The 141,564-nt window shown below is 45.7% G+C and overlaps 5 protein-coding genes across 10 annotated transcripts; 2 read left to right on the top strand and 3 right to left on the bottom strand.

The window, feature by feature from the left end:
* Window positions 1-7,201: 7,201 nt before the first annotated feature.
* Window positions 7,202-34,121, bottom strand: VANGL2 (VANGL planar cell polarity protein 2). 2 transcript variants are annotated; one of them, XM_036835967.1, is made up of 8 exons: window positions 33,831-34,121; window positions 18,802-19,062; window positions 18,542-18,662; window positions 15,996-16,603; window positions 15,091-15,227; window positions 14,442-14,577; window positions 11,581-11,812; window positions 7,202-10,763 (listed from the first exon to the last, which is right to left on the bottom strand). In XM_036835967.1, the coding sequence occupies exons 2-8, from the start codon at window positions 18,870-18,872 to the stop codon at window positions 10,503-10,505; spliced, it is 1,566 nt and encodes a 521-aa protein (XP_036691862.1). In that variant the 5' UTR covers window positions 18,873-19,062; window positions 33,831-34,121; the 3' UTR covers window positions 7,202-10,502. The 2 variants fall into 2 exon arrangements, with proteins under 2 accessions (XP_036691862.1, XP_036691868.1); XM_036835973.1 differs by lacking the exon at window positions 33,831-34,121 and adding an exon at window positions 33,446-33,521.
* Window positions 34,122-54,829: 20,708 nt separating this feature from the next.
* Window positions 54,830-55,231, bottom strand: NHLH1 (nescient helix-loop-helix 1). Its single transcript, XM_036835692.1, has one exon. It carries the CDS (start codon window positions 55,229-55,231, stop codon window positions 54,830-54,832), a length of 402 nt encoding a protein of 133 aa, XP_036691587.1.
* An 11,127-nt stretch (window positions 55,232-66,358) lies between these two features.
* Window positions 66,359-81,399, bottom strand: NCSTN (nicastrin). Of its 4 annotated transcripts, XM_036830279.1 has the most exons (18): window positions 81,228-81,335; window positions 80,728-80,755; window positions 79,895-79,999; window positions 75,694-75,817; window positions 75,143-75,331; window positions 74,568-74,713; window positions 73,649-73,799; window positions 73,245-73,354; window positions 72,833-72,985; window positions 72,056-72,160; window positions 71,795-71,872; window positions 70,756-70,928; window positions 69,198-69,300; window positions 68,988-69,083; window positions 68,592-68,679; window positions 68,167-68,321; window positions 67,716-67,928; window positions 66,359-67,071 (listed from the first exon to the last, which is right to left on the bottom strand). In XM_036830279.1, exons 4-18 carry the CDS (start codon window positions 75,743-75,745, stop codon window positions 66,949-66,951), a joined length of 1,935 nt encoding a protein of 644 aa, XP_036686174.1. In that variant the 5' UTR covers window positions 75,746-75,817; window positions 79,895-79,999; window positions 80,728-80,755; window positions 81,228-81,335; the 3' UTR covers window positions 66,359-66,948. The 4 variants fall into 4 exon arrangements, with proteins under 4 accessions (XP_036686174.1, XP_036686150.1, XP_036686164.1 ...); XM_036830255.1 differs by lacking the exon at window positions 80,728-80,755 and having other exon boundaries at window positions 75,143-75,264; window positions 81,228-81,398; XM_036830269.1 differs by lacking the exon at window positions 80,728-80,755 and having other exon boundaries at window positions 81,228-81,322.
* Window positions 81,400-81,428: 29 nt separating this feature from the next.
* COPA (COPI coat complex subunit alpha) lies at window positions 81,429-132,586 on the top strand. Of its 2 annotated transcripts, none has more exons than XM_036830241.1 (33): window positions 81,429-81,578; window positions 84,638-84,751; window positions 84,940-85,013; window positions 88,563-88,643; window positions 90,689-90,765; window positions 91,498-91,607; window positions 96,822-96,931; window positions 98,319-98,418; window positions 99,363-99,498; window positions 100,164-100,246; window positions 112,498-112,648; window positions 113,578-113,644; window positions 114,591-114,666; window positions 116,566-116,648; window positions 117,473-117,612; window positions 118,177-118,262; window positions 118,378-118,516; window positions 123,490-123,652; window positions 123,755-123,901; window positions 124,663-124,852; window positions 124,975-125,070; window positions 126,229-126,317; window positions 126,511-126,634; window positions 127,865-127,954; window positions 128,135-128,244; window positions 128,650-128,727; window positions 128,891-128,959; window positions 129,521-129,657; window positions 129,923-130,109; window positions 130,208-130,318; window positions 130,637-130,798; window positions 131,460-131,654; window positions 131,918-132,586. In XM_036830241.1, exons 1-33 carry the CDS (start codon window positions 81,539-81,541, stop codon window positions 131,975-131,977), a joined length of 3,675 nt encoding a protein of 1,224 aa, XP_036686136.1. In that variant the 5' UTR covers window positions 81,429-81,538; the 3' UTR covers window positions 131,978-132,586. The 2 variants fall into 2 exon arrangements, with proteins under 2 accessions (XP_036686136.1, XP_036686126.1); XM_036830231.1 differs by having other exon boundaries at window positions 118,351-118,516.
* Window positions 132,587-135,747: 3,161 nt separating this feature from the next.
* Window positions 135,748-141,311, top strand: PEX19 (peroxisomal biogenesis factor 19). The gene is made up of 8 exons (XM_036871247.1): window positions 135,748-135,840; window positions 137,256-137,365; window positions 137,798-137,963; window positions 138,401-138,486; window positions 138,703-138,864; window positions 139,595-139,771; window positions 139,938-139,982; window positions 140,151-141,311. Exons 1-8 carry the CDS (start codon window positions 135,771-135,773, stop codon window positions 140,232-140,234), a joined length of 900 nt encoding a protein of 299 aa, XP_036727142.1. The 5' UTR covers window positions 135,748-135,770; the 3' UTR covers window positions 140,235-141,311.
* The last annotated feature ends 253 nt before the right edge of the window (window positions 141,312-141,564 follow it).

Raw genomic sequence — 141,564 nt, 5'->3', positions numbered from 1 at the left:
ATCAAAAAGCATACTGTCTATGTTCTCTTCTAGGAGTTTTATGGTTTCTGGTCTTATATTTAGGTCTTTAACCCTTTTTGAGTTTATTTTTGTACATGGTGTAAGTGTTCTAATTACATTCTTTTACATGTAGCTGTTCAGTATTACTAACACCACATATTGCAGAGATTGTCTTTTCCCCATTGTATATTCTTGCTTCCTTATTGTAGATTAATTGCCCATAAATGCATGGGTCTATCTCTGGGCTCTCTATTCTGTTTCCTTGATCTATGCATCTGTTTTTATTACCATACCAGTACCATACTTTTTTGATCACTGTAGCTTTGTAGGCATAGTCTGAAGTCAGGGAGTGTTACCTCCAGCTTTGTTCTTTTTTCTTGGGAATGCTTTGACTATTCAGGGTATTTTGTAGTTCCATATAAATTTTAGGATTATTTTTTCTAGTTCTGTGAAAAATGTCTTGGGTATTTTGATAGAGATTGCATTAAATCTGTAGATTACTTTGGGTTGTATGGACATTTTAACAGTATTAATTCTTTCATTCTATGAACATGGGATAACTTTCCATTTATTTGTACTATCTTCAGTTTCCTTCATCAGTGTTTTATGATTCTCAGAGTATATGCTTTTTACCTCCTTGGTTAAGTTTATTCTTAGGTATTTTATTCTTTCCCTATCTCTTTTTATTTTATTCTTAAAACAAAAGATTTGTTTGTTTGAAAAATATTTTTTATAACTTTTATTTCAGTTACCATCACTGACCTTAATAAAGTAACTCCCTCATTTCTCCAGGAAACCTATTGACAACTTCCTAAAGTCCCATGATTTTGACACTCACTTTTTAGCAATTACTTGGACACAGTTTCCTCACTGAAGAGAAAGAGAGGCTCTTCCTGGTCAAAAAGTTCTTGCGCCCCACGTTTTCAAGCAGAAGTTTTTCCATGGAGATGAAATGACATTTTTTCAAGGAAACCTTCCCAGTTGGCCCCTCTTGGTTAGGTTCCTATTATAAGGTCCCATTATTCCTTCATTACATTCATCACATTTGATATTATGTGATCAGTATCTGTGAACAAAGACCACATCTATATTATTCATTGCCATATCACCAATACCTAGCATAGTTCCTGGCACATAGAAGATGCTCAACAAATATTTGTTGAATGACTAAAATGAATGGAAAACACTGGACACAGATAAGGCAGCTTCCAGTAACATAATGAACATGATCATTATGATCTCAAAGACTGCATAGTAATCTCAATGACTTTCACAAAGAAACTTGAGAAGGCATGTGTAAATTATTGGTATATTGTTACAGTTTATTTTCATTCTATGCCCATAGCAATTAATATAAGTATTGAAATACATTAAAGAAGCTTATCTGAAACTCTCTAAACTTGGTAAAATTCTTGAATTTCCTCTGTTTTATTGATCATGTTGGCAAGAAATTTATGGTCAGATAATTTTTATTGTAAGCTGTTCCTTTAATTTCTGTGGCCTCTAGTGATAAAGTCTCACTAGCTTGGATCTTTTCTATGTCATTATGAATGTCTCTCTGGGTCAGTTAAGAGGTCCAATGAATTGCTTTGCATAAACTCTACACATAAGGCCATATCACAACATATCATTTAAGAGTCTCATAAATGACAATTTGATGTAGATGGTGCAATTCTATAATATAAGGAACAATGAGTTTACCAAACTATTTATTATACTCATGAAATTTAGATCTCAACATATCTCCTGGATCCAGCATCTCAGTGTTAAGTAAGGGATGTTTGGGCCCCTCAAGCTGTCATAGGAACACAAAGCTTCTTTTAGGGTCTTACTACTTAAAGTAAGTTCTGCAGAACAACAGCAGCAGCACCTGGCACTATGGACTGAATTGTGTTCTCCCCAAAATTGATATGTTGAAGTCCTGACTCCCAATGTGATGGTTTTGGAGTTGGGGCCTTCGGGAGGTAATTAGTTTCAAATGAGGTCTTATGGGTAGAGCCCCCATGATGAGATTATTGTCTGTATAGGAAGAGGAAGAGGCCAGAACTCACTCGCCCTCCACCAAGCCAGGAAGAGAGCTCTCACCAGAACCTAACCACACGAGCACTCTGCTCACAGACGTTCAGCCTTAAGAACTGTGAGAAAATAAATTTCTGTTGTTTAAGCCACCCAGTCTACGGTAATTTTTATGGCAACCTGAGCTAAGACACCTGGGAGCTTGTCAGAACTGCTGAATTTCAGACCCTATCTCAGACCTGTTGAATCAGAATTTGCGTTTTTATTAAAACTTCAAGTGATTTTCATGCTTGCTACATGGCACGATTAAAGTTTGAGAAGCTCTATTTTAGGGACCTCCTTCAAGATAGAATAAAAACCACCTGAACATTTCAATTCCAGGTAGCAGATTCCCTGGTATCAAATTCTTCGATATGCTGCCAACCAGAAGCACCAAACTGCTGACGGGTCCTGGAAAATGAAATTTTCAGAGTCAGCTTTCCCTGCTTCCTTTTTAACTGGATTTCACTTTTGAGAACAGAAATAAAGTGTTGGGATGTAGGTAAACAGGCAGAAGACAAGTAGTTCTTCAACAACTGTTTTTCAGCTTTATTAAAGTATAATTGACAAATAAAATGTTATATATTTAAAGTGGACAATGTGGTGATTTGATATATGTCTACTTTGTGAAATGATTACCATAAGCAGGTGACCACATCCACCACCTCACATAGTTACCACTTTTTTATGTGTGTAGTGAGAATGCTTAAGATCTTCTCTCTTTACAAGTTTCAAGTTCACAGCACAGTATTTTTAACTATAGTTACCATGCTGTACATTAGACCCCCAGAGCTTATTTGTCTCATAAGGGAAGGGGCATACCCTTCAACAACAGTTATTTACTGCAGTAAAAACTATCCCAGTCAACTCTCCCTAAAGTCATACATTCATATACAAAAAAGAACAAACATTAACAGGAACTTGAAAGAACCCAAAACTGGAACTAAGTTAAACGGCTGTGGACGCATGCAAATTTTCAGCTGTCACTATGTTGATGGGTTCCCAGACGCTCCTCTTCCGTTGGCTTTATCAGATTTTCAAACTTCATGGTGACACACTTTGAGGAATCCAGGGGAAATTGCATACGTTTTCACTTTTTTTTTTCCTGAATCACAAGTGCCTATATTATTTCTTTTATTAATAGGCCTGTGTCTAGAACTAAGGTTATGCTTGGTTTTATTTTGTTTTTAATAGGCTTTATTTTTCCTACCAGTTTTATTGAGATATAATTGACATACAGCCCTGTATAACTTTAAGGTGTACAGCATGATGAATTGAATTACACGTATTGCGAAATGATTACCACAATAAGTTTAGTTAACATTTTTCCTCTCATGTAGATGCAAGAAAAAAAAGAGAAAAACCATTTTTTTCCTTGTGATGAGAACTTTTAGGATCTACTCTCTTGGTAACCTTCAAGTATACCACACAGCAGTGTTAACTATTGTCATCATGTTGTATATTACATTCCCAGTACTTATTTATCTTTTAACGGAAGTTCGTACCTTTTGACCAGACTTTATTTTTCAGAGCAGCTTTAAGTTCATGGCAAGATTGAGCAGAAGGTACAGAAGGTTCCCATATGGACCCTGCTCCCACACATGCATAGCCTCCCCCACTATCAACATCCCCCACCAGAGTGGTCCATTTGTTACAATCGATGAGCCTACATTGACCATCCAAAGTCAGTAAGTTACATTAGGTTTTACTCTTGGTGTTGTACATTCGATGGGTTTGGACAAATTTATAATGACACGTATCCACCATCATAGTGTCACACAGAGTATTTTCACTACCCCAAAAATCCACTTTCACTTTTAACCACATATTTGCCCCTGGTGAAGCAGCTGCACTGGTGAACTGTGCCCAAAAGCAAGCAGAAGGGACAGGACACAAATGAAGATCTCATACTCCTAACTTTATTCCACCAAAGTGGTCCCCCTTACAGGATATCAATCGTCCTGATGTCTCTTTTTTGAGTGGTGACGTCAAATAGTTTACCTATCAAGCTCAATGCACTCACCAAGTATTGACTTCAATCTGTCTCTTGCTAATGGTACTGACCACCTCTTGGGTGCCTACAATAGGCGACAAAATAATAAAATTTCCCATGAATCACCATGAACTCCTAGAGGATGGGGACAATGTTTTATCTTTTTATCTGCCTGTCTGCACAGCACACAGTTAAGTATCCTCCTAAAACATGCTGGGATGAAATGAGAGGTCAATGCCTTGTCCAGCTTTCCCAAATCTAAATCAGTACCTTCTCCCAATTTTCCATACATACTTCAGTTTGGCATTTGTTATTATGAGCTCCTAGGATGACACGTCTACCCTGTCCTTTGTAACAAGGGAAATGGACACCATTCTCAGCCTACAGAGAAACTGGAGAGCTGGACGGGGATGACTGTTTCCCAACATCTTTCCACTGTGTGGGTGGTCCTGAACTATCTCTCTAGCATCTTCCATGACCGTTTGTCCGCTGATACTGTAATGGTTTTCCAAAGGCTGACTTCCTCCCATCGCAGCCAGCCTTCCCAGCACCTGGAAGAGTATTTCCATTACTGGCTTAAACTAACAAATAAAAAGCCAGGGGCTATTTTAAGCAGCCGGTTTTCTGTTTTGTAGAAGCCATTCAACTGACCCAAACAAAAAAACTTAATATGGAATCACTAAGAACTGGGTCTAAAGATTCTTACGTCTTCTCATCCAGAGCCCTAACCCCTGGTTCCCCCTTGGCTTCATTTCAAAGGCAAAGGCTGGAAATTCACATCTGGGCAGCTATGGGAAGAAGTCCCAGGCAAGATCCTGACTATCCACCAAGTTGAGTCTCTGTCTTCAGTGATAGGCACAGTACTTCCATGAAAAAATATGTCTTTTCGGCTAAGTTACAAATACCCTTTGTTACATGACAAATGGGTGGGATCATCACCTTTACTTTCAGCAAACCCTGAGAGAAAATATGATCCCATGGGATCTGGCCTTAAATCTGTTAACTCCTGGGCCTGGCATTAGAGGAGGAGATTCATGAGGTTAAATACAGACTCCTCCAGGGTCCACAAGGGTGGACTCAGAGAAGCCAGGAACATATCCACTACCTTTACCAACCAAAGCACTTTAGTCCCAGACTGGGAACGTCATAGGCACTGAATAGAGATTTACTAAAAGGTATTTAAGAACAAGAATAGGGCTTCCCTGGTAGCGCAGTGGTTGAGAATCTGCCTGCCGATGCAGGGGACACGGGTTCGAGCCCTGGTCTGCGAAGATCCCACGTGCCGCCGAGCAACTAGGCCCGTGAGCCACAGCTACTGAGCCTGCGCGTCTGGAGCCTGTGTTCCACAAAAAGAGTGGCCGCGATAGTGAGAGGCCCACACGCCGCGATGAAGAGTGGCCCCCGCTTGCCGCAACTGGAGAAACCCCTCGCACAGAAACGAAGACCCAACACAGCCAAAAATAATTAATTAATTAATTAATTAATTAATTTTTTAAAAAAAGAACAAGAATAATTTCAGAGGCATGGTAGGGTAGAAATTTGGTCACAGTAAGTCAAAAGCTGGCTTTGAGGTGAAATGAAAACAGCAAGTGAAATTAAAAGCCTAGTTACAGAAAGGACAGAGCTATGAGAATGGGGATGCAGTTCCAAGGGAAGGTTTTTTTAATTCATTTTCACATGAGAAAGACCTGAATGCAAATTTAAAGGGAGAAGTAAGTATATGATCTCTTTTATATGCCCCTATTGTATCATTCATTTTTTATAATTCACTATTCATTCAATAAATTTTTTAACTGAACACCGACTGTATGTGAGGAACTGGTATAGATGCTAGGAATACTTAGGTGAACAGAATAGATAAACCTCCCCTCAAGAAAGTAGCGTTACCCAGTCCTGATTCTTAAACAAACTGCTTAAATTTCTTGAAGGGAGGCTGTCTGAGCTCCTCGGAATCCAGTCAGGACTAATCTGTGCTCTGCCTGTGAACAGGCCACACAGTCTTGTGTTAGGTTATCTGGTCTGTCACCTCCCTGTGGCCTGGATCTTCCTCCAGGACAAGGATACAACTCTGGTCTTTGCATCCTCAGAGTATGGCAAAGTATGAAGCAGGGTAGAGGAGGACCAAATCTAGTAAATGGGTTAACTTCACACAGGAAAGTTTACATTTGCTGGTTCATTTGTTTTTAACCTTAGAAAGAGGTTTATATGCTAAGAATTTTGCCCAAAGTCACAGAGAAGCTTGGGTCTGGGTAGAGCTGAGAGAAGGGCCCTGATCTCTCAATGATAATTCCAAGGCTTGATGACAAGCACAGTGCCAACAGAATATTTCCATTTTAAATAAATGACTACTGCCAGAAAATTCTTTTGTGCAGTATCTGAAAGATTAGAGAGATAATGGTAGAAACAAGACGATACTTAGTAACACGAGATACACTTCAGGAATGTTTCTTTTTTTTTAGAACCACCATTATTATTTTAAATTTTTATTTATTTATTTTATTTATTTTTGGCTGTGTTGGGTCTTCGTTTCTGTGCGAAGGCTTTCTCTAGTTGCGGCAAGTGGGGGGGGGGGTCACTCTTCATCGCGGTGCGCGGGCCTCTCCCTGTCGCGGCCTCTCTTGTTGCGGAGCACAGGCTCCAGACGCGCAGGCTCAGTAGTTGTGGCTCACGGGCCCAGTTGCTCCGCAGCATGTGGGATCTTCCCGGACCAGGGCTCGAACCCGTGTCCCCTGCATTGGCAGGCAGATTCTCAACCACTGCGCCACCAGGGAAGCCCAGGAATGTTTCTTAATAAAATGTGATGAGCCATCACTATTGAATGAAATCATCAACTGTTCTCTGAAACTCCTATGAATCCACCCAGACAGGAATCTTTCCTTCCTCCTTAACCACCCCAGAGAACAGCTGAGTCCTCACGTTCCCAAGTGTCTCTCTTCTCAGAATCAGTGTTCAGAATAAGCAACTTCCTTTTTCAATCATCCTGAAAAGAGTGGAGCAATGATGAGCTCACGCTGCCCCCTCCTGGCCCACCCACTCCCTAACAAGGAGCATACATTCACTCTTTCCTGACCCTCTTTGGCTCTTTTTACTCCTGTGAAAAAAAAAGAAAAAAACAACAGAATGCCCCCACAAAAGTCAAATGTCTTTATTTTATATAAAAAAATTTGTACAGTTTTAGTTCCTATGTTTAAGAAAAAAAAATCCCTAAAATTGTCATAATGTTTAGATCCACTGCAAACTGTAAAAACAAGCTTTTTATATATTAAAAAAAAGAATTTACATTTTACAATTTTCTACATGCATGCACAAGGTCTCAGCTCTGTAACCCAAAAAAAGGAAAAAAAAATCTAGATCCAACAGTGGAAAATTCTACATTTACAATCTCACTTGGAAGGAACTCAAAAATTCCTCTTCCTTTCACACACAGAAGAACAAATCACAACAATCACACACCAGGACCATCAGCAGAATGCTGCCCCATGGGGAGGGCAGAGGAAAAAGAAGACAGACTGACAGACACCACAGAGGGGCAAGGGAGCTCATCCGGGCCCAACAGAGAAGAAGAGAAGCACAAACTCTGGGAAACAAACGTTTCAGATGAGAAAGGATCCCAATGTCTCATGACAGGTATTGTGTCAGGGTTTGCAACAGGACTGAGGTGGGGATGGGAGAGTGAAAAGGTAAGGGCTGAAATGGAGGGGGTTGGGAAGAAAAAAGGAGAAGCTAAAGGGAAATAAACAAGAATAGAAACAGAGAGCATGAAGAGTAGTTTAAGAGAAAGGGACGAATGGGGACGGCGGCAGAGTGGCGAGGTAGGTGAAGGACTGAGGCACAGCTTCCTGGTGTGGAGGGAAGGAGGACCAGCCTTCCAAGGTGGTGAAAAGGAAGGCCTGGGAGGTGTGGTGGGGATGTGCTAGGATGCCATGTAGTCATAGAAAAGAGTCCTGGAGAGACCCAGCCACAGCTCCCTGATGGTGGCATATGGGGCGCTGGTGGTAATGGGTGGGCAACACCCCTATGGGGGAAGAACGAGCAAATCCAGCATGTGATGGGACAGGCAAAGTGGGGGACACTGCTCAGAGGGACTGAGTCAGCTGCACACCCCACAGCAGTTCACAGCATGAAGACAACTTCCCATATAGGAGAAGCAAAAGACAAACACAGCCATACACTTGACAATTCATCCTGACATTTCAAAAAATAATAATAACAATAATCAAAGAAGACAAAGATACCACAGTTCTGATGCAAAGGACCAAAACACTACCATTCTCAGTCACAGCCCTTAGTGCTTAGAGAGAGAGTCGGGGGGGGGGGGTAAAATGTCTTTTTGTTTTAGGAAAAGGGAATGAAAAAAATCACAGTGATTAAAAACATGGCAGGTTCTTAAAATAAACATTCCCCCGCCCCTAACCTAGGGCAGCGACTCTGATCCCAAAGACTTTCCCTCTCCTCACCCCAACTCCTCCTCAAACCACACCACATCCCACTCCTGCCCACAAAGGCAGTGACCCCAATCACCATCCAGGCCCCGTTTTCCAGGATAGTGAGGTATTTAGAAATGTGACCCAGAAGGGACTCCTCTGAAACCAGGTCTTTGAAGAGAAGGAAAAAATACCTTCCCAGGACCCCCAGGACAGAATGTATCTCACTCAGGCTTCTCCCCAAACCCACAGCCCCGGCCCAAGGCTGACCTCCAGGCCCTGCCTAGGTCAGCCCCATAACCCACCCAAGTGCAGACAAGGTAAGCACTGGCCGAAGAACCCTTCTCTAGTAAGTGGTGTGTGGAAAGATGTGCTTTTACAGAAAGGACAGCAGGAGAAAAAATCCCCAGGCTCCATCATGCCCAGGGCTGCCACTACACAGAGAAGACTCCCTGGTAAGAGATCAACTGTGATCTTATCCCAGGGTGCACTCTGCAAGGCAAGAACAATGAGTTTTCCAGGGGAAAGACGGGCTTATAAAGGGGCATTTGAGGACTGGCCCAGGGGACTGCTCCAGCCCAGCCACCAGAATGCTCCCCAACATGGGTGCTGGCTGGAGGTATGTGAGTACTTCTTAGTTCTATTCCCCTTGGCTAAAACTACATAATTTAAGGGTGTCTGATTTAAAGGCTCAGATTTACAGTGAAAGTAAGTATTAGAAGGCCAGCAAATTTTGCTCAAGAATTCAGATTGGGTGCAAAGACTAAGGAAGCTAAATGGGGTGAGGGGCTAAGTACCCATCAAAGGCAGCAATCTTGGTCCCTCACCCCAATACAGAGGGAGACCAGAGCCCAGAAAACCAGGCAGTGAGGGAACAGGGTGGGACCCTGGCCAGCCAAGGAAAAGAGACCCCTGAGGCAAAGAAGTGGACTTAAGGCAGGGGATGAGGAGGAGCTGCTGGCTCCCCCCCAAAAAGAGATGAGGCAACAGGTCTCTGGAGCTGAGAGAAGAGACAGCAAGACTGGGGGTGGCTGGTGAAGGAAAGAAAAACATTTGGCTGAGACCACCAGGGTGGATCAGGGTCTGCAAGCCACTAATTCTGTATAGGAGTCTACGTGGCATCCTTCACTGGGAAGGGGGAGACCCGTCCCACCATGGTGGGAACAGAGGTGAAGGAAGTTCAGAGGGCAGGGGTCAGCGATGTTCACGGGGCTCTCTCCCAACCTTCCCCCAGGGAAAGACCCCTTGGAAGAAAGGTACTGTCCCCCAGGGCCCAGGAAAAGTGGTCACAGAGGTTTTCCATCTCAGTTTGCCTGTGGTCACACGTGACCACACAAATCAGAAATGGAAGGTAGAGATTTCAGGGTAAAGGATGGGATCTTCCCTTGCTCTGAATATGTGTGGATGGGGGAGAGAGGCTCAAACAGCTGGAAGCAAATAACCCTGGCAGGGAGGCCCCGCACGCTGGGGCTGTGTGGGAGGATGCAGGAGGATCCTTGCCCAAGAACTCCGGCTTGGGGTGAGCGGGCAGGGGGAGCAGATCCACCTGCCGCCAGGAGGCAGCAGGTAGCGCTGCCCAGGAGTTTGGCACCGTGGCTCTCTGGAGTCAGATCTGCGCCCCCCAGAGAAACCCTTTTGGGGGCCGCTGGATAGAACTGCTTATAGGAACCTGGGTTCGAGAGTGGGGCTCAGGTGGGCCCTGTGCCCTTTCAGAAGAGACTGTCACCCGGGGAAAGGAGAGGGAGAGAGGCACTGATTCCTGCAGGGCCTGGAGTGATACAAAAGTGAGGAGGGTGGGAGAAGGAGAGGGAATTTCCCAGGTACTGTTGACAGCAGGATGGTCTCTCCAGGTTCACATGGGGTAAATAAGGAAGAGGGGAGGAGACAGGTGGGGGGGTGGTTAATTCAAGTAAAAAAAAAAACTAGAGCAAGAGGAAGAAGGTGGCAGGAATGTGGCAGGGCCTGAGGGCCACGCCCCCACCACCCTCAGGAGCCCCCCCGCGTCTCCCACTCCCCCTGCTGTTGCACAGTCACACCGAGGTCTCAGACTGCAGCCTCATGACAAACTTGTGAGACTTGGGGTCCACAAATTCCTCGGAGAGTTTGAAGAATGGGACCTTCTTGGTGCTGACCACCAGGCTGAAGTCCTGGCGTTTCAAGAGGAAAACGATGCCATCCTTGAGCCCGTTGGTCACCGGCTCCTCGCTCACCAGTGTCCACTGTTTGGCCAGCCAGCGTTCCTTGTGGTACTGGATGGTGGGTCCAGCCGCCAGGTACCGCTCCAGGAAGGCCTGAGGAAGGGAGAAGGGACTTCACAGGAAGTTCTCCCTCCCACCCACCCAACCTCCTTTACCCCTCGGGGGGTACAGCTTCCAAAGACCACCAAGATGTGCCCAAGCTCACTCTCTGCAAACGATCTCAGAATGTTAGAGCAGGAAAGGGCCTGAGATCATCTGCCTCAGACCCTAGTTTATCAATGAGGGATCGGGAGCCCACGGAGGTGACACGGCTCAGTAGGGTCGGGCCTGGGACTCAGCTCTCCTGACCCCTCATCCCCGGCACCTGCTATGACCCGGGCAAGCCCTCCCTCGTCCTTCCTTCTTCTCCCTTCTGCTCGTACGGGTAGCGTCCAGCAGGGCTGCACCAGCAGAAAGCTAGAGGTGTCACAGTTAAAGTGCAACATCTTTAGTCACCTGTTCCCCAAAGATGGCTCAGGGGATGCAATTCTAGGAAGCTGGCCGTAGAGCTGAAGGGTGGGAATGGCTCAAAAAGAGCACAGTGCAAAGAACCTCTTCTGGAGGTGAGGGGGGTAAAGGTGGGAGTTTGGATCTGAAAATTCCGGAACCCCTACAGAGATGAGAAATAGGTCTCAACCATTCCCAAAACGGTCCTGAAACTCCGTCTTCTCCTCACCACCTAAGAACTTCACCCCATGCAGAGATGGAGTGGATGGAGTACGGATGAGAGAAGAGACTATACAGAGGTAGAGATGAGAGAGAGAGGGATGGAGGGTACGGAAGGAGGTGAGAAAATAAGGGAGAAGGAAGTGGAAAGGAAGGGGCCAGAACTGGGGAAAGAGGAAGGATGCCGGGGGCAGAGTGGGCCTACCTTGGGTGTCATGTCGTGAGTGATGCAGAACTCAAGGTGCTGCAGGATGCTCTCCATGGTGTGGTAAGGCTGCTGCTTGGTGGTGCGAAGGTACTTCTGCATGGCACGGGCCATGGATGCGAAGATGGCCTGGGCTGCCTCCCGTGGGTCCATCACCTCCCTGGGGTTCTTCTGTTCCTCTTCCTGCAGCCGCTTAATGTGAGTGAAGGCCTCCTCCACGGCCACCACAAGCCTGGGGGACATGAGGAGTATGGACCAGACGCCAACCTCTCATCTTCCCCCCAGCTTCAGCCCTCCAGCAGCCTGAGCGAGGTCAGGCCTTTGTGCTCTCCCTGAAGCAATACGCACCCAACTGGAGTCAAGAACCAGGCTTTGGGGGCTGTGTGTGTGCATGTGAACATGCATGTGTGCAGCTGGGTAGAGGGGGAGGGTCTTTCCCCCTCTAGGGATAGGAAACAGTTGTAGAGCTCAGTGAGCTCAGCCCAGGGACCCAAGGAGGACAATCTAGTGTCAAACCCAGAGAGACAACTATGGATCAAACCCTAGAAAAAGCCTTCTTAAGACCCCCCAAATCACACTTCAGTGGGTGAAAAATTAATAGCTGTAACTACATCAAAATGACAGATGCCTATTCAACCATGACAGCATGGGCAACATTAACTAACACCTGGGGTGGGCAGAGGTAATGCAAAAAATATGCTGCAAATCAAGAAGGAAAAGGTAAGAACAGCATTGAAAATGGGCAAAGGAGTGAACAAATAATTCGTAAGAGACCTGAAAGGCAGAAAAATAGATGAAGTCGTCACTGGATAGTAATCAGAGATTTAAAATGTTAATAAGATACTACTTATTCATCAAAATGGAAAAAATTAGGAAGATGACCATCATCCAAATATTGGTCAGGATGGTGGAAGATTTCTCTGAGTACTATGCAGCGATGAGATGCAACAAACCAGATATACAGACAAGGGTGAATCTCAAAAATATACTGTTAAGGGGGAAGCAGGGAAAAGAAGCCAATTTACATTAAAAGCATAGAGACATACAAAACAATACCAGTATCCAGAAACCCAGGAACCTGGGGACTTCAAGCAGCTTAGGATGGGATTCTGGGCTAAGTAAACGTGTGGATCTGTGTAAGTCTACCATGTCTCTGTTTATTCTTTTGCTTCCCCCAAGTGTCTCAGTAAAGTTTCTTTTGAAAAGATCCTTTTGACTCAGGATCTGAACCAAGGGAAATAGTTTTCTCCTCGTTACAACCAAGGTAATGGGGAAGGAAAGGGTCCCCTATGGTGGTGGCAGCACAGGAGATCCAAAGACCCTAGTCAGGGCAAAGGTAGAGGAGGAAGGGAACATCTCCGGTTTCCTTCCCATGAGGGCCTTTTCTGAGACAACTGGAGACTTGCTGCAATGTCACAGAAATGGAGCTGCTGACCTTCAGTCTACTGCAGCCTCGTGTAAGAACAGGGTCAGGGCTACCTTTCTCCCTGGAAGCCTGGAGATCATGTGGGAGGAAGGGCAGAGTTCCATGACCCTCTGCTCCTCCTCCGTGGAAATCCCAACAGACCAAGGTGGGCCCTGGCAAACAGTAAGCACCAAGAAAGAATCTTCAGGCATGACTAGCATTCACATAACAATGTGAACAGGAAAAAAGGAGAAGTGAGGACAGCGTTTAAGAATTTACCAAGATATGGGCACTAGAACCTCATTTTCTTTTTTCCCGGGAAATAATGGGATATTATTATTTTTTTTTTTTAACATCTTTATTGGAGTATAATTGTTTTACAAGGGTGTGGTAGTTTCTGCTTTATAACAAAGTGAATCAGCTATACATATACATATATCCCCATATCCCCTCCTTCTTGCCTCTCCCTCCCTCCCACCCTCCCTATCCCACCCCTCTATGTGATCACAAAGCACCAAGCTGATCTCCCTGTGCTATGCGGCTGCTTCCCACTAGCTATCGGTTTTACATTTGGTAGTGTATATATGTCCATGCCACTCTCTCACTTTGTCCCAGCTTACCCTTCCCCCTCCCCGTGTCCTCAAGTCCATTCCCTAGTAGGTCTGCGTCTTTATTCCCATCCTGCCCCTAGGTTCTTCATAACCATTTTTTTTTTTTTTTTTTGATTCCATATATATGTGTTAGCATATGGTATTTTTTTGCAGGTAAAAATGTACCATCTGCTGAGCAAGCCTACAAGATCTACTGGAAGGAGGGCTAGTCTAGCCTCAGTCCCTGCCATTGCCAGGGAGGCTCACATCCTTTAATAGTCCCTGCTCCACTGTGTAGACAGAATTCAAATGCCCCATCCACTTCCATCAGATGCCCATCCCCTGGTTATCCAATAATCTCGGTACGTTTTGCAGATGCAATGAAAGTGCTGAGTCAGTTGACTTTAAAATAAGGAGATTATCCTGACAGGTCTGGTCTCATCACATGAGCCCTTTAAGAGCAGAGTTTTCTCTGGCTGGTGGCAGAAGTCAGAGACAGACCTGGTCTTGCTGGCCTGGAGGAAAAGGCGAACTACCTATGGGTCCAGGTGACAAGGAACTGATTCTGCCAACAGCCAGTGAGCTTGGAAGGGGACTCGGGCTCAAACGAGAGTCATCTTGATTTCAGCCCGTGAGCCCTGAGTGGAGGGTCCAGCTCACCTGCGCCTGACCCATGGGACTGTGAGACAATCAATGTGGGGTGTTTTGCAGCACCGGGTTCACGGTGATCTATTAAGGCAGCAACAGAGAGCGAATGCACACACCCCACCCATACCATCAGCAGTTACAGAAGCCGATGGTCTTCCTCTCCCCAGCCTATCCACACCCCACAGCCCCCAGCACCCCCTCCTCCCCCAGGGACCCACCTGGCCCTCCTCTTGCGCACCCTCCGCTCATGCTCGGCCTCCTCGTAGTAGTACTCGTTGTGGCTGTTGTCCCGCCTCCGGGCCGCTGCTGCAATCACAGCCCGGGACTGGCCCGTGGAGTTGTTGGTGCTGTTTTCTGCACAGGAGCAGGAGAGAGAGGAGATGGTCACTTCAGAGCGTGGCCTCCTTTCTCACTCCAGGAAGTCTGGAGCCAGCAACCCGACGCATCCAGAGGAAGCTGCGTCCACCCCCCAGCAACACCTCCCGTTCCCAACCCTCCTGGCCGCGTCTGGGAGAGGCCCACAGGAAAGCAACAAGGAAGGCACCGGAGGGCAGGAGTCCCGCACACGTTCCTCCCCAGTGCAGGAGGTTCTGGAGCTCAGAGAGCGAGGGCTTAGGACCAGGGCTGATGAGCAGACGCAGACGAGCCAGATTAGGGGGACGCACCATAGCATAAAGGGACAGCAAGTAGAGTCAGCAGCTAAGACCAGCCACCTGGCGTTAAGGGAAATGACAGAACAGAAGGGGCTGGGACACGGGCTGGGGAAAGGAGAAAGCAAGGCAAGAAGGGGGAAAGAGAAACAGGAGGCAGGAACTTGGGAATCCTGCTTGGGAAGAGACCAGGAGGCCGAGGAGCAGGGCCGCTCACCCTCTCCGAGGGAATACACCTTGAAGCCAGACACTTTCTTGGCCAGGACGGACTTGGGCAGGTTGAGGAGGGCAGGGTTGTAGACAGGGAAGTCATGGTAATACTTCTCCAGGATCCACACTGCCACGCGCTGGATGCTGTGGGGGACACGGCAGGAGGGGGAGGGAGAACGGACAGACAAGGGGCGCAGGGGGAGGGACACATCAGGGCAGGTTGGCAGGGCAGGAGAGGACAGAGGGGAGGGACAAGCTGCTTCCAAGGAGCCTGGCTCAGGGCCTGAGGTCTACTTACCAGGCTCCCAAGCCTTCCCCAGGGAGAGAAAGCCCAGGGGAGAAAGGGCATCGGGCCAGGGTCCCCAGCCAAGGGTCACCTCCTCCCCTCCATCATTCCCCCCCCAAGATTCCCTGCAGGACCAGGAGGTGCTATTGATACTCTGGATGGCCAGGGCGGCCATCCTGCCCACAAGTTTAGTGGGGGCTGAAGAACTTTCCTCATTATCTTCTCCTCTGTAGCGGGGAGTCCCTCCTCTGTCCAGCTCATCTCAGTGACCACTGACTAAGTGTCCTCAAGAGGCTGTGCCTCCAAGAAAGAGCTAGGAACGTGATTCCAAAAAGCCCCTGTTCATGCCCCAAACCTTCTTCCTCTTTGGTCCATCCCTCTCTGAGATCCCCGATCTCTAATTGTCTGTTCATCTATTCACTCCCAACTCCTAACTCCCGCCTTACCTGCTCCAGGACCCTTAGCCTGACAAACGCTGTTGAAAACCTAGGATGTGCAGAGTACGCAGCTCCGTCCCACACAGCCCTCCTAACCTATCCCTTCCAGCCCCACCATCACACCCTCCTACCCTACGGTCCCCTCAGCCTCCTCCCCAGGCCCGTCTGCCTGCCCCGACGCGCCCATACCTGAGATGGCCCACGTTGTAGAAGCGGCTGGCCCCGTCAGTGGAGCGCACGACCTTGAGCGTGAACTGAGGCTGGAGCTGGCGCAGCTCCAGCAGGACCACAGCCAGGTAGTGCACGAAGAGCAGGGCATCTACCAGCGACACGGCAAACTGCACCACGCCCTGGTAGCTGCGCTCGCGGGCGTCCAGGATGCGCACGCCGTAGAAGAGCCAGTAGGAGACGACGAGCAGGAAGACGAGCACCATGAGCAGGGCACGCAGCACGAAGACACGGGGCAGAGAGGCCTTGGGCCGGCGGAAGAACAGGGCCCAGCTGCCCAGCAGCAGGATGAGCAGCTTGAAGGCCACGGAGATGAAGAGGCCCTCGCAGGCTGTCCCGCACGGCTCCAGCTCCTCCCGCCACAGCAGTGGGGGCAGCAGCAGGAAAGCCAGCGGCGTGAGGAAAGAGAGCAGGGCCAGCGTGGCCCCCGCCGCCACGCCCAGGTGCCGGGAGCAGTCCAGCGGGACGCTGTCCTCCATGTCCTTGGCGATGCGCGTGAGGTCATCGTGGGAGATGCTGTGCTCCGAGGTGCCCGTTACTACTGTGGTCGTCTCCCCCCAGTTGTCGTCCTGCATCAGGAGGGGCCGCAGCAATGTGGGGAGAGGAGGAGGAGGCAGGGACACAGGAGAAAAGGTGAGCGGAGAGAAGACAGAGAGCAAAGCAGGGAGAGGAGAAAAGAGGGCAATCAACAAACATGCAGCCATCAAAGTATTTACTGAGCTCCACTGCATGCCCAAGCCTGGCCTCTGCAGGGATGGGACATCTGATACCTGGGCCCTGTGGGAGCTTCATGCCATCAGCCAGACAGTAAAAATCTACACATGTACCCTCAGAGCAGAGGGTACAAGACAGATGCCAGGGAGCTGCTCAGCCAGAGACTGGGATCCGAGGTCAGACTCTCCAGGCAAAGCGGGCAGGCTCGAGCAGGCCACCTGCAAGGCCAGGGTAAGCAACAGGTACCTATCCTCCAAGTATGGAGAGCAGCCACTCAAGGTTTCTGGTTAAGGGAGTGACCTGACAAAGGCAGCATGGTGAAGAGAAGAGGACACCGGGAGGAAGGGTTGGGGAAGGTGAGTGACAAATGTGGGGCATGTGAGACACAGTGCAGACTCGGGGCCACTCTGGGTCTCTGGTCCGCCTGGCTGGCTCTATTGGGCCATCTGAATGCCCACCGCACAGGGGCTGCCTGTTCCTGGAGGCAAGTGGGTGGACAGGCTGAGGTCCCCAGGTGCCCTTCTGAGTGTGGTCCACTCAAGCTGTTTCTCTGCAGGGGCTGGACGCCATCCCTCAGAGGAGCCCCAAGACCACCAGTGGTCATTCGTGCCTACACCCTTAACTCGTGGGCAGTCTGGGAATATGGAGTCACATTTTGACATCCAGGGGATTCAGGCTACAGGACAGAGATAGAATGGGGAGTGTAGGAGACTGCCTGGCAGGGTCATCCACTAGGGGGTGGAAGAATCTCCTCGCCGAGGAAAGGAGAAGAGTCTGACCAGAAGATGAAAAGTGGAGGCGCTGCCTGCTCTCAGCTCAGGGAACCCTAATATGACCCTCAGCCACACTGCCTAGGCGCTCCAAGCATCAAGGGCCTGGGCACTTGTCAACAACAAGGAGCTGATCAGGTCTCAGGGTCACTTCAAGAATTCAGGAGGCCAGGTCTCTGGGAGAAGATGGGATTGGGAAAGAGAGAGAGAGAACATTTCCCTCAGGTAGTGATCTGCTCCCAAGACCCAGGAATCCCCAGTGTCAGTCACAGAGATGTCCTGTGAAGTCTCCAGCTCCCTAAGATGATCCCAAGAAGAAAGAAAAGGAGGAATGAGACACGGACAACCTCACAGTCAACTCAAATCCTGCCTCTGCCTTCTGCCAGCACTGGGTTCTGTCCCCTGACCTCCCTGCCAGGTGCACACAGTGGGCTAGAGAGGCTAGACCAGGAGCAACCTGCTCAGCCCTGTCCCAGAGAACTCTCTTCCAGAACCTCCTCCGTCTCCCCAGGCTCACTTCTTCTCCCTCCCCTTTCTCCCTCGACTCCTCCCACCTACCCTAAGACCAGAGGTGCTATTCTATAGTCCGACACCAGAGAGCGCTGGAGTGCCCATGCCTTTAGGCTCAAGGAAAACTCAGGGCTGCCACACCCCCAGCCCCTCCCACTCCAGATTCCCAGCCCCTCCCACTCCAGATGCCCAACCCCCTAACTGGCTGGCCTGAGCCCAGAGGAGTCAGGCAATTCCCATTACACAGCCCAAGTCACATGGGTCATAAAGACGAAAGAGGCTGCTGCTTCCAAAGGGATCTCTGAATTCTACTGAAATTCTACTGAATTCTACTGAAACAAGGTCCTAGCTTGGGACACTTAGCAGACGTATGTCACAAGATGCCCTCCCTGATCTGGTTGCTGTTGGAAGAGACCAGGTTTCCAGGCCCTTCCCCTTTCTGATGGACCTCTAACTTCTCCAGGGATCAGTCTGGAAAACACCTGGCCTAGACCTCATCCCCCTGACGCTCACCCGCTCATCCCCTCGCGTGGACTCATTGTCCAGCAGGGGCTCCCCTGGAGCCTGGATCGTCACCGACTTGTCCCCACGGCTCCCGTCTCGGCTCTTAGAGCGGTGTCGGTCCCGACGGTCCCTGCGGCAGGAGGCCAGGGGAACAGGCACAGGAGGTCAAGGGGAGGACCCGGGTTTCTCAGCAGCCACCCCCAGTCGACCACCCCTGTGCATGCTTCCACCCCTCCCCCCCGCCTGCGTCGCGCCCCACGCACACCCACCTGTGCTTGCGGGAGCTGCGGGAGTGGCCCGACTTGTAGGAATAGCCCGAGTACTGGGACTCGGTGTCCATGGCGTCTGAACGCCGCGCCTTGTAGCGCTCCAGGGCCACAGGCTGGGGCCTTTTGGGGGGCCCCACTGCCACCTCCTTTAGCACCGACTTCTTCAGGCCAAGGGGCACCTTTAGAAAATCAACCGTCACCCTGAGGGACTCTATTTTGCTGGACGGGTGGGCTGGTCTCGGAGAAAATCAAGCGGCCCTCCTGAGGAAAGGAAGCAGCTGGTTAGGGGGAGCTGGAGCTTTCTGTGGGGTCAGAGTGGAGAGGCAGGCCATCCCCAAAAGGCAGCTGCAGGAAGCTCAGGGGAGCCTTGCCACTACCTGAGAATATTCCACCCAGGTTCCTGCTCTGTCCAGTGGGCCCAGTTCCTCCTGCCCTGCCTCCTAGAAAGAGCACCCCCAGACTGTGCCAAGGGCTCAGGGGTGGGGGATGATGGCCAGCAAAGGCCACCCAGAATGACCCAACACTGGACCCCCTGCAGGGGAGAACCAGGCAATGCTTTCCTATTCTCAGCCAGGAAAACTAAGACTCGGAGAAGGCAGGTTCTGGCCAGGCCAACTGGTTGGACCATTGGAGACCATAGCAGGAGGCAGCTAGCTCTGCCCAGTGGCTACCCCAAGCCTCTCCTTCTCTCCTCTCATCTCCTCCCACTCATAAGTTCTGAGTGGGCCCACAGGGGACTGCCTATGGCTGCTTCTCTTGGCATCCGGTCCACAGCATCTACGTCAAACACACCCATAGTTACTGCCAGGTCAAGTTGGCGGCTCCCCCTGAGGCTGTGTATGTGTGTGTGTGTGCTTGTGTGTGCGCACAAAGCAGGGGTAAGGAATGGAAACTACAGATCACATGGTGGGGGGCAGGAGGGAAAAGCGAGTAGAAACCATTCTCTAAAAACCTAACATCCTGAACTAGGCAAGGTCATGAGCTTATCTGGCTATTTGTGGGCTGAGGGGCAGCATCTTTCTTCTATACTTTCACCTGCTAATTCTGCAGGGAGAAGGACCTCTTCTTCTCCCCTCCTCTCTCACTCTCAACCAAATCCTGCTCATTCCTCAGAGCGCAGCCCCTACCCCCTCAGGAAAGCCCCCACCTCCCCCAGCACCCAATGTTACATCTTCCCCTCCAACCCCGACCCCACCGTCATCATCCCCGTGCACTGAGCAGTCATTTCCTACCTTCACTCACTGAGTCATCAGCTCTTGCTTAGGCTCCTTCTAGGAACCATGTACCCTGCTAGGCCCTGGGTACAGTGGTGAAAAGACACTGAGTTCACAATCTAGCGGGGCAGGTGCACGCTAAACAAGTAAACAGGTGAGTATAAACGACTAACTACATCAGTGATGAAAGGAGAATAACGAGGACAGTATGACAGACAAGTCTGGGGAGCGGGGCTCCTTTAAACTGAGTGGTTCCAGAAAGTCTGAGAAAACAACAGCTAAGCCTGAAAGAGCACAGGAGTTAAGCAGGCAGAGCGGAGGGAAAAGCCTGCAGAGCTCAGAATGCCCCGTGGAAGGCCAAAGGCAGCAAAGAGTTGGGTGGACCAGTGGAGCCGGAGCTGCGGAAGGGAGAGGGCAGTGGAAGGTGAGGCTGAAGAGGTGGCCGGGGGCCGGGTTATTGCAAACTCCATGGGTCAGGGGAAGAGCTCATGGGAAGCCTGCAAAGGGTTTTAGCTATGCAGGTATGGACTAGAAAGAGGAGAAAGCAGAAGTAGGGAGATGAGTAAAGAAGCGACTACTGGGCTTCCCTGGTGGCACAGTGGATAGGAGTCTGCCTGCCAATTCAGGGGACACAGGTTCGATCCCTGGTCAGGGAAGATCCCACATGCTGTGGAGCAACTAGGCCCATGCGCCACAGCTCCTGAGCCTGCGCTCTAGAGCCCGCGAGCCACAACTACCGAGCCTGTGCTCTAGAGCCCACAAGCCACTGCTACTGAGCCCGTGTGCCACAACTGCTGAGGCCCGCATGCCTGGAGCCCGCGCTCCACAACAAGAAAGGCCACCGCAGTGAGAAGCCTGCACACCGCAGTGAAGAGTGGCTCTCGCTCGCCGCAACGAGAGAAAGCCCGCGTGCAGCAACGAAGACCCAACGCAGCCAAAAATAAATAAATAAAATTAAAATTAAAAAAAAAAAAGAAGCGACTACAGTGGTGAGGCTTGGATGGGGCAGAGCAGCAGAGGAGATGGGGAATAGTCACTTTTGCAACATATGTTGGTGGTAGGACCAACAGGACTTAATTGGACTGCGTGAGGGGGAGGGGAATGTCAAGATCTCTGGCCTCAGCAAGACAGTAGGTGGTAGTGCCATTATTAGGTGGGAAGACTGGGGAGGAAGTTGGTGAGTACAGTTTCCAGTGTGCTGAGTTCATGACTGTGAGACAGGCTGTGGAACAGGCAGCTGGGTGTCAGAGGAGCTGGACTCAGAAAAGAGTCTGAGCTAGAGGTATGGATGGTGTGCAAGGTCAAGGGAATGGATGAGGTCACCCAGGGAGAGGGTTAAATAGGGGGTCCCGAGAACCCCAATATGTAAACGTGTCCGAGGAAAGGGATCAGGCAAAGGGGCTGAGAAGGCAAGGCCAGAGGAGCCTGGAGGCCAGAAGAGTGGGCTCTCATGCAGCCAAGAATTAGAGTGTTTCAAGGTAGGAATAAAATCAGCCAGGTGCTGCCAGAGGTCAGTTACGTTAATTTGCTTTATGTAGTTGTTAACTTTTCTCCAACTGAACTGAACCATCAGTAACTTGAGAATAAGAACTATGATTGATACATATTTGTATCTACCACCTTCCCACGGGCAGATAGCAAGTAACTAATACCCACCTGACTCTCAGGGAAACTGCAACGACTGTAGGGAGATGAAATCAATGCTAAATCCATTCATTTATCCTCCTAACAGAGTTATGTGGAGGCACTCCATGGCCTAGTGATGTCTGTCAATAGCCCCATGTCAAGGCAAATGTGTGACATTACATACATACTTAGGCAAACACGACAAACATACTTAGGAAAACAGAGACACAATATCTTAACCCACCCTAAACCTTTCTAAAAACTTTTGCTACAAACAAGGCCCTGTTCATCTCCCTGTCTGCAAATTACATGTTGGGGTCCACTACCCCGTCTCCCCCAAGAACCCATTCTACTGGTCTAGTCCCTGATACAGTTCAGACACATCACCTGCAGCTCTCTTGCTGTGGTTCAGCTTATTCTTTCTAGCCATCCTCCTAAAAACTGAATTTCACCAGGAGGTTCAAAGAGAACAACTGGGTTACAGAGTGAGAGAGGTGGAGAAATAAAGACGAAAAGGACTGCCATGGACTCCAGTCCAGACAGAGACACCAGAACCCAGACTCTCCATCTCCCCAGCCTGAATTCTCATGTCTGCCAGAGCCAACAGCAAAAAGAGCCTGGGATTTGCACCCGAGTAGCTGAATTCCAAGCCTAACTCTCCCACTGATGAGCTGTGTGACCATGCACAAGTTACTTAACTTCTCTGTGCTTGGCAGCCTGGTAGGCTCATTGGTAAAATAGGGAAAATGATACACACCTCGTGGGGTTGCTGTACGTATCCTGGGGGTAAAAGAAGTACTTTAATAAACTGCTCAGCAAGTAATAAGTTAAGCAATTAATACACTCTGGCTTCAGGATCATTCCTACTCCAATCCCCAGATACTTCCTCTGAGACTTGGGGAAGAGGTGGTATAAATAAATCCTGCTGCTTGTACAACTAAAGTCACACACACACACACACACACACACACACGCACACACACACCAGACCAGAACCACCACTTCAAACACACCCAGGAGGGAAGCTGATGCCATTGTGCTTCCCCTACAGATAAATTTCAAACCAGACAAGGGTGCCAGTCCCCTCCCAACCCTTTGTTCTAAGCTGCCCTCGTCTAAAGCTCCCTACCTTCCTCCCAGCTACTTATTGAAGACACAACATAAACCCAGCTCCCCTGGCCTGCTTCTCCCACCCCTACCTAACAGAGGGGCCAAAAATGAACCCAATTTCTGAGGCCCTTGCCTGCTGTCCCCTCAAATACCCCAGGGAACTAATCCAAGCACTGGAGAGGCTGTGGGGAAGGATGGGAGGTGAGCAAAGAGAAGGGCAGACGTTCCCCTTGTTTAATCGGTCTCAGGAATCAGGGGTTTGGAGGGTCTCCCGGGTGGGCAGCGTTCCCAGGAAAGAGAGTGGGGGAGGGGATCGCTGGATGAGATCAACAAGTGGAAATGTGGGAGGCATGACAGGACCGGGAGGGAAGTCCGGACTTGCTGCAGGGCAGGGAGTGCCCTGCTTTGGGGGGTGGGAGGCTGTAAAAGGGAATGTGTTCCATTGCTTTTCACCTTGCCCCCACCCCACCCCAGACACACAAACACATTCACCCGGTCCCCTGCTCAAACCAACCATGGATTATCTGGGGTTGGCCAGAGAGGAGAGTGGGAGGGAAGAGAGAGGCCGTCACAAAGAGGAGACCCTTCTCCCCTCCAAAGGTCTTTCAGAAATAAAATTAATGGAATGTGTCTCAGTATCATCCCAAGAGGATTGGGAGGAGGGCTGGGGGGGAAATGTGGGGGCTTTTGTCCCTGCTGCCCAGCTTCTCCCACATTGATCACCATGGCAACCAAAGCCCCCTGTTGCCTAGGTGATGGCAGCCAGGTCCTGGAACCCATACCCAGCATCCCAAGCGAGAGAGGTTATGGAGGTGGGGGGGTAGGGACAGAGGGGGAGAGAATGGGGTTTCTCCTCTGGCGGCCCCAGCTTTTGTATGAGCTCTGGGATCGGGTTTCTTCAGGAAACAATCAGAGGCCTCTGGAAAAAATACACTCAAAACCCGGCAACAGGCAGAGGGAGTAAGGCTCTTCTGGGTGGGGTGGGAGGCATCGGAGGGGTTTGTGTTGGCCAAAAGTCAGACGAAGACTAGACCCTTCCTCACTGCCCCACTCAGAGGAGCAACCTAGGCAGACAAGGCCTTGGACTCAGACACAGGCAGCCCCACGCGAGGCGCGTGCTGAGGACCGATGACCAGACGGCAGGCGGCCGTGGTCACCACCTCCCCCTGCTGCTCTAGCCCGGGGCCACCACACCACCCGGTCCCAGCTCCTTTCAGGCCTGGGGTGGGGAAAGGAGGCAGAGACAGGACCCAGATGGGGCTGGGGTAAAGAACTGTGGGAGCAGGGCAACCAGGTAGAGAAGAAGGTGGGGAGGTGACAGAACACAAACATGCACCCAGAAAGGGCGCCTGCAGTTCCTCGTCCCTACCGAGGACAGGGCTGGGAGTTCCAGACCCAAGGCGCAGCGGAAGGCGCTTGTGTGGGATTTCAGAATGCACTTCCAGCTGGAGGGGGGAAGAGGATGAGAAAGAGGACAGGAAGCCAAAAGTTTTCATCCTACAGGAGCAGCGCTCCGATAGGACCATTTTTTAAACAAATGGCCTTCCTCTCCTCAGGCCAGGATGGGGGAAGGGTGGTCCTGCCTGGACGCAAGGAAATGGACATGATCACCTCTTTAGACCCCTCCTGCAGAGGAGTCTGTGGACCCTTGCCCATTAAAGGTCTCTGATTCCTATCATCTTCAAAAATACTGAATCACTATGCTGTACATCTGAAACTAACACAACAGTGTAAGTCAACTACACTTCAATTTTTTGAAAAGGTCTCTGATTCCTACACAAGAGCCTAAGTCTTACTGCATGTGCCCTGCACCCTCTTCCCCACTACAAATCATGGGAGGTGTGGACATGTGGGCCCCCAGCCCCATGGCTCCCTAAGCTTCACCTACCACTGCCTCTGTCCAAGGATATCAATGTGAGTTCCACCCAAAATGCTGGATGCCCACCCTCCTGGGGGGCACCAGAAGTCCCATCTCCCAGCCCAGTATCCAAGGAGCTAGATGTCTGCCCAGAGAGACCAAGCCCCTTGCCAAGACATCAGCTAGTGTGAGGCAGAGCAGATTCCAAGTCACAACTAACTGTCCCACTTGGTTTCTCCTCTTTACCACATCACTCCCTGAGCTTCATGGACGTGCTCAATCCAGGCCGCCCTGTCAGACACTGGTAGAGGCAGGAGGTATCCGATGTGGGGGGAAAATGCAGCACCTAACAAGCTCCCAGGGAGGAGAGGGAGGTTCCAGAACCTCTGACTGTGCCCACATCGTTCTCCACGCACCCCCACCGCCAAAGGAGGAGACAGTGGATTGACCCACCCAAGTCTCGGTAGCTCCCAGCACTAAGCTAGAAGAGGCCTTCCAGGTGCAACCCCAAGTTTTACAGCTAAAAAGGTAGGGCCCAAAGAAAGAAGGGTGCTAGCTCATGGTACTACATCCGAGGCAGCCCTTTCTGGCCTCCGTTGTTAGAAAGACCTCACTAATACTGGGACTCTGAGGCGTGCTCCTCTTGGAGTGAGGCCAGGTTGCTCCACGACACTCCTCCTGGACTCTGGTTCCTGAAATAGCCAAGACTATAAGATGGCCAGGACAGGAGAGAATTCACTGGCTCCTGCCCTACCCCTTCTTCCTCAGTGACAAAGGGACAGAGACTAGACAGGCCTAAGCTTGTTGAGACAGTTGAGACTGAAGAGCCCCTTCCCCTGTAAGGGCTGGTTTCTGCCTCCGCCCACCGACCACTCCTGACTGAGGATCTCAGTGTTCCTTCATCATTCCCATCCAGCCTTGCGCCACGGACGAGTCCTCCATCCCAGGAGGCCCATGCTGGGTTCTCCCTACCACGAAAAGAACTAAGGCACAAAGTGGGCCAGGACCAGCCCCAGGGCCTAGACCAAAACTGGGATTTTTGCACCCCCCATTCCTGTACCCTGAAAAAGGCCCCAATGTCCTTAAGTCACAGTGCTGTCCAGGAGGCCAGAGAGAACAGCTGGATCTCAGTGGGCTGAGGGGGTAGGAAAGAGTCGGACGCAGAAGTCCGAAAGCTGGCACCAAGCCCCGCTCCCGCCCTGTTAACGGGCACTCTCCCAGGACGGCCCCAGACATGAGCTCACCCTCCTTAGAGCCCTGGGGCAGGGGGCAGGATCCCTCTCCTCACTGGGCTGAGTAGCAGGGGAAGAGCCGTGCTTGGGTCGTGCAGACAGTCTATGCTTCCAGAGCAGCTGTTCACCACCAGACCCCAGTGCAAGGAGCACTGCAGGGGAGGGCCCATGGATTGGGCTCCCGGCCAGGATACCTGAGCTTGCATTCTAACTGAAAAGGAGCTAGGGAAGCCAGAGCCAAGCCCTTCTCCACCTACTTCCTTAATTTCTCTCGATCTAAAGCAGGGGGGGGACACTGAGGACCCTCCAAATCCACAGACACACTTAAGCACAGACACAGGCACATGTGCACCCGTGCTCGTATTCCCCCTCTGAAACCTGGAATGGCTCCTGCCTGCCCCGCCCAGCTCCACCCACCCTGGCCAGGCAGGTTCTGTAGAGACCTGCTCTGCTTTCTCTCCAGCACGCCCACCCCCACCCCAGCTCTCAGAAAGTCCCTGCCCCCAACGCACTGCACACAAGTACACGCATGTTGCACACACACCATAGCGCTGCATTCCCTGCCTCCCCCAGACCCATTCCCAGTCGGTCTGGAAAGGAACACTGGGCGGGAGGAAGGAGTGCGCGGTAGAAGGGGCCAGTAATCCCTCTGGCATCTGTCCCAGGTGGAGGCCAGAGGGGAGACAGGATGCTACGCTGGGGAGAAGGTAACCGGGGCTTCTAGATGCCTGGATGCTCTGTTAAATTTGCACCAATGAGCAGGCCCCATAACTCCCACCCACCAGGCTCTGAGCTTCCTCCTCCCTCAGCTAGGGCAAAGGACTGGCCCCTACGTGCCCACCACTAAGCTGCGGAAGAGCCAAGAAGGAAAACAGGCACCTTGAGTTGTCCTCAGGGACAGGAGAAGGTGGAAACGGGAGGCGGGCAAGCCACATTGTCCCAGAGGCCAACTTCCTGTGCGCTCCACATGCCCACCCTTACGGAAAACAAAAATGCCTCCCCCTCTTCTTAGCCTACTGTCCTAGGTGGGCCCCAACTGTCCCTGACCCCAAGAGACCCTCAAAGCCTGCTCACCCAGCCCCCACCTCGGGGGGAGGGGGGGACTAGTAGAAAGCAGATGAGGAGTCAGCCAAACTTAGGTCTGCACGTGGATGGGGAGAGCTGTGACGTGGGGACACTGGCAACAAAGGTCGGTTTGTGTGGGGAAAGCACTAGGGAGGGCCGACGGGTGCAAGACGCAGTGTGACTAGGGGTGCGGGTGGCAGGCCTGGCTCTCCCTGGGTCTCCCCATTCTGAAAACCTTCTCCTCCTGCTTCACTCCAGGGCCTCTGACCTGGTAAATCAGCCAGTTCGTATCTAGGAAAACCGAGCCAGCTGAAAGGCCCAAGCACCAGCCAACCTCCACTGTCTTGACAAACCCACCACCTGAGGTTTCCACTCTTTCTGAGGAGCCTCACATCCCCCAACCCTTATATCTGCCACCCTAATCCTGGAGTAAAGCAGGGGACAAAAATAAGTGTTTCTGTTCACACCCGGTTGCTTTCTAAGTTACTGCATTCACACCTCGGGCTCAGCACCTGTTCCTGTGTACCTCCACTCACCCTAACAAGCCAGAGCCCCCTCCCCAGACCCTCACACACACACACACACACACACTCTCTCTTCTAGCCAGACTGGGGGAGCCACGAACTCTCTGGTGAAACTCTCCGGGGTCTGAGGGATATTGTTAGGGGGTTGCTGGAAAACTCTACAGACAACGAGGGCCAGGCCCTTCCAATCAAAACAAGACTCCATGGGTTATGGTGGCCGGAGCCCCCACGTGTGAAGTGACCCAGCAGACAGGAACAGGCCAGCCCCCGGGGATGTTCTGCCCAGGTGGCAGGCCTGCCCCAGGCTGTGACAACAAGGTGCTCCTCCTAGGAGACCCCATGCCTCCAGCAGACTGACACCCTCCCTCAAGGGTAGACTTCTCTACTCCTCAGGCTGACATCTGGACTCGTGTCTGCTTTTCAGGAGATAGGGGAATTATTCAAGTTTGAGATTAAAGGCAATAATGAACAAAACCTGAACTAAATGAAATGAGAGGAGGGAAAGGTGGAAAGAGCACTTTGGAAAACAGAAGAGAAATGACATCAGATAGACCTAGCATAGCCTCTGAGGAGCTATGTAATCTTAGATGAGTTGCTTGCCCTCTCTAAACCTCAGTTTTCTTATCTGTAAAATGGGGATAATTGTGCCAACTTCAGAAGGTCGAGTGTTCAATGAAATAATGTATACAGAATATCACAGAGTCAAACACGTAACAGATGCTCAATAAAATGTTAGTTTCCACCTCTTTCTCCTATAGAGGGTGCACAGCCAATCCCCTTCACTCCCTGTTCCCATAACCTCATTGTGAGAAGTAAGACCCCACCTGGAATAAGACGGAAACAACACTTTGGCTACAGTGCTGGCCCCAGCCCCCAAATGACGGCCCCTCTCTAACTTAGACCACACCCAGGTCTGAGAGAGCAGCCAAAACCCCTCATCCCACGCTCTGCCTCTTTCCTCAGGGGCTCCTGGATCCTCCAGCCTCTCTCTTCCCCTCCCTCCTTCCACATTTACAGTGAGGCAGGGCCTGGGCTGTAATCACCTCCTTCTCTCCTGCAGGCGCTAAGCTCAGCTGTGTGTGGAATGGCAGGAGAAGGGGGCCCCAAGCCTCCCGCCCCACTCCAGCCCCCAACTTCTTCCCATTCTCCCCTCTCACTGCCCCACCCTGATTACCAGGATATCCTCAGCTCTGCTGATTCTAAGCCTGCTTCTCTCAAACCCGTTCCCAGCTGTCATGTCTGTAATTACCAGCCTTGCCAGGGGCATCAGACAAGCACAGCAACACCTAATTTCCAATGGGCGCCACCACACAAGGCCTCTGCCTCCTACTCTGAACCAAGCAGTGTGGAGAAAGGGATGGAGACAGTCTTCCTGACCCACCTCATTTCTCTCCACATCACAAGAGAAAAGGTGACAGAAGGTTGCCCAAGTCAGATCAGCAAGAGACAGGATATAAAGAGTAGGATTTACTCCCAGGCCTTTTCCTTCACCTCTGCTACCAAAATCTCCCCATGAACAGGGTTACCCACCTGGAGAGCGTGAGAGAAATTTCAGGTCAATTCAGAGAGAGGGGAAGTCAATGCCCAGTAAAACAGGAAGATGGGTACCCACAGGGATGAGGGCAGATGCATACTGGAGGGAGCTGCCCAGGAAAGAGGAAGAAAGAGCAATTTTTAAAAAGTCCCATCTGCGACCCAGACTCTGAGAAGAGGCAATAATATCCCAGCCTCTCCTCTCCCTAATACCTCCATCCCCAGCCAATCACACAGGACTTCATTTTATAGGCAGGGAAACTGAGGCCAAAACCCCAGTTAATACTTCAAGATCCAGTAACACCAGCAGCATGTGGCTCACCAGCACCCCCAGTTCCTTCTAGCTCATGCTCAGCCTCTACCTGCAGCACCCTCCCCAGGCCCCTCCCTGCCTGCCTAACTCAGCCTTTAAACCCAGCTAAGGTTGATCCACACAGTGGAATATGATTCAGCCACGAAAAGGAGTGGAGGTGTGATGCTACAACATGGATGAACCTTGAAACAATTATGTTAAGTGAAGGAAGCAAGACAAAAGGTCACACATTGTATAATTCTATTTATATAAAACATCAGAATAGGTAAATCCATAGGGACAGAATGCAGATTGGTGGTTGCCAGGGGCTGGGAGGTAAGGAATGGGGAGGATATATTAACCTGTATCCTTAATGGGTACAGGTTTCCTTTTGGGGATAATGAAAGTGTTTTTAGATAGAGGTGGTAGTTGCACAACACTGTGGGTGTACAAAGTGCCACTGTTCACTCTAAAATGGCTAATTTTAGGGAATTCCCTGGCGGTCCACTGGTTAGGATTCCGCACTTTCACTGCCGAGGGTGTGGGTTCGATCCCTGGTCGGGGAACTAAGATCCCACAAGCCGCACAGCGTGGCCAAATAGATAAATAAATAAATAATAAAATGGCTAATTTTTTTTTTTTTTTTTTTTTTGGTCACACCGCGTGGCATGTGGGATCTTAGTTCCCCGACCAGGGATCGAACCTGCACCCCTTGCAGAGTCTTAACCACTGGACCACCAGGGAAGTCCCTAAAATGGTGAATTTTATGTGATGTGAATTTCATCTCAGTTAAAAAACATCCAACTAAGGGCACATCTCCTCCAGGGACCCTCCCTGACACCCACGCCAGGACCAAGCACTCTTGCTCCACATTCCGGTGGCCTCCTGAACACACCTCCATATACTACTCACTGGGTTACAGTGAATCGGCATGTTTATGCACATTTTCCCTATGAAAGCTGGTCTTATTCACCCCTCCATCCCTTGTGCTTCACACAGCACCTGGCAAATAGTAGGCAGTGCCCAATATGGTCTGCCAGAAGAAGTGCAGAACCAAGGCCTAGCTCTCCTCCCCAACCCAGAACTCACTCCTTTAATTATCATCAATCAGAACCCAAACCATTCCAGCTAACGTTTACTGAGGGCTTCCCAAGTGCCAGGCACCATGTGAAGTACTCTCTATATATTACTTCATTTAATCCTCATAAACCTAAGAGGTAGGGCCTATTATTAACTCCATTTTACAGGTGAGGCTTCAAAAGTTATCTACTCTATCTGAGGTCTCAGAACTAGGAAGTGGCAAAACCAGAATTTAGGAGCAGGCTAAAACCCAGGGAAGGAGACCACTAGAGGTTCCTGGAGGAAGGCCCAAGCTGGGGAGGGAGGATAGTGCCTTTTTTTTTTTTTTTTTTTTTTTGGTAAATATTTATTTATTTATTTATTTGGCTGCGCCAGGTCTTAGTTGCAGCAGGCGGGATCTTTGTTGCGGCGTGCAGGATCTTTTAGTTGTGGCATGTGGGATCTAGCTCCCTGACCAGGGATCGAACCCGGGCCCCCTGCACTGGGAGCACAGAGTCTTAACTGCTGCACCACCAGGGCAGTCTTGAGGATAGTGTCTTAAGACATCTAAGAGGCTGAGGAATAGGTTTTAAGAACCTGCCCAATGTCACAACACTATTAAGTACTAATTCCAGCCAACTCTGCTGGACGCTTCCCTTTGGCCTCACAGTGTGGGGAGCTGCTCAGGGAGGAGTACCAAGGAAAACTGGAGACCCTCAAACTCAGGGGATGAGGGGCATCCCAGATCTCTTCACTGTTCCCCACAAAGCTTCTGTAAGTCAAGTTGATCCCCCTCTAACTGAAAGGACCTCTTGGAAACCAAGTAAGCAGATAAAAGTCTGTCCTGCTCTAGGGACAGGGAAGGGGGCCCTTCCTCAGATCTCGAAGGAGCAGAGGGGGCACACCAGAGAGGCCGGCCCCAGAAGAATTAGGGGGAGAAAGGGCAGAAGCAAGACAATGGGGGAGGAGGGGGCAACGCGGCCACTAGTTCCAGTATGAAGTACTTTCGGAGGCGGCCTTTCCTAATGTCTGACCACAAGTCCTCTCCTCCTTGGAAGAGCCCCCCAACACACACCAGTATAATACATCATGCATGCAGTGAGAGGACAGGAGCGAACAAGGTACCCTGGAAGGTACCCCAGAGCATACCATCCTAGATGCAAGAACCTCGCTCGCCCTGGGAACCTTACCCATCAGATAGGTGTCAGGTTTGGGGCAATCATGCATTTTCTTAATCCAGTCTTTTCCTTCTCTGCCCCACACCTAGTCCCAACATTTTCTGCTCTTATCCTGGGGGCTTAAGAAAGGTGGGGAGCCCTGAGGGCTAAAAAGGGAACATTCCAATTGCACATGCCCATTAGGAACTCCCATTCGGGAATTACCCAGAGACCCTAATGGGCCTGTGCATTCACAGCCTCAGCTCCTAAAACTGGGTGCCTCGATCTAACCTCTGGCAGCAAAAGGAAAATGACTGAGAGTGAGATGGGCAAACAAGGCATGCATCCCAAAGATGGCCAGCCCCTTCCCTTCACCCCAAAAGAGAAAGAATGAGAGAGAGAGAGAGAGAGGGAAAGAGACAGAGAACGTAGATGCTGCTTCTCTGGGGACAGATACATCCACTTCCCACCGCACCATCATGACGGTGAGTACAGCCCTCCATGGGTGCCTGCCCCTTCCCCACCACAGGGACAACTGCCCTCCTGGCAAGCTCAGCCCCTATTCCTCACCCTGAAACCTGGCCCCAGACCACAGCTCCATCCCAATCATGCTTCTCACCAGCAAAAAGAAAAAGTGTGTGATAACCCACACAGACACACCTGCAGAAACTCCTTTAGAAACACCCTCCACTGCCCTCCCCAGAGCTCCCATGCTACCTTCTCAACCCCATGGGAAGGGAACCCAAGATGTTAAGCACCGGGTCTCATCCCTCCAGGCATGCTCCTTCCTCTGGCCTCCATCCCATACCAAAATCCCAGACTCCTCGGGAACTATAGGATCCTAGAGGCAGGGCAGAGTTAGTGGGCTCCGAAACAGCAAACTCCAAGGTGGCTTTACAAGAGAACTGTGGCCTGAGGGGGCTGAACTTGGGCTGGGAAGCCAAGAATGTAGCCTCTCCAAGCACTAGAACCCTACCTATAAGGTGGAATAAGAGGATGTCCCTCTTATTCTTCTCCCTGACTCCTCCAATCCCCCAGATTCCTCTAGGACTACCACCTGAACCCCTGTTCCCTATTCCCCACAACACACACCCTTGTCCAAAACAGGCACCTCATAAAATGGCCCACTCACTCCCACCCATAGGTCTCAGATACTTAAGGCACTACCCTCAAAACCAGGGCAGGGCCATCCAAGAAGCCTCAGAATCCTCCAGGCAGCCCTCCTTTTGGGCTCTCTGCCAGGAAAATCTGCCTGCAGAGGCAAGTGGCAGTACCCCCAATACACACTCAGAAATGCACACACCACCTAAGGCAGGCACACGCTGGTACTTATCTATCAACACAGGTTACACACAAGAGAACACATTCACTCGCATCCCTTTCCAGTACACAGGTGCACACACACCTATCCAGGTATGCCCCATTCTGCTCTTACACACCCACCTTCCTCAGTACCTGTCTATCTCTTTCCCATAAACCCCTACCCAGTTCACACACATAGACACACACCCCTTCCCCAGAGTAAGCCCATAAATACATATCCAAACACACCACAGATACACGGTCAGCTCCTGCTTGGGTGCACACACACTCAGGCACAGAAAAACACCTTCATCTCCAAACCCACCTGCAGGAACACGCAGCACACACACACAAAAACAAAGAATCATGCACACTGATGCTCCACCAAGCCTTTAAAACTCACCGATGCAGAGCCCACAGCCCCTCAAATGGGTAAATATGAGTGGAGAGAGGGATGCCGGCGCCTGTCCTCTGGGCCCCGATAGATAACACAGTGCCCGGGTCTCTGGCCTCCATCCCCATCCTCGACCTGCACGAACACCCCCTCTACTCTCCTCGGGCGGGTCTCCCCAGACTCCACATCACACCCTCAACGCATACCTGCCCCTGGCCCTCCCCACACTTCTGAGGGGAAGTGTGTATGCACCCCTAAACACCCTCGCCTTCCAATACCTCCAGATTTCGATCCTTCCACTGCCTCTCCAACCACCTCCAACACAAACTCCCAGCCTCTGACTTCAGCCGGCTCCCCCGGTAACATTAAGGTCCCCGCCGGGCGCCGGGCGCCGGGCCCCCGGGCCCAGGAAAGTCCCCGGCTCTCCAGGCCCGGGCTCCGCCCCCTCCCCACGCGCCCCTTCCTCTCCCCAAAGTTGGGGGGGCACTCCGCTGTGCAGTGGGGGAACGGACCGGAAGGGGGTTACCCCGCGCCCCCCTTCCCCCATAAGCCACCCCGCTAGCTGGGGGACCGGGCACCCCCTGGCCCCTTGCATGATTGTCCCCTTTTCTGTTTCCTTTTTTTTTGCAAACTTTGCCCGCGCCCCCTCGGCCCGGCACTCACCAGCCGCTGCGAACTGCCGGGTGGGCTCCGCCGGCGCCCCACTCGGCCCGGCGCCTTTGTATCCGCAGCGTTCCGGGTCGCTACGAACTCCGCGCTCCCGGACGGGCAGCGCGGACGATGGGGGGGTGTAGAGGGGGACTCCTGAGTCTGGTCGCCCCCTCTCCGTCCCAGATCGCAGTCTCTTCCCCCTCAGGGCCCCAGGGGCAGGGGGCCGGGGGGAATGCGGGGCGCTTAGGCTCCCATGGCGGGACCAAAGATCAAGGAATCAGGGATCAGGAATCAGATCGGGAACCGGCGGAGGAGGGGGAGGGGGCAGAGGGGGAGGGGACGAGAGCCGAGGGGGTGCAGGGGGCGGGGGAGCGCGCGCTCCCGGGTGCCGCCTCCCGGCTGTTCCCGCAGCCGCCGCCCCTCCCGCCGCCGCGTCCATTGTCTGCGGCCCCGCTCTTCCACGAGTCGCCGCCCCCCCAGCCCTTCGCCTCCAGATTCCCGGCGGCCCTTCTGGATCCTGGGAATTGCCGGCGGGACTGTGACCCCGGCCCCGAAAGGTGGTCTGGGGGATGCCTCGATTCCTGGCCTGGGCCCACCCTGCAGCCACACCTGCGGCTGTTTTCCTCCACCCGCCTGTCGGAGACCGAGCCCGCCGACCCCGAGGGGTGGCCGTGTTCAATTCTTTAGGGCCCCAGACCCGGCTACACGAAATCCAGTGGAATCTGGGACGTGGAAAGATTGAGTTTTTGCCCCCTCTAGGGCTGCGAGAAGAGCAAGTCATCCCTGGTTTTAATTAGTGGCGAGAAATGCTCCCTTCTTCCCATGCATACGGGGATTTCCCTGACACCGTCGCCACCATATCCCCCGGCTTCCAAAAATAATTTAATTACTTGGTGTTCTAGCTGCGAGCGGCGACCGCCCAGTCAGTCTGGGACGCTCTCTTCATTAACACTTTTTTCCTCCCCTCTGGTTTGAGCGTTGGGATTAATTACAAAGGAAACCCTGCCCTGGGGGAGTGGGGGAAGGGAGACGACGAGGGCGCCGGGAAGTTTGGATGGCAGGGGAGAGAGGCCCTTCTCCCAGGAAACCTCCAAGTGTAAAAATGCGTTAGCCTATCGGGTCCTAACCCCAAGTAGGCAGGGCTCTTGGCCCCAGGGTTTCACATACACTGGAGTTGATGGCACTACACAGGGATTGTAGGGTACCACAAGTATCCGACATAATCGGGCATTTCTGCTTTAGAGTATGCCAAGAAACCAGTTGAGTTTCATGAAGTGGGGCAATAGCTTTGAACCCACCAAGACTGACCCCCACTATAAAAGTCTAGGCTTGTGAAAAGTACATGTACTCCTTGGAGTGAGTGAAAGCAAAAGTATTATTATAATGTCATTAGTATTGTGTGCAACCCGCACTTACCTAGAATAATAATACTTCAAAAGCACCTTTGCACACTTCATCTCTGGCAGGGCAAGGCTCTCTCAACATCTCAACATCTTAGGGCTTCCAGTCCTGATACCTTCTCACCCAACCCTGTGATTAAAAAGTCTCAGGGTAGGAGACTCCCAGCCTCTCTGTTCCTGACTTGTTGGGGATTTTTCTCCTCTCTGATGAAAAAATTTTTTCTGAGACTTAGTGTCAGACTTTTTGGTCATCCATTCTAACCTGACCAAAGATGAGAACAGAGTCAACTTCATCTGCACTGTGACCAGTCCAATATGTCATTCTTTAGGTCTTAATAGAGCCTTAAGACAGACTTCCCTTCTTGACCCAAACCCTTGCCTTTCCTCATATAGTACTCTCTTCCCACATCATGGGTCAGCAAGTGACTGAACACCAAGACTGCATGAAATATGCAGAATCATCACTTCAGGTACCCAAGTCTCTGCATGCATTCAGGTGCTCATTTGCTTGGTGCCTATCATGTGCCAGGCACTGGGCTGCACTGGAGGTCCTGCCAGTGTGGGGGACGGTTGGCAGGAGAGCTGGGGAAGGGTAAAGCGTGGTAGAGAGGGCTTAGGGTGCTCCCAGCCCACCCAGAGCACGCCCCCGGTGCTGGGCAGCAAGTGTGTAATTTGACACAGTGTTGGGAATGTCCTAGCTGCCACAGCCCCACCTGACTATCCAGCAGGTTTACTGTGAACTGTGTTCACATGATGATAGCCTGTTTCACAGACCTCAAAAGGGCCCAAAGAATAGGAAACACTGCTTCTGATGCCAGAATTACAGATAGCTCTGTAACCTCTCCCCACCTAAAGCTTGAAACCTAAGTCAGGATGTCAACAAATGAAGCGTCAGGATTAACAGAGATCAGGTATCAAACTGCAGTAAGCTACGACCCTCTTTTCTCTCTCTGAGGGTGAGATTGGGGGCTTTCCGTTATATCTCTGTAACAAAAACACTGGATTTCAGAGGAGAGGTCCAACATTAAATCTGATTGGTGTGGTGTGTCCCATGCAGCTATTCTCTGAACTGTCCTCCACCCTCACCCCTAGGATGGAAACCCATCTGGACTTCACACATCCTTAATTCACAGAATGAAGAAACGGAGACACAAAGAAGAGGCCTATGTGCCCTGGGGCCCAAGGGAACTAGCCTAATTCTTTAGGAGGGAGGAGAATGCTGAGGTGACATCCAACCAGGATTTTCCCAAAGAGGCCAACCTACGGTGACAGAGGGAGGTCAGGAGCCTGAAGGACAACAGAGTGGAACAGGTTGAACTTCAAATGCACAGCTCCTAGGGCTTCCCTGGTGGCGCAGTGGTTAAGAGTCTGCCTGCCAGTGCAGGGGACACGGGTTCGTGCCCCGCTCCAGGAGGATCCCACATGCTGCGGAGCAGCTAGGCCCGTGAGTCACAACTGCTGAGCCTGCGCGTCTGGAGCCTGTGCTCCGCAACAAGAGAGGCCGCGACGGTGAGAGGCCCGCGCACCGCGATGAAGAGTGGCCCCCGCTCGCCACAACTGGAGAAAGCCCTCGCACAGAAACGAAGACCCACCACAGCCTAAATAAATAAATAAATAAATAAATAAATTTAAATTTCTAAAAAAAAAAAAAGTTCTCTTTAAAAAAAAAAAAAATGCACAGCTCCTAGCTTGGAGCACATGGGCAAGTTTCTTAATTTCTTCAAGCCTCGATTCCTGCATATAATATGGAACTAATAAGGTAACAGAAGGAACCCCCTCTGCATACCCATAGTGCCCCAGTCAATTCCCAATCAAACTTCCCCTCTCTGTTATATGACTTGGGGATTCCTGGCGCTTTGGGGAATCCTGATCAAGGAAGGGGGCGCCCAGCCAAAAGCCAGGGTCCTCAGTAAAAGCTCTTTCAACTCCTCACCAGCTCATGGGCCTGGGGCAGCAGTGATGGAACAGGCCGACCACAGGCCTCTCAGGAGCCCTGGGAGGTTGAGTCTCCCAGGGAGATGCAAAGGGCTCAAGACATGGCAGTGGACACTCTCCAAGGGAAGGTCCCAGCTCTGAAGAATTGCCTGCTTCCCGTGCACAAGAAGCTGTTCCTGGAAGTAAGGCCCATACCAGAGTGTCAAAGGTTAGGTCTTCTAGTCTGGTGAAAAGTAGGGCCCTTTCCCAGCTCCACTGCTGAGAAAGAGGAATCCTTAGTATCTTGCTCAGACGTAGAAACTTCACAGCCTACGGGATGGCCATGAAAGGTTTCCAATGTGAGTGATTAGCAATTTCACCCACCTCCCAGGTACAGGGGACCCCAGTAATGAACCCCCCATGTGGGACAAGAACCACCATCTTCTTGTAACCCTGTTGATAAAACTGGGGACAGTTCAACCTCTCAGGATAACTAGAGCTCTCTCCCCAGCACCCGCTTTCCTAGAAAGGCTGTTCTCAATGCTTACAAAAGTATTCCCAGACCCAGTTTGTACTGTGAAATAACTGGATTTTTTTTTTCACTTTTAGTGAAAAAGGATACAAAATAGAAAAAACAAACAAACAAAAAACGCTTAGCTGGTTAAGAACTGTAGGATGGGGCTTCCCTGGTGGCGCAGTGGTTGAGAATCTGCCTGCCAATGCAGGGGATACGGATTCAAGCCCTGGTCCGGGAAGATCCCACATGCCGCGGAGCAACTTAAGCCCGTGCGCCACAACTACTGAGCCTGCGCTCTAGGGCCTGTGAGCCACAACTACTGAGCCTGAGTGCCACAACTACTGAAGCCCGTGTGCCTAGAGCCCATGCTCCGCAACAAGAGAAGCCACCACAATGAGAAGCCTGTGCACCACAACAAAGAGCAGCCCCTGCTCGACGCAACTAAAGAAAAGCCCACGTGCAGCAACAAAGACCCAACGCAGCCATAAATAAATAAATAAATAAATTTTTAAAAATAAAAAACTTTAAAAAAAATTTAAAAAAAGAACTGTAGGATGTAATAGGTTTGTTTTGAGGTGTCTCTCTCAGATAAGCTGCTGATCTCTTTGAGAACAAGGACCAAGCCTCATTCATTTCTACATGAATGGCACAGAAAAGTCACTAAGTTAGTATTAGTCCCCTTCCCTTCTAACTTCCTTCTCTTTCTCTATTCCTAACCTATTCCCAAACTTTACTACTCCCTATTCATCCAATCTTTATCAAGCGTGAGCTTCCTCAGATCCCATCCTATTATCACCAATCTAAAAAGTCACCTACAACTAAACCAGTGGTTCTCAACCTTGACTGCAGATTTTAATCACCTGGGAAGCTCTGAAAACATACCAACACCCAGGACCCATGCCAGACTAATTAAACCAGAAACTTCCGAGTTGTGGCCCAGCTATTAGCATTTAATTTTTAAGTTACTTCAGTGATTCTAATGTGAGAACCACTAAATCGAACTCTTTTTTGATAGGCTTCCTCCTTTCTTGACACAAGGAATGCCCCCACCTCCCTTGCCTAGGACTAATCCCCCCAGGTTTCATTAGATCTTATCCTTTCCCAACTCCATTCGTTATCCCCAGTCTCTACTGTATCTAACTTCAAACTCTTGTAGCAAAATAAAATACCTCCCTCCATTCTGCACCCTCCTCTTGCTTCAGCCCTCTCTTTTCTTTTCTTATCATCCAGTCTTCTCAAAAGAGTAGGTTCCTCACCACTATCCTTCATTCCTCAGCTCCTTGCAACCCAGCCATCCTCTCAATATCTTTCCTCTTCCTGACTTTGAATATCGATATTTCCCAGAATTCAGCCTTTGGCCCCTTTACTCCTCACCTTACATCCTCCCCCAAAGTAATGTCATTCTCTCCCTTGCCTTCAGTCAGTGCTTACTTATTAATGATCTTAAATCCAGATCTCTCTTCTGAACATCAGACTCAAATTTCCAGCTTCCTACTGGACATTTTAACTTGCCTATTCTTTTGGGTACTTTAAATATAATAGGTTTAAAGGGAACATATTATCTTCCCTCCCCCATCCCAAATCCCTTGGCTTATTCAGACCTTTCTCACTTCCAAACTTGTATCATTCCCTTCCAATCTATCTTTCTATCTGTTGCCAGTGTGATTTTTCTGAAAGAGAAATCAGACTGTCCCTCCATTGCCTAAAACAATTCAATGACTCCCCACTGTCTACAAGACGAAATTGAAACTTCTTGGCACTCTATGTAAGGACTTTGAGTCTCCCCCTCCAGCCTTATCTCCTGTTGCTCCCTGGGCATTCAAAGCCCAAACATGCAATACGCATACGTTCCAACTAGACCCATCTACTGGTTGTTCTGCCAGCTTAGGGCTTTATTACTGCCTCTTCCTTTCTGAGGTGTTTTCTTTGCCTGAAATCCCATCCCCCTCCACTCTGCCTAGAAAATTCTGTACATCCTTCAAGACTCCACTGTGGTCTCCTCTTTGATTCCTCCCCAACTTTCCCAAGCAGAGTTAGATGCCCCTTTCCCCAGAGAGCCTCCTTTGTGCTCCCAGAGTTCTGCATTTTATGGTATTGTATGGTAATTTCTTATTTACATATCTGTCTGCCCAGCTGGTTCTGTGAGCTTCTGAAGTGAAAGAAACAGTGCTTTATATATCTTTCCACCCTCAGAACTTGGCTCAGTGAGTGGGACACAACAGTAAGTGTTTGTCTAGTGAAACCTAACAGAGGAGAAGAGACTGAGAGGAGATAAACTGGAATATTTGATGTCAAAGGAATCTTTCTGTATTTTACAGATAAGGAAACAAGGGCGGAGCAGGTAAACCCACTGCCCCAAAATCATACAGCTAATTAGTTGGCAACACCAAAATTCCCTAGGTCTCCCGATTTCTTGTTCAGTAGTCTGTTCAGTAGTCTTGTTCAGTAGTCTGTCAACTATATCTTATTAACTGAGCATTAATTGTTTCACTTGAAATACAGATACAACTCCTCACCAGCTCATGGGCCTACCAGCCTATTATAGAAAAGAAAAAAGCCTTGAGTCAAAGATATAAGCTTCCACTTTACAAAATTAGCGGAAGAGTGCAAATTAAACCCCAAGTAAGTAAAAGAAAGGAAATAATAAAGATCAAGTAGAAATCAATGAAATAGAAAACAGAAAATTAATAGAGAAAAATCAATGAAGTCAACAGCTAGTTCTCTGAGGAGGTAGGTAAAATAGATAAATCTGGCCAGACTGATCAGAAAAACAAGAAAAAAAATACAAATGACTAATATCAGTAATGAGAGAGGTGACATCACTACAGATTCTAAAGATATTAAAAGGATAATAGAAAAATATTATGAACAGCTTTATGCCAATAAATCTGACAATTTAGATGAATGTAAAAATCCCATGAAAGTACCAAAATGTCAAACTCACTCAAGAAGAAATAGATAATCTGAATCACCCTATAGCTATTAAAGAAATTGAAGTGTAAAAGATTCCCACAAAGAAAACACTAGGTGTAAATGGCTTTACTGGTGATTTCTACCAAATATTTTAAAAAGAAACAATGCCAATTTTATACAAACTTCCAGAAAATTGAAGCACAGGGAATACTTCCCAAGTCATTATATAAAGCCAGTGTTACTCTGACACCGGAGTAAGACAAAGAAATTACAAGAAAACTACATACCAATATCCAGTATGAATAGTTGCAAAAATCCTTAACAAAATTTTAGCAAATCAAATCCATCACTGTATAAAAAGGATAATACATCATGACCAAAAATGCAAGATGGATTTAACATATGAAACATTGAAAACATTTTAAAAGATTACAAAAAGAAAAAACAAAAAAAAAGGAAAACACATGGTCATCTCAATATCTATCAAAAAACATTTGACAAAAATTCAATATCAATTTCTGATTAAAAAAAAACTTTCAGTAAATTTGGAACAGAAGGGAACTTCTTCAACTTGATAAAGGGCATCTACAAAAAACTATGGATAACATCATATTCAAAGATTGATTCTCCTAAGATGAGGAAAAAGGCAAGGATGTATGATCTTACCACTTTTACTCAACATTATACTGGAGGTTCTAGCAAGTGCAATAAGGAAAAAAAAAAAAAAAAGGCATCCAGATTGGAAAAGAAGAAGTAAAATTGTCTTTATTCAGAAACGACATAATCATCTTTATAGAAAATTCAATGGAATACTTTTTTAAAGTTACTAGAACTAATAACTGAGTTTAGCAAGTTTTCAAGATATGAGATCAATACGCAAAAATCAATTATATTTCTACACACTAGCTTTATTAGTTTCCTAGAGCTGCCCATAACAAAGTATCACAAACTGGGATGGTTTAAAACAGCAGAAATGTATTCTCTCACAGTTCTGGAGGCTAGGGATCTGATATCAAGGTATTGACAGGACCATGTTCCCTCTGAAGGATCTAGGAGAGAATCCTTCCTTGCCTTTTTTAGCTTCTGTTGTTTTCTGGCAAGCCATGGGTTCCTTGGCTTGTAAATGCATCACTCCAATCTCTACCTCTGTTGTCACACAGCCATCTGTTCCCTGTGGATTTTTACATCATCTTCCCTCTCTGCATGTCTGGATCCAAATTTCCCTCTTCTTATAAAGACATCAATCATATTGGATTAAGGCCCCACCCTACTTAAGTATGACCTCATCTTAACTCTAATTACATCTGCAAAGACCCTATTTCCAAATCAGTCGACATTCATAGGTGCTGGAGGTTAGAATTTTAACATATCTCTTGCAGTGGGGGGGACACAATTTAACCCATAACATTAGCAACGAACACTCAAAAAATTAAATTTAAAAATACCATTTATAATAGCATCAGAAATATAAAACATTTAAGGTAAGTCTGACAAACAATGTGCACTGAGGGACTTCCCTGGCAGTCCAGTGGTTAGGACTCCACGCTTCTAATGCAGGGGGCGTGGGTTCGATCCTTGGTGTGGGGAACTAAGATCCCACATGCTGGGCGGAGCAGCTAGAAGAAAAAAAGATGTGCTCTGAAAACTACAAAACATTGCTCAGATGAATTAAAGAAGACCAAAATAAATGGGGAGGTATACATTGTTCATGGATTGGAAGGCTCAGTATTGATAAGATTTCAATTCTACCAAAATTGATCTAAAGATTCAATGCAATCCCAAACAAAATCACAGCAATCTTTTCTTTTTTTATAGAAATTGACAATCTGATTCTAAACATTATATGGAAATGTAAAATACCTAGAACAGCCAAAACAACTGTGAAAAAGGAGAATAAAATTGAAAGATGTATGTTATATAAATTCAAGATTTATTATAAAGCTACAGTATTCAAGACAGTGTAACATATGCATAAAAAAAAGATAAGTAGATCAATGGAACAGAATAGGGAGTTCATAAATAAATCCACATACATATGGTCAACTGATTGTTGACAAAAGTGCAAAGGCAGTACAATAGAGGAGGGATAGTCTTTTTAATATAGAACAGTTGGATATCTACACGCCCAGAAAAAGAATGTCAATCCACACCTTGCATCATACACAAAAATTAATTCAAAATTGATCACAAAGCTAAATGTAAAATATAAAACTTCCAGGAGAAAACATAAGAGAAAATCTTTGTGACCTTTGGTTAGAAAAAAAATCTCTTAGACGTGACATTAAAAGCATGGTCCATAGAAGACATAAAATGATAAATTGGACTTTACCAAAATTAAGAACTTGTGCTTTCAAAAGACACTTCTAAGAGGTGAAAAGACAAGTCACAAACTGGGGGGAAGTATTTGCAAATCACGTATTTGATAGAGAACTTGTATCCAGATTATATAAAGAACTCTCAAAACTAAAAAAAAAAAAAAAAAAAGTAATATATGAAAATATTGCAAAGGAAAAAATAAAATTGCTCTTTTAATTTAAAAAAAGATGGATTGTTCAATAAATTGTATTGGGATAATTAGGTAACCATTGGGAAAAAGCAAAGTTGGATTCCTACCTCATTTCTTATATCTAATGAAATGCAGATAGATCAAAGGACAAAAGGTAAACAGCAACAACACCAAAACAATAATAATAATATAACTACTAGAAGAAAGCAGTGGAGTTTCTTTTTTTATCTTCTGATCTTGGAGCCAGGAAGGCCAAGGCCCAAAATACAGAATCCAGAGAAGAAAAAAACTATAAATTTGACTAAATAAAAATGTTTTGCATGGCAAAAGAGTTAGTATCCATAATCCTATAGATTTTACAATCCTATAATCCTAGAGATACTGCAATCAATTAGAAAATTCCCAACAATCAAACAAAACAATAAAAGAATACTTATGACTTTACATTTACCTGAACAGCAAAACTTATAAGTTGGATAATATCAGGTGCTAGTGAGGTGGTAGGAAATAGAGATCATCACAAGCTGCCGGTGCAAAGGTGAGTTGATATGTTTTGTAGCACAATTTAGAAGTATCTCATAAAACTGAATATGTGTATATTCTATAATCCAGTTCCATTCCTAGGTATGTATCACAAAAATGACCCTGCAAAGGATAAATAAATTGACATATTCAAGGATATCCATTGCAGAAAAAAACTGGGGGAGAAAAATCTTATATAATAAATACATGGTATTGATAGAATGTACATATGGCATATGCAGATAAAAAAAGAACTAGTTCACCATATATTGTGTTTTAAATTCCATCTCATAAGAAAAGCAGAATAGAATTTTAAAACACAATGCTCAGTAGGAATAAAAAAGAAAAGAAAAAGTAAAAGAAACAGAATGAGATGTACATCACAATATTGTCCTGAAATATAAAAACATGCAAAATAATGTAATGTACGGATCATGGATACATATGAGTCAATGAAGGGATGAAAGGGAGATTCAAACACATGCACTAAATAAATGAGTAGATTCCTATGGGAAGGGTGGCAAGGAAAATAGGGTCAAGGATGGGAAAAGAGGAAGCAACAAAAAAGGAGGCATAGACGAATTATTTAGTGTGCCACAGACTGAGGAATTAACTTGATTATAGCAGTTGAACAAAAGAAGAGCAAAAACATTTTTGTTTTCCTTAAAATCAATTGTATTTTTTAAAAGAAAAAATATTGCATAAAATTTTTTTTAAATAAACAGCTTTTTTCACTCTAGAACCAGAGAAGCTCATGAGGAGACCACCTGAGACTAGATCAAAGGAGTGCAAGGTATTGCGTGCACCCTGATCCTTATCAGCAACCCCAACCTTGAACCGTTGCTATAAAACTCCTCACCAAATCCCCCCAGGTTGGGACACACAGTTTTTCAGGGCATGAGCCTGCTGTGTCCCCCTTTGCCTGGCAAAGCAATAAAGCTGTTCTTTTCTACTTCACCCAAAAATTTTAAAAAATAAAAAATAAATAAACAGTTTTTTTCAATAGGCCAATGATATGAACAGGCAATTCACAGAATAAATACAAATAAGCATATGAAATTATTATAAGCATATGAAATAATAAGCATATGAAATTATTATCATATGAAATTATCTAATAAGCATATGAAATTATTATCATCAACCTCAAATAGGGAAAATTCAAATTAAAGAAAAATTTGATATTTCTTTTGCCCATAAAGTTGGAAAAAATAAAAAAGAATGATAATATCCATTGCTATGAAGGGTGTGAAGAAATGTAGACTCTCATGTATGGTTGGGTATAGTGGAGGTCGATAAAGACTTTTTGGAGGGCAATTTGGAAGAATCTATCAAAATTTTAAATGTACATTCTCTTGAATCCAGCAGTTCCATTTCTAAGAATCTACCTTCCTAAAATGCTCACATTTGAGTGAGCAAATACATACATAAGTGCACAAATGTATGCATAGAATGATATACACTGCAGCATTATTAATAACAAAAGATTGGAATTAACCTAAATGTCCATCAGCAGGAGGATGGTTACATGAATTATCATACATATGTCCTATGTAGAAGTTTAAAAAGTGAAGTTAAGGCTTCCCTGCTTGCGCAGTGGTTGAGAATCTGCCTGCCAATGCAGGGGACACGGGTTTGAGCCCTGGTCTGGGAAGATCCCACATGCCGTGAAGCAACTAGGCCCGTGAGCCACAGCTACTGAGCCTGCGCGTCTGGAGCCTGTGCTCCGCAACAAGAGAGGCCGCGATAGTGAGAGGCCCGCGCACCGCGATGAAGAGTGGCCCCCGCTTGCCACAACTAGAGAAAGCCCTCGCACAGAAACGAAGACCCAACACGGCCAAAAATAAATAAATTTAAAAAAACAAAACAAAAAACGAGCCATTCAAAAGGTTGGCATTAAAAAGTGAAGTTAGTCTGTATGTATACATAAAAAAGATTTTTATAGTGTGTTGTTTAAAAAAAAGTAACAGTGCATATTAAGTTAAAGTCTAACAGTAAATGTACAATATAATTTTAAATGCATGCACCTATGTATTTATATATATTTGTAATGTAAAGTTTGGAAAGATGGTTCAGACCAAATGGTTAATACAGATTACTTTGGGGGAGGGGTATGTAATTCATACCTACACAGTTGGTACATCTGCTTTTAACTCTATGTATGTATGTTAGTATTATTTGAATTTGTTACAATAGGCATATATTACTTTGGTAATTTTTTTTAAAACTTGCCTTTTTTTTTTTTTTAATTTATTTTTGGCCGCGTTGGGTCTTCGTTGCTGCGCTCAGGCTTTCTCTAGTTGCGGCGAGTGGGAGCTACTCTTTGTTGAGGTGCGCGGGCTTCTCATTGTGGTGGCTTCTCTTGTTGCGGAGCACGGGCTCTAGGCACTCAGACTTCAGTAGCTGTGGCTCCCAGGCTCTAGAGCGCAGGCTAAGTAGTTGTGGCACATGGGCTTAGTTGCTCTGCGGCATGTAGGATCTTCCCAGATCAGGGATAGAACCCGTGTCCCCTGCATTGGCAGGTGGATTCTTAATCACTGTGCCACCAGGGAAGTCCAGTAATTTTTTAAACGCTTTTTAAAAATGAGTAATCCTATGGCTTCCAGTGGAGTGAAAAGATAAGACACAGCTTCCAGAGGAAAATAACTTAATGAAAACCCCGTCTGAAATGTCAAATGGACTGGAATAGATGAATACGTATTCTCAAGGTGAATGGTAACAGGTAGATGTTGGGACAATACAGAAAACTGAAGTGGAAGATAATAAAAGCAATAATTTGTCTTAATATAACCACCATTTATTGAGCTTTGTTATGCACTAGCATGGGGCTAAGGGCTTAACATGTTATCTCTAATAAGGAAACAGATGTTTGGAGATTTCAAGTAACTCACCCAAGTCACACCAAAACCCATGTGATAGTAGGTAAATGATCTCAGTAACATTCAATGTGGGGAGGGCAATCATAGAGATGTGCATGGAAAGCTAAGGGGGAGCAGGAAGAGCCAACTTGAGGCTATAGGAGGGTTTCCTGGAAGAGGGGACATCTTTGTTGTCTTGAAGGTTGAGTAGGACCTACATAGGTGAAGTAGGAGCAAAGGCACAGAAGTCAGGAACAATGTGGAGCGTGCCAGAGAGCTCCTTATAATGTTAGAGGACAAAGTGTGAAGGATGGAATAGCAGTCGGGGTGGAAAGACTTGCAGGAGCTGCACCATGAAGGGAATTTCGTGCCATGTTGAAGAATTTGGCTTTTATTCTAGAAATAATGGGGAGCCATTAAAAGGATTTGAATCTAGAACTGTCGTGATTAGATTTGCACTGGGGGTAGGTCACTCTGATGGCAGTCTGGAGGGTGGATTTAAGGAGAGGAAACCAAGGGGCAGGGAGACAGCTTGGCAACTGTGCTAGTCCAGGCAAAGGAAAGCAGGGGTGGCACTCGTGGAAATAAAGAAACGGTTCCAAGTCTCATTTAGAAGGCAAAATGGATAGATGTTGATGATGGATTGGAGGTGGGAGCCAGGGCAATTGAATGCTGATGGTGCCATTTAGTCATATGAGGAGCAACACGGGAAAAGTCGGGATGAGGGGGGGAGAGAATAAGGAGGCCAGTTTGGGGATGTGGAGTTGGAGATTTCTGGGACACGTCCTAGCAAAGAGGTCCAACTCTTTAGTCACAAACCCAGAGAGCCAACTTCCTTCTGGACAGCTCCATGGGAAGACTCCTCAACAGTTCTTGTTCAGTGTGTCCTTAGTATGTCACCACTACTGCCACCATCCCCACCACAATCCCCCACAGTTTCTCCTCCTATTTGGTCTATTTTGGAAGGCAGCGCCACTGTTCATCCGGGCTTCCCAGCCAGAAACCTGGGAGTTCTCTTCTAGCCTCTCACATTTAATAAATCGCCAAGTTCTGTTGAATCCACATTTAAACAGCTTTTCCTAAATCTGTCCTCTCCTCTCCATTCCCTCTGCCACTGCTTAAATAGACTCTCTTTTTCTCTTAGCTGACCTTGCAATAGATAGCCTTCTAAAACTGTTCCCTGCACAGATCTTACCCTTGCTCGTCTGTCTTCAGAACTGTCCTTAAAGTGATATTTCTAGAATGTAAGTCTGACGGCATTTATCTACCCTACTCGACAACATTTACTGGTTTCCCATCATTAAGTGGCAAAGGACAAGCTTCCTAGGATAACACATAAGGCCTCTCCTGCCTGGCCCCTGCTTACCTCTCCTGCCGTTCTCCATCACTCTCCTGTCCCACCAGCCCCTCGTATTTTATGTCCTAACAATACCAAACTGTTTATGGTGTGCTCTTGCTTACAAAGCCTCCTCAGGCCTCCATGCCTTCGTACCTACAGTGCGTTCTACCTGGAATATCGCTGTCTCAGGTAGCGTTCCCTGGGAAAGAGATTCTTACACACTGAGGTGTATGCAGGAGGATGCTTTCAGGAGAGAATACCTGTGAGGTGTGAGAGAGGCTGTATTAAGCAGAGAGCTAAACTGAAATGCAATGGGATTGCAGGAGAGGCCTCTGGCAATCCCATGGGGGATCTCAAGCTGGGACAGCCCTTCATGGTTGTCCCTGGAATGGGGCTGTGTAACCCCACGCACCAAGCAACCCTTGCATGTACACTGCCTAGGGAGGGAGTGCAGCCTTAAGCAAGGCAGCTTTCCTCCTCCAAAGGCAATTCCTGGAGACAGACTCCCCGGCTGTGAGTCAACACTCCTGCATGTGGGAAGGTGAATGCCCTGTCCAGTGAAGGAGGAAATTTGCAAAGGGGGTTCCTGACAGCACATGGCAGAATTTTCTGCAAGCACCTTCACAGACCTGGCAAATCCCTTTCAGTCTTTGAAGCCCAGCTCAGGTTTTACCTGCTCCCTCCTTCACCAGCACTCCCTCTGAGTTCATACTGACTTCTGATCCTTGCATATGTTTTTCACCCTCAGGAAACTGATGTGTTTCCATGTCTGTCTCCCCAGTAGATACTGAAGAGAGCCTGGGTCTGTATTTCAGAACCTAGAACAGTGTCAGGCACACATTGGCTAGTTAATAAATGCATAGTGCACTGAATAAAATGGGATTGACTGGTGAAGGAGACAGCTACAAGGTTATAAAAGGAGAAGGCTGGAGTTTAAATGCCAGTAAGGACAGCAGAGAGGTGGATGGCAAAGAGGTGGTGATCTCAGGGCTCTCCCTCTCCTCTCACTTCACTCGGGAACCAGGTTAAACCCAAGAGTGCCAGGTGAAAGCAGAACAAGGCTCTGCTCTTGGAATGATCAAAGCAGGGCAGAAGCCAGCAAAAGTCTGTCACTTATAAATAACCATGTGGCTGATGGAGCTGGAAGGCAGAGGTAAAACCTAGAGGGAAGGATGTAATGGTCTTTATGGGAAGAGAATCTTAAGAAAGAGTAGATATATGCATATATATAACTGATTAACTTTGCTGTATACCTGAAACTAACACAACATTGTAAAAATCAACTATACTCCAATAAAAAGTAAAAAACAAAACAAAACAGAACAAACAAAACGAACAAACAAAACAAAACAAAACAAAACAAAAAACCTAGAGGGAAGGCGAGGAAGTTAAACAGCTTCAGGTCTCTGTCCCATACCTGACAGTTGTCACTCAGATTCCAACATGAAAAAGGGCACAAAAACAAGCACACCAATGTATACACATACAGAGACCACAGAAGCAGGCAAGCACCCTCGGAGTAGAAAACACACACACACAAACACACACACACACACACACACACACCCTGAATGAAATGGACACAGGAAAAAATCAATACGAAAATTATAAACCATTAATATATGTAAATGAAACACCATTTATCCCTAGACAGCAATCAACCCTCATCCACCTTCCAGAAACCTCTGACAAGAAGAGAACTTTGGATTGCTGGTCCCACCACATCTCCTTCACCCTTTGTCCCCAGTCTAGCACCATCTTCTCATTTCCCATTTCTTAGCAGCTCCCAGCCAGAGAGGGGGAAGAGTGAGAACATCTCTAATCACGGACAGCAGGGGGCAGTGCTCCATAAGCAATAATCAGACCTGGTTGCTTAAAGGAGGGAACAGGGGAAAAGGAGGAGCAAGAGGTCCGCCCAGCACAGCGTTCTGACCACATTACCCCACCCAGGTCTCCCTCCTTTTCTGTTTCTTCAGCACCCACCCCCCTTTTCCTCAGCTGCTATGTCTCCATCCTCAGTTTAGCAGATTTCAGAGTTTGGCTCTACCCAACTCTCCAGAGAAGCCTGAGCTAAGGGATCCACAGCCTCTTGTCCCCTCCCACTCTATCTTGGTTTCCAAGGTGGTCAGGACTCCTGAGTTTTTGGTTGGACTCCTGACAGATGCTCAGGAACCCACATGAGGGGCTTGATTCTAAGGCCACCTCTTGAAGGATGCATGCATCCTCACTGGCACCAGTGGCACAACTGGTGTGGTGGAACAAGGGCTGGATATCAGGCCCCTTCACTGCCATGGCCTGGCACATTGTACAGTGCACAGACTGTGCAACAGTACAGGTTGGTCCTTTTACTTGCTGCCCCTGAGGTACCCTAAGTGAGAACTTATCATGCTAAGCACTGCCACGATGATCTCGTTTAATCTTCATAACACCCCTTTGAGGCAGGTCTTATTATCTTCCCCTTTTTGCAGATGAGGATGTTGAGGCCCAGGGAAGCATGTGCTTTGCTCATTATGGCACAGAGCGTAAAAGGTAAGTATGGAGCTGGGACACGCATCCTCCAGCTGCCAGGTATGAGCTTTCTCTCTCCTCTAGCACAATGCTGCTGCTTCTGCTGCGGCCACCACACTGCCTCCCTTCTCCCCAACTCCCTCTCTGCTCTCTTCCTTCTTCTCTCTGGCGAATTAGCATTTGAGGACTAACCTTCCTGTTAGCTTCTTTCTTCTGTCCCCAATCCTTACCCAGTTGGATTTCAAGAGCTTAGGAAAGGACAGAAGAAAGCAAGAAAGACTCAGAAAGATGAAAGAAGGGGGTGGCCTAAGGGGCCTTCCAGAAAGAGGAAGAAGAGAAGGCAAAGAATTCAGGCACTGCATTGGGAAGGAAGGAAGGTGGGTGAAATGAGGGAGAGGAGCCCTGTGCCCAGACTGGAAAGGGGCACAGGCAGGGCCTCCATTGTGTGGGCACAAAGGGGCCATATGCCTGGCAGCCTACACAGTGTGTGTGTGTGTGTGTGTGTGTGTGTGTGTGTGTGTAAGGGGAGGAGTGGGAGGAGTGGCTAAGAAGTCCCCCCCATTCTCTCAAACCCCTGGGGCCCTGCTGTCTGCTCTGTCACTGGGGGTGGGGTTTTCTGAGAAAAAGGGCAGAGGGGAGCAATTATGACAGACAGCATGGGAGGGTCAAGGCCAGCGGTAACTGGGGATGGAAGAGGGCATGGAAAGCTCGAAGGGGCATGATGGGGAGGGGCTAGAGGAGGGAGGGGTGAGGTGCCAGAGCCTCACTCGCCAGGTGCCCCCAAACCGCCCCTCCCCCACCCCACTGGCACACTTGCTGGGGTTTGGAGGTTGTGAAACGAGGGCCCCCAGATGCATCCTCTTCTAACCTTCCGTTCCTCCCTCCTCCCTGAGTGCTAGCCCCGGAGCGCTCTCTTTTCCCCTCATCCAGGGACTTCCATCTCCCTGACAGTCTCCTCTCCCAGGACCTGGTCCCTTTCTCCTTTCCTCCTCCCACTCCCCACCTCCTTCTTTTCCCATCCTGTGGAGCAGAGCGGCAGCCGAGGCCAATTGATTATCTGAAGAAATTCGGAGCTAGCAGTAGAGCAGCTGCAGCTGCCCCCTCTCACCACCCCCAGGCCCTAAGGGATCCCTGAGGGGAGGGGCCTAGTAACCCCTTCTGCTTTCCAGCGGGGCAAAGTGATGAGAGGGAGGCAGGGCGCTCAGTGGACTGAGGCAGCTGTGCAGTGGAAGGCGCAAAGAACTCGGGGCCAGGTAACCCCAGTCCACCATCAAGGGTGAGTCCCATCATTTCACCTGCCTTTCAAACAAAAGTGTTGGATTCAGCAATTTCTGTGCTCCCTTCCCACCCTGGCCCCTTGTAGTCCTCAGATTCTCCGTGGTCTCTGTTCAGCCCTCCTTCTTGCCAGGTTCTGGGCGGAGTACATTTCATCTAAATCAGATGGGGAAGGGAAGATGTCAACCTCTTCCTGTATGGAAGTTCTTCCCTAAGTCTAACTCAAACCCCTCTTGCTGCTGATGTCATTCTTTGCCCATCAGAGATGAAAACAGCACCCTTCAGAGACTGAAGGACATCTCAGCATCTTCCTCCCAGTGTTGGCCTTCAGCCGTCTCAGATGACCTGAAGTTTGGAAAGGATCTTCAAGTTCACCTAGCCAGGATTTCATCTGGCAGGAATGGCTCCCTGGCAACTCTGCCTACAGTATTTTCTTCAGCCTGTCGATTTGGACTCCTCCTCCTTGAGGCAGGCGCTTCCACTGCTGGACAGCTCCAGATGTTGCAACGCTTTTTGGAGTTAAAAATCTGTTTCCTATCACTTCCACCTACTGGTCTTTGTTCTGCCTCCTGGGACCACATAGAATGTCTGTTTTTGTTTTTTCTTTCAATATTTGAAGATGGGTATCATCTTGTCCCTAAATCTATTCTTGTAAAGACACATATCCTCAGTGTTTCAACTATTCCTTCTGTGAAGTTGTTTCCAGACCTTTTGCCTTCTTGGCCACACAACTCTGAATACTCTCTAGTTTATCAAAGTTCCTGTTAAAATAGGGAGTCCATAGAGTGTCACCTGTCAGGCTGGCTCATTTCAGAGAAGCAGAGGGGCATTGGCAGCATAGGACAAAAAGAACCTGGGTTTGAACCTTCTCTCTGCCCTTAACTAGCTGTGTGACCTTGGGCAAGGTCCTTCTCCTCTCTGGGCTCTAGTTTCCTCATCTATAAATTGATTTGAGAGTCCCTTCCAGGATTCCTTTGATATTCCTTCAGCACTACTTTTTATCCCTTTCCCTATTCTTCTCTTAGTACCAGGTCCTCCACTGTGTTCTCTCCAGTATCTGAAAGTTGGGGAACACAAAATGGGCCAAGAACTGTGATTGCAAGGAATTTTGATCCAGCTCAGAGACAATAATGGGGAAGGCCATGTTTCATAGCCATGGCATGAAATGTTTCATAACCCAGCAACATGGACCCACAGACACATGTTTAACTTGGGTTCCACTGGGACACTCAGCTCCTTCTCTGATCCATAGAGGGCAGGAGCAGAAGCACATCAGAGGGGTCAGAAAGTTTCACTCAGTGGGTGCCAAGACGTAAGTACATGGCACTTTAGGTGGAGAGGCCTGGGACCTGTTACACCCTCCCCTTGCACCTCTTTACTGTGACCCCTTCTTCTCTCTTTTTTCATTTGCTCACCATAGTGAGCTCTCATGATCCCATCAGGAGAGCCTTCAAAGCTTAGGACCCTCAATGCCCACTCTATCATAGCCTGCAGTCCAGCTTCCCAACCCAACTGAATGATCCACAGCTGTACCTGGTGCTAGAACGAGGTCACTTTAATTTTTCTTTTTGTATGAAATCAGAACTGCAACAGGAGGAAATCACACACAGGACACAGGACACAGACCTTTAGGGCCCACTGTTGGGGGTCTTAGGAAGAAGTGAGGGTCATGGGAGAGGGCTAGAGAGAGAAAAGGAGCAGGCAGGACTGGGGTGGGATTGTCTGGGGATGGAGGGAGCTGAAGAAGGATCCAGGAGCCCTGGAAGTGGGGGAGGGGCGCCATCCCAGAGGACTAGGGTGTCAGGACAGATGGATCCCAGGAAGGGATATGGGTGTGGTGAGCAAAAGGGATCCCCACACACACCTGGAGTTACAGAAGGAGCAAGAAAGGGAAGGGAATAACTAGGGAGGAAGCAAGAGAGACCTGGCTAGGACGGCCAGGAGCTCCCTCACTCGACCCCAAAGTGCACGACTCGGCAATAAATAGTAGTATTTATAAATAAATAAGTAAATAAATAGATGAATAAATAAATAAATACGTAAATAAATAATATCCTTGTAGAGCTAGGAGTTTGGTGCGAGGGAGGTGGGAGCATGGGAAGTGCGGTGAGCTCATCTCTTCTACACAGGTCCTCAGGCCCTTCATTCTGCCACGGACCCTGGGCTAGTGAGCAGGGGGTGCTCAGCAACATGGGGGTAGGGCAGAGAGCCTCGAGGTGGGATGGGCTAGGGGGGTATCTTCCCTTGCTAAAGGCAGCTTAAGGAAGCAGAAAAAATATAATAAAGAGGTCCTAGGGCCGGGAGAGCTGAGCTTTCCCAGAGGGCAACAATAGGGCATCCCCCCTGCATCCGAGGGAGAAATCAGTGTGGGTTTTGCACATCTTTGTGGTGGACTGGGATGGAGGAAGCAGACATGAGATTTGGCCCACTCACTGCCTGGGCCTTTTGCAGATACTCTGGGCTGATTTGGGGGACATCACTCCCTACCCCAAGATCTAGGTTCCCTTTCTCTAGCTGCACACAAAGAAGAAGAAAATTGGGATGGTTGGGGTAGGAGGAGATAGGGAGGGGGCCAAATAGCTCAGAGAGGGCAAGGCACTCACTACCAAGTAAGATCCGAGGTCTGTATATGCTAAGCCTCAGGAACAAGATAGGAAACAGGAAGAGTTTTTCCATAATCCCCAGCTACTGAGATTCCCCTCACAGGAGTTACCTCACCATGCCCCTGCCTCCCAAGGGCTAGACTGAGATGTCTAGGAAAAAGCCCACCCCCTCTAACCCCAGCCTTCCCCTTTCCTGTTCCCATGCCCCCTCTCTACCACGGGTAGGAGAAGCTGCAACAGGGTGCAGACAGGATGGGAGACAGAGTCGGGGTCTGGGGAAGAGGGGTGTGTCTCTGAAAATTTGGATGTAGGAGTAGAAGAGGCAGCAGCGCATGAGCGAACCAGGGGGCGGACTCCAAGACTGTATACCCACCACCCATGCAAAAACATTTCTAACCGGCTGGGTCCCAACCACAGACTGTAGAAGGTACCCACGAGAAGAGCCCTCCGGGTGCCTGGGCAAGTAAAAGGAAGTCGCCTTCGACCAACCGACCAACTGGTGGGCACTCTGCCTCGGCCCGGGGCCAGTGGGTACATGCTATGCCAGGGTACAGGGGCTCAGGGAGGAGAGGTCGTTCTAAGCAGTGAGCGGTGAGGAGGGACCCCAGCGAAGCCCCGGGGAGAGGAGTGAATCCAGGGCGGGAGGCAGGCAGTGTTCAGACGTCCAGCACGTGGTTCAGGTAGGAGATGTAGCAGATGGCCAGGCGCAGGATCTCAATCTTGGAAAGCTTCTTGTCGGGGGGCAGCGTGGGCAGCAGCTTGCGCAGCTCGGCGAAGGCCAGGTTGAAGGCTTCCACGCGAATTCGCTCCCGCGTGGCGTGGGCCGTGCGGTACTTGGCTGTGGCGCGCCGCCGGCGCCGCCGCTCCTCACGGCTCAGGTGCTGCAGGTCTTTCCGGCCCGGCTCTCCCGGCTCCAGGCCGCGAGCCTGACCCCCTCCCGGCCCCCCCGGCCCCGCCCCGTCAGGGCCCGCCCCGCCCCCACAGTCGCTGAAGCCGGACTCGGTCTCAGAGTGGGTGGGAGGCAGGTCCAGCTCCATGGTGTCTGAGTTGAGCATCATGATGGATGCCCCTCGCCCTGTGAGATCAGGATCCCCTCCCCACCCCTCCCTCTGGGAGCCTGAAAGCTGGTTGCGGGAGGGGCAGGAAGGGCCTGGGGTGGTGGGGTCTGCCACTGAGCTCAAGGAAGTGAGAGCCACTTCAGGGTTCCATGGTCAGCGTTCTGGTCGGGAGCCTGGAAGAGAGAAGGGGAAATCGGTAAGGGCAGAGGGAGCAAGGAAGGGACAGCTCAGAGATGGGGAGGGGTGAGGAAGGTTTAAGATGGGCTGGGAGAGGGGGAGGTACTGTAAGCTTGGGGAAAGAACAGCAGAAACATGGGGAGGGGTGGAGGCAGTGAGGCAGGAGAGACAGGCAGGAGGCCATGGTGTCAAGGAGTAAGAGGAAAGATAGAGAGAAGGGAAGAGATCCAGAAAGTCGGCAACTGGAAAGGAGGAGCAATGAGAAGGACAGGGTCAGGATACAACTGAGCAAGAGGATTAAAGACCTAAGTGTAAGAACGAAAACTGCAGCTCCTAAAGAAAACACAGGGGGAAAACTTCATGACATTGGACTTGGCAATGATTTCTTAGATGTGACAACAGAAGCACAGGCAACAAAAGCAAAAATAGACAAATGGGACTACATCAAACCTACAAACTTTTGTGCGTCAAAGGACACAATTAACAGAGTGAAAAGGCAATGGGAGAAATTATTTGCAATTCATATAGATGATAAGGGGTTAATATCCAGGCTATTATAAAGGACTCCCACAGCTCAACGACAAAAAATTAAATAACTTGATTTAAAAAATGGACAAAGAGCTTGAAGACATTTCTCCAAAGATGATATATAAATGACCAGCAAACATATGAAAAGATGCTCAACATCACTAACCATCAGAGAAATGCAAATCGAAATCACAATGAGATATGTATGACCTCATACCCATTAGGATGGTTACTATCAAAAAAACAAAACAAAACAAAACAAAACCCCAGAAAATAACAGGTGTTGGCAAGGGTGGAGAGAAATTGGAACCCTTTGCCCTGTTGGTGAGATTGTAAAATGGTGTAACTGCTATGGGAACAGTATGCAGGTTCCTTTAAAAATTAAAAATAGAATTACCATATGATCTAGCAATCTCACTTCTGTGTTTATGTCTAAGGAAATTGAAATTAGGATCTTGAAGATATATCTGCACCCCCATGTTCATTGCTGCATTATTCACAATAGCCAAGATATGGAAACAACCCAAATGTCCATCAATAGATACACAGATAAAGAAAATGTGGCATATACATACAATGGAATATTATTCAGCCTTAAAAAGGAAGAAAATCCTGTCACAATTCTACAACATGGATGAACCTTGAGGACATTATGCTAAGTGAAATAAGCCAGTCACAAAAACACAAATTTTGTATGATTCCACTTATATGATATATCTAAGTATTCATCTTCATAGAAGCAGTATGTAGAATGGTGCTTACCAGAGGCTGAGGGGAGGGTGGGGACGGGGAGGTGTTGCTCAAAGGGTATAGAGTTTCAGATTTACAGGATGAAAAAGTTCTGGAGCTCTGTTTCACAACAATGTGAATATAATTAACACTACTGAACTGTACACTTAAAATAGTAAATTTTATGTTATATGTTTTTATCACAATAAATTTTTTCTAATAATTAAAAAGGGGGGGGGCGGAAACTGAGCGAGACTGGAGCCACAGCTCCAAGAGAGATTGGCTGTGGCTCTAAACCTTTCCCAGTTGTGAGGGGAGCATTGCAAGCCTTGGCCCTGCCATCCCTTCCCTCCCAGGGCCTGTCTCCACCCTGGCTGCTTCTGTATGTGTGTGTGGAGGGGAGGGGATGATAAACACGCAGATTGCCCTTTGTAGAGTGGACTGGGGCATATGGAGCCTGGCACAGCTGCCCAGTTCAGTCCCTCCCAGCCCCCAAACCCCACAACAGGACGCTTGCAGACACCAGATCCTACCACCCCGACCACTAGAATCAGGGGGAGGTATCTGATATACAGATATCTCCCCTGTATCTCCACAATCCCCCTGCTCAGGACAGTCCCTTCCTCCAGCTCTGTCCTCAACACCCTCAACCCTTGCCATTCCCTGGCCCTTTCGGCAACTCTGCAAGGAAGATTGGGGAAAGGGAACATAATCAGCTTTCCACTCCACATCCTCCCCCAGCCCAAGGCCAGTTCAGATGTGGCCGGCAGAGAAGGATAGGGGTAGCTTTTGGAGGCCACCATTTGGGGCTTGGCGAAGCTTGCTTGTCCCTGGGACCAGAGGAAATCAGGGAGAGGCAGCAGGAACATGGTCTGGGGAAAGGCTGGGGAAAGGGCTTTGCTGTGGGGGAATGTCAAGTGGGAACAGTGGGCCACTCACTGTGAGCTCGGCTGGACTTAAGTGGCAGAAACAGAAGCACAGAGGCTCCTTCGCAATCACCATATCCCCTTCCTCACCAGTCCGGGTTCTCCTGCCTGATGGACACCTTCACAGGGGTCAGGACTCCCCAGCCTTGCCCCGCCCCACCATGCAGAAAACAGGCTCAAATGAGTAGTCCACTAACAGTAAGCTCTGAGGTTGGGGGTGTGAGATCATCAACATCTGACAGCATGTACACACACAGCCATAACACAAAACAGAAGGGGGTGAGTGCTGAAATTTAGAACACACCGCATATTCCAGGGTCCAAAGGAACACGAGGAGATGGATGGCAATAGCATGGGAGGCCCCGAAGTCAGCACCTCCCAGTATGTGTTTAGTGCACCAACTCCCCACCCCCATGATCCAGGAGTTCAGCTATGGGGTTCTCGGCACATCTATCACAGCCCGATTCTCCCTCTGCCTGGTCCCCATGTTCCTTCATCCCTGGTCACTTGGCCCTCCTTTCCCCCCTTCTGCTCCCAATCTGACCCCAGTCCCACTTCCACCTGGACCCACTGTCTTCCCCAGCTCCAGTCCTGGCAGCAGCTTCTATTCACCCATCAAGTCAGTCCTCACCCCAAAATCCACTTCTGGTTTCAAAGTTGCAGGCTCCGAGGATCAGAATTCCAAGCATCCAGGATAGGACTTCCTGCCCCACTTCTGCCATCCCCAACCCGACTGAGAACAGATAGGCACAAAGAGTCAAAGGGGAGAAGTGGGGAAGAGGGAGGTGCAGGGACAGAGAGAGACACAGCGTGAGAGAAAACTAGAGGGAGGCTCTGGGAGGGGACTTGAGCCAGAGAGTGGGAGGGACACGCCCACCCCTCCCCAGCCTTTGGTTCCCCCTTTACCTAGGAGGAGCCTGTGAGGGGATCCAAGCTGGCAGGACAGGGGGGCAGCGTTGACAGCCCCAGTCTCCTCTGGCTGCTCAGAGCTCATCCGTCTGCAAAGTTATTGACCAGCTTTCTAGACCTCTCCGGGGCAGCGTGGCGTGGCTGTACAGGCTCCGGGGCATAGGAGAGGGGTACACATGTTGGGGGTATAGGACCCAGGTGGAGGGGGTGAGCTTGGCCAGGTACCGGGGCCACCCGCACTCACACGCACACACACACCACACGCTCACAGACACATACACACCTGAGCTGGCCCAGCCCTATGTATATATATGGAGATACACACACACACCCCCAGCTCTCCATTGGCTGGCCCAGCCCCCCCCCCTTATCAATATTAAACAGTAAGGCCAGGCAGCCATTGGCAGAGGGACTGGGAACCCCCCTGGGAGCTGGGGGTGGGGCTGGCCCTGGGGGGGGGCGGGGAGTGGGGGAGCAGGGACATCTGTTCTCCATGCATATTTCATAAGCAAGAAATGGAGAGCTGGGGAAGGGGTGGGGCTGGGGCGAGAGCCAGGGCAGGATCACAGATGAAACCCCTCAGTCTCCCACACCAGAGGTGGCAGGGACAGAGGCCCCCAGCAAGCCAGGTTTAAGTGCCATGGTCCCATTCTGAGTCCCAGCTGGGCTTTGACAGCCCCTTCCCACATCTCCTTTTCCCTGGGAAAAAGGCTCTCCAAGGTACTAACAGGGAAATCAAGAAAAGGGCAAGTGGACAGCACGAAAACGCAGAAGAGGTCCCTAGAGTCCTTGCCCTCACCAAGCTCTCATTCTTCGTAAAGCTGGTTCCCACCAGCCCCTTTGCCAGGCTGCCTGTGACTACTGTTCAGGCCCCTGCCCTTGTCACCCTGGGACTCAATCACCCCACACCCTCTTATCCCAGCCTCCAGCCTCCCACCTACCCCATCACCAGGGGAGGAGTGGGGTCAGATTCCTGACACAGATCCTACAAGGAGTTTTTCTAGGCTGGCTGGCCCAACCTGACCCACTGGGAATTGGGGGCTCTCAGGAGGAAAGAGGTAAAGGCTAAAAGGAGCAGGGTACAGGAGCGCCGGGAGAGGAGGAACCAGGGTTGGAAGGACACTGGGGGAGGAGGGCAGGGCACCCAGGCAGGGTTCAAGCATGCTGGGGCATCAAATGAGCAATAAGAAAACTAGCTACAAAATCATATGCAAATGGGCATTGATTAAGTTCACATCAATAGCTCAGCTGCCTCCAGCCTGTGTGTGCATGTGCGTGCGTGTCTGAGTGTGTGTGTGTGTGTGTGTGTGTGTGTGTGATACAGGGTGGCAGGAGCAGGGAGCAAGGGAAGCACAGAGGCAGTGGGCTACATTTCCGTATCTGAAGTTCTCTTCCCCACTCAGCTGTTGAATGTCTTCATTGAACCTCTGTGAATATCCAGAATGAACCATGGCTGGGAGGACTCCAGAGACGGCTACAGTGCTACAGTGAAGAAAGCTTTGTCGGCTGTGTGACCTTGGATGAGTAACTCAACCTCTTGAGCCTCAACCTTCCTTTTCTGTAAAATGGGATTAGATATAGCTGCCGCTTAGGTTGCCATGGAGATTAAGTGAGATAATGCATGTAATGGGTCTGGACCTTAGTGGGAGCACAGTCCACATGCAGGCTTTTGGAAGCATTTGCCATTTCCCTGTTGCTGATCAACCTTTTCTGGGCTTTCTCCAGGGTAAGGCATTCCCTAAGGGGAGTCCTGTAATTCTTCCCCAAGCTCCCTCACCCCCAGGTCTGGGAGGTGCCAACTCCCACCTGGGCAGGCCCAGACAGGTGCCCAGGTGCCAGCAGATTGGCTGAGCTGGAGGGGAAAGGAGGCTTGAGGAGGGGGGTTGGGGGGCAGGGGATCAGGTGGCATCTCAGTTCTTGCATCATCATTGCCATGGTGCTGATTAAAAACCAATCTCTACCTAATGAGCCCCCAGCAACAACAATCCTACCTCCCCCACCCTTTTGCCCTCCACCCCATCCAAGAAAATTGGGAGACAGAGAGGGCCATGGAGGAGAGGAGAGATACGGAACAAATGGGAGGTGGAGAAGAAGCAGAGGAAATGAAGGGGGAGACGTGGGGAGATGTCGAGACACACACAGAGAGGAACAAGATGAGAAAACAGAGTCATGAGGTTACAGACATGGGGAAGATGTAGAGAAATGGGAAGACTCATTACGGGGAGATGGAGACGTAGGGGAGACAGAGAGATAGAAGAGAGAAGATGGGAGCAGAATTGCCACGTTGCCAAGGCTTTGTGGAAGACTCGGGGATGCAAGATACAGGGGGATAGAGACATGGGGAGAGACGTGAAAAGAGGAGATGGTTAGGGAGACACAGACCTGGGTGAATTATGGACGTGGAGAAAACATGGATATTCAGGGATGGATAGGTATTGATACTGGGAGAGGGTCCTGAGGGAGACCCCAAGACAGGGCGGAGATATACAGACATGGGGGAAGCAGAGTGCGGACAGTTGTGAGGAAACAAAAAAATACTGGAGACAGGGAGACAAGGAGGGGAGACACGACAAACAGCTAGAGAGATGAGGGACTGTTACTGAAATGGGGAGGCCTGGTTCCCCAAGGGTGAGACATTGAGAAAAACAGAAGCAGAACCTGGAGAGACCGTAGAAGCAGAAGGGAACCATGGTGGGGTGGAGATGGGAGAGAGAAACCAAATCCTTGTTCCCGGCCTCCCTGCTTTTAGGCAGTTCGGCTCAGATACTTCAACCCTGCAACCTCCATCCTTGAAGCACCCAGCCCAGGCTGTGCCCAGTGCAAGCTGAGGGTTGATGGTACATGGGGGTGGGAGAGTGCTCTGGGACCACCTCTGTCTGCCTCCTCTGCATCTGTCATTCCAGGGTCCTGGACTCTGGGGCCCCCAGACCCAGTGTTCACTCAGGGATTCAGTTTTTGCACCTACGGGGTGTACCTAAAAAGGACATAGCATGTGATAAAGAGGAGGAGCTAAAAGCATGGAGTGGTGGGAAGAACTACTAATTCTACTGAACTTGGGGCCAGTAGACCTGGGTCCGAGTCCTGGTGACCTTGGACACATCATTAACCTTTTTCTTTTGGCTGCGCAGCTTGTGGGATCTTAGTTCCCCAACCAGGGATCAAACCCAGGCCCTTGGCAGCGAAAGCATGGAGTCCCAACCACTGGACCACCAGGGAATTCCCTGGACACATCATTAACCTTGACTGAACCTATTTTGTCATCTGTGAAATGGGAAAAAAATTGCCTTCCTCGTAGGGCTTTTGTCCCACCGTGCGTGGGAAAGTGCTAGGTACCCCAAACCCTTACATTTGTGCAGTGATTCAAAGGTGGCAAGAAATCGTCCGTGTGTGTATATGAGGCATGATGATTGAGGGAGGCTGGGGAGAGCTCTGAGGTCAACTCAGGTTGCCGGCAGCTCCAGGCCCCGCGGGGGGAGGAGAACCCTGGGAGTTGTGTTGGGGTCTTTGCTGTAAGCAGGGCAGGAGGATGGGGAGGGGGTGGGAGGATGAGTGTGGCTCTGTGGTTTATTGCTATTTTGCATTTGATAGGTGTTCAATTTTTCAGATTGTTACTCCCCATCTTTTTTCATCGCCACACTGCCTGCCTGTGAGGTAGATGGTGGGGGAGGGAGGTTGGGATGTAGGGAAGACATGGGGGCAGGGGGCCTGGTCCTTGAGGGTGGGGGCAGGGCCTGGAGGAGCTGGGAAGCCGTGGGTTTGGCAGGAGAGGGGGTGACATATGTGGGGAGCCCTGGGGACCCAACCAGGCAAGCGGCTGGCAGATAGAGCAGACGGCATTAACCCTCACTGTGCCACACTGCGCGACCCATCCGGGGAGTGGCCCGGGGCGGGGGTGTTATCATGTGTGTTCTGGGTCACAGGAGCTCCTGGGCAGGATCTGTTATATTCCTGGGAAGCGGTGGCTCGTCTTGGATCTTCTTCCGTCTTTGAAGTTCCCTCCTCGTCTGCTTCCACGTGTTCTCCCTCAGTCTGTCTTTCCCTGTCTCCACCTCTCTGTGCCTCTAGGTGACAGCGGGTCTCCACAATCTGTCCCCCTCTTTGCCTCCAGCCCGGCTGGAAGCCCCTTTTCAGCGCCAGGCCCTGAGCCCTCTCTCACCCCTGGCCCCCTAGGCCTTGTCGCCTTTGTCTCCTAAGGCAGCCTCTCCTTTCTTCTCTCCTCTCTGCTCACCTCTCCCCAGCTCCAAGCCCATCCCAATCTCATTAGGCCTCCTCCGACCACTGCCCCCCCACCTCTCCTCCTCCCTCCCCCATCCATCTGTCTTCCCCGAAGCCCTCCTCTTTGTGTCCACCCATCTGTCACCACCAGCTCTGGGCCCACTCCCCACCCCCCCCCACACACCCGCCTGGCCTCTCTCCCCTCAGGCTCAGCTCCCTCAGAGCACTCCCAGCCTCCTGCCCTCCTTCAGCCCATCAAGGATTGCCTACTTCCGCTTGCCCTTCACCCCTTTATTCTTTTTCCAGATACCCTCTTTCATCTCTGTTGTTCCTTTTTCCCCTCCAGTTTCTCTAGCTCCTCCTCAGTTGATGGGGGGAGAGACAGGGGACTCTAGGGTCCTGGCCCCCAGCCCCTGAGCAGCCAGCCAGCCAGATCCAGAGGCTGGTAATATTTATTCACAGTTGCATCATCTCCTCAAGCCTCCTGAGATGCCCCCTCCGCTCCTGCCCCATGTTCTTCCTGGTTGGGAACAGCGGCTCCAGCTGCCCTTCTCAACAACAGGAGTGTGCCAAACCCCTCTACCTTCTGAGTGTGGGACTCAGAAAGGAATCAAAATCTGACCTGAGCCCACATGGACCCTGACCTTCCAAGGCTCTCTGCTTCCCAAACTCCCACCAACTCAACAACTCCCACCAAGCTTTTTTGAGGATGGGATGCTGAGTTTCAGGATGGCTTTTCTACCACATTATGCCACTACCTGCAAAGTCTACTGTCCTTGGGTTAGAGGGCAATCAGTGCCCCCCAGGCCTCCCTCTCCAGTGGGAGAACTTTCTAACTACCTTCAAAAGCTCACAGATTGGCCAACCCTTCAAGCCATCCCCCGCCCTGAGGGGTTTAAGATGAAAGGGAGAAGGGAAGAGAGGCTGACTGTCAGAGCAGGGCGGAGCCTCAGACAGCAGGCCTCGGTCTGACTCCACTTTGTGCAGATGAGAACACTGGGGCCCAGAGAGGGGAGTGCCCTTTCCAAAGTCACACAGAGCATTGGAGGCACTCCAGAAAATCTGGTCCTGACTCTTCCCACAACAACATGAAGCTCTTCCTTACCGGCCCCACCCAAAGCAAACCCTCCATTCTCTGAACTCGGGTAGAACCTTTTTATAGCACTGATTTTGCATGGAACATATGCTGCCTGGCCTGGTTATTTATCTTGTGTCATGTCCCATCCTGCCATCTAGACTCTGGATCCTAAGTCTCTAAGGGAAGGTGCCATATCTCATACCCTTTTACGATGCTGGGACAGAGTGCCTTGCCTGTAGTCAGGCTCAATAAATGTTTATTACCACTGTAGCTGCCAGTGCAGATATAAGAAATGTTCCAGTCTCTGCTCTAATATGCTGTGTAACCTTGAGCAAGCCACGCCACTCCTCTGGGCTACTGTTTCCCCCATCTATCGAATGAGTTAGACCATACACACAATTTCTCAGGGCTTATCATATGGTCCCTGGAAGAAACAAAGTCCTCTTGAAAAAGGTGGGATCTTGGTACAGAACACCAGACTCTGGGTGAAAATATCTCCTCCCAGGATGTGCCTCTGAGATGTGGGAGACAGAAAAGAGTAAACCCTTTACTCAGAGAAGCTGGGAAAGAGAAACCAGCTAATAGGAAAGCCTTTGGTGCTAGTCTCGAGGGACCAGGTGTCACAAGAGGTAGAGACATAACAGACTGGGTCCTAGAGCAGGGTGGTCTGTTATTCAACAGTCCACGTGGGTTGGGTGGAAGAGAAGGTGCCGTGAGAACTAGCAGTGGGTAGGAGTAGGGAGGGAGGGAAGCCCTGTGGGCAAGGGAGGAGCTGGAAAATGACAAATTTCAGAAGGCGGCACAGAGGTAAGCAGGGCCTGGAGCAAGCAGGAAGAGGGAGGCTAACGAGTTAAGTCTGTGGCCCTAAGATGCTGCTAGCCAATCGCATGCGGTCTCCAGGACACAGGAGGTGGCTGGGGAGGAGTTAGACTGTGGTCTCAGAAAGAGGGCCCCAGTGGGTCATCTGGGGGTCTATTGCCCCTTCCATGGAGCCTGGTCTCCTCAGGAGACATGTTTTTTGGTTTTGCAATTTCTTTTGGGGCAGGGGGAGGGTGAGGTAGGGGTAGCATGGAAGGCGGAAGACAAGCTGGTGCTGAAGATTCCTCCCTAGGCGGAGGAGACCGGAGGACAGAAAACCCTACATCCTGTACCCTTCTCTTGCCCACCCCATCTACTGATTCTGCCTAACCCTCCGCTTCCCTGTTCAGCCCTCTCACTGGTTCTCAGCCACTTCCCCGCTTCCAGAAGCTGCCAGCAGGATGAGGGAGCTTAGCGCTCTGTCCACTGGGAGACCTGTTGGCCGAGGGAGGCATGGAGTGGGCCCAGGCGATGGTGGCAGCTGTGCTCAACTCCCGCCAGCACAGTGCACAGCTTCTCCAGCTCAAACTGGGAGGGGTGTGGTGGAGGGGAAGCAGCGGGGTATATTTCCACATCCCAGAACCCCAAACATGCCCCTGAGGGAACTTGGAGAGAAACCTCGAGAAAAATCACCTCCTCTCAGCAGGATTTGAAAAAGGTAAATAGTCCAATCAGGAAACTAAGAGGAGTGCTTGGGACTCTGAAAATGGCCAGTTCTTTTCCATCTCTGCTGTCTTCAGGCACATTGGAGACGGGCCCTTGGCCAGCAGCAAGGGGGGAAGGCTGGCTTCAGGTGCAACTCCTACCAGTTCGCGTCCCCCCTCAGCTGACTCAGCCCCTGCCCATCATCTAGCAGTTGTGCTATCCTCCAGAATTCTGCCTCTGTGAAGACCCAGGGAATTAGAGTATCTCCAAAGAGCAGAGATTCTCTTTCTAGAAGGGTCCAAAACTACTCTTGTTTTGGTCTACAAAATGCCCACTGACAGCACAAACCGCTTAGCATGCCACCCAAGGGCCTTTGTGACCTGGCCCCAGCCTGCCTGCGGATCCTTATGGCTCGGGAACACTGAACAACCTACCATTCTCAAGCGTAAGCCATGCCTTTTCTTGGCTCTGCTTCCATACCTGGTGAGCTCTAAATCACCACCCAAGTGCCTCCTCCTCTCTGCAGCCTTTCCAAATGCCACCCCCACTACCCTGAACCCCTCCATGTGCTACCAGAGCACTCTGGAGAGGCTGCGATTTCTCCATTTACTACACCTAGTTGTGAGTGTATGTTTCTCCCTTTACCCCAAATGTGAGCTACTCAAGGGTCAAGGCTGCTGTATTCCCTTCATCTCTGGACCCCAGCCCAGGCCTCAGATAAGGAAAGAAATGTCTGTCGAATACAAAGTGGGAAGAAACCGTGCTAACGTCGCTCTTACAAGAGGGAAACCAGGATTTCAGGGCTCCATAAGGAACCCTTCTGCCAGAACTTCCACCGTTTTTGACAGAGCCTTACTACTCGGGCTCTCTGGGGACTCAGAAGAGAGTATGTGAGGTTACGGTTCCACGACTCCAATCTGGGATCACTGAACAAGGGGGCTCAGGAAGAAGAACAGGTAATGATACAGGACATGTGGGAGAGTCTGTTCTAATGAGACTCGTTATTTATATATTTATAAACATGTACACATACACACACAAAAGGAAAAAAGAAAACAAAAATAGATATTACAGCTTAATAAAAATTACAACTGAGCACTGTGGGCTGGAGGTGGGATACCCACCCAGCAGCACACCCACCCTGATGTGCCATCTAAGGGCCTTGAGACAGGACAGCAGGAGGGAGACAGGAGGCTCAGCCCACAGATGGCTCCTGTCCTCCTCAGGGCTTCCTTGCAGTTTGTTCCTGGCATTCACCCCTTCATGTCCTTCCTGGTCAGGAAGGGGGCGAGGGGCGGGGAGCAGAGGGAGGTATAAGGTGGGACGGAAAGAGAAGAGGGATCCTGAAGAAGGGAAAGTTAGGGTAGGTAGCTAGGAGTTGAAACAGGAGCAAGAAGCTTCTATTTGTCATCCCAGGATTTGGCAGGGGTGAGGAAGAAGACACGGGGAAGGGGAGATGGGAAGGGGAAGATGTGGGCGGCAGGTAACTCGTTTATCTCTCACTGTCTCTTTTGGGCAGTTCCACTTTATGTTAATGTCAGTCCGAGCCAGGCCCAGAGAGGTTCCAGTGACAAACTAGTGGTTTATGTCCCAGTGGGACAGATGATCTAGGAAGTGAACTGCAGAGCTGGCAGGAAAAGCTGGGGTCCTCTTCAGTAAGACACAGATCCTGGTTCCCGGGGAGCAATGAAAAGGACATCGGCTTTGGCATTGATGCAGTAGGTGACGACAAGAGAGAAGACGAGGATGCCGAAGCCCACCATCAGGGTGACAAACTGCAGGAGGGGATGGGCAGGGAAGGAGAAAGGTGCTCTCAGAACTCAGTGCAGTTGTGGATAACTGCTTGGGGCTGGGAGCCAGGGCACTGGAATTCCAGAGCTGGCTCCAAGCACCAAGTACTGAGCAATCATAGGCAACGTCTCCCCAGTCTGGGGACTTAGTCTCCCCATTTGAAAAGAGAAGTACCTCTGTCCTTGCTTCTGTCTTTTTTCCTTAGATTTTAAGCATCCAGAAGGTAGGGCCCATAACTTTGATTCTCTTGTGGCCAATTATGTGACTGACTCACTTGTGACAGGTGCTCAATAAGTTATTAGACTGACTCGTCCTAGCGATGGCTGGTGGACATACCGGATGGGAGTGGAGCTGCGGAAGGGCTACATAGGGTCCACAGGGGAAGGCTTATCTCTTTGGGTCTCCATGGGAACATATGTCCAGAATGAACACATATGCAAACTATCAGTGAAGACAAGCTTCCTAATGGCGCATGCTGGCTGACCAGGGACAGATTTGCAGCAGGTTTTTGTGGCAAATCTGGGGCAAATGGGAGATGGAAGGGGTAAGAGACAAGAGGCAACAGAAAGAGGTCAAATAGACCTCTGCCACCTCCCCCACGCCCCACCCTCTCCAACCCATGTCTCACCTCCAGCTCTTTGCTGGCTATCAGAAATATCCGGGCGCGGATGTCTTTCCAGCGGCTCTCAGTCCATGTAGAGTATTCAGTAGAGCCCCACTGCTTCAATTCGAAGGCAGGGGACAAGGCCCTGGCGAGTCGTGCCGTGGAACGCACACACCGGGGAAGCCGGTCTGTCTCATTGGAATTCAAAGGGCCCTGAACCCAAGTGTACTCGTACAGCTGCACAGAAGACAGGCCACAGCAAACGGGCTGACAGGATCCTCTCTCTCTCACTCCCTTACCCTCTAGATGGTCCGTTTTTACCCAGGCTACTGCCTCTTCGATACTCAAGTTCAAAGGGCTGCATCCCTCTACCTCTCCATCCCAATCTCTTGGGTCCAATCGGGCCTAGGAGATCCACCAACTTTCCCAAGGGAAGGGGACCCTTGGGGCGCCTCCAATGTCCACTACCACTCACATCCTTGTTTTCAGTGGGGACTTTACTCGGATCCTGGCACTGCTCTCGGGTAAGGTCGATCACCTTGCCAGTCAAATTTGCCAAGGCATACTGTACAACGTAAGTGGTGTTGGTGGGGCTGGAGACGGCGATGTAATGCTGAAGAGGCCCGTCACCTGACCGGAGACCACAGGGGAAGGGAGGATTTGATGGGTGGAAGGTGGGGTGCAGATGGGCAGGGATAGGAAGAGCCCAGGGATAGGCAGGAGCCAGAGAAAAGAAAGTTAAGAGAAAAGGATCCAACAAATATCAGGAGGAAGAAAGGAAAACAGGGGGGAAAGAAAATAGGAAAAAGGAGAAAGGAAAGATTAAATCAAAATGATGACTTTTTCTCTATCCCTATCCCTTCCCTTCGTTAAGGGTCCCATCGCACACCAGGTGCTTACCCAAGTAGGACCTTAGGTCCGGCCTGAGGATAGACTGGAACCACGAGTTGTTGGCTCTAACCAGGAACCCATAGAGCAGGCGGGTAACCTAGGATCGGGACAGGGAGAAGAGAGACCCCTGTGACTTGGAGCCCAAGGAAAGAATTATTAGTGGAGACCCAGTCATGGGGTAGGAACCAGACTGGCCAGACACTGGGGCTGGGGAGACGGTGGCTGGCCACAGGATGCAGACGAGGCTCCCCCGAGAGCTCCCTGGGGCACCAGTGATCCTCACCTGCACATCCAGGGCCGCTGAATGCCAAGGTTTGGGAAACTAGGCAAGGGACCAGGATAGAGGATGGGGTAGCCTGCTGTGTAAACAGAGCCAGAAGGGAGCCAGGGCCCACTTGCTCTTACCGTCTGGGGATCGGCCTGAATGGTGTCGCTGAAGTTGGTTCCTCCTGCGAGCTGGTACAGTGCACGTCCCAGCACCGTGGCCACACCTGCCAGAGCCTGTAGTAGGTGAGGAGGGGGCTGAATGGCCCAGCTTCTCTGACCTCCAACACTAACATGCTAGCCGTCTGCACTGTGTTCCCCATGCTCCCACCCAGCCCGGGTGGGTGCTACCTTGGCAGCGTCTGTCACAAAGTTCAGGTCCTCTTCAGGGCTCTGCCCTTCAGGGTAGGTCACATTAATGTTCTCAGCAGTGTCGTAAATGCTCTGGTAATAGCTGCCAGGAAAGCCAGCATGAGCCTTGGCTGCACTCAGCCAGGGCCCTGCCCTTTCCTCCCTCAACTGTCCCTTCTGCAGGAACTTGGGATCTCATTTTTCCAAATACAGGGAGGAGGGAAGAGAGAAAATCAGGATTCCATATTGAAGAAGGTGTAGAGAATGGCGAAGTAGGAGTGAGCGTGGGAGTGCTTAAATACAAAGACTCGTCTGACCGACAAGATAGAAAAGGTAAATAAGATCGCAATGCAGGAACTGTTCCTTCCTGGGAGATCTTTAAACGTAAGAGACACTTCCGTGTCATTTGGGTCGGAGATACAGGAGGGTGGCTAAGATGACTCTCAGAGAACCCTGCCATACGTTATCAGAGCAATCATATGATTGTTTCAATGTACATTCATATTGAAGGTGGCTGGGAGTAGAGGGGGACGAGCAGGTCTGTCCACAAATATGTAACACTACACTGGGTCAAACCACCCTGATGCTCCTTGGGAAGCCCCAAGGAGACAGATCTTAGAAGAGCAGCTACGAGGAGAGCGCTCCCAGCCTCTAGCATCACTGAATGCCTGCCCCCCACAGAACCAAGTCAGCCTCATGGCCAAGTCCAACATATGTTCAAATGATGAATCACCCCTCACCACAAAGTGATACAGAAGACAGGTTTGGAGAAGAGAGCTGACCCTATGTATCAGAACCGTCACCGCCCTAGATAAATGAGAAGGTGCTACTGGGTGGGGGCTGGAGAACCAGAGTTTATGCATTTTGACTCAGAAACTCACTTGGCCTGTTTTGAGAAGGGAAGGGAGGCTGGGGGCTTAGCAATCCAGCGTGAGTCAAGTCCCCTGTTACCCTAGGCCTCAAGTTAGGGGCAGTTTAGGGGTGCCGAGGACCAGGAGAGAGGTGACTACCAGGGCCTCACCCCTTATTGCTGGAGCCCCCTCAGCTGTAGGGACATTTTTACACCCACACTGAACCACGTGTGCTTACCACATGGCAAGAACATGTCACATTTCACAGAGTATGAGCACTGTCTGTGGCACCCTTGGGTGGGTCATAGAGAGCAGGGACAGCTCTCTGTGCTCCAGCCAAAGAACCCCGAACATCATTCCGCCGCACGTTTGAGATGATGCCCTCTGCTGGCAGCCCTGGGGAACTCAGGCCCCTGGAGAGCTTTGGAGAGGTGGAACCACAAATGAGGAGGATTGTGCTAGGAAAGGGCTCAGGGTGAGGACTGTTTTCTAAGATGAAATGTCAAGTCAAACGAGGGGACCAGGTTAGATGTGAAAAAGACACTGAGCAAAGAACACAGATTGACCTGAGATTTTGGTGAGGGTCGTGTGGGGACAGGGGCGAGCAGTGATCTCTCTTGACACAGAGACATTTCTCTCTATGGACCTCTGGCTGCAGAATAGATTCTCTTTGGGAACAAAGAGGATGCAGGCTAGGTGACTCTTACTGGTTATGGAAGACAGCAGAGTGGTCAGCAAGAACAACGCCAGAGATGTTTCGAGCTCGAAGAAATCGCTGCAGAGAAGATGGTGGGAGAGGCTGGGACCGACTCAGCCTCCTGAGGACTACAGTAGGGATGCCAGCACCGCTCTTCTCCAGGGTGGTCAGGAGCTCCTCCACCTGGGGGATGAGGGGCATTAGCTGATGGGACGCACTGGGGAGAGGAAGCAGGAAGAGGTCTCTCTTAGACCTAAAACACTCTCTACTTCAAGTCCCCAACCTGTTGAGCAGCCCTAAATTCTCCTAGATCTAAATCCTTCAAGCCTTTTGGGATCAAGGCTCTCTGAATTTTCCTGCAGCTCCCACCATCCTGTTTAAGTTACGGCACAGAGAACTAAGAGGGCTGTGGGTTCTTTTTCTTCATATTTACAGGTAAACCCCACTGTCCTCAGGACACTGTCCTATCCTCAGCCGATGTTTTACTTATTATTTGCTGTGTAGAACTGGAGGAGCAAAAAATAATACAAAACAATGCTGAATGCCACACCAGTAGTCCGCTCTGTAAGGGCTGTAAGAAGCCAGAGCAGGGATGACACTGAAGCTGGCATGAGGAAGAGGACCTCAGGGAAAAAACAGACCTATTTTGAGGGAGGGAGGGTCTTGAACAAGGACTGAGGAAAGTGGAAGACAGTTTGGGTAGGGAGTCTTACACAGCCAGGATGAGGAAGGGCAGCCAGGACAGCTGGGCCCCTGGGGCAGCAGGAGAGAAAGGAGCCACTCACACCCTGTCCTTAATGGGCAGTGATAGTTCGCTAGGCACCGAATGATCAGAGAACCATCCATCCCAGGGAACCAGTGACAGGAGCTGAACTCATGGTTTTTCCCAGGGAGCTGTAACAGCTGCGGTGTTCACCCTTTGGCCAACACCCAACCTAAGGTCCTGTTTCACAGGCCCTGGAGGCTGGTGCGGATAGGGCCAGGGCGAGAGGGTGCCCATATTCTGAGCTGTTGAAACACAAAGTGAGGGGAAGAGATGCTCAGATTACCTGGTTCTGTACAGTTTCATTTTTCTGAGACATGGGGTCTGTGTGCATCCAAAGCTCTAGTGAATTTCTTAAGGCCACCTGAGGGGAAGATGAAGAAGCAACATTTATAATTAGTCTCCCATTCTGGCCCATATCGGGGAGAAAAGAGTGGGATCAGAAGTCAAGGGAAGAGGTGGTGGCAGCTGCAGTGGGGACAAGAGAACAGCAGAGGTGAAGCTTTAGGAGGTAAGAAGGAAGGGGTGGAGGATACATGCTGCACACCTGTCCCAGCTCCACGAATGAGTCAATGTTCTCTAACTGCACAGGAAACTTGCCGTTCTCCATATCGTAGACCATTCTTGAGCTGCCAATGTAGTCAAAAGTTTCCTGAGGGATGGAGACGGGTGGGAAAGGGAACAGAGATTACAAAGTGTTAGGGCAGCCTCAGTGCCTTGGGGCCAGATCATCAAAGCTGTAGGTACAAATGTTACTGTCTGTGTCATCTCAACTGCTGGCCAGCTTAGTCACGTGACTCTGCCCTCCTCCCTACCCCAGCTCCCAGCTGTGGCTATGCCTCACATGTATGTGTCACAGGACTTCTCGAGCTCAGACGTGGGGAGAGCAGCCTAAGTGGAGGCCCAAGGCGAACATCAGCTGTTAAGTGTCTGCTTTTTGCTTCTCCCCCACCTCCGCCGAATGAGCCACGGCTGCTGTTCCTTTACCCTAGGGCCAGGCTGTGGTGGCAGTGGGGAGAGGCAGGAGCCTCAGGGCTCCTGGGTGGAGGTGGCAGGGAAAGGGTCCAGAGAATGTAAAAGAATGTCTCAAATAGACAGTACCCGTGGGGGAGTGAGGGAGTTGGCAGTATACCAATTCCAGGTCAGGGTGCAAAGGCTTCCTACAGTGGGGGAATCTGAAAGGGAGACACACATAGACACATCCAGAAGCTCTCTGCTGAATAACAATTAAGTCAAGTGCTGAGATCTTCCCCAAACAACAGCCACTCCCATCTTTACCACCCACTCCTTCCCGGCCATCCCACCGCAGCCAAAGAGCCCTCACCCCTTGGAAGAAGACAAACATGACATTGCGGGGCAGGGCGGTCACATCGGGTGCCTTCTGCAGAGCTTCAGCTGCAGCCAGCTGAGTGACGAAGGAGGCAACGGCACTTTCAGCCCCTGGGGCCACATTCCAGAAGAAGGAACGACTGTCCAGCTGGGCACGGCAGACAAGGCAGGGGAGGTACACTTTGAAAATGGAAATTCGGGGCAGGCCCCAGTTCCCCTCTCCTGTTCTGGCCAAGAAAATATTCATGTCCTGCGGCGATGGCTAGAACCCCAGAGTCCCACAGCCCAGATCCCTCTCCGTCTGAGGCTCCCCACTGTAGCGACTCAGACACCTGATATGCCCAAAACAGCCCTGCCTGCCCTTTCTGTGCCAGCCCTGCCCGCCCTGATGAGGGGCCAGCACTCACCCGGGTGGCAGCCACCACAACCTTGTCATCGGGCTCCAACGTCTCAGAGGTATTTACAGGCTTTAGCATGCTCCATACGTTGTAGTCGGACAGGGGGTCACAGACGATTTCTGAGCAGGACACAGACAGTGAGAGATCAACAGGTAAGGGAGGAGGTATCTACAGAGAAGGCCCGGAAGACCTCTCTGTAAGTCACTTTCTGTCTCCACTCTTCCACGTTGGTTTCTCTGCCACCGTCCACTTCGGGCACAAGCTGCCTCGATTGTGTAGAACTGTTTCCACTTCTCCCACCCAGTGCTCCCTACCTGTGCCCACTCTGTCCCGATAGTGGTCTCGCCCACATTCCCTGGCCTGACCCCTCCTCCCCACCCCAGGGCACCCAGCTCGCCTCGGATCTGTCCTACCTGGGTTGATGCTGAAGGAGCTCTGGATGAAGCTGCGTCGCATGCAGGTGACGGTGCTGATGACAGCATGCATGTGTGAAAAGAGCTGCATGGCGCACAGTGGGAAGGCCGGCGCTGAGCCGTTCTGACTCAGGTTGTGATCGCGGTAGCACTACAAGGGGAGACGAACCCCGATGAGGCAGCTAGCTGTGGAGTCCACCCCATACTTCCCAGAAGGAGGAGGGCCCAGCACCATCCTTAGGCCATTCCCACATCTGTCCCTGAGCTACAGTTGTCCTGGTACAACCACAGGAGCTATAAGGTCAAAGAGAAAAACTCACCAAGAGGTGCCAAGGGGCACAGAGTCAATGACTTAGTTGGGGCAGATGAAATTACCCTATACCAAATGGCCTGCCCCAACGTGGAGCTTCAGTCACTGTTCCTAATGTGATTTGCTGTAAAGAGCACCAAACTGGGAGATCAAAAATGAAATTCAAGACAGCTTGCACATCAACTCACCATGTAACTGTGGACAAACCTCTTAACTGCTCTATGTATCAAAATTAGAGAACATTAGATTAGAATTAGAGAACATTAGAGCTAAAAAGAATTTCAGAAATTACTGATTTGAATCTCTCAATTTCTAGTCCAATGCTCTTTCTTACCACACTAAGGGTTCTTATAATCTGGGTTCTATACCTTATCTCATATTAAATATTCCTTATGTTTTCTTCCAGTCCAAAAGCCTTTAATGCTGTAATTTCAGGCAGGAGAGAAACAGGACAGGGGAATGTGAGAAAAATAAACCTCTTGGCTCTTCCTGCTGCAACTGTCTTTCAGAGGGTGTACTAGTAGAATGAGACTCCCTCTAAACAGGAGAAGAGCCTAAAAAATAATTCTCTTTCTAAGTGGAATTGCTAGGAGCTGGCAGAGTCATTACCTGCTTAATGACATTGGTTTCATTTTCATCTTCAAGAAGGAAGATGGGGAAACTGAAGTCCTCATAAGCCAAGCCATCACCCAGGGAGTTCCATGCTATCTCTCTGCAGTGAGCAAACTCTGGCCCATAGGAGTTGGAGTAAACACCTGAAAGGGAGGGCAGGGGATAGGATGTTGGGACACCAAGCACTCAGGGACCAGGTAAGGAAGGAGGGCTAAGATATCATAGGATTGGGACTAAGAGTTCTGAAGGAGGGGGTGACTCAAAGAAGCAAGTATCAACCTATCACCACTTAAACTAAAACAGACACTGGTATCAGGGAGCCCTAAGCTGGGCAGTTAGGGATCTGAGCATGTGACAAAAAGGGAGGATGGAAGGTAAGCAGAAGAAAGGGGAGCAGGAGAGAGAAGGGATGAGTGGTAAAGACAAAGAAACGAATCTTTTGTTTGGGAGTCAGTTGCTCACACTATACACAGACAGACGCACACCTCTTCCCAAGCCCTCCAAGATGTGAGAATGAAGCAACAATGAGGTTTGGGTGACAGCAGGCTCCCCTGATCCCTTGGGGCTCTTACCAAACCCATCATTGGGACACTGCACACTAGGAGAGAAGCCTGAGGCAGGACTGGGCTTGGCTAAAGACACTGCAAGACCAGCAATTCGGCTGGTTCTCCCCTTCATCTTCTCCATCAGATTCCTGGAATAGGGTGACAATGCCATGAACGAAGGCAGGGAGGTTATCAGGCAGCCCGACATCCTGCCCCCTAGGATGGAAACAAATGGGGAGTTAGGGGAATCAACACTGTCGACTCATTTCTTGTCTTTTCGGTCTCTTAGCTTCTGAGTGAGACCCATGACCTGATCTGAACTCAGGGCTTAATCTCATCTACCCTGTCTGTGCACCCCTTCTTCCTCCCTGGGGTCCTTATTCAACTAGAGCTCTACTTACAAGGTCACCGAGATGATTCCTTTTAATGGCCCAAGTTTTCTTCGGACGATCACTCCACCCCCTGCCCTGATCGGACCAGGGCAGCCAAGGGAAGTTTTCACTCACAAGTGTGAGGACTGTTCACTGACTCTTCCCCTCTCTGGATGCATTTCCTCTGCAGGAACACAGAGTTCTTACCTGGTAAAGAGCGTGCCCTCCAGCAGAACCACATAAGGGGGGTTAGGGCCATCGGTCAACACCCACTGTAGGTCTTCTTCCTTCTGTACTACGTGGATAACCCCTGTGTCCCCACTAACGGAAGCTGCCAGAACAGAATAGGTCAAATTAAAGCACCCACAGCTGACCATTCTGACTTTGCTTCACTGACTCTGCAGATCATTTATCCCCCCCACAAAATGTCACAAGACATTGCGTTAATGCAGCCAACTCTGGACTGGAACTGAAAGGCTGAATTGCCCTGGCTCCATTTGAAGGCTACTAGGAGGGAATGGAGGACAAAGGAAGCTCGAAGTCTACTCATTAGAGGCCTTGTTTGTTCAATGTCAGAAAGGCTCTACGATCTTCATTTTCTTGCCCTCTTCCCTCAACCTCATTTAGCCATATATACAAGATTCTGTAACAGCAGACACCAAAGTCTTTACACATGCATTTTCTCCATGAAACGGCAGGCTCTAGATCTCAAGCTTAGAGTTCTAGCGCTGAATCTTCCTTTGTGAAAACATATGTGTAGATTTCCTTGGCCTCATAGCCTCCTTGGATCTCCATTCCTTTGCCCTATTTGGAAATGACTTCACTTGCTTTTGGCCAGTTTTGGGAAAGGTTCATCAAGAAGTTCAAGGAGTTCTGTAGAACAGTTTCCCAAATGATGGGTCTTGAATAGATTAGGTGTGCTGATATCGAGTCCTCTCATTTCTGGGGACCGAGGTTTTCCAAAAACCCTACACTGGTCACCCCAGGCCAGGAGCAGACTCATCCATTACCCCAGGATGCTCTACAAATAACATTTTCTTTTATTTTAAATATTTGTTTATTTATTTGGTTGCACCTGGTCTCAGTTGTGGCAGTCAGGCTCGTTAGTTGCGGCATGCACGTGGGATCTAGTTCCCTGACCAGGAATCGAACCTGGGCCCCCTGCCCTGGGAGTTCAGTGTCTTAACCACTGCACCACCAGGGAAGTCCCAAATAACATTTTCTATACGTTTCATGACAAAGACTGGAAGGCACCGCTCTACAGGATGGACGATCCAGTCCAGAATGCCTTGAGGTCTATGTAGCAATACCCCTCAAGTCCCTAGTGATCCATGTAGAGACATCCTAGGGTCTCCCCACAAGTTTTCTCCCCACTCAAAACTGGATGTGTTATTCATAAACTGTTTTAGAGCAGTATTTCTCAACCCTAGTTACGTATCAGAATCACTTTGGAGTTTTAAAAAATAGAGATGCTTGTGCTTTACCTCAGATCTACTCAATTTAAATCTCTAAAGGTGAGACCCAAGCATGTGTATTTTCAAAACACGTCACATGGTCCTTTATTAGGCATAAGAATTATGTCTCTAAACCAAGACACTGGAATACTTGTAACTTGCAAGAGACAAAAACCACAGGTACTTTTCAGACTGCCAGCCATGTAGAATTTTTCTCCCATGGGATCTGGTAAAATCTAGATAGAGAAGCAGGTCCCCAACATTCAACTAAGTCATATATAGCAAATACTTCATAAGTTCATGTTGATAGTGATAAGAGTAAAACATAGAGGAAAATCAGAATCTGGAATAACTTTGGTAAAGATTTGGCTACCAAATGGCAGTTCTAAGTAAAACAATAGACAACAGTGCGTGCCACAGCATTTAAAACACAAGAAAAGGAAAAGCTCATCTGGCAGATAAAAAATATATAACTTCAGCTCCAAGGAGGACAGGAAGAAGACAAGCTATAAAACAGGCCTGAAAAAACCTGGATTGGACACTGGGTTCCCATTGGTGACTGTGTAGTCTTAAATAACTTGCTTACTTTCTCTGGTCCTTCAATGAGGAGGAGGTTTTCCACCCCTATTCATCTCATACTGTAGGAAAAGAGTAAAAAAGGAAAGAAAGGAAGGAAAGTAAAGAAAGCTACAGATAGCCCCTTCTGAGCACTTTTAAAAGAGTCCAATAGGGCTTCCCTGGTGGCGCAGTGGTTGAGAATCTGCTTGCCAATGCAGGGGACAAGGGTTCGAGCCCTGGTCTGGGAAGATCCCACATGCCGCGGAGTGACTGGGCCTGTGAGCCACGACTACTGAGCCTGCGCGTTTGGAGCCTGTGCTCCGCAACAAGAGAGGCCACGACAGTGAGAGGCCCGCGCACCGCGATGAAGAGTGGCCCCTGCTATCTGCAACTAGAGAAAGCCCTCGCACAGAAACGAAGACCCAACACACCCAAAAATAAATAAATAAATTTATTTAAAAAAAAAAAGGGTCCAATAGAAACAGAGCATCAGAAGCAGAAAATCAAATCTAGGTCTTTCTCTCCAAATTTAAGCAGGTGTAGCTTGCTCAGGATGGACAGATATGAAGTAAGACTTAGAAATAAGTAGGTTGAAAAGGAAACAAGATCTTAATGAGGAAGTGGCCAGAGTCCAGCCCCACCCCTTTCGTCTCTCTGTACTGGCACCAGGCTTTATCTCTAGAGGCTACTGCTTTGCTTCCCACAGGGCTGCTCTAAGAACATGCAGCAGACTAATTCCCAAAGGGGATATCTTAGAGCTCAGCTTCAGGAGGATGGGGGCCTAGCCTTTTGCACTAGAGTGGGGTTCCAGCAAGACCAGCAGTCTGATCTCAGCCCACACTGGACCTGGCTCCCTTCTACTCCCAAATCTAGTTTAAGAACAAAGTCCAGGGACTTCCCTGGTGGTCCAGTGGTGAAGAATCTGCCTTCCAATGCAGGGGACGCGGGGTCGATCCCTGGTCAGGGAACTAAGATCCCACATGCCGCGGGGCAACTAAGCCCGTGCGCCACAACTACTGAGCTCACACACCTCAACAAGAGAGCCCACGTGCCTCAAACTACCGAGCCCACGTGCTCTGGAGCCTGCGCGCCACAACTACAGAGCCCACGTGCCTTGGAGGCTGCACGCCACAACTAGAGAAGAGAAAACCCGCAGGCCACAACTAGAGAGAAGCCTGTGCGCCACAACAAAGACCTGACGTGGCCCCAAAAATAAATAAAATATATAAATAAAATACATAAATATTAAAAAACAAAACAAGGTCCAACAAAAATAATTTGGGACTGTTTGGAACCAGTTAACCTACTCCCAGTATTTCCTGTAGTAAGGATATGGACAATTAATGTAGAGTATAGCTAGGGGAAGGATGGCTAGAAAACTAGTCATTGCCACCTTGAGCAAGTCCTTCACTTCCCACTGTCTAGTTTTCTCCAACCAAACTGGAAGGTTTCAGACAATCACACTGTCCTGTTGAGACCGCACTCAGCATCATCAATAAACACCTATTAAAGGCAGTCTGACTTTCAGCTTTGTGCGCTTATATTCTAACCATTTTTACAGGAGTAAATAAATTCGGAGGTAACCAATTTGATGATGAAGAAGTCAAGATCTGACTCTAAGTTTCCTGCCTCCCTGCAAAACTGCATTCTGACAAAGCTACTATCCACAGAACAAAATCTGAAGATAACAGGTTAAGCAGCAAAGGAACTAGGGATTCAGCCTTCAGATTACAACTTTTTTCCCTCTCATAGTTTTATAACCATACCACGTTGATAGGGTAGCCTGTTCTGGAACACATTTACAAAACATAAAAACAAATCTAAATCCTTTACTATTTCCTTTTGTAACTATTTGGCTTTCTCGATGCCTTCTTCTTCAAGGAGTTTACTGCCTTAAGGAAGCCCATTTCGGTTCCAAAAAGAGCATTCAGAGTGCAGGTGATGAGTGGACTTCATAGAATAAGAGGCTTTTACTCCTTAGAAAAGACTATAACTTTCTACCTAACCAACTGGTTAAGAGTCCTGGTTTAGAACTTAGACCACTGGGGCTCAAAGCCAAGCTTCATCACTTAATAGCAGAATGATCTTAGAAAAGTTACTCAACTTCACTAAGTCTCAGTTTCATCATTTGTAAAATGGGGGTAATAACAGGACCTACTTATGGGGTTGCTGTGATGGTTAAATGAGATGTACATGTAAGAACCCTGTATGTAGCATTTCCTAAATGTTTGCTCTTATTAATTATCTCACCTGGTTTGACAAATGGTTCTCTATCACCTACTACCCACACCGCCTAATTTGTGTGCTAAGACTCCCAAGCAGGACTTGGATTATTATACCTAGGGTACAGACTGAAATATCAATGGCCACGAACACAAATCCCAACCTCAACTCACACTGGCAGCCAATCTGATGAGTAGCATTGAGCAGACGGACACAGGGAGCTGTTTTATTTAAGGGGATGTAGATCTTCTTCTCCACTGAGTTTCCTTTGCACAAACCTGATCAGAAGATAAAAAGTGTAAGAAGAAATTGAGAGACATTGGTACTAGCCTCTATCATGTCACAAATTTGTTGTATGGCTTGAGTATATCATACTTTCTAAAATGGGACTAATGTCTATTCTTCTCACCTCTTGGGCACATTACTGGAACAAATAAATGCACCCAGCTATGTACCACAGAGGGTTACTACAAATCATAAAGCAACTGACATTGAAGCTAAAAGACAAAAAACTTGATTTGTCAAAGGAGGTATTTAACCTCAGGTGTACCTGCTTCTGGTTGCATGGACAACCACACTTCTGCTTTTCTTTTCTGTATGTACATGACTAATTAGTTAATAAATGGGTGCCAGTCTAAGAATATAGAGCACAACAGCAACAAAATCTTCTTGTGACATTTTTCCAGGGGTCTGAACAGAACTGGGAGAAAACTTATGCCAAACACGCTGTCAGTTAATCTAACATCAGTAAGTCATTTGTGTGTGCCCACAGTGTGAGGCAGCTAGTTTCTCCTTTGGGGATTTTTAAAACAAACAATCTCAATTTGGGGGAAGGTATCGTCGTGGTTATAAACAGGCATGTTTGTATTTTAGGGCTTGACCAACTAGAAAGCCATATACCAGAAAATAAATGGGTGTAAGCAAACACCTGTGCACATTATAAATGGCTAAAGTTTCTTGAATCATTATTTCACGGCATAGACAGTTAAGAGAACTAATATCTTACCTTAGTTTCACTTTATTGATGGGACAAACTGAGGTGAAGGACAGGGACGCGGGTTTACGGTGGAGTGAGAGAAAGAAATAAGGCATTTACCTTCCTAAGCGCCGCAATGAACCCACAGAACCAAGCGCTTTGATCTTAAAAGTCTAAACGCACTGGGAAGAAAGCTGAACGCTAACACCTGTCCTTTCTGATTGTGCGTGGGGTGGCTGGGGCCGTGAGGGAAACGAGATACCCGGGCAAAGTAGGAGAAAGTGGGGCTGGAAGTCCAGGAAGAGGCCTGGAGGAGGAAATGGGGCTACACGACGTGCCGCGGGGGAGAAGGGACCTTCAGGTCCAGGCAAAGGGGGAACTTCTGTCGTGGGAACGAAAGAGAAAGAGGATTTACAGGGTGGGGGGACGGAGGGGCTGCGGGGACCAGAAGGGAGACGGCAGCACTCGGGCCGGCCAGATCCGGAGGATTCTTCTTACAAACTGGAGCTCACGGGCGGGGTAGGTCTCACCTGCCAGTAGGACGCAGAAAGACACAAGGCGAAGGAGACTCCGATTTCCCAGGTCGGCCACACAGCCACCCCCATCCGTGGCCATCTTGCGTCTCGGTTGAGCGGAAGCCTTGGTTCCCTCCTTGTCCGGCAGTGGCCTCTCTAGGCCAACAATGGAGCCGTCTCTGTGGCCCGGAGCTCCTGGGGCCGGAAGTTCGTGTCTGGGGAACTTCCGGGAGTCGCGGCTGAGGGACGCTGACGTGGAGGCAACCAAAGGACGGCAGGGAGTGTCAGGGGCTCGGATTAACAGGTCGAAGCCGGAGATCTGAAGGATGCTAACCAAATTCGAGACCAAGAGTGCGCGGGTCAAAGGTAATGGAGATTAAAAGGGGGAGAACGGAGGCTGGATGACAGGGGCGGCGCTGTCACCGGGGAAGAGAGAGAAGGTAGACTTAACGGGCTGAATTGGGCCCACCGTGCGAACCAGAGGAAGATGGGACCGAGGGAGGTTAGGCCTGGCGGGCGGTTCACCTGCAGTCCTGTCTCCTTTGGCGTGCCCTCGGGATTTGATTTTCCTATAGTGGTTAACGAACCGCAGGAGGTTCCTTAGCTTCGTTCCTCCTCCCCTCCTCTCCTGGGGCCTGTGCTGCGACTTTTATTCTGCTCCCAAGGCCCTGTGACCTGTTGGTTTTTTTGATGACTGTGTTGTAGAGAGTGGCCCTGGGGATCGAGTCTCGACCTCTGCTATTCGTGTCCAACTCTAGGTTTTTCGGAGACGAGCACTGGCTACCTCTCTTAAGGAGGCCTTGGGCTGCACCATATCAACATCCAGTGCCTCCATTGGACTCTGTTGCCTACCTGGAAACAGGACATTGTTAAGTCTTAGTTTGCACAGGCTGCCGGATAAAATAGAGGATGCCTAATTGGATTTGAATTTCAGGTAAAAAGCGAATAACTTTTTAGTATTGTTCACTTTTTATCTGAAATTCAAATTTAACTGGGCATCTTTATTTTTATTTCCTGAATATGACAACTCTAAAACTTGTGCATCAGTGGATGGAGGTGGAGGACAAACAACTGAAATTGCAATAGTAGTCTCTTAGAATGTTAGAATGAGAAAGGCAGAGACTTGGGGAAAAGATTTGTATCTTGAATATTTAGTAATATAAAATAAAAAAAATTTTTTAATGTAGCATAGCAAAGTGGTTAGAAATTTGCTGTTTGGAGTCAGGTGGGCTTGCTTTGGAATCCTGAAACATTCGGTAACGAACTGCACGACCTTGGGCAACTTAACATTTCTAAATCTATTTCCTCATCTGTAATATGTGAATAATTAACATTCTTTTATAGATAGAATTAAAATGAGAAACTATATGAAAGGTGACTGGCGTAGACTCGATAGCTCAGAAACTGGATGCCATTATTAATGTAAGAATAGATTCTGAGCAAATTCTAAGTCTCTTGGGAATCTTGGTTATGAAGAAGAGTACCATTAAGAATTCCTGGATGGCTGAAATGGGTCTTTATAATCCTGGAGTTTTCTCTTCTGCTCCTGATTTCTTATTGGGCAGTAGGGAAGGAAAGTGTTGGGGGGGAAGGATATCAAAATATTTGAGAGTAAATATCCATTAATGAGTGTTCCTGTATATAACGGGGACGGGGGCGGGGGCGGGGGAAATGAACAACCTAATGGAAAGTTTAGAAGAAGAAATAAAAGTGTTCAATAAATAAATGAAAATACTCTTTATCTCACTAATAATGAAAAAAGTGGTCTTAGATTAGTAAAGCAAGCAAAACAACAAATAGCTGATAACATCCCATGTTGACCAATGTGTGCAAAATGGGTACCTTCAGAAATTTGGTAAGACTGTATGTTGATAAAGTCTTTTTGCAATCAGATAGTATCTACCAAAATGTTAAATGCACATACCTTATTCCTGAACAATCTCATTTCCAGTCTTTAGCCTAAATCAGTAATAATGGAAATAGGCTAGATTATGTGTGGAAGCATCTTCATTAGGTCCTATTTTCTGGCAGATAAAAGTTAGGAGAAAAAACTTAAATGCCCATGAGTAGAATAATTTTAAAATGTGGTGCATTTATACCTTGCAGTTGTTAAAAAGAATGAGTCTACATTTATATGCACTTAAATGTAATGAGATCCATTATATATAGTTAAGTGAGGAAGAAGTTTGCAGAACATTATAATGTTATCTCCATTTTCATAAAATGATATGGATTGCATTAAAAACCTGAAAGACTACAGTCCAAACTGTTAGCAGTTGTTACTTCTGTGGACTTCCATTTCCAGTCATGATGGAATAAGAGAGACCAGGTTTATCTTCCCACCTTAAATACCTGCGTAACTGAACAAAATGTGTGAAACAAAGGTTTTCGGACATTGGACAACAGGCAGTGCGAGAGTGATTCTTGAGAGAAGGGAAATAAACAAGATGAGTCCTATGATTGTTTTAGCTTACTACCTGGAGAGAGTTTCCAGGCTGCAGTACAGGGAGGGGGGAAGAGCCCCGTGGTCTCACTGAGGAGACAGTTTAGAGTTCAGGGAAGTCAAGACAGCTAGAAGTTGCTGGGCAAAATACCAGAGAAGAGGGAGCTGCACAGAGAACCCTAGAGTTCTGCAGGGGATCCTGTCAGGCCTTTGAGTACTAATCTGCACATGCATGTGAGGAAATGACCCAAAGCCTGGGAAAGAACCACTAGAGAGGAGAAGGCAGAACAATCCCATATTGAGCTCACATACTGGCCAGTATAGACCTCCTGATACTATAGGGCATGATATAGAGATTTCAAATGGGTATTGCTTTAATAGTGGTGCCAAATTAGACCTAAGCTAAAGGCTGCTATGGACCCATCCTAACAAAACTTAAAGAGCAAGCCTCAAAAGGATCAACTAATTCCAAGTAACTGCATCCTAAACTAAAGCCCAACAGTATCTAAAGAAATGTAACAGTAAGCTGTGACAAAGTGAGGGAGTGGCATGGACTTATATACACTACCAAACGTAAAATAGATAGCTAGTGGGAAGCAACCGCATAGCACAGGGAGATCAGCTCTGTGCTTTGTGACCACCTAGAGGGGTGGGATAGGGAGGGTGGGGAGGGAGGGAGATGCAAGAGGGAAGAGATATGGGAACATATGTATATGTATAACTGATTCACTTTGTTATAAAGCAGAAACTAACACACCATTGTAAAGCAATTATACTCCAATAAAGATGTTAAAAAAAAAAAGAAATATAACAAAAAATCCAGCACATAATACCATAAAATTCACAATGTGTGGCATCCAATCAATGAATGTATGAACCTAGGATCAACCTAGCTGTCCTGTTTTCTTATCAGAGTTGGCAGGAGATGACATCATGGGGCTTATTTAGCTCATTGGATCATTGTCTGATTTTTTTTCCTCAGGACTCAGTTTTCACCCCAAAAGACCCTGGATCCTGACCAGTTTACACAATGGGGTCATTCAGTTATGGGACTATCGGATGTGTACCCTCATTGACAAGTTTGATGAACATGATGGTAAGATAACAGTTTCTAGGAGGAAGCTAAAAGAGATATAAATATTTATTGTCTTCTGGAGTAGTTTCAACTTTCTTTAGGATTATAGAGCATGGGAGGGATAGAACTGGAAAATTCTGAATAAGAATCACCTTAGAGACTAGGAAGCATAACTCTCTTTAACGTGTATTGCCTGCCTTCTTCCCCAGGTCCAGTGCGAGGCATTGACTTCCATAAGCAGCAGCCACTGTTTGTCTCTGGAGGAGATGACTATAAGATTAAGGTATAGAGGGTCTGTCATGACTGGGAGTAAAAGACAGGCAATGTGAAGTTTGGGAATTACGGAAGGGACTGAAAACCCAGACATCTCATGCATACAGAGCTCAGGCTTTTGACATTATCCAGAGCACTTATCCAGCAGACACTTATTGAATGCTTACTGTGTAGCAGGCACTGTTTTATATTTTTGGAATTCAAAAATAAATAAGAAATGGTTTCTGCTCTCAAGGAGCTTTTATTCTAATGGAGGAGTTAAATATATACCCAAATAATAGCATGTACAGTTTAGTAAGTAATACAATAGAGAGATAACCAAAGTGAAATAGGGAAGGACAATCTAGGTACAAAGACAAAAAGGTATGACATAGCTGGATACATTTGAGAAACTATAATTAGTTTTGTGTGGATAAAATCTGGACAAAAGGTGAGAGAAGGAGCAGAAGATGAGAAGGGCCAGATTATGGAGTACCTCCTTGTAGTGCTCAGAAGTTTGGATGTTATCATACAAATAACAATGAGTCATTAAAGGCGTTTAAGTAGAGGAGTGACATCAGATTCCCATTTTTATGAAAAGGTTACTTGAGTGGCAGTATAGAGAAAAGATTGGATGAATTGGGCAAGACTGGAGGCAGATACTAGTTAGGAGACTTTTATAAAAGTCCATGTGGGAAATGAACAGAGCATGAGCTTAGGCAGTAACATTAAAGATGGGGAGGAAATGGGGGACTTCCCTGGTGGCACAGTGGTTAAAACTCCGCGTTCCCAATGCAGGGGGCCTGGGTTCCATCTCTGGTCAGGGAAGTAGATCGCACATGCATGCCACAACTAAGGAGCCCGTGTGCTACAACTAAGGAGCCGGTTAGCCGCAACTAGGGAGCCTGTGAGCTGCAACTAAGGAGCCCATGAGCTGCAACTATAAGGAGCCTGCCGGTCGCAACTAAGGAGCCCACGTGCTGCAACTAAGACATGTCACAACCAAATTAATAAATAAATAAATAAATAGGACTTCCCTGGTGGTGCAGGGGTTAAGAATCCTCCTGCCAATGCAGGGGACACAGGTTCTATCCCTGGTCTGGGAAGATCCCACATGCTGCGGAGCAGCTAAGCCCGTGTGCCACAACTACTGAGCCTGCGCTCTAGAGCCCACGAGCCACAACTACTAAGCCCACGCGCCTAGAGCCTGTGCTCCACAACAAGAGAAGCCACTGCAATGAGAAGCCCACGCACCGCAACGAAGAGTAGCCCCCACTCGCCGCAACTAGAGAAAGCCCGCGCGCAGCAACGAAGACCCAACGCAGCCATAAATAAATAAATGAATAAACAAACAAACAGATAAATGGGAGAGGAGATGGATGTATCTAAGTAAACCAGAAAAATTTACTTCATGAAAAGAAATAGTCTTCAGAAGCTACCTCAGGAAGTTATAAATTATACAGTAGAACTTAGGTAACAGGCATGAAAAGTGACAGCTGCCTGTAGGGAAAAGAGGCATTAGAATTATAGGAAGGACAGTTCTTTCTGGTTTCTAGGTTTTAGGCACTGATCCTGGGGGCAGTTAGTGGAAGCTCAAATCACCTGATAGGCCGCAAAAGCTCCTAAGGATATCACTTCCTTGTAATATTTCTAGTAAAGTGATGACCATTAAGTATTAAGAATGGTTAACTTGGGTTCCTTATGATCTGTTTTAAGAAAAAGACTGAGTGACATTGAAGAAAAAAATTTTTTTCCCCAAATCATTAAATTTTTGAAAAGGAGTTATCTTTCATTTGTGCGAAATATCCAGATCAGTAGAGCAAATCAGTAGAGACAGAAAGTTGATTAATGGTTGTCTGGAGTTTGGTGGGGGGTTGGGAGAAAATGAGGAGTACTAATGGGTATAGTCTTCTTTTGGGGGTGATGAAATGTCCTAAAATTGATTGTGCTGATGGTTGAACAACTATGAATGTATTAAAAAAATACTGAATTCTATACTTTAAATGGGTGAATTAGATGGGATTTGAATTATATCTTAAAGCTGTTATTAAATAAAGGAATTAGCTAGCTGTTGGGTGTGTACTGCTATTATGCTGTGGTTTAAATTTATATTTCTCTAATGAAAGTGGGATTATCTCGAAAAGTCATGTTTATGGACCATCATATTGTTTGCTATACCCAGATAAATGTAGTATTAGTATAATCCTGACTTACAAAGAGTAAGACAGGAATCACAGATGGCCAAGGTCTAAAAACCCTATAGGTCTTTCAGAATTCACAGTGCTGGAATTTGATAGAGGACTATAAAGGAGTCAAGACAATTTGAAGCTAGAAATACGAAAGTTTAAAATGCTGACCTCTATAAGAGGAAAAAAAGCTAGTTACAGAATAGTATTTATGGTATGATCTAATTTTTGTGTGAAACTCAAACTCCACTGTGTACATGTATATTTATTTATAGATGACTCAACAGATGAAGGTGAAGGTATTGGAATATTTTCACTTTTCGTGTTATTTACCTTTTCTCATTTCTGCTGCACATACCTTTTGAGCATGTACTAAGTGTTAGCTGCTATGTTAGGTGCTAGGGGTATAGTGTTGAGCATGATGGACAAGGATCCCACCTTTAGGGAGCTTACATTCTTTTTTGGACAATCAGACTTAAGGGTTATTCAAATTTGTTACAGGAAATGGGATTACCTTTTGTGATTTATGAAAGAAAATTTAACAGTTTTTAAGTAAAAATAGGAAAGAATAGTAACAACCTGGCCTAGATAGATTATAAACAAGCGTTAAATGTTATAGCAGAAAAAAAAGGCATCTGACCTCTTATTTTTACATTTTTGGGAGTTTTTCTGGATGGGAAGTGTGAGCTGTCGTACACTTATGGTCCTGGTTTCAGCATCTTCCTCAATTGTGTCCATTGATGCCTGATACTTTGGTAGTTGGCTTAACTTCTTATCTGAATATGATGTTTTTCTGCTTAGCTCAGCCTAACTGAGCAATGCAGTCTTTTCCATAGTGATGAGCTAAAATATGTTTGCATGATAGATGAGTACAGCCCATGAATGTATGGGCATCATTTGTCATCAAATTAGGAGTCTAACAAAAGATGATGCTATATATCATACCATTCTTTCCTTTGCAGTCATATCCATCCTACTTTTTTTTATCCTGAGCTAAGGTGATAGGTAAGCACTAAGTAAGGGATCTGTATTCAAGCTAAGAACACAATAATGCAGTAGAAAGAAGAATTTCAAGTTGAGTCTTAGATAAGCATTTTGTCTTATGTTATCAAATACAGATGGTTTCTTCCCAGAAAAAAAGAAAAACCTTTCCATAATTTTATCTTTAGGTTTCCCTAGCCTTGCCCTTTTTCCCTCCCTACATTTTGTTTAGCTGACTTATATTTTCATTCATGGTCTTTTCCCCTCCAACCTTAAACAAGATTCCCTATCAAGATTCTTACCTATTTAAAAATGCCAAAATATAAATCCAAACTTGTTTATTGAGAAACCTGGGGCTTATAGAGGTGCAAGACCTTACGTCCTATTCCTTAGTTGAATTTTTCTCTTTGCAGGTTTGGAATTACAAGCTTCGGCGCTGTCTCTTCACATTGCTTGGGCACTTAGACTACATCCGCACTACGTTTTTTCATCATGTAAGTAGCCATTGTGGCTCTTGTTTTAGAGCATTCTTCAGTTTCCCTGTGGGAATCTTCTACTTGCTCCTCAAGAATCCGTGCTTTGATAACAGAATTATGTTATTGGTTCTTCTAGGATCTGTGAGGTGTTGACCTTTCTGCTTTGTTTCCTTCTGCAAGAGGAAGCACTCAGAGTTATATTTGAATTTAATTTAATTGGATTCAGTGGGCTTTATGAGGAAGGCATTGATTCTCTGTAGGGAAAAGCAGAGATTTGATTTTAGGTTTGCTGAGCTAGCACACAAAAGTTTGCAGGCTAATCACATGTAGAGTATTATTAAATAGTGTGTCTAGAAGAAGGTCAAGGTAAGATGCCATTTTGATGAGCTAACAAATGTTTTGAAACATTAACAATCATGTGCTTTTATCCTAGGATTTTAGGGTCTGGTAGAGGCTATTCCTTTAGCCAAGCTTACTACCTTTCTCGATTTGTTAGGTATCACAGTAGACAGATACTGAGTTACAGATTAGAGACGCCCAACCTCTTAATCTAGTCCCAACCTGACTGGATTTCTCTGTAATTATATGCTATTAGAATTAACTTCTACTATTCCTTGACTCTGAGTAAACTAAGTCTCTTGAATTAAGTAAGAAAGAATATAATGAAATAAACAATAAATTCCTGGCTAATAATACTTTACCCTTTTTTAAAATTAAAAAAATTTTAGGATAGAATAGGAGACGATGAATGCTAAAATTATAGCTGAAACATTTGAAAATGAGGGCCATTCAATAAGATAATTTACTCAGAAGGAACTAATTGTCATTGCCATTCAGGACTTGCTGAAGGCTCTTGCCTAGAACAAGTTGCCGTTCAGCTGAAAAGTTATGAAAAGCTTATTTCCTTTTATTTTTTCAGTTTAATAAGTATATGTGTACCTTGTGCTTATTAAATTCGTTGCTAAACACTGGAGATACAACTGTGACTAACAAATACTTCCTTTTCTTAAAAAGCTTGAAGACTCTAAAAGGGCTGAATTGTTTTTACACGTCACTTTCTGCTTTGTTTACTGAGACTTGGGAATTTTTTGAGACTGGATGGTCTGACAGGGAAAAGTCAGACTTTAAAACAATATTCCAGGGGCTTCCCTGGTGGTGCAGTGGTTAAGAATCTGCCTGCCAATGCAGGGGATGCGGGTTTGAGCCGTGGTCCGGTAAGATCCCACATGCCGTGGAGCAACTAAGCCCGTGTGCCGCAACTACTGAGCCTGTGCTCTAGAGCCCGAGAGCCACAACTACTGAAGCCTGCGTGCCTGGAGTCCATGCTCCGCAACAAGAGAAGCCACCACGATGAGAAGCCCGTGCACCACAAGGAAGACCCAACACAGCCAAAAAAAAATTTTTTTTTTTAATTTATATTTTATTTATTTATTTTTGGCTGCGTTGGATCTTCGTTGCTGCACACAGGCTTTCTCTAGTTGCGGTGAGTGGGGGCTACTCTTCCTTGTGGTGCACATGCTTCTCATTGCGGTGGCTTCGCAGCATGTGGGATCTTCCCGGACCAGGGTTCGAACCCATGTCCCCTGCATTGGCAGGCGGATTCTTAACCACTGCGCCACCAGGGAAGTCCCAGCCAAAAATTTTTAAAAATAATAATAAATAAATAAATTTATAAAAAAACAAAGAATATTCCAATCTTAGGGTTAAAGAGAAGAGATCCTTTCACAAGATCTTAATTTACAAGATTATTTATAAATATAAATCATATATACATATGCACATATGTAAAAGTAAACGTAAATATGTGTTATACTCTTTGCCTCTGAGAATCTACTATGTCTGGCTTCTACTCTTAAACCTTATAGCTGAAAGTGCCAAAGTTGGGAAAAGTTGGTAGAATGGTAAGGAGGAATAGATAACTAGCCTGATAAATCAAAATCGTTTAGAAACTAGCTGAGACGTTAGGCAACGGAATATTTCCTCCAAAGAGAGAAATGGGTTACAGGAGCCTGGAAGAACACATTTGTTTCATGTTCAAACCCTTTGTCTGGAATATTTTTCAGGAATATCCTTGGATTCTGAGTGCTTCAGATGATCAGACCATCCGAGTGTGGAACTGGCAGTCTAGGACCTGTGTCTGGTAAAGCAGGAGACAGAGAGCTGAAAAAACTTTCATTTCCTAGTATTTTCATAATCAGCTTGTCTTCAGAATAATCATCTCCCTTCACTAATGGGCTATGTCCGCTGATTAATTACTGATTATATTTGTAAGACACTCTTGTGTATAAAATGATAAATACAGAAGCAATCTCATTAGTAATATATGAACCTGGATTTACTGGTCATTTCTTACCAGGCAAAGGAGGTCATATAGCTAGGCTTCTAGAACAAAATTTTTGGCTGGTTTTCAGTTCTGTTCCCGTGAAACCTGAGTCAAGATCTAGACTTCTGTCCTGCTTTGTATTTGGCTGTAGAGCTTTCCATAAGTATGTAAGGACTATTTAAAGTGATGGCCTTTAAGAGGGATACCCCACTAAAATCTAACATAGCTTCCAGTATGAGTTACTAAGATTTCATTTATTTTGGTATTTTACTGCATCTTTAATCTGAGAGGAAAGCTGTACAGTCTCAGTTCTCCTGAAATTAGTAATATGTAAATACTAAAACATTACAGGCAAGAAGAGAGCCACTCTTGAAACAGCTGACCTTGCTTATTATTATTAGTTCAGAATTGTTAGGATGACTTGCCTTTGCCTCCAAAAAAGTATAATTGGACCTGCATCTGCTCAATATGGAACATGGTATTTAGCACGTAGGAATCTGTTGATTCCTGCCTCTAATTTGGTATTGTCTTTCTTTTTTCCTCTTGCAGTGTATTAACGGGGCACAATCATTATGTGATGTGTGCTCAGTTCCACCCCTCAGAAGACCTGGTTGTATCAGCCAGCCTGGACCAGACTGTGCGCGTTTGGGATATTTCTGGTGAGCTGCCCAAGTTCAGGGGACAACCTAGTGGTGTCTGGCGCAAAACTGCAATTGCTTAAAATAGTGAGGGTAGTTGGCTTAGAACAGGAAAACTGAGAATATTCTGTTCTCATATAATAGTGTCTTTGATTTTGAGGGTATTAAATCTGCTTTGATGGTTCTTCATGTTAGAGGTATTCTAAGAAAAGTGGCTGCTCTAGAAAATTTATTTTAATTTGAAGAAAATTTCACCTTTTAGTTAGTTCAGTTTTAGGGAGTATTTGATTAAGAATCAAGCTTTCCCCTAAGATAAAAAAAAAATCTTTGACAAAAATGAATTTTGGGAGTAGATTAGTGCAGGGAATCAGGGCATCAGGGCTCTTGGATCCTGTGGCTTCATTCAGAAACAGGAAAATCCTGCTATTATATATCTTCTAGTGTAAGGAGCATGAGGGTTGGAGGAGGGATTTTCACGTCCAGAAAGCCTTTTAACTGACAGACTTCTAGGATGAAAAATAACTTGTAGATTTTGGATAGTTGTGATAATCCCTCCTTTCACAGTTTGTATACAGTGTCTTGATTTTGGGATAAGGATTTAAATTTTTAGTGCTTTATAGAGGAGAACTGAGAATTTAAATGCAGAGGAAGGACTGTACCTATGAGATTGACATGCTGGAAAAATGGAAGTGCTTTGTTGAGAAATGGAATAGGGAAATGAAATTCTAAATGCTATGGTTCTCTGCCCAGTTAAATTTACTTGTCACTTCCTGAATTGTTTCTAGTTGTTTGTTGCCTTAGAAATTCTTAGAGATTGGATTCTCTGAAATGTCTGTGACTAGACCACAGCACACTGTTTTCATTCTGTAAAAGGAAGGACTCCTCATAGGTCCTTGCCTAGTTCTTTGTGGTAATAAAGAAAGCTGATAACTTTTCCCAACTCCCTTGTGGCATGGTGGGCTGGGGCAGTATGATACTTGCTGTTTTAAAAAGCAAGTTAGTCAATTTGGATTCCTGGGTGCAGCATTTGAAATGTTATAATAGCTGGTGTTTAAGATTCATGTAGTATAGAGACAAGCCAAGGGGAAGATGAGGACAGTTGGAAGTAGAACCTCTTGCTGTGTTCTACATTCTACAGTAGAATCATGCTGTGTCTGCAGTTTCAAAGGTTCAGAATTAGAAGGGAGTGGTATAAACAAGATTGTCTTGGAGATAGGGCAATTGTCCTCTCTTCTGCTAGGGCTTTTGCCATTGCAGTTTTTCGTCAGACTGGCTAGGCTTTTTGAAGTACACCCAGATGTGACCAGCCATGCCAGCAGAAGGTGTTAGGCACAGGCACTGTGAGCCTGTGTCCTCTCCTCACTGTTAGTACCAGGGAGCTTACTCTTCACTCCCGCAGTAACCTAGCTGTGGCTTTCCATGGTTTTTCACGTGCACGCATTCAAAGCACCCTCTCTGTCTCAGGATATGGGAGCCTGATGGGGTTCGATCCCAGGTCACGCTGTTCCAGCTAATCAGGGGCAATTACTTAGAATAACCTTTCCCAACTGGGGATCTGTGAGAGAATTACGTGCTACTCAAATACTTTGAGTGACTGTTTTCTCAGTTCTTCTAAGAATGGTGTACAGGTAATGCCATTCTAGATCATAGAGAAGTTAATTTGTTACATGCATAAACTGGTGCTTTGGCCACTGGGGCTTAATTCTTTCGTAGTGCATCGGGTTGGAGGGGCCTTATACTGCTCCACTCTAAGAGTACTGTTTATGCCACCTGATTCTTGCAGAGCAGGTTCCCTGTGGCCTAGCTAAAGCAATTTGGGGCACTTAGGTGAATGGATTCTCTTTGGTCATCATGAAATGCCCAAGGCAAGAAATCCTTTTCTTCACTTTTGTAGAAGAACATATTTGCATCAGAATCAAAGGCCCTAAATCAGAGAAGAGAGGGAGAGGGTCTGACCCCATTTTGGTTTATGCTTGCTCTTGAATGTGTAAAGTGCATGAATTACTATATAATAACATTACAATTGCTATACTTAGTATATGTGATAACTGAAATTTTGTACTAATGTTACTAATGTTAATTCTCTCTTTACCGTTTCTAAGTGTTTTTCTGTACTCACAACTCTCTTGATTTCCAGTAACTCCTTAACCAGGGTGGAAGGAGATGCTTTGGTATTTAACCAAGTGGAAGGAGCTTTTGGGTTAGACTTATGCATTCTTTCCTTTTCTGGAAGTCAGCATACTCTTTTTAGCAGAGTTATTTTGCCTGGGTTCAAATAAATCTGAACACAGGAAGAGAAATTAGCAGTCAGCTCTGTTAGGAACCAGAGTTAATATTTCCAGTGTTTCCAGGAGGGAAAAAGTTAGTTCTGAGTCAGAGAACAAAACCCCTCAAATTTAGAGGACTGGTGAAAATTCTAATCTTTCTGAGTGTCTCTCTTTGAAGGGGGACACTCTCTGAACTAAGTAAATAATAAGGAAACAGAGGTCTTTAAGGAAAACCTGTCTTCTTGATACCCCTTCTATTAGGATTAACCCACAGGGCTTAGCTTAACTTGATCTTTTGTATTAGCCTGGCAAAAAATATTTGTTTAAAAGGGAATATATTTACAACCTATATTTAAAAGATAGGTTACTTTTTTAGCTTGATCTTCCAAGTAAACTGACAGTGAAATTATTTTAATGTGCTTATACTTTTGCATGTCAAGCCCATGTAATTCAGTCTTAATCTTTGAAATGACTACTAAAAAAGTATTAATTTGCTGCCAAATCCTGTCCTCATCCCTCTCTTTTTACTACTTCCCCTGGTTCCCACTGGGAAGTGTGCATCAAACTGGTCCATTCTGAGAGTGTCCTCCCCTCCCTCTGGATCTGAGTAGCTGCTGTAGAAATTTTCCATCTGTCGTTCAGTCCTAGTGAGTAGCTTGTTGAAGGCTCAAATATTTCTTCTCTAAATATCTTTTCACTTCCTGTCACTATTCATCTGTCTGTTTTTGCTCTTCCCCTTTTCCTGGATCATTACAAGCAAGTGCAACAAAGGCTTCCATTCTGTCATACAGCTTTCCTTTTAATGTGTTTGTTGAAGCTTATTGGAGGTGAAGTTCCTCACAGCTGTCTGTCTTTGTATCTTCCTTTGAATCTGTTTCCTACGCCAGACTCATTAGAAAAAGTTGACAGATCCCATTAAAGGGATAAATGAAATAAGTGAAAGGAGGCATCCCTGTGATGATGTATTCATGAAGCCTTAGGAAAATGAATTTTTTTTAAAGCATTGGTTTTATTTCTTTCTACCTGTTGGCTGAATGCTTATCATGGACAGGGTACAAGATAATTAAAACTGTCATGTCCTTTTAGGCACTTGCTTCTCTGATGCTGATGTTTAGGTGCCATTGTACTAGAAGAGATACATTGTAATTTTAAAACAGTGAAGATAAATACAATCATTGAACTTAATATTTTGTATTTTCTTACAGGTGCCAAAATTTAGGCTTAAAACTACGTAGGTTTTATTTTAAGTGATAGCTTTTATTTCCCCCCTATTACAGATATTTGGTTTTTTTACTTTATAAGTGCCAGGTAGTTTCATCTTCCTCTCCCCCCAGCCCCCAAATACTCCAGAAGATAGGATTTTAGTCCACATTCTATTTTCTCATCTGTAAGCTGGTATAATTATCCCTGCTTGCCCACCTCAAAGCATCATTACCTAGATCAGCTTTGAAAACCACAAAGTGCTTTTCACCTGTAAGGTAGTAGTGTTACTGTAATTTTGGTTCTGACTATAGCACAAAATATCAAATTTTAAAGACAAGTTGTGGTTGAGCCATAAATGTGGGCCCTATACAAATAAGACTCTCCTTATTGTGGTGTCTTTTTTGTTTTGTTTCGTTTTGTTTCTTCCTATCTATCTATCTATCTATTTATTTTTGGCTGCACTGGGTCTTTGTTGCTGCACGCGGGCTTTCTCTAGTTGCAGCGAGTGGGGGCTACTCTTTGTTGCGGTGCGCGGGTTTCTCATTGCAGTGGCTTCTCTTGTTGCAGGGCACGGGCTCTAGGCGCGCAGGCTTCAGTAGTTGTGGCACATGGGCTTAGTTTCTCCACAGCATGTAGGATCCTCCTGGACCAGGGATCAAACCCGTGTCCCCTGCATTGGCAGGCGGATTCTTTTTTTTATTTTTAATTTTCTTTTAACATCTTTATTGGAGTATAATTACTTTACAATGTTGTGTCAGTTTCTACTATATAACAAAGTGAATCTGTTATATGTATACATATAGGCAGGTGGATTCTTAACCACTGTGCCACCAGGGAAGTCCTTTTCTGTTGTTTTTGAATTATGGGCTGATTTCTCCCTATAGTCTCCAAAAGTTTTAATGGCAAGATACATATATTCAGATCTATAACCAGTCTTTTGAGCAAGTGTTTAAAGGGATATGACAGTTTTAATAATTTTTGTCCCCTGTCCAAGAGTCAAGAAGAAGATATGAGTACACTTTTTGCACAATTTGTAGTTTTACAATATCATCCACCAAATAAGCTGTTTTATATTTGATAGTTTTAGTTTCCTTAACTCCTTTGGAACTTCCCCATGAGTTGCCTAGAAGCTTCTAGTTTGAGAAACACTGAGCTGTGGCCTCCCCAAATGAGTTTTCTTTAAAAATTTTTTGAGATGATAGAAGAAAAGTTGCTATAGATTTCATAAAGTTGAAAGTAGAAATTGAATGTTTACCATTTGAGGCCACATTTCAAAAATATTGAAGAATGGAAATGGGTGTTATCTCAAGTAGACAGCTCTTGAGATGAGGTTTGTTGAAGAAATTAGCTTGTCAGAAGTTTGGATTGTCCTCCTCTGGGAAGAAGTCCCAGTAATGGGTCTGTTAAGGGAGCAGAAGAGAAGATAGTGAATGTACTTCACTATTTTGAACTTTTTTGTTTGTTTGTTTTGGCTGCACCGCACGGCATGTGGGGGATCTTAGTTCCCCAATCAGGGATTGAACCCACACCCCCTGCAGTGGGAGCGTGGAGTCTTAACCACTGGACCGCCAGGGAAGTCCCTCGAACAGTTTTAGAAAGAGATAGATAGGAGCTCTTGCATCTTTCTTTAGTCTCTCTAAATTTCTTTTTCCCTTCTTTTTCATTAATGTTAGTCTATCACTGTACCTTTCTGCATTTCTGTCACTGTGCTCTTTTTGGTAACATTATGTTTACATTTTTCATCCCACTCCTTACCCCTTCAAAGGTCTAAGGAAAAAAAACTTGTCCCCTGGTGCAGTGGAGTCGGATGTGAGAGGAATAACTGGGGTTGATCTGTTTGGAACTACGGATGCAGTGGTGAAGCATGTACTGGAGGTACTTATCACTATAGCTAGTGGCTAGATGTGGGCTCTTCTCCAGGGAAACAGTGACAATATTCCGTTCATTTATTCATTCCTTCAACAAAGACTTATGCAGGGTTTACTGAGTGCCAGGCACTGTTTGAGGCACTGAAAATAGAATAGTGGGTGAACCAACAGAGAAATGAAGCTTATGTGCTACCTGAGGGAGAGTCATGTTACCTTATAAACATGAAAGCTGGCACAGGTTCCATCACCGTCCCAAAGCAGAGCCCATTGTCAAGCCTCTTGAAGGGGAAGGGGAGGATGATAAATCAAAGTTACCGAGAACCAACCATGTGTAAATAACTTGCATGCATGGTGGGAAAATAGAAAAGCATAAGGGAAACAAACTAGATGTTTTAAAAATATCTAATCCTTACCGCTATCTACTGGTAGAGATATTATTAACCTCATTTTGCAGATGAAAAAATTGAGATTTACAGAAATTAAGTGGTTTACCAAAGTCTACACATGTCTAGTAAATTGAAGAACTAGGCTTTGAACTTGGATCTATCTGACTCCAAACCGAGGTGCTTTTCACCGCAGAATGGTACCTCTCAAAAATACTGCTAATTCGAAACTACCTTATCTGTGATTCTGTTATGATACAGAGTGTAAACGTATAAATAGGGTAAAAGATATCTTAAAATCAGCAGTTCTTAAACTTTTTGGTCTGAGGACCTTTTTATACTCTTAAAACTTATTTAGGACCCCAGAGAGTTTTTGTTTATGTGCATTATATCTGTCAATTTTTATCATATTTGAAATTAAAACCAAGAACTCTTAAAAGATGGACTATATAAGGATAAAGTCTATTAGCCATCAAAGCAGTGATGTCATCACATGTCATGTAACCTCTGGAAAACTCTACAGTCATGAGAGAATAAGAGTAAAAGGGGCAAATAACATTTTAGTAGTATTATGGAGATCATTTTTGACCCTGCAGATTTCCTGAAAGGTTCTTGGAGCTCATCTAAGAGTTTCTTGAGGACACTTTGAGAATTTCTTCATTAAGTTATAAAATTGGTCTTTATTCTTGAGATGCTAATAACTAGTTGGAGAAATAAAATATAAGTAGACAAGTAACAAAACAAGGTAGTATATCCCAAATGCAAATGAAACTGAATTTGGGAGTAGAAGAATTTGGGAATTCCCATGAGAATTGGGAATAATATTAGATAGATTGATGTAGTAATTCTCATGGTCAAATCTTAGAGCAGCAGTCCCTTGAGTCTTTTCACATGAAGAGTAAAAATCAGAGACATCGTTTATAACCACTAGCATGGTCCATTGGTTTGCTCTGAGTAACAGATATAAAGAACGACTTTTTTAGTTTAGAAGAACCACCTTTTTTTGTACAGGGTCATGATCGTGGAGTTAACTGGGCTGCCTTCCACCCCACTATGCCCCTCATTGTATCTGGGGCAGATGACCGTCAAGTGAAGATCTGGCGCATGAATGGTGAGTGAACCAGTGACAGTATCACCATACCTAAAATATTGGCTGATGGCCAACAAGGTGAAGTAGCCAGGTTTTCCAGACTTAGTGACCCATTTTCCTACCTTAGGTTGTTAGGCTAATCCTGGGAGCATGACAGTTGCCTTATTCCCTTTTTTTCCTTTGATGGCATCCTGATTTTGAGGAGTATGAACATAATTAAAAATAAGAATTCATTTATTCAACAAATACTTATTGAGTACCTACTTTGTACTAACCATTTTTCAGGGTTCTGAAGATAACAGTGGTGACTGAACCAGATTACATTCCTGCCATATGAAGATTCCATTTATTCTGTAGTGGCAGCTAATGACAGAGCAGGATAAGGAGATAAAGAATGACAGAGAAGAGGTGTTATAATTGATAGGGGGGTGAGAATGAAATAACAAAGAAATATGTAAAGATTCAGAGTCTTGGGCTTCCCTGGTGGCGCAGTGGTTGAGAATCTGCCTGCCAATGCAGGGGACACGGGTTCGAGCCCTGGTCTGGGAAGATCCCACATGCCGCGGAGCGGCTGGGCCCGTGAGCCACAATTACTGAGCCTGCGCGTCTGGAGCCTGTGCTCCGCGACGAGAGGCCGCGATAGTGAGAGGCCCGTGCACCGCGATGAAGAGTGGCCCCCGCTTGCCACAACTAGAGAAAGCCCTCGCACAGAAACGAAGACCCAACACAGCCATAAATAAATAAATAAATGAATGAATGAATGAATGAATGAATAAATAAATAATAAAAATTTTTAAAAAAAAGATTCAGAGTCTTAAATGAAGAAAATTGCCCTATTAGAAAGGAGTTGGTAACTTTACATTTTGTAGTAGTACCTAGCATTTGGTTAGTGGATGTCATAATTTGAAATCCCAAACTTAAAGTAGTAGGGAGTTGTGGTGACCTAATTCTTTTTTGTTCTTCAGAATCAAAGGCATGGGAAGTTGACACCTGCCGGGGCCATTACAACAATGTATCTTGTGCTGTCTTCCACCCTCGCCAAGAGTTGATCCTCAGCAATTCTGAAGACAAGAGTATCCGAGTCTGGGACATGTCTAAGCGGTAAGGGGGTTACAATGGTGTGTGACCAAACCCAGGGGAAAGCCCCTTTCTCTCTCTTACTGTCTCTCTTTTTAAAAATTAGATTAGAACACTTTTTGTTTCTCATCATCCTCAGCATGTAGAAAAATCAAATTATATATTATGAAAATGTGAAGGGACCTAGTGTTAGCCAACATTTACAAATCTTCCATGAAATAGAAATTTCTGTGTATGTTCTTTTTCTCCTCTAAATTTAAGCAGGTTCTTCTGTAGCTATAGAAATAAGAAATATTAAATGAAAACAGTACAGTAGAAAATTATGATGAGTGGGGGAAGTTGTAATATCAAAATAGTAGAGTCAGTTTGAAGTCCTCTTTTTTTTTTTTTTTGGTCATGCTGCACGTGGCATGTGGGATCTTAATTCCCAGACCAGGAATCGAACCCAAATCCCCTGCACTGGAAGTTTGGAATCTTAACCACTGGACCACCAGGGAAGTCCCTGAAGTCCTCTTTCTGTTCCTTGGTAGAATTTATCATGACTGTCTTTATTTAGAATATGCAGTTCACTGTCCTTGATTTAGCTTTTTAATCAGTGTGCTGGCCTACCACTTAATGCTCTTGTATGTGATAGGCTGAAGTTTCCTTGGAAATTAATATTTTTCTTTGTGTACCTTTTACTTTCCTAGGACTGGGGTTCAGACCTTCCGCAGGGACCATGATCGTTTCTGGGTCCTAGCCGCCCACCCTAACCTTAACCTCTTTGCAGCAGGTAAAGGCCATTTCTTCTCTTTTTTCCTTTGGTTCAAAGTTTATAAGACTTGAGAGTGATTCTCCATTAGCTTTGTCTCCAGCAAGTATATAGTAGGATGACAAGGAAAAATAGAAGTCTGAGAGCCACCTAGTTGAAGCTTTTCTCCTTTTTAACTCCCTTACCTTCTTGGTATAGTGTTCTTTATCCACCAAAATTCATTTAATAATAAAGCCCATTCTCTCCCTTTTTTTTTTTTTTTTTTTTGTCCATGCCACACGGCTTGTGGGATCTTTGTTCCCCAACCAGGGATTGAACCTGGGCCCTTGTCGGTGAGAGAACTGAGTCCTAACCACTGGACCTCCAGGAAATTCCCCTAAAGCCCATTCTCTTTGATTAGTTCCTAGGAGACTTAGAGGCTAATGCTGGACACTTGAGGTTCCTAGACTGAGGAGCTAGAAGCTGAGTTTTATTCATTCATTTAGCAAATACATACTGAGTATCAACCCTAGTCTGGGTGCTGGTATTCTAGCAGTGCATAAAACAATGTCTCTTACTTTATAGAACTTATTTTGAGTTATAATTAACTTAAAATATTTTATTAGTTTCACAGCATAGTGATTTGATTTTTTTTTTTTTTATAAATTTATTTACTTATTTATATTTGGCTGCGTTGGGTCTTCACTGCTGTGTGCGGGTTTTCTCTAGTTGTGGCGAGCGGGGGCTACTCTTGGTTGTGGTGCGCGGGCTTCTCATTGCCGTGGCTTCCCTTGTTGTGGAGCACAGGCTCCAGGAGCGCAGGCTTCAGTAGTTGTGGCACACGGGCTCAGTAGTTGGGCTCGCAGGCTCTAGAGCGCAGGCTCAGTAGCTGTGGCACATGGGCTTAGTTGCTCCGCGGCATGTGGGATCTTCCCGGACCAGGGCTAAAACCTGTGTCCCCTGCATTGGCAGGCGGATTCTTAACCACCGTGCCACCAGGGAAGTGCCGATTTTTTTTTTTTTAATTTTAATTTTATTTTTTTGTCTTTGGCTGTGTTGGGTCTTTGTTGCTGCACGCGGGCTTTCTCTAGTTGCTACAAGCGGGGCCTGGTCTTCATTGTGATGCGTGGGCTTCTCGTTGCAGTGACTTCTCTTGTTGCGGAGCACGGGCTGTAGGTGCATGGGCTTCAGTAGTTGTGGCTCACGGACTCTAGAGCGCAGGCTCAGTAGTTGGGACGCACGGGCTTAGTTGCTCCACGGTATGTGGGATCTTCCCGGACCAGGGCTCGAACCAATGTGTCCCCTGCATTGGTAGGCAGATTCTTAGCCACTGCGCCACCAGGGAAGCCCGATTTGATATTTTTATACATAATGAAATGATCACTACAATAAGACCAGTTACTGTCTGTCACCATACAATGTTCTTACAATATTATTGACTATATTCCCTATGTGTACATTACATCTTCATGACTTATTTATTTTATACCTATTTTATACCTGGAAGTTTGTACCTCTTAATCCCATTCACCTATTTCATCTGCCCCCCTACCTCTCCCTTCTGGCAACCACCGTTTGTTCTCTGTATCAAAAAGTCTGTTTCTATTTTGTTTTGTTTGTACATTTGTTTTTTAAATTCCACATATAAGTGAAATCATACAGTATTTATTTTTCTCTGACTTATTTTGCTTAGCATAAATAATACCCTCCATGTCCATCCATGCTGTTGCAAATGCAAGATTTCATTCTTTCTTATGGCTGAGTAATATTTCATTGTATATGTATACAACATCTTCTCTATCCATTCATCTATTGATGGACACTTAGGTTACTTCCGTATCTTGGCTGTTGTAAATAGTGCTTCAATGAACATTGGGGTACATATATCTTTTTGAATTAGTGTTTTTGTTTTCTTTTGATAAATACCCAGGAGTGGGATTGCTGGATCATATATGGTAGTTCTATTTTTAATTTTTTTGAAGAACCTCCATATTGTTTTCCATAGTGGCTGCAACAATTTAAATTCCCACTAACGGTGCACAAGGGTTCCCTTTTCTCCAAAGCCATGTCAACACTTGTTTCTTGTCTTTTTGATAATAGCCATTCTGTTAGATGTGAGGTGGTATCTCATGGTTTTGATTTGCATTACTCTGATGATTAGTGACGAGAACCTTTTCATGTGCCTGTTGGCTATCTATATGTCTTCTTTGGAAAAATATCTTTTTGGGTATTCTGCTTATTTTTAAGTTGGCTTATTTGATTTTTGATATTGAGTTGTATGAGTTCTTTATGATTTTTTTTTTTTGGCCACACCACATGGCATGCGGGATCTTAGTTCCCCGACCAGGGATCGAACCTGGGCCCCCTGCAGTGGAAGTGTGGCGTGTTAACCACTGGACCACCAGAGAAGTCCCAGTTGTATGAGTTCTTCAGATTTTGGATATCAACCCCTTATTGGATATATTGTTTGCAAATATCTTCTCTCATTCAGTAGGTTGCCTTTTTGTTTTGTTGGTGGTATCCTTTGCTGTACAAAAGCTTTTTAGTTTGATGTAGTCCCATGTGTTTATTTTTGTTTCCCTTGCCTGAGGAGACATACCCAAAAAAATATTGCTAAGACTGATGTCAAAGAGGTTACTGCCTACACTTTCTTCTAGGAGTTTTATGGTTTTAGGTCTTACATTTAAGTCTTTAATCCATTTTGCATTTATTTTTGTACATGGTTTAAGAAAGTGGTTCAGTTTGATTCTTTTATATGTAGCTATCCAGTTTTCCGAACACCATTTATTGAAGAGACTGCCTTTTCCCTATTGTATATTTTTGCCTCTTTTGTCATAGATTAATTGACCATGTGAGCATGAATTTATTTCTGGGCTCTCTATTCTGTTCCATTGATCTATGTGTCTGTTTTTGTGCAGTATCATACTGTTTTGATTACTATAGATTTCTAATATAGTTTCCAGTCTGGGAGCATGATACCTCCAGTTTTGTTCTTCTTTCTAAAGATTGCCATGGTGATTTGGCAACTTTTGTGGTTCCATACAAATCTTAGGAGTATTTGTCTAGTTCTATGAAAAATACCATTTGTATTTTGATAGGGATTGCACTGAATCTGTAGGTTCCTTTGGGTAATATGGACATTTTAAAAATATTGATTCTTCCAGTCCATGAGCATGGTATATCTTTCCATTTATTTGTGTTGTCTTCAATTTCTTTCATCAGTGTCTTATAGTTTTCAGAATACAGGTCTTTTACCTCCTTGGTTAAATTTATTCCTAGGTTTTTTATTCTTTTTTGATGCCATTGTAAATGGGATTGTTTTCTTCATTTCTCTTTCTGATATTGCAACAGATTTCTGTATATTAATTTTGTTTCCTCCAATTTTACTGAATTAATTTATTAGTTCTAATAGTTTTTTTGTGGAATCTTTTGGGCTTTCTATATATAGTATCTTGTCATCTGTAAATAGTGACAGTTTTATTTCTTCTTTTGCAATTTAGATGCCTTTTCTTTTTCTTACCTAATTGCTGTGGCTAGGACTTCCAATACTATGTTGAATAGGAGTGACAAGAGTGGGTATCCTTTTCTTGTTCCTGATCCTAGTGGAAGAGCTTTCAGCTTTTCACCATTGAGTATGATGTTAGCTGTGTGTTTGTCATGTATGGCCTTTATTGTGTTGAGGTATTTTCCCCTCCATACCCACTTTGCTGAGAGTTTTTATCATAAATGGATGTTAAATTTTGTCAAATGCTTTTTCTACATCTATCGACATGATCATATGATTTTTACCCTTCATTTTGTTAATGTGGTGTATCACATTGATTTATGGATGTTAAACCATCCTTGCATCCCTGGAATGAATTGTGCTTGATCATGGTGTATTATCCTTTCAATGTATCGTTGTATTTGGTTTGCTAGTATTTTGTTAAGGATTTTTGCATCTATGCTCATCAGGGATATTGGCCTATAATTTTTGGTTTCTTATGGTCTTTGCCTGGTTTTGGTATCAAGGTAGTGCTCTCCTCATTAAATGAGTTTGGAAGTGTTATTTCCTCTTCAATTTTTGGAATAATTTGAAAAGGATAGATATTAACTCTTCTTTAAATGTTGGTAGAATTTACCTTTGAAGCCATCTGGACCTGGACTTTTGTTTTTTGGGAGTTTGTTGATTACTGATTCAATTTTGTTAGTAATTGATCTATTCAGGTTTCCTGTTTCTACATGACTCAGTCTTGGAAGATTGTATGTTTCTAGGAATTTATCCATTTAGGTTGTCTAATTTGTTGGCATATCATTGTTTGTAGTATTCTCTTATAATCAGTCCTTTGTATTTCTGTGCTGTCAGGTGTAATTTCTCCTCTTTCATTTCTGATTTTATTGGGGCTCTCTTTTTTTTTTTTTTTTTTAAATTCCACACCTCTTTTTTTTTTTAATTTATTAATTTATTTATTTATGGCTGTGTTGGGTCTTCGTTTCTGTGTGAGGGCTTTCTCTAGTTGTGGCAAGCGGGGGCCACTCTTCATCGCGGTGCCTGGGCCTCTCACTATCGCAGCCTCTCTTTTTGCGGAGCACAGGCTCCAGACGCACAGGCTCAGTAATTGTGGCTCACGGGCCTAGTTGCTCCGCGGCATGTGGGATCTTCCCAGACCAGGGCTTGAACCCATGTCCCCTGCATTGGCAGGCGGATTCTCAACCACTGTGCCACCAGGGAAGCCCTCTCTTTTATTTTTTAATGAGTCTGGCTAAAAGTTTGTAGATTTTATCTTTCAAAGAACCAACGCTTAGTTTCATTGTATTTTCTGTTGTTTTTTTAGTCTCTGTTTCATTTATTTCTGCTCTAATCTTTATCATTTCTTCCTTATACTCACTGAGCTTTGCTTGTTCTTCATTTTGTTTTTTTTTAAATCTACTTTTAGATTGCTTGAGATTTTTCTTGTTTCTTGGGGTAGGCCTGTATCACTATGAACTTCCTCTTAGAACTGCTTTTGCTGTGTCCCATAGATGTTGGACACTTGTGTTTCCATTTTCATTTGTCTTCAGGTATTATTGATTTCCTCTGATTTCTTTGTTGACTCATTTGTTGTTTAGTAGCATGTTGTTTAGTCTCCACATGTTTGTGTTTTTTCTAGTTTTCTTCTTGTAGTTGATTTCTAGTTTCATATTTTTTGGTGAAAAAGGCACTTGAAATTACTTCAGTCTTAAATTTATCAAGCCTTGTTTTGTGGCCTAGCATGAGATCTGTCCTGGAGTATGTTCAATATGCACTTGAAAATAATGTATTTTGCCACTTTTGGATAGACTGTTCTCTATCTATTAATTCTATCTCGTCTAATGTGTCATTTAAGGCCAGTGTTTCCTTGTTGATATGATCTGTCCATTGATGTAAGTAGGGTGTAATGTCCCCTAGTATTATTGTGTTATTGTCAGTTTCTCCCTTTATTTCTATTAATATTTGCTTTATATATTTAGGTACTCCTATGTTGGTTGTATAAATGTTTGCAAATGTTATATTCTCTTGTTGGATTGACCCCTTTATCATTATGTAATGCCCTTCTTTGCCTTTTGATATGATCTTTGTTTTAAAGTCTATTTTGTCTGATATGAGTAACGTCCTAGCTTTCTTTTCTTTTACATTTGCATGAAATATCTTTTTCCATCCCTTCACTTTCAGTCTGTGTGTATCTTTAGATCTGACTTGAGTCTCTTGTAGGCAGCATATAGATAGGTCTCATTTTTTTAATCCATTCAGCCACTGTAAGTCTTTTGCTTGGTGCATTTATTCCATTTACCTTTAAAGTAATTATTGATAGGTATGTGCTTTTTGACGTTTTGTTAATTTTTTTCTGGTTGTTTTTGTAGTTCTTCTCTGTTCCTGTCTTGTTCTTTTGGTTTCTTCCCTTGTGGTTTGATGGATTCCTTTAGTGTTACATTTGGATTTGTTTCTCTTTATTTGTTGTCTATCCATTGTAAGTTTTTGTTTGTGGTTACCATGAATTTCATAAATATTGAACTGTATATATATATTTGTCTATTTTAAGCTGATAGTCACTTAAGTTCAAAGGCATTCTAAAAGCACTACATTTTTACATGTACCCCATTTTATGTTTTTTATTTCATATTTTATATCTCTTTATTTTGTGTATACTTTAACTATTTTTTGTAATTATAGTTGATTATACTGCACTTGACCCTTTAACAACGTGGAAGTTAGGGACACTGACCCTCTGTGCAGTCTAAAATGTGCGTATAAGTTTACAGTTGACTCTCTGTACCTGTGGTTCCGTATCTGCAGATTCAACCAACAGTGGACTGTGTAGTATTATTGTACATATTTAGTGAAAGAGAACTGTGTGTAAGTGGACCAGTGCAGTTAAGATCCATGTTGTTTAAGGGTCAACTGTTCTCTGGTCTTTTAACTTTCATACTAGCTTTTTAAGTGGCTGATCCACTGCCTTTACTATGTATTTGCTTTTATCAGTGAGATTTTTCCTTTGATGTATTTTCTTTTTTTTTTTTTATCTTTTTAAATGTTTTTTAAATTTATTTTTGGCTATGTTGGGTCTTCGTTGCTGCACATGGGCTTTCTCTAGTTGTGGTGAGTGGGGGCTACTCTTCATTGTGGTACGTGGGCTGCTCATTTCAGTGGCTTCTCTTGTTGTGGAGCATGGGCTCTAGGTGTGCAGGCTTCAGTAGTTGTGGCACATGGGCTCAGTGGTTGTGGCTCGCTGGCTCTAGAGCGTGGGCTCAGTAGTTGTGGCGCACGAGCTTAGTTGCTCTGCAGCATGTGGGATCTTCCTGGACCAGGGCTCGAACCCGTGTCGCCTGCATTGGCAGGAGGATTCTTAACCACTGCACCACCAGGGAAGTCCCTCATATATGTTTTTATTTCTAGTTGGTGCCTTTTCTTTTCTGCTTGAAGGAGACCTTGACATTTCATGTAAGGCTGGTTTAGTAGTGAACTCTTTTAGTTTTTGCTTGTCTGAGAAACTCTTTCTCCTTCAGTTCTGAATGATAACCTTGCTGGATAGATGCTAAGTGGTAAGTCTTTTCCGCTCAGCATTTTATATGTATCCTGCCATTCCTTTCTGGCCTATAAAGTTTCTGCTGAAAAATCAGCTGAGAGTCTTATGGGGTTTTCCTTGTATGTGATTAGTTGTTTTTCTCTTGCTGCCTTTAACACATTATTGACCAGAGATGTATTAATACATCTTTTGTTACCTGAATGTTATTGACTGGAGATGTATCAATACGTTTTTAGAGAGTGATACAATTAACATCACCATACAAAGTTGTTAGAGCTTAAAATTGATCAAGGGTTCATTATACAACTTATGAATGTCGTTATCATTTGCATTTTGCTCCATTAGGTTTTTGTTCCAACCTTGTGTATATTATAAACACAAGTTTGTTACCATAAAATTTTCAAAAATGATGCATCGCGAGATTTTGAGTGAAGAAGAATTTTTCGGTGAATTTTATGCAGATACTTTCTCTGATTGTCCAAGTGACATATATACTAGTGTCTCAGAAGATGATAGTTCTTCAGAATATAGTTCTGATTCAGACAATGTGAATGTTAGACCAACAAAAAGACAAAAAAACTTAGTGATTGATTCTGATATGGAAAGTGAAAATGAAACTCATGGTGCTGGAGAATGCTCCCTTGCTTCTGCAGAACAGTGGATTGCAGACAACATTTCACAAAAATTAGAAGACTTTACAGGTGTGTCAGGTGTAACTATTGAATGTAATAACCTGCAAAGTGTTAGTGAAATAACAGAATTAATTTTTGGTAACGACTTTTTCGAGTTGGTTGCTTCTCAAACAAACTTGTATCACCAACAGAATGAAAAAGCATATAAAAAGTATGATAAGGCTTTAAAATGGACCGATGTAACCAATAGTGATATGAAGAAGTTTCTTGGATTAATTTTTTTTTTTAAGAGGTATGAAGCTTCCTTTATTTTTTTTTGAATTTAATTTTATTTTATTTTTTTATACAGTAGGTTATTAGTTATCTATTTTATACATATTAGTGTATATATGTCAATCCCAATCTCCCAATTCATCCTACCACTGCCCCCCCGCCCACCACTTTCCCCCTCTTGGTGTCCATACATTTGTTCTCTACATCTGTGTCTCTATTTCTGCCTTGCAAACTGGTTCATCTGTACCATTTTTCTAGATTCCACATATATGCGTTAATATATGATATTTGTTTTTCTCTTTCTGACTTACTTCACTCTGTATGACAGTCTCTAGGTCCATCCACATCTCTACAAATGACCCAATTTAGTTCCTTTTTATGGCTGAGTAATATTCCATTGTGTATATATACCACATCTTCTTTATCCACTCGTCTGTCGATGGGCGTTTAGGTTGCTTCCATGGATTAATAATTTTGATGGGACAAATAAGAAAGTCACACTGGAAAGAATATTGGTCGACTGATCCCTTACTTGAAACACCTATCTTGCCAAAGATTATGACGAGAAGAAGGTTTGAAAAAATAATGACGTTTCTTCACTTCAGCAATAACTCAGAAACTCTACTTACTGCAGACAGAGAGGTTCAAAAGTTAAACCTCTTTTGGATTATTTTCTACCAAAATTTCCATCGATCTATATACCCAAACAAGAGCTATCACTTGATGAGGCAATGATAAAGTGGAGAGGATGACTCAGATTCAAAACCTATAATCCCAGAAAACTTACAAAATAAGTTTGGTCAGGATGGTTAACGAAAGTGAAACTGGGTATATATGCAACCTTGAGATTTACATGGGTGAAGGATAGAAACTGCAAGAAACAATTTTATTGGTCCTACAACCTTATCTTGGTTCATGGCACTGTATTTACCAAGACAATTATTAAAACAGTGTGTCCACATCTGAAATATTGTTGAAAAATAAAACCAGAATTTGTGGGACTATAAGAGAGAATCATGGTCTACCAAACCAATCAAGAGAAATCTAAAAATCTACAGAGGGGAGAAATGACATTCTTATGGAAGGGAAAAGTGATTTTTCTTATATGGAAAGACAAAAGGCTAGTCTGCATGGTGACAACTATTCATTATGCCTCCATAGCATCTACAGGAAAAGAAGACAGGAGGACTGGCCATCAGATGACTAAGCCCACTTGTATATTAGAGTATAATAAATGTATGAAAGGAGTTGATTGATCCAGTCACTACCTGGCAAACTGCAATATCCTCTGGAAAACTCGAAAATGATATAAGAAAGTGGGTTTCTATTTGAGTAATTGCAGTTTATTCAATGCGTTTAAAATTTATTGTAGCCTTAATGCACAGAATAAAATGACTTACAAGCAATTTTTGTTAGCAGTAGCTAGAGAATGGGTAATTGACCATTCTGGTGAGTATAGTGGTAGTCCCGCACCTGGTCCTTCTTGTGGTGTTTCTAAAAGAGCCCCCCACAAAGATCCACCTTGTCGACTATCAGGTAAAATAAAAGAACATGTTCTAGAGGAAATAATACCCACAGGACTAAAAAAAAATGCCACGGGGCTTCCCTGGTGGCACAGTGGTTAAGAATCTGCCTGCCAGTGCAGGGGACACGGGTTTGAGCCCTGGTCCGGGAAGATCCCACATGCAGAGCAACTAAGCCCGTGCGCCACAACTACCGAGCCTGCGCTCTAGAGCCCTCAAGCCACAACTACTGAGCCTGCGTGCCACAACTACTGAAGCCCAAGCACCTAGAGCCTGTGCTCTGCAACGAGAAGCCACCTCAATGAGAAGCCTGCGCACTGCAACAAAGAGTAGCCCCCACTTGCCGCAACTAGAGAAAGCCCGTGTGCAGCAACGAAGACCCAATGCAGCCAAAAATAAATAAAATTAAAAAAAAAAAAATGCCGCCAGAAAGTGTAGAGTCTGCTCTTCCAGGGGAAAGCACAGTGAAACACGATATATTTGTAATAGATGTTCTGTTCCCTTGCACAGAGGTGCCTGCTGTACTGCCTATCACACTCTAATGAAATATTAGAATGCTTTAGTTAGACATGTACAAAGTTTCAAAGAAATACATTAAGTGCAAAAACAGTTGTTAATAGTTATACTCAAACGCGGGTGTTTCAGTATTCACTTATATAACAAATCGCTGGCCACAGGCATCAGTTTCTGCAAAAATCCCCTGGCCAATAATGTGTTAAGATTCTCTCCTTATCTTTAACTCTTGCCATTTTAATTATAATATGTCATGGTGAGGATATCTTTGGGTTCATCTTATTTGGGAATCTCTGTGCTTCTTGGACCTGGATATCTACTTCCTTCCTGAGGTTAGGAAAGTTTTCAGCCATTATTTATTCAAATAAGGTTTCTGTCCCTTTCTCTCTTCTCCTTTGGGAATCCTATAATGTGAAAGTTAGTATGCTTGATGTCGTCCCAGAAGTCCCTTAACTCTCATTTTTAAAAAAATTCTTTCTTTTTGCTGTTACGATTGGGTGATTTCCACTATTCTGTCTTACAGATTGCTCATCTGTTCTTCCATATCATCTAATCTGCTGTTGATTCCCTCTAGCATATTTTTTCTGTTTTTGTATTCTTCACTTTTGATTGGTTCTTTCTTATATTTTCTAAGTCTTTGTTGAAGTTCTCACTGAATTCTTCCATTCTTCTCCCAAGTTTGGTGAGCATCCTTATGACTGTTTCTTTGAACTCTTTATCAGATAAATTACTTATCTCTGTTTCATTAGGGGTTTTTCCTGGGGGTTTATTTTGTTGTTTCTTTTGGAACATATTCCTCTGTCTCCCTTTTGTTTGACTTTTGGTTTTTGCTTCTATGAATTTAAGCAAAACAGCTACCTCTCCTGGTCTTTTCAAGGAGTGGCCTTGGGCGAAAGCTTTCCTGTGTAGATTGTTTGCACCTGGCAGCTTTGACAGGCTTGCTGGGGCTGGAGTGCATCTGGGCAGGCATAGTCCCTGGGGAGTGTGGTCTCTTGGTGGAGTGCCTGGGGCTGGAGTGGGCGTGGGGCAGTCCCTGGAAAGCGCTACACCTGAGGCCATGGAACTTTTATTTGTAGTGAAGGGAGGTAGACCCATAAAACAATAAATATATAAAACAATGTATGGTGAAAACTGCTTTAAAGGAAAGTTAAGCAAAAGTAAGTGGGTAGGGCTTCCCTGGTGGCGCAGTGGTTGAGAATCCGCCTGCCAATGCAGGGGACACGGGTTCGAGCCCTGGTCTGGGAAGATCCCACATGCCGCGGAGCAGCTGGGCCCGTGAGCCACAACTACTGAGCCTGTGCGTCTGGAGCCTGTGCTCCACAACAAGAGAGGCCGCGACAGTGAGAGGCCCGCGACCGCGATGAAGAGTGGCCCCCGCTCGCCACAACCAAAGAAAGCCCTCACACAGAAACGAAGACCCAACACAGCCAAAAATAAATAAATAAATAAATAAATTTAAGAACAGTTTAAAAAAAAAAAAAAAGTGGGTAGAGAGGGATGAATGTGGGGACTGCTGCTTTATACTGGGTGTTCAGGAAAGTGAAGGGGAATGATAAATACATTGACAGTGGGAACAGCAAATGCAAAGACCGTGATATGAGAAATGTTTAACATGTTTGAGGAGCATCAAAGTGGCCAGTTGGAGCACAGTAAGGGGCTAAATAATAGGAGGTAAGACCAAGCCAGATTGGGCATTGCCTTGTAGGCCATTAGAATTTAAGACTTTATTCTGAAAGAATGGAAAGCCATTGGAAGGTGTTGGGTGGGGAAGTGACATGATCTGATTTATGTGTGGAGTGTATACTAGGAGGACAAAGATTGAAGGTTTTTCTGAGTGATGGATAATGTTAGTAGGGAAAAGCAAAACATTTTTAAAAAACAGAACCAGAAAGGCTTTTTAAACTAGCATCCATTTGTTCAGCACTTACTTTTTATGTTTGTTATTTGATAGTGACTGGGGAAGGATGGAAATTATTGTAATTTCTGTTTTCAGGGAGCTCAGTGTATACTGGGGATGATATACCTAAACAGTTACAGTGCAGAATGGTATGTGCTGTGACGGAGGTTTGTACAAAACAGTTAGGAGAACACAGAGGAGGGTTTGTCTAATGTGGCAGTATGATAGAGTGAGTATTGGTAAAGGATTTACAGGTGTTTACTTGAATAAAGATTCCAAGAATTGTGAGAATTTAGGCAAATAAAGAATGCATTTAGGTGTCTTAACTTTGTTTTTAGCATTCATATACAGTCGTCATCTTTGTGTATCTCCTGTTTCCAGTTTTCTTTCTTGCCTACAGCTAATTCTTTCCTCCTTTTTCCCTGTGGCCCAGGCCATGATGGTGGCATGATTGTGTTTAAACTGGAACGGGAACGGCCAGCCTATGCTGTTCATGGCAATATGCTTCATTATGTCAAGGACCGATTCTTACGTCAGTTGGATTTCAACAGCTCCAAAGATGTAGCTGTGATGCAGTTGCGGAGGTAAATCAGACTTGTTTCTTCCCTCCAAACTGTCTCATCTGTTACCATGAAACAATACTCACAAACTGGAGTCTGTTCTGTTAACAACGTTTTGGATCTCATCTCCTGTCACAGGTAGAATCCCCAGGAGCATGGTGGTGGCCATGAGGCCAATGGGGACTTCCCTGTTGACAATGCTAGAGACGCTGTGGAAAGGAAATTATACTGCCAAGTTTGCCAGGTGTCTTGAAAACCAGGGAAAGTTTCCTGGTTGAGAGTAGCCCAGCTTGGTGACAGGCCTCTTTGCCTTTATTTAGCATTTCTTTTCTATACCTCTCCCTTTGCTTTTCAGCAAAATGCATGCAGCTCTAAACCAGAATATATGTCTCTGGAAACTCTTAACTCGGAAGATATGATAATATCTAGGGTGCCTGGCAAAAGGAACTATCCTCTTGGAAAGCCAGACGTATCAGCATGCTGAAACATTCATGGTGGCAGGCTTTGGCATAAGGGTTTGATAACCACCCTCCAGCATTACCACAATAAAAAAATGGGTTTATGTTATCACTCCAAGGGACAGGAGAAACTAGCCAGAGACAAATCACATCATGTTACTCTGTGGTATCCACTGCAATTATGTGTAGGAATTTGTACCCAAGAAGAATCAATCCCACTCACTACAGTGAGTGCTAACTATACCTTCTGTTGAATACGTAGACTTGTACTAGGTGTGCTTTTTTAAAACTCTGTGCTCAAAGCTGAAATAGGGGAGTCCCTAAGCCTTAAAGGAAGGAAGAAATAGATGCAACATTCATTTATTTTTATTCCAGAAAAATGATAAGTATATCTGTAAAGATGAGGTAAGTAGGAGGTGTAGTAGTAATTCCTTTTTTCCTATTGTCATTATGTCTTTTTACTAATTTCTCTGTTTTTTGTATATATATCTCTAGTGGTTCCAAGTTCCCAGTGTTCAACATGTCGTACAATCCAGCAGAAAATGCAGTCCTACTGTGTACAGTAAGTAAACCTCCCAGGATCTCCTCATTTCCCATAGCTCTCTTTCTCATGCCCTTAGAGGATCTCTAATGGCTTCTTAGAAACTATTTAATGGTCATTTTGAGAGAGCTGAAACAGTAAACAGAGGCTCAAACCAGGTAGGCTTCAGCTGTCATGAACACGTTAAGGGTTTGTGTACTTACATCTTTCATAAGGCTAACAACTTCTAAACTTAATGGAGCATCGGGATGAATCACCCAAATCACTGAAAGTAATTTGAAAGAATGTTTGGGACTATATCCTACTCAAAGGAGATGCTTATCTTGATTCCCTCCATTTGGGTGAAAATAGTAGAGCTGATTTTGAGAGGAGTTCCTTTCAGTGGTGTTACCTTTGGGGTCATCAAGTAGCCCTCCTTATTTCTTGCCATACAATTAAAAAAAAAAAAAAAAAAGAAAGAAATGACATTCTAATTTTAGTGCCTTCATTGCCAAGTCAGAAGAATGAAAACCTGTCTTTCCCGATATGACTTCTGGTGTCTGATCCCAGTTCTTCTTCAATATCTAACAGTCCCATATTTTCCTCCTGGCACTTTCCTTTAATGTTTTTTCTTTGATGTCTTTTTTTTACCTTCAAACAGACTTTTAAGTTGATGAATATACTCAGGTGGGGCACTGGAATATTGGGGTCTTAGTCTGTTAATTTGTGGAATAGAGAGCAGTCCTTGCTTTCATTCAAAAGATATCTACATCTTTGGAAGATAAAAGAAAAATAAGGTGACATGAATGCTGAATTCTTTGGCAACGAGCCCTATAATTTTTAGCTGTAGAAACGTTCAAATGCCTTCTGAGTGAAAGGTGTGAAAAGTATAGTTTCAGGTTGCTGTCTGTATAATGGTGCTGTTTTCTGTCAGAGTAAACTGATATCTTGGGTGCTCTTACTAACAATTCCTCCCTTTCCTCTACAGAGAGCCAGTAATTTAGAGAATAGTACCTATGACTTGTACACCATCCCCAAGGATGCCGACTCCCAGAATCCTGATGGTAGGCATTCGCTTTGTATACCCGACTCTGCTCCTAGCTCTCCTCACCCAAATCATCACTCCTCTTCAAGTTTTTCACGTTCCGTCCCCAGGCCATGGCCACATCACTCATGTCTGTTGGCAGGTGCTGCTGACAATTGCATCAGAGGCAACCGTGATGTGAAATATTCATGTTCCTCCTCCATTTTATTACTCCAGCTAGATATATATATTTTATAATTTGGTTATTAGAAACTCTCCATTTTCTCTTTCAGCACAGCATGTTATCCTAGTTTATTGTCAGCTGATGTGACTTTCACCCTGGTAGTTTCATTTATTTAAAAACGTGGTTCCAATCTTGCAGTGTCTCATCCTGGGACTAGGGATTTATGCTCTCCCATCCATATCCAGATCCGATTTGCTTCCTTTTGCATGTCAGAAAGACGAGGCTGTTAACAGCCCCTCACCCCACCAGGGATCCCGGATCCAGCTGAGACCCCTGCCTGCCTCTTCCATCACCAACATCCCTTTTTAGTCCTTTCTGCTAGAACTTGCTGACAAAACATTCTCAGAATAGATTTGAGTCTCACTTATGCTCCTTTTAGTGTACTTCCTCCAGTTGGTTTGTAGGTCAGAGGTTTGTTCCTCAGGTCCCCACTCTTAGTACCATACTTTCATGATATTTTAGACCGAATCAGCAGATTCTGATAAATACTTTGCTAGCTCTGTCCTATTGTGGGTGCCACTGTGTCATTATTGCTGCTAATATCATCACTCTCCTATAAGTGTGGTCATGGTGAGAAGAGAGAAAACCTGTAGGTCTTTGATATCCATAAATCAAAGTCTCCCCTATAAATTAATCAGTCAAGCCATTTCTGACCAATTTTTTTAATTTGGTCCTGCTTACCCATCCCCTTGCTTCTTTTCCCCATCTGTTTACAATTAATAGAGTCTAAAATATTTTGGTTTTGTCTTATAACCACTTTTATTTTACCTTCTCCATTTTTTGAGGGAGATAATAATTATTAAAGGAATAAAGGTACAACACAGAGGAAGAGAAAGAGCAAAGGCTTGAATAGTGTGGTTCTTCGGCCCCTGGAAAATGGGAGTGTTGGTTGTGATAATAATTAATTTTGTAAATTGCCTGACACCCCTGGTTGTCAGGGGGTGGCCTGGCAAGGCTGGCCAGCACGTATTGTCCAGTTTCCTGCTGATACTAATAGATAAAAAAATATTTCCGTGCATCCTTTTGTGTATCTCCTTTGAAGTTTCCCAGAGTGTGGAGTGCCCATTCGGAATTCTAATCAGCCAGTGAAGTGTTTGGGAACTGAGAAACACGTTGTAACTTTGTTGAGTGATTGATTGACATTTATGGAGCATCAGCTTGGTGCTAAATACTGCCTAGCATAGAGCTGTGGGGATTTAGTTAGGAGCGCTCTGCCCCACCCTGCTCTACTAGGAGGTCTGCATTTGCATGTTAAAAGCAGCAGAGCAGCTGCGTCCTGGAGAGGGGTCTCTGTCTCTACTCCAGCTTGTTGAGATAGGAGGTCCAAGACACTCACAGGCTGCTTGCTTTGTGCTGCAGCTTGGCCAGCGAGGCCCTCCCTGCTCGTTAGCTTGATGGAATGTGCTGTCTCCCAAGATGGGGGTGGTCCTTCTGCCAGTATATGGTGTTGGCTGAAATGCAGTCACTTGGCCTAGAGAAAAGAGGCTTGGCAGGGGTGGAGGTTGGAGTTTGGAGGGGACTGGTGGGGAAAAGTCACTGACAATAGCCTCAGGTCATGGCTGAATAAGTTAGGAAGCAGCTGAACTGGCAAAGCCAACATGGCAGCCAGCAAGACTGGCAGCTTCATGGCACCTGACTCTGTCACCTGCCAGTAGCTTACTACATGCTCCTGCCCTTTGGTTTTGTTCCTCTCAGCTCCTGAAGGGAAACGATCCTCAGGCCTGACAGCTGTTTGGGTTGCTCGCAATCGGTTTGCTGTCCTAGATCGGATGCATTCGGTGAGTTAAGACTAAAAAGGGAAATTAATTTGGACAGTGTGGTGGCAGTGGCCTGTGTATTGCAGAATAGAGAGCATTTTTTTTCCCCTTACTCTCCCCCGGGCAGCTGTGGTCCTCGTGTATTGGCTGCTTTCTCCTTAGCTCTACCCCAAACCCCTTGGGAAAAAAAGGCCTTAAAATTGATTTGATTGGGTGGATGATCACTGTGGCTCTGGGCTTAAGAACCAAGCTAAAGTCACTCTTGATAACACAGGAGCCGAAAAACATCAAATTTGAAATAGGTGAGCTGGGAAGTCCCTGACGGTCCAGTGGTTAGGACTTGGCACTTTCACTGCTGGGGCCCGGGTTCGATCCCTGGCCTGGGAACTAAGATCCTGCAAGCCACGTGGCAAGCCCCCACCCCGTCCCCCACCAAAAAAATGAAATAGGTGAGCTAGATAAGGAGTAGATCCTCTTCCTTATCCTACTACCTCTGATGGTACTTAAAAGGTAACGGGTCCTAAAAAAGTTAAGCAAAGCTCTCTCAAGAAAATATTTAACAAAAATTTAAGCCTCAGAAGTGCTGTATTCTCTCTCTGGTTGATTGAGGAATTCAGATTTTAGTTGGACTTCTCAGGATATTTCAATTGAAAAAAAAAAAGCTATCAAGACCCTTGGAGAGGATCTTAGTTGGAGTGGTCTACGTAGAGTGGTGATTGACCTGGACAGACAGAAAACAAAAATACTTTGTTTATTGAAGCTAAGGAATAATTGCTGAGGGACGTTGTCAGCTGACATCATCTTACATGTATTCCTCTTAACCCCACCTTTTATACTCATTTCAGCTTCTGATCAAGAATCTGAAGAATGAGATCACCAAAAAGGTACAGGTGCCCAACTGTGATGAGATTTTTTACGCTGGCACAGGCAACCTCCTGCTTCGAGATGCAGAATCCATCACGCTCTTTGACGTACAGCAGAAGCGGTAACATGTCAGATGCCCCTAAGCAGACAGGCATATAGTGGGGGAGAGTGGAAATCTTTAGTGGGAGCTTTTCTTCCCCCAAGTGAGTTTGACCTGTGGCTTAGCCACTTCTTGTGCTGTAACTCCAAGACTCTTTCTAACCACTTTTTTTCCTCTGTGATCACTCTCCATCCTGTACATACACACTAGCATTACAACAAGGGACTTATTTGTTTTCAGAGCATTTATCTGAACAAAGAATGCTCTTGGGACTTAGAATAATAGGGACACAGAAATGAATAACATAGTTCCTGTACTTAAAGGAGCTTATAGTCCATTGGTGAAAACAGACATACACAAGTCCCTAATAATACATGGGAATGAGGGGCAGGGAGTTGAGGAAGAGGGAAGTATACAATGTGAGCCAAATGTTTAAGTCACTGAACTGTAATACAGAAAATGTTTATTTGGTATTATTTTAAGAAATTTCGGTTTACATTAATTTGGAGATGAAAAGGAGGTAGGTCATAACCTGGAATAAGGGAATCAGGTCCACTCACATTTGCCCTTCTCTCTCTATCCCAGGACTCTGGCATCTGTGAAGATTTCCAAGGTGAAATATGTTATCTGGTCAGCAGACATGTCCCATGTAGCACTACTGGCCAAACATGGTAAGTCTTCATTATGTCCACCCTGATGTAGAGACCAATCCCTCCCTCCCCATCCCTGCCAGTCTACTTCACTCACCCTGTCCAGCAGAGCACTCATGTCCTTTGCCTCTTACAGCCATTGTGATCTGTAACCGCAAACTGGAGGCTCTATGTAACATTCATGAGAACATTCGTGTCAAGAGTGGGGCCTGGGATGAGAGTGGGGTATTTATCTATACCACAAGCAACCACATCAAATATGCTGTCACCACCGGGTAAGTTGATTATCTGAGATACAGAATGGGAGAAAGTGGCTTCTTAAAATCACTGTCCTGTCTCAGGAGACATACTGAAGTCCTCCTTGAACTGTCTTCGTGGAAAAGCTTTGTCTGGCATATATGTGCTAGGAGCATCAAAACATTCTTTTTTCAACTCTTTTAAAATTGTGAAATATGACACAAATATAGAAAATTACATAGGTTATAAATATATGAAATAGCAAATAGGTACATAATGAACATCTGTGTAACTGCCACCCAACTCAAGAAATAGAACATTTCTGACACCCCAGAAGCCCTTTGCCATGTGGTCCCTATTGATCACAACCCTCTCTCTTCCTCAAAGATAACATTATTCTGACTTTTATGATAATTTCTTTCTTGCTTTTCTTTGCAATTTTACCACCCAGTATGTGTCTTAAAATAATGATTTAATTTTGCCTGGTTTTGAACTTCATGTAAATTAAATCATGCTGAATATATTATTTCATATTTTGCTTATTTTGCTCAATATACTGTTTGTAAGATTCATCCATGTTGTAGCTCTAGATTATTTGTTTTTGTTGTTGTATAATTTCTATTATATAAATATGCCACAGTTTATCCCTCTATTCTAGAGGGATAGTTGGGTGATTTCTAGGTTTTGTCTATTATAAATGATGTTCTTTTAAACATTCTTCCATGTATTCTGGTTCATATGCACATACATTTCTCTCTAGAGCAGAATTGCTAGGTCATAGAGTGTGCTTATCTTCACATTTGCTAGGTAATGTGAAAGAGTGGTTTTACCAATTTGCATGCCCACCAGCGTTGTATAAAAGTTTCTTTGCTTGTCACGCTGGCCAGCACTTGCCTTTGTCAGACTCATTTTTGTCTAGTAGATGTGCGATGTATCTTGTAATTTTACTTTGCTATTCTCTGATTCCCCAGGAGATTGGACAACTTTTTATTTAGCCATGCATCAGGATTTCCTCTTCTATGAATTCTGTTCAAGTCTTTTACCCTTTATTTAAATGAGTTGTCCTTATTCTTTTGTTATAGGAGTTCTTTATATATTTGAATATCAGTCCTTTGTCAGGGCTATGTGTTGCAAATATTATCTCCTCCCATTCTATAGTATGTCTTTTGATTCTCTTTTGATATCCATTAATGAACAGAAGTTCTTAGTTTAATGTAGTTGAATTTATGAATCTTATTCTTTATGGATATCAGGTTTTGTGTCCTATTTAAGAAATCTTTGTTGACGCCAAGATCATAAAGGCATTCTTTTATATTTTCTTATGAAAACTTTATAGTTTTGCCTTTTATATCTAGGTCTATAATCTACCTGAAGTTGATTTTTTTGTATGGTGTGAGGTGTCGTGGGCTCAGCTTTACTTTTTCCATAAGGACACTCAGTTTTGTACCAGCATCATGTATTGAAAAAACCAGCCTTTCCCCATAGTTCTGCAGAGCCATCTTTGTGATATATGAATCACGTTTACAAAAATGCAAGGATCTGTTTTTTGTTTTTTTGTTTTCGTTTTTTTATTTTTGGCTGCATTGGGTCTTTGTTGCTGCACATGGGCTTCCTCTAGTTGCAGTGAGCGGGGGCTACTCTTCGTTGCGGTGCGCGGGCTTCTCATTGTGGTGGCTTCTCTTGTTGCGGAGCACAGGCTCTAGGCACGCGGGCTTCAGTTGTTGTGGCACGCGGACTCTAGAGTGCAGGCTCAGTAGTTGTGGCACATGGGCTTAGTTGCTCTGCGGCATGTGGGATCTTCCCGGACCAGGGACTGAACCCGTGTCCCCTGCGTTGGCAGGCGGATTCTTAACTACTGCGCCACCAGTGAAGTTCCAAGGATCTGTTTTTTGTGGTCTGTCTCTAATCGAATTCTACACTCTCTTAAGTATTATAGTCTTGTAAGTCTTTACATCTGGTAAAGCAGTTCCACAAATCTTACCCACTTTGTTTTACTTTTTTTTAAGTTATTAGGCTATTTTCAAATTAGTTTTGCCTTGAAAAGGCATATTTTCAAGTAATTTTTTGTCTTGAAAAAGTATAAATTTTAGATTACCTTGTGAAATTCCATGCCAAAAAAAAAAAGACAAACGGGAGTTCCCGGGCCCTGGTGGGGGAACTAAGATCTTTTTTTTTTTTAGAAAGTTGATTTTTCTCTCTTTTTTTTTAAATTAATTAATTTTTGTCTGTGTTGGGTCTTCGTTGCTGCGTGTGGGCTTTCTCTAGTTGCAGTGAGGGGGGCACTACTCTTCGTTGCAGTGCACGGGCTTCTCATTGCAATGGCTTCTCTTGTTGCGGAGCACGGGCTCTAGGCGACCGCACTTCACTAGTTGTGGCACATGGGCTCAGTAGTTGTGGCACACAGGCTTAGTTGCTCCATGGCATGTGGGATCTTCCCAGACCAGGGCTCAAACCCGTGTCCCCTTCATTGGCAGGGGGATTCTTAACCACTGCGCCACGAGAGAAGTCCCGGGAACTAAGATCTTGCAAGCCTCACGGCATGGCCAAAAAAACCCCAAAAAACAAAAGCAAAAAACCCTATTGTGATTTCAGTTGGGATTGTGAATCTGTATGTGATTTGGGGATTTTGGGTGTAATTATTATCTTTACAATATTAAGTTTCCTAATTTGTGAACATGATATAGTAGCTTTTCATTTATTTAGGGCTTCTGAAACATCTTTCAATAAAGGTTTATAATTTTATCCATAGAGAGTTTGCATTTTGTTTGGTTAGATTTATTCTTAGGCATTTGATAGTTTTTAATGCTATTTGTAAATGGATAGTATCCATTTAAGAATTCAATTTTCTAATTTTTCCTGATATTTAGAAATACAACTAAGTTTTAAATTAACTTTATTTCAGAGACCTTGCTAGACTCTTATTAATTCTATTAATTTATTTATATTTTCTTTTCAAATGCTCATAGCATCTGTAGGTAATGACACTTTTGTTTCTTCTTTCCAGCACTTATTCCTTTATGTATTTTTCTTGTCTTACTGCACTGACCAAGATCTCCAGCACAGAGCTGAATAAACATGGTGATAGCAAACTTTCTTGTCTTATTCCCGATTTACAGGGTGACTTTTCAGTGTATTGGCATTATGTAAGCTTGCTGTAGATTTTTTATAAATATTTTTTATCTACTGAGGAATTTCTTTGCTATATCTCAAATGAATGTTGAATTTTTTTAGACCCCTTTTCTGCATATATTGAGGTAGTTATGCAGTTTTTCTCCTTTTGTTGATTAATGTAGTGAATTAAATTGATTTTTTTTTTAAATGTTAGACCAACATTGTATTCCTGATACAAATCTAACTTGGTCATGATGTTTTACCCTCTTCAAATATTGCTAGTTTCAGTCTGCTAATATTTTGTTTAGGATTTTGCATCTTTGTATATATATGTGTGTGAGATTGCCCTGTGATTTCCATTTTCCTTTCTGTCCTTGTCAGGTTTTGGTATTGAGGTAGTGCTAATTTCATAAAATAAGCAAAATAATATACTTTATTCATCTGTTCTCTCATTGAGTTTGTATAAGATTGGAATTAATTCTTCCTTGAATGGTAGGTAGAATTTGCCGGTGGAGTCATTCAGGCCTGGTACTTATAGGAGGATTTAAAAATATGATTCAGTTAATTTTATGTAATAATTACAGGACTATAGGGGTTTTCTATTTCTTTTTAGTCAATTTTGGTAAATTTTACTCTTCTGGGAATTTGATCATTTAAAAACATTTATGCATATCCTCATTCTGCAAGATCTATAGTGTTATCCCTTTTTGCATCCCTATTATTGCCATTTCATCCTTTTTTTCTTTTTTTTTTTAATAAACTTATTTATTTTGTTTATTTACTTTTGGCTGTGTTGGGTCTTCGTTGCTGCACGCGGGCTTTCTCTAGTTGCGGCGAGCGGGGCTACTCTTGGTTGCGGTGCACGGGCTTCTCATTGCAGTGGCTTCTCTTGTTGCAGAACACGGGCTGTAGGCACGCGGGCTTCAGTAGTTGCAGTGCGTGAGCTCAGTAGTTGTGGCTCGCGGGCTCTAGAGCACAGGCTCAGTAGTCGTGGTACACGGGCTTAGTTGCTCTGCAGCGAGATCTTCCTGGACCAGGGCTCAAACCCGTGTCCCCTGCATTAGCAGGCGGATTCTTAACCACTGTGCCACCAGGGAAGTCCCCATCCTTTTTTTCTTAATTAGCTTCATGAGAGGTTTATCAGTTTTACCCAGCTTTTGCCTTTATTGAACTTCTCTATTGTACTTTTGTTTTCTATTTCTTAATTTCTACTATTGACTTTATTTTTTCCTTCTAAGTACACTCTTTGTTTTAACTTTAAAAAGAACCGTAAAATTTTTGAGTTGGATGCTTACTAATTTTTAGTCTTTCTCCTAATATTAAGCATGTAGACCTCATTAATTTTCAGTCTTTCTTCTAATATAGTATATGCACTTAACACTATAAATTATCCATCAAGTATTGTGTTAGCTATAGCCACAAGTTTTAATCTGTAAACTTTTAATTTGTATTCAGTTTAAAATATTATGTGCTTTGCATCATTTCTTTGTACGTCAGAAGTCTTCACATCTACCTCTCTTCCACTTTCACTTATAGCTTATAAGGAAGGATTTAACTGTTCATAGTGGCCTGGTGATTATATATCAGAACTTAAGATTTAACTTTTAGGTCTGGTTCTGATAGCTGTGTCTGTTAGATCCTAGAGTACTAGCTTATAAAGAGAAATCATACCATCTGCCCCATCTTTTCCCACTTCATACAAGAGAATAAAATAAGTAAATTTGGCATTTAGTTCTGCTCTTTTTTGAATCACTTCCCATCTATACCATTGTTCAAATGGCACTTGACAAAAGGGTAATGAGAAGATAAAAGGCTGGGTCCTAGGCTTGTTTTATTTCTTTACAGACTGGATTTACTCCTACACTTGCTTAAAGTTGTGCTCTCTAAATCTTATTCTTAGGGACTATGGGATCATCCGAACTCTGGATTTACCTATCTATGTCACACGGGTGAAGGGCAACAATGTATATTGCCTAGATAGAGAGTGTCGTCCTCGGGTGCTCACCATTGATCCAACTGAGTTCAAGTTCAAGCTGGCTCTGATCAACAGAAAATATGATGAGGTATGAAATGAGGAAGCATATTAGGAGTATTGAGAAGGGCAGCACTCCTTTTTTCTTATAAGTGATCTCTATTTCCTGCCCTAACCCACCCCAAATGTCTAGGTACTACACATGGTAAGGAACGCCAAACTTGTAGGCCAGTCTATCATTGCGTATCTCCAGAAGAAGGGATATCCTGAAGTGGCACTGCATTTCGTCAAGGATGAGAAAACTCGCTTTAGTCTGGCACTGGAGTGTGGAAACATTGAGGTGAGGGAAGTATGGTTATAAGCCCCATATTGTTGTAGAGGAGGTGAGAGGGTTAGGGTGGCATTGGGAAGACATTATTCTGGGCTTGCTTCTTCAGCCAATATAATGGAATTTAGAATTTTTTTAGTTGTTAGATTGAGCCATCTTCCTGTTGCTGTTTGCCCATGCTTCTGCCCCAGCATTTCTATTGTTGTCGCTCTGAGTTAGTCTGAATTCAGTAACTTTTAGAACAGAACAAAGATAGCATAGAATTTGAAAAATTTCATTACTTCCTTGACATTTGACTTGCTAACTGGCAGCTTAGATGAAGGAATACTTATTAAATGTTGAGGCCTAGAGTCTATAGGCATTATTTTTAAATGGGGAGAAGCCTAAGGAAAATTGACTTTCCAGTTCTGAACTTCCTTCTTATTTCTTCTGAGGAGCCCCTGTGGATCTTCAAACCTGGCAAATGGGAAATATGATAGCTAAACAAGAATTGGCCTTATGGAATCAGCAACTGCTAGAAGATGATTTTGTTGTAAAAGTAAATTTCTGAGGAGGAAGATAATGTGTTGTGATTCTTCTATCCATGGATCCTAAGACATCTTATTTGTTGATTGAATTTTCAATAGTATTAGATTGAAAACAAAGCTAGGAGGATTGAAAGTGTAAAGAGTTCCTTGGGATGTTTACTTAGAGACAGACATATTAACTGTAGTCCCTGGTTTTGAGTCACAATAACCTCCAACCTGTTAACTCTAATTCTGGGGATTCTTTAGATTGCTCTGGAAGCAGCCAAAGCACTGGATGACAAGAATTGCTGGGAAAAGCTGGGAGAAGTGGCCTTACTACAGGGGAACCACCAGATTGTGGAAATGTGTTATCAGCGCACCAAAAACTTTGACAAACTTTCCTTCTTGTACCTTATCACTGGCAATCTAGAGAAACTTCGCAAGATGATGAAAATTGGTGAGACCCCAGAAACTAAGGATGGGAAAAGGGGTCCTTGGGGGAAGGAAGAAGGCAAATAGAGGCAAGAGAGAACTTGAGAGAGAAGACCTAATTTGGTGTCTCTTATTGACTTGGTGCAGCTGAGATCCGAAAGGACATGAGTGGCCATTATCAGAATGCCCTCTACCTGGGAGACGTGTCAGAGCGGGTACGGATCCTGAAGAACTGTGGGCAAAGTAAGTATACAGGACTCACTTCCTTTGGGGCCTTAGGAACTATTTGCTCTTTATGGTGAGTTATTCATGTGTAGTAGTGAGGGGTTTCCCTTCATTGCACATTTTTTCAAAAGAGACTGCATGCTCCTACCGTGCTCAGAGACTTTCTTCAAAGCCAAATGGAGGGACAGCCAGAAAATATAGTTTGACTAGGCACTCTTAGGAAAATAGTTAATATCTTGGGGGAAATGGGTTTTAAAAGGTCCTGGTGCAGATACCATAGTAAATGTGGTTGGTTGAATGCCATTAGAGTTTTATTCTTTTACTTCAAATCTGGAGGTTTCACCCATTTATTTATTCATTTTATATTTAAGGGATGTTTTTTGAGAACCCAGTATATACCAAGCATTATACTAGCACTTGAGATACCTTAGGGATTAAGAAAGGTGAAAGATGTGGTTTGGACCAAGGTGCTAGCTGTGAATGGGTGAGCAATGGTCAGATTCGGCATATATTTTTAAGGTAGAACCAACATGATTTGTCGAAGGGGACTGGTTGGGGGGATGTGAGAGAGAGGAGACAGGGATGAGTCCAAGGTTCTTGTTAACACTGATGATAGATCTTAAGGATAAGCAACTGTTTTAGTTATTTATTGCTATATAACAAATTACCCAAAACTTAGTAGTTTAAAACAACAAATGTTGATTATTTCAGTTTGCAGCATGACTTATCTGGGTGCCTCTGGCTCAGTGTCTCTCATGAGGCTGCAGTCAAGGTGTTGGCCAAGGCTGCAGATATCTCAAGGCTCAAGTAGGGGAGGATCCACTCCCACATTCGCTCTGTGGCTGTGGACAGTCCTCAGGTCCTCACTGGCTATTGGCTGGGAGACCTCAGTTTTCTGCTCTGTAGTCTTTTCCGTAGGGCAGTTCACAGTATGGCAGTTGGTTTCCCTTAGAGCAAATGAGGGCACCCAAGATGGAAGCCATAGTCTTTGTATCCTAATCTCAGAAGTGACATCCCATCACTTCTCCCACATACTGTTCATTAGAAGCAAGTCAATAGATCCAGCCCACACTGAAGAGAAGGGGATTATGCAGGGACTTGACCAGGAGTCAGACATTAGGACACCAGTGTTCACTTGGAAATGTACCTATACCACAAAGTCTGTTCTCTTAACAGAGTCACTGGCCTATCTCACAGCTGCTACCCATGGTTTAGATGAAGAAGCTGAGAGCCTGAAGGAGACATTTGACCCAGAGAAGGAGGCAGTGAGTTTTTATTTACATAAGTATCTCTGATTACAGGATTAACTCTGAGATCTTGGGACTACTTAAACCTACAAATGTCACTCCCCACCTGGTTACCAGGAGAGGCAGAGACACAAATGAGATCAAAGGAGGCTCCATAACCTTCCCTAGATGGTTCCTGAGAGCTGTTTGCTTTTAAACTTCTATCTTTCAGATCCCAGACATTGACCCTAATGCCAAGCTGCTTCAGCCACCTGCACCTATCATGCCATTGGATACCAATTGGCCCTTATTGACTGTGTCCAAAGGGTTCTTTGAAGGCTCCATTGCCAGCAAGGGTAAGTGCCCGCTTCTTCCATAGCATTTTTGTTGTATGCTTGTTTTGTGAAAAGCTGTCCTAGAGAGTACCATTAACTATTCTGTCCTTTTCATCTGTCCTTTTTTCTGTGTGATGCTTCATGGCAACACTGAGATGCCAATTAGAGTTACGGTACAGTCTTTTAAAAACTAAATAAAAGCATTATGACGGGGCTTCCCTGGTGGCGCAGTGGTTAAGAATCCGCCTGCCAATGCAGGGCACACGGGTTCGAGCCCTGGTCCCGGAAGATCCCACATGCCGCGGAGCAGCTGGGCCCGTGAGCCACAATTACTGAGCCTGTGCGTCTGGAGCCTGTGCTCCGCAACAAGAGAGGCCGCGATAGTGAGAGGCCCGCGCACTGCGTTGAAGAGTGGCCCCCACTTGCCACAACTGGAGAAAGCCCTCGCACAGAAACGAAGACCCAACACAGCCATAAATAAATAAATAAATAAAATTTAAAAGAGATAAGCAAAACATTCTCTCTATAAATTTGATCTTTTTAAAAAAAAAAAAAAGCATTATGACATCATTAAAATTTGGAAAATAGGAGGGAAAAAAGAGAGATGTTTCTTAGTCCATGGCTCTAACAACCACTGTTAACATTTTGGTGTATTTTCTTAGGTTTTACCATAGATGTAGTCATACTCTCCATTCTGTGTTTTATCATTCATGACATACAATCTTAAGGTACAAACTCAGCTACCTCAATTCTATCATGTGGGTATACCCACTACCACTCCCACCCTTACACTCCTGTTTTCTCGGCTATGTCTACTAGTTTGTTTCTCCCAGCTGAGAGCCTAAATAGACCCTTGGGCATTTCGTGCCCGGTCCTGCTCTTTCTTCCATATCCTCTCATCTAGCCTTTGTCCTCATGCCCTGTACACACTGTAGTGTTGGTAACTTAGCAAAGATCTCAGCAAGAAATGCCAAGAGTTGGCACCAAAGGCTGGTTAGTAAGAAATTGTTTGAGGCAGCTTTTGGTAGCAGGAAGGCTAGTTGTTTTCATCTCTCTTCTATTCCCTCTCTCTGTGAAACCTGTGCTAACCAGGTTAGCATAATATAGATATCACAAAAATAAACAAAAACAGTAAGTGGACAGAACATTGGCACCTGCTTCTGTAAGGATGCAACAATTTGCCTGCAGAGGAGGCCGCATCTCAGACTTAGCTGGCTGTAACCAGCTCCTTTCTGTTCCTTCCCTCTGTAGGGAAGGGAGGAGCACTGGCTGCTGACATTGACATTGACACTGTTGGTACTGAGGGCTGGGGAGAGGATGCGGAGCTGCAGCTGGACGAAGGTATGAATGTTCTCCTAGGAGTGTTCTGGGCAGATGGGCTCCCTGGAGTGGGACTGGGTTGTGGGGCAGTTCTACAGGGTGCTGGACCATAGGACCAACAAAGATCCCAGTGTCTTTCTTTCCTTTGGCTAAAATTGTGTCACTTTGAGAATCTCTGTTGAGCCTGGATTTTCCTTACAGATGGGTTTGTGGAGGCTACAGAAGGTTTGGGGGATGATGCTCTTGGCAAGGGACAGGAAGAAGGAGGTGGCTGGGATGTGGAAGAAGATCTGGAGCTCCCTCCTGAGCTGGTATGTGGAATTTTCACCCTCGTAAGGTTCTCTCCATTTCTCCCTGTGGAGGCCGGTGGCCTTATCACCCCCCCCCAACACCTGTCCTGAGGTCCCTGAACGGGAGGGGATCTGGATCCTCCTAGTCTGATGCTTATCTCCCATTTGAAAGAAAGAAGAATAAGATTAACTAGGGTTGTGCCAGTGTCATCTTATGAAAAGGCAGAAAGCTTTTTTGCCTGATTGGAGCTTTTGGTGTATCGTTTTGTTACTGGGGAAGCTTCTTCTATTTTGAGAGTCATCTTCCACAACAACCACCCCTCCTCCCCAACAGAGGCTGGGAATAAGGTAGAGTTGTGTTTAGATTTATCAGGGCAAATTGCTTGAATGGCTTAAAAAATGACTCACTCTTTGTTTTTCCCCTAGGATATACCCCCTGGTGTAGCTGGTGGGGCTGAGGATGGGTTCTTTGTGCCCCCCACTAAGGGAACCAGCCCAACTCAGGTAAGCAGGGAAACAGTCCTGTAGGGATAAGTGTTTCTGAGCTGGCTATACTTGATTAATGTGTAAAGAATATCAACACTCTTCTATTACAGATACAGGGTAGGATTGTTGGGAAGAGAAAGAGCAAAATTTCACTTGTCTTGGGTTTTCTGTTTCTTGTTAGATCTGGTGCAATAACTCTCAGCTTCCAGTTGATCACATCCTGGCAGGCTCTTTTGAAACAGCCATGCGGGTAAGTCTTAAAGCTACCTTGGCTTTTGTTGAGTGTGCCTTGCCTAGGGTCCCAGGGGGATGATTGATTCATCTTAACCAAATGGAAATTATTATACCCACAAGGGCAGAGATGTATATTTAACATGGAAGTCTTTGGTCTTGCCTAAGGAAACTTGCCTCATAAGGCCTTCCTCTTACGTGCTTTCAATCTGGCTTAGTAATCTCGTAAGGTGGATCCTTCCAGCCATCTTCCACCCATTTATAGCATGCTTTCTGGCTCACATCAATGAAGTCAGCACCCCTTAATGAACAGGTGTATTTTTTGAACACTAAGCCATGTGCTATAGTAGCAATAACAATAACAACCACAACTGCAACAGCCACTAACATTCAGTGTTGACTGTGTGCCAGGCACTATCATAAATGCTTTATGGGTATTGTTAAATGAGGTAGATCCTATAATTAAATATAATTTACTGATAAGGAAACAAGTACAGAGAAGTTAAGTACCTTGCCCACTGTCAACTAGTTTTTAAGTAGCAGAGCCCAAATCTTATGTTTCTTTCCTCTTGTATTCCAGCTCCTTCATGACCAAGTAGGGGTAACCCAGTTTGGCCCCTACAAGCAACTGTTCCTGCAGACCTATGCCCGAGGCCGTACCACCTATCAGGCTCTGCCCTGCCTGCCCTCCATGTATGGCTACCCTAATCGCAATTGGTAAGGCCCCTTGCTCCTGGCTTCTCTCTGTTCCAACTTAGGGTAGATATTTCAGATGGTAACCTCAGAGACAGTCAGAATTGTCCCAGAGCTGAGGTTTCCTAGTAGGAAAAGATCTTTGGCTTGGCACTCTGTCAGGTTTGGTTTACACCTGCTGCATCCATTTCCCTAGCTTTTTTCACAGTAGGGTGTTGTGATCATGTTGCCAGAAGAAAAGGTTAAGTCCTGGTGGGCTCCTGATCATCCTGTCTTCTTTCTCTTTCAGGAAGGATGCAGGGCTGAAGAATGGTGTGCCAGCTGTGGGCCTGAAGCTTAATGACCTCATCCAACGGTTGCAACTGTGCTACCAGCTCACCACAGTGGGCAAGTTTGAGGAGGCTGTGGAAAAATTCCGTTCCATTTTACTCAGTGTGCCACTTCTTGTTGTGGACAATAAACAGGAGACTGCAGAGGTAAGAGCAGTCACAGTGTCATAGTCATACTTGTCATAGTGCTGGGCACCCCCACCTTCTTGCTTCTCTACCATGACCTTCTTTTGCCCCCTCTCCAGGCTCAGCAGCTCATCACCATTTGCCGTGAGTACATTGTGGGTTTGTCCATGGAGATAGAAAGGAAGAAGCTGCCCAAAGAGTATCTAGAACAGCAGAAGCGCATCTGTGAGGTAAGACCTCTGGGCCTCTAAGCAGTACAGAGGCGTCTTCCCTTTTACCCACTATTAGGTCTGAATTCTTTAGGTCTCAATATGGGGAGTAAGAGAAATTTGGGCCCATTTCTGTGAGGAAAGGATATATTTCTCCACCCGTCTTCCTCATCTCATAAGTCCTCCATAACTAGGAGGCAGAAAATTTCTCTGCTTTATAGCCAGTCCTGTTTTTATTTGGTTGTTTTGCTGTGTTTCTAATGCATATGTGACCCCTTACAAATGACCTATCCCAGCTTTAGCATCAGCATGGCATGTGTTCCTCCTTCTGTCCACCAGATGGCAGCCTATTTCACCCACTCAAACCTGCAGCCAGTGCACATGATCCTGGTGCTACGTACAGCCCTCAACCTCTTCTTCAAGCTCAAGAACTTTAAGACTGCTGCCACCTTTGCTCGGCGCCTGTTGGAACTCGGGCCCAAGCCGGAGGTGGCTCAACAGGTATATGGGAACTCCTTTAGTGAGCGTAGGGGAACTAGATCTGCTGTTACTTGGAGGGAGTCGAAGACCAAGGTCCTTGTCTCTGAAACAAGGTGCTGTATAACAGCATTCAACAAAAAGAGCCAACAAAATACCATCCTCTACTTACTGGCATGGGGACCTCCTTTTGTTCCCGGAAACTGAACTAATATCTTACTCAGACATGGCACCACTGTGAGAGTGTGACCTGCAATATGGAACAGGCCCTCTGTACCTGAAAATCAACCCAGTCCTGTCCTTAAGTTCTAGATTTCCCCTCACCACCACCACTAGCCTCCATATACATGTCCCATTACTTGTGTTTTCCAAAAGCTTTCTATTTATGCAGTGAAAGCCAGTTTTAACCCTTTCAGGGCTAACCCTGAGAATTCTCAGACTTAGTGGAGGAGTATGGGTCTAGATCCATGGAGCCACTTTGGGATAGAGAAGGAGAAAGCCTGATACAACAGGAATGGCAACTGTTACCCCTTCACATATGACCTATACAGAGGACGTATTCTGTATTCATTCAGTACAATTGCATCTACATCAAAGAAACTACTAATCCATGGTGATGAGATCATTTGAGTTGTGATGTGCAGCTTTCAGTCCTCTTAAATAAAATATTCCTTCACTCTTTTAGACCCGCAAAATCCTGTCTGCCTGTGAGAAGAACCCCACAGATGCCTACCAGCTCAATTATGACATGCACAACCCTTTTGACATCTGTGCTGCATCTTATCGGCCCATCTACCGTGGAAAGCCAGTGGAGAAATGTCCACTCAGTGGGGCCTGCTATTCGCCTGAGTTCAAGGGTCAGATCTGCAGGGTCACTACAGTAAGTACTGTCCTTGAGAAATACATCTAGAATTCTGTCTTGAGGGAAGGACCAACTAGCATGTTGGTCCTTTTTGTCTCCTGTATTTCCCCCTCACACCTTGAGGCAGTGACCCTGGAGAAGGGTAGAACTTCCCACTGTTCCTTCCAGGCAGTAGCAATAACAAAGCACTCTACTGTGCTCATTGAGGTGTGGAGGGAGTAGGCTTTCTAGGCTTCTCACCCTCACATATCCCTAACTTTTTTCTATTTCTTCTTCCATAGGTGACAGAGATTGGCAAAGATGTGATTGGTTTAAGGATCAGCCCTCTGCAGTTTCGCTAAGGCCTGCTTCATGTGTGTAGGGTTAAGCACCATGTTTTCCCGCAGACAGTTAGTCTTTATATCCTTCTAACTCCTTCTTCCTCAGCTACCGTTCATGTTATTGATGTCTAGCTCTCTCTACCCTAAAACCTCATGTCCTTTTCTCTTCTTCTATGGCTAATCAAAATGTCTAAACCTGACTTTTTTTTTTTTTTTTTTTTTGCCTCTGAGGACCTCTCATCTCAAGGTAACTACAGTTGTCACGATTGGCCTTGCCTTCCCAGCTTAGATCTTTCAAAGAACATTTGTGATGAACATTTGTGAAATAAATTCCTTCCATATTTATTCCTTCCCTCCCCACCACCTTTGTGTACTTTTTGTTAGAAAGGAATGAGATGTAATAAATAAGATAGCATCTTTTACTCAGTCATAACAAGCTGTTAGCCATTCCCATTTTCCTTGGGCATTGAAACTCCTAGGCAGATATCCTCTGTGTGCCCAGAAACTTAAAGTCTGAGGAGAAACTATTTGATTTTCCAGAAATGCACATCACTTTTTGTTGACTTGTCCTTTACTAAGATTGTTCTTGTATTTTGTTTCTCACACTAAATAAAGTAAATTTCTACGAGAGTTTTGTGGCTTGCCATTTGTTTCCTGGACACTCTCATGTTCCTACTTACTCCATGTAGCTGCCCCATCAAAGCAGATACCTTTCCTTCAATAATTATTTTTAATTACAAAGGTAATAAATACCTATTTGTTTTTTAAAGTACATATTTTTCATAGGATATAGTGAAGTGCTGTGAGAATGGTAGAAAGCAAGTAGTTCCCCTATTCCATTATTGACTGCAACCTTCCATCTATTGCTAGTTATAGAGTGTATTCATTGAGCACCTGCCATGTACTTGGTACTGTTCTAGATGTTTTACGTGATATATATGTGGTTAATTAGTAATACATTGTATATAGTACAGCAATTACAATGGCAATACAGAATTTTGCTTGTCATGTACTAAGATTAATTCCGTAGAGGGATGTACTGTGCCTTTGATTAAAATATATACTTTTTTTCATTTTAAATTCATGTTTTCAATAAACAGTACATTCATATAGTTCAGAAATCAGTAAATGTAAAAAGCTGTTCTGTAACATCTTCCTCCCACCCTTTTCGTCAGCCACCCAGTTCCTGTCGCCTTCCCCAAAACAGGTAACTGCCGTTGTTAGCTTCCTTATATCCTGCCAGAGATTTTTTGATGTATAAACAAGCAGATATGAATATGTTCTTCCCTATCCCCATGTTATACCTAAATGGAAGCATACTAATGATTTTAAGTTGCCTTGTTATTCATGGATATGTGAGTTATTTCCAGTCTTTGGATATTATAAACAGTGCTGCAGTGAACAACTTGAACATACATTGGACAGGTGTGGAAAGTGAATCTGAGGATAAACTATAAGTGTAATTCCTGCTGTCAAAGAGGGCAGGGCTTTGTACCTTTTTAGCTTTAAAAGATACTTTCTTAAACAGAATCCCCAGATGAAGCCTGCCCTCTCAAAAATTTGCACACTATTTTCATAACACTTTCTCAAGTTCTAAACATTCTTTCTGTAACCATAGGCAAGTTGATGAAAAATTTTGGCAAAATGGCAAAAATTTTTTGTAAGTTTAAAATAAATTATAAAATTAATTTTGCATACCAACATAAACATTCTGAACTGAGGGATATGAAAAAAGTGGACAGTCCTCATGAAGCTTATGTAATTGGGGAAACAAAATGGATACATGTGGAATAATTAAATACCAGGCAAGAATTTGAAGTTGGTTAATAAACAGTAGAGAACCATTAAGTCCTTACTTGAGAGAGTGATATAAAGAAAATGCTGTAAAATACTGTTGTGCAACAGTGTTCACTATACATGAAAGGTGGGAGGTGAGTAAATACTGAGATGAGGTGTTAGGCTTATCAATAGTAAAGCAAGTTTAAGAAATAGTGCAAAGGAAGAATCATGCTTATTTTCGACTCCATCTTAATTCTCTTATTTACCATCTGATGTTTTCCTTATTAACATACTTACATTACCATATTAATGTAAAGCCAATATAAATACCTGTAACGTGTGCTTGATATAGTCATATTAGAGATAACACATGTAAGCAGTTTGGAGTTGAATGAGAAAGTTAACCTGGAATAGATGTTACAGGTGTTTGGGAGAAAGAGATTAATCAGGGAAGGATTAGATTATAGAAGTTTAGAGTCCCAAATTTAATGTCACATATTTGTAATATGAGTCCTAGAGTGGTGAAGGGTTTTGAACAAAACAATTTAATGACAGAGTTCGGACTGGAATTTAGGTCTTCTGACTCCAGAATGTTTTCTCCCAAGTCACAGTACTTGTGCCTGGAAGAACACAGTAGGTTTTGCACAGGTATGATTTTAAAAGTCTGTGCCCTATGTGTCAAGGAAAGAGTAAGTACCTAAACTGGTGCTTGACACAAGTACTCAAGTGTGTGTTTAGGAAGCTAAGGCTGAAAGTCATGAAGTAACTTTTTTCATTTAGATGTGATTTCTCCCTTTTAAACTTTATGGTACTTTATCCTTACTTCTTATAAGACACTTAACCTTGTGCCATACTTACTGTGTGTATGTCTAATTCTACCTCCAGCCTAATCCCCAGTCAACTACGTTAACAGCAAGGGCTGGTTCTGATTTCTCTCTCTGCCCTCCACTGTGCCCAGCATAGGATATTAAACAACAGCAGATGCCTTCCAAGTGCTGAGATAGGTTTGTCTCAGGCAGTTGATGCATTCTCACAGATCTGAATAGAACAATTCCAGAGGAGGGAAGGGATGTCTGGAGTTGTCTTTATCTGAGCCTCCTCCAACTACACTCGATTGAGTTCTGCGTAGAGAAAAGGAGATAGATCAGGGAAGGCAGGTCTATTACCACTACATTCCAATTGCCTCCTTGCTTAGTCCAAGGTCCAAGAGTCGCTTTTTCTGCCTGATTTAATTAACTAACATTGAGTTCTAAATTCTTGGCACTGTGACAGTTTTAATGGGATGCAGGGAAATCAGAGACAACCACTAGATTCTGCAGAGAAACATGCCTCATTAGGGCCTGGGAGAGCAAAGAGCAGCCAATGAGTGCCCAAGTTTTAGTCCCTAGCCTAGGAGCTGGGGATGCAGCAGTGAACACGACAGATGTCCTTGCTGTCATGGTGCTTAAATTCCAAGGGGCTTGAGAGGAGATAATAACGATAAATAAGTAAAATATATAGTATGTCAGATAGTGGTAAGTGTTGAGAAAAAGAGGAAAAGTGGATAGGAAGTGTATATGTGTGTGTCGGAGGGGTTGCAATTTTATTTAGTGAGGCCGAATAAGGCATTTCAGAGAAGATGACGTTTGAGTAAAATACTGAGGGAAGTGAGAGGAAACTAGCATGTTGGGTGTGCCGTTAACTGTCGTTATTTATTACACATGCACAGCTTCTGGCTGTTCGTAGGCAGTTTGTCCCAATTTGGCCTACCCACAGTTCAGGAAGAAATAATAAGCCAGGTAATGCGGGCAGTTCAAAGAAAGGAGGCCAAGCCAGTAAGAAACCTGGCAGAAGGTAACAGTGAATTCCCCTCTGTTGGTTCTACGTTCCCAGAGAAAGAGAGGAAGAAAAGAAAAAAAATCGAAGCTTCCTGTCCCTTTAAAAATGGCGGCCCGGCACGGGCCAACAATGCCATTGGTTGCACGAGGCAGAGGGGGCGGGCGCGGGGGGGTGGGGCGCGGAGTCCGGCCTCCTACGGCACGGCGGAGGTGGCAAGATGGCCGCGGCTGAGGAGGAAGGTGGTGTTGGGGCCGAAGCCGACCGGGAATTGGAAGAGCTGCTGGAAAGTAAGAGCCCGTAATGGGAAAGGCCCGAAGGGGGCGGGTGTAAGGATCCCTTCAGGGGGTTAGGTGAACCTGAGGTATTTGGGGCGGAGCAGGAGAGGTTCTCCGAAGGTTGGTCGGCGGCGGAGAGTCTGCGACCCCCGAGATAGTCTCTGGGTCACCTTCTCCTTCCTCCGCGGCGGGAGCTGAGGAGCTCGCTTTGGGTCCATGAGCGGCCCAGACCGTTGATCTCCTTGCCGGAGGGGAAACTAACCCAGAGGACGATGTTTCACGATCCCGCTCCAAACTCCCCTTACTTTAGTAAGTTCTTAAAGTCTGACTTTCTCCCCGCCGGCAGCAGCCTTCGGTCCTCGGTGGGCCGCGAACCGGACATCCACGGATTGCTTCCATTACCTCTTAGCGAGCCCGAAGTGCGTCCTTCTGTGCACTGTCCCGTTCTCCTTAACACGGAAGACACGCCTTTTCTTCTCCCAGTCCTTTTCACCTTTCTCTCACCAGGCCCCTTTCCAGTTCTTTCATCATGTCAGAGCTCAAACACACTCCCTTCCCAGTATTTTGAAAAACAGGGTGAGACGGCCTCTGGGGAAGACAGTTCACCCTCTTAAAAGAGGGTGGCTGTACTTTTCCTCCTTAGCCCTGTTTCTTGCCCAGAGTGGGGTCGCTGCCCTCCCCTTACACTTAAGAGTCTGGCAAGCAGAATGGTGGTGAGGACACAGGCTTTTCAGGGAAGAGGTGAATATTTTTTGTCTCTTGCTCAGTCACAGACAGAGTGGGCAGGCGGAAAGATGAACAGAAATCGTGAGAAGTGCTAAGTGACTGTGTGAGTCTGCGGAGAGGAGGCCAGAGGGAGCTCTAAGAGCTTTGGGGAGGGAGAGTGAATCTGGAAGATAAGAGAGTTCAGTGCCCTCCCGTGGAGTGTAATATGGAGTCTCTCAGTTCGTACTAGTACCAGGACCCATGGGAAGCTGGGTGAAACATCTTGTGGCTTCAGCTCTTTTGCCAAACATTATTCCCTTTAGGGCTCCAGAATGAGTTCAGGGGGTTAAGGACATCTGTGTTCTCTGCTCGCCTTGGATATCTGTATGGGATTTCTAGGAGTCATTAAAGATGGCAGGGAAGGCACTGTATAGATGGAGACGTCTCTGCAGAAGTTTTAACTCTCTTCTCCCAGCTCTGAGAGAGATGCTTGTTCCACCTTAAGAGATTTCTTCCCCTTTGATCACAATAAATTAGGTAATGGGGAGGGAAGTGGGAGGCTTATTGAGGGGTGGGTCAGGAGAGGGAGAGTCAAAAAAAGGAGAAAATTTTAGGAAAGTTGACAGTTTGAAAGATTGTTCTCTTAATGCTTTGCCCAGAAACCCCCCAGCCTTGCATCCTCATCCATCCCCAAATACGCGCCGTGTTTCTTGTTTCTGAAGGTGCTCTTGATGATTTCGATAAGGCCAAACCGTCTCCAGCACCCCCTCCTACCACCACAGCCCCTGATGCTTCGGGGTCCCAGAAGAGATCGCCGGGAGATACTGCCAAAGTATAAATTCCACCCACTTAAGGGATGGGGAGGGGGGGAATGGGCATGCAGCTCTGAGCAGAGGTTGGGCAGGCCCCTGTGGGCCAGAGGGGAGTTGGGGGAGGTGCCTTGGCCTCACATTGCTGAGTGCTCTTGCAGGCCTCAGTCCTTGTGAAACAGGGACTTGAGATTGAGTAGCGGGATCTCAAGGAAGTTCTTTAAGAAAAGAGCAGATTTAAATGGTTGGATTGGGAATGACACTCCATACCGTTCCCTCAGTGGCCAGATGCCTTTTTGCTCTTCTCAGTAAGAGAGGTAGTCAGAATGTCCAGTGGAGGTGGGTAGGAGGGAAGCACTGCATTTCCCAGAGCCACTGCCTGTGACTTTTGTCAGAGGCCGTGTGCAGTGGGGTGCCAAGTAAGAGATGCGCTTAGGCCCCGTTCTCCCCTGCAGGATGCCCTCTTCGCCTCCCAAGAGAAGTTTTTCCAGGAACTGTTTGACAGCGAGCTGGCTTCCCAAGCCACTGCAGAGTTTGAGAAAGCAATGAAGGAGTTGGCTGAGGAAGAGCCCCACCTGGTAGAGCAGTTCCAAAAGCTCTCAGAGGCTGCTGGGAGAGTAGGTGAGGAGGGGACCCCAGACAACTGGAAATGTCTGAACAAACCTCTTAGGTCATTGTTGCTTGAGAACACCAAACTTTGTAAAGTTGACAGCAATTATGATACCACTGCCATGGGATGGGGGAGGAGATGGGAGGAGGCATGAGACCCTGTTTAATGAAAGGCGTGAGATAAGTTGGAAAGTAACAGAAAAGATTATTAAAAAGTGACCATTTTAAAGGTCACAGTGTTAACGTGGGTATCATTGTGGAGAACAAACGGACACACAGTCCATGTAGATTTGTGAAAATAACTATGAAGATAACCATAGAGTATTCAAAGATTTGGAGTGCTAGTGATTCACTAATAAACGCTCCATATCCAAGCCGGTAACCAGGTCAGTCTAGGCAAGCAAACGGTTAAAATCCTAAATGACCTTGGCTCTTTTCATCTCTCCTAGGCAGTGATGCGACTTCCCAACAAGAATTCACTTCTTGCCTAAAGGAGACATTAAGTGGACTAGCCAAGAATGCCACTGACCTTCAGGTGAGGGGGAAGAGATAGGGAAACACAAGGGGCCCACTCCCAGACACTTCACCAAGCAGAGTCTCAAAAGGCAGACTCTCTTGGGTATCATCTCCAGTCTGTCCCTGCCTGACTACTTTGCTACAGGCAAGTTTAAATAGTTCTTTCCCACCTGAAAGGTTGGTGAGCATCCCAAGAAGGTAGTATACTTGCTCACCTCCCTCCTGTCCTTTCTAGAACTCTGGCATGTCAGAAGAGGAGCTGACCAAGGCCATGGAAGGGCTGGGCATGGACGAAGGAGACGGGGAAGGGACCATCCTCCCCATCATGCAGAGTATCATGCAGAACCTCCTGTCCAAGGATGTGCTGTACCCGTCACTGAAAGAGATTACAGAAAAGGTTTGTGAACTTCTGTTTATGCTTTTCCTCTTTGTTCCCCATTGTATCAACTCCTGTGAGCTGCTTTGTCTATTTAGAGCCTGCAGAGATAGAGTAACTCAAGTGTACAGGTTCATCTGTTTTTTTCTCCTTTATTTATTTGGAGGGGGAGAGTTAGGGAGGAGTTGTATCTCCAAGAGAATAAAGCTACCATACTGAGGATGTTTAAGGTAGAAGGGGAAATCCGTCAGCTCTAGTTTTCTGTAAATTGGTGTAAGTCTCTGTTGTTGTCTGATCAACCTTTCTTGCATTTCCAACTTCATTCATTTCTCCAATAAGGTTTCACTGAGGATTTACTGGCTTTATGCTGTGCACAATTTTAAGAGTAGTTTAAATGATGGTCTCTGCCATCACAGAGCTTATAGTGTCACTGAAGAGATTTTTAAAGGTTGTTAAAACAAACAAAAAAGAAGGAATATGTGACAGAGATCATATGTGGCCCTTAAAGCCTCAAATATTTACTATCTGGCTCTTCACAGAAAAAGTTTGCTGTCCTCTGGTGACCGTAAATGCTAGCATAGCCAGGTGATCTGATTGAAGTCAGTGCTACTTCTCATGCTGAACTCGCTTATTTAGCTTTTCCTTCTCCTATGTTCCTGTCCCCTTCATGTTTTACTCTTCCTCATATTTTATTGCCCTTACTTATTCATTGTTCACTTACTTCCTCCCCACCCATTCTCTCTTTGCTTAGTATCCAGAATGGTTGCAGACTCACCGAGAATCTCTACTTCCAGAGCAGTTTGAAAAATATCAGGAACAACACAGTGTCATGGGCAAAATATGTGAGCAGTTTGAGGCAGAAACCCCCACAGAGAGTGAGGGCACTCAAAAGGCTCGTTTTGAGGTGGTGCTGGATCTCATGCAGCAGGTAAGGTCTCCTCTTGCCGTCTGCCCGCTGCTGCTGTCTGCTTGCGTGTTCAGTGGAGGAGGTGTCCTGGAAGGATGCCTCCCTGCCCAGCCAAGGTGGAGGAGGGAGCACAGGAGAGGCCACATAGCATGGTCTTATCTCTTGTTCCTCTTTCCTTCTTTTCCAGCTACAGGATTTGGGCCATCCTCCAAAAGAGCTTGCTGGGGAGATGGTGAGTATACCTTCTCATATACTTTAATCTGAGCCCCAGTTTCCAGTATTTTGTAACCTTTAGTGATTCCACCTAAGGTGATAATTGTGGCTGCTGGGGATGGACCTTCAAAAGCTCTAAGTTTCTGAAATAGGAGGAGTTATCTGAGTCCCTTCATCTCTTCTCCAGCCTCCTGGCCTCAACTTTGACCTGGATGCCCTCAATCTCTCGGGCCCACCAGGTGCCAATGGCGAACAGTGTCTGATCATGTGAAACACAACATGCTTTCTTCCCTGATTCCCAGCCGTGGGGGAACGTCTGGAGTCAGCAGCACCACTGGGAGCTGAGGCAGGAGTGTCGTCTACAGGAGTGGTCTGCCCACTGCCATCTGTCATCCCACCCAAGATTGTGCCATACCAGCTGAGGCTTTTTCTGTGTCCTTCTAGGAATAAGGCCTGTTCTGCAGATCATTTCTGTGAACCCTTTCCATTGTGGTTTCTGCTGCTAGCAAAGGCCCAGCTACCTACCAGGTGAACGAAGGCGTCCCTTTTGGGGCATGCACCTTCTTTCCTCTCCCAAGATAATGTTATACAGGGCCACACTGAGTTCAGTTTTGTACCCAGGGTCTTCGTGCCTTGTCTCTACTCCCTGTCTTGGACCTGGGGAGCAGGGACAGAGTCCTAGGACTCTATATTTCAATAGTTCTCTTGGGCAGCACCTGTGGGAATGAATGGGGAGAAACTTAGCCTGGGCTAGGGGTTTAGGTCTGTCACCACACCCTCTTGCCTTCAGACTGTTCTGAATTCTCTGAAGGGAAAGTAAGTGGGGGGACTTTTGCATCTAAAAATGCTACTCTTTCACAGTAGGTTGAAATAGAAGCCCTGGGATTCTCCTCTCTCCAGGTACAGAGTCCTCAACTCCCTGTACCAGCCTGAAAACTCAAGTAGCTGCCCTGTTCTTTCTGTAATGCTATGTGATCTGGATGAACTCAGCCCTTGACCTTCCTTTACCCCCTGCCTCTCCTCTCATCTCTCTATTTTAAATACCTCTTTATTCCAACCCTTCTCTGAGCCCAAACTGTGACAAAGAAGGGTCCATCCTGTTTCCCCTCATCTAGTCCATCCACCACCCTCACTGGCCCCCCTATCACCCTGGCAAACGTATATAATTATAGTGTCAGGTCTAGGAAATGAATTACTGTTCTTCCCCAGATACATTTTGGCTTATTTGAGACATCTCATTTGTTTGAATCCTGTTCACTGATTCAGGGAGGTAGCTTGGGAAAGGTGGGGTGGGATGCAGCCTGGGTCCTTTTTCCTGACTAATAAATATTCTGAGTGAGGGATTGTAGCCTGTTTTTCATCCAAGTCTTTCCCTAATCTTCCTCAGCTTCTCTAAGCTGCTGTGTGAGGAATGTTAGCATAACATTGCATTGCTGGGTTCTACCACCATTTCCCTTCCCCAGCTCAGTCTGCACCCCAGTCGGCAAAGGAGACTGAATGGGCCATCTTTCCTCATTTTCTCTGAATATTTCAATTTGGGAAGCCCTTCTATTGGTATTGTATTTTAACATTTCACAGTATTATTATTAATGTTAGTAATA

The sequence above is a fragment of the Balaenoptera musculus genome, chromosome 1 (assembly GCF_009873245.2).
Source record: "Balaenoptera musculus isolate JJ_BM4_2016_0621 chromosome 1, mBalMus1.pri.v3, whole genome shotgun sequence".
NCBI lineage: Eukaryota > Metazoa > Chordata > Mammalia > Artiodactyla > Balaenopteridae > Balaenoptera > Balaenoptera musculus.
The sequence above is the reverse complement of the archived record's forward strand: the minus strand, read 5'-3'. Positions and strand labels throughout refer to the sequence as shown.

Excerpts from the sequence above, each read along its gene's own strand:
- NCSTN (XM_036830255.1), bottom strand. The coding sequence starts at position 81,312 with ATGGCCACGGATGGGGGTGGCTGTGTGGCCGACCTGGGAAATCGGAGT. Across the intron at positions 72,986-73,244 it reads TTGTGGTGGCTGCCACCCGG|CTGGACAGTCGTTCCTTCTT; the intron begins GTGAGTGCTGGC and ends TGCCGTGCCCAG. Across the intron at positions 68,322-68,591 it reads GGACCTAAGGTCCTACTTGG|GTGACGGGCCTCTTCAGCAT; the intron begins GTAAGCACCTGG and ends GTCTCCGGTCAG.
- NHLH1 (XM_036835692.1), bottom strand. The coding sequence starts at position 55,231 with ATGATGCTCAACTCAGACACCATGGAGCTGGACCTGCCTCCCACCCAC.
- VANGL2 (XM_036835967.1), bottom strand. The coding sequence starts at position 18,872 with ATGGACACCGAGTCCCAGTACTCGGGCTATTCCTACAAGTCGGGCCAC. Across the intron at positions 11,813-14,441 it reads GTGCGCAAGAGGAGGGCCAG|GCTTGTGGTGGCCGTGGAGG; the intron begins GTGGGTCCCTGG and ends CATGTCCCCCAG. Across the intron at positions 10,764-11,580 it reads CTCACGACATGACACCCAAG|GCCTTCCTGGAGCGGTACCT; the intron begins GTAGGCCCACTC and ends TCCCTTCCTCAG.
- PEX19 (XM_036871247.1), top strand. The coding sequence starts at position 135,771 with ATGGCCGCGGCTGAGGAGGAAGGTGGTGTTGGGGCCGAAGCCGACCGG. Across the intron at positions 138,487-138,702 it reads AGAATGCCACTGACCTTCAG|AACTCTGGCATGTCAGAAGA; the intron begins GTGAGGGGGAAG and ends TGTCCTTTCTAG. Across the intron at positions 139,983-140,150 it reads AAGAGCTTGCTGGGGAGATG|CCTCCTGGCCTCAACTTTGA; the intron begins GTGAGTATACCT and ends TCTCTTCTCCAG.
- COPA (XM_036830231.1), top strand. The coding sequence starts at position 81,539 with ATGCTAACCAAATTCGAGACCAAGAGTGCGCGGGTCAAAG. Across the intron at positions 84,752-84,939 it reads CAAGTTTGATGAACATGATG|GTCCAGTGCGAGGCATTGAC; the intron begins GTAAGATAACAG and ends CTTCTTCCCCAG. Across the intron at positions 116,649-117,472 it reads TCCTAGATCGGATGCATTCG|CTTCTGATCAAGAATCTGAA; the intron begins GTGAGTTAAGAC and ends TACTCATTTCAG.